Below are 144,179 nucleotides of genomic sequence, written 5' to 3'. Positions count from 1 at the left end.
TAATTGCCATAGTTTAACATTTACTAAGATTTAAGTGTTTTTTGAAACAGTTTTGATGTGAAGCAGAGCAGGCCAGAATTAAGAGAGAGTTTCTGAATGGTTCTAGGTACAGAGAATAAAGTAATTTTGTTAGTACCGGTACATTTGCGTCAACCATTTGGTGATTTAATGCAGCTCAATGTACTAAAAAGAAGACTGTCCGAAACAATACAGTGGGGGTTTTATGGACCTGGGATCAATTCCTAAAATATGTAGACAAGTTGTACAGGGCACTCAAAAGAACAGAGAGGCAAACTAATGATTACAGGAGACCTTATTGGGGAAACAATAACTGTAATAGCAGTAGTAATAACTACAAAACAACTTTCATGGTTGAGGTGGACCTAATAACAACAATGCCATGAATTATTATTCAGAAAGGGGGCATGACTTGGGTAGCCAAAACTTTCATGATGACAGAAACAGGAGGTTTGAAAGTAGAACCGTCTAGGTGGCCCAAGTACAATCAAATGCAGCAAACTTTTAGACCACATATGAAAAACACGAACTGTTAAACTGAGGATCTCTCGGTCGTTGGTCTGCAATACAAGAGACAATAGAAAAAATTATGCAGGGCCAATGTTACTGATGTGCACTTAGCTAAGAGTTGTCATAATGTAAAAAACAGAGTAGTTACTATGTTTCAGTTTTTTAAAAAAAGAGGTAGTAGATGAACAATTTTGGAGTGGTTACTGGAAAGAACATTTAGAAAACCTAAGTAATGATGAAACATTAAGTGATGAGTTTTGTTTAGAAGATTTGTGCAAGTTATTCAATCAAGATCTTGAGGGTAACTTAGAACTAAGTGATGGTAAGGAAATTGAATTTTGTAGGCTTCTATGAGCTGAAGGATGAGGGTGCAATAGAAAATAAGTTACTTATGTTTGTCCAAGGGATAATGTGTTAAGTGATGATGTTGAGAAGTCAAGAGTTGAAGATGAATATGATGATTTTAAGTATTTTATGAGTTTTAAAAGAGAAGGGATGTTGAGAGAAGAGGAAGATGAGGCCTCGGATCCTGCTGGGTTTTTTGGTGTACAAGGGGTGATAGGGAAGATATGAGTTACATAAAGTCTATGGTGTTGGAAGTGCCCAGTCATGCTCAAGATTCAAGTAGTAATGGAGGTGAAGTTCATGATTGTGCTAAACAAAACCCACACTGTTTGGAATCAAGTGTTATGAAGGAGAAGATTACAGTAGAACTTCACAAAATTCTGGGAACAACTGACAGAAGCATCTAATCTACAGAGTTCTAAATGGTGGAATGACCATAAGAGTGCATGTTATAAATATTTTAAAGAAAATTTAGGTGACCAAGAACAAAACACATTTAACTTGGAATCTCTGTTTGAAAATGATGGGGATAAACTTAGTACTCACAATTCTGAAGTAAGTGTAAAATTAATTGTTAAAGTCACTAACATGTATAATCATGATAATATAGAACATGACTTGTTAGATGAACCTGTTGACCATAGGCCTAAACCCTTCACATATATATTGGACCGTTTGTAGCTGTAGAAAACTCTCGCCCTAATGCATATAATTTGATCTACCCAAGATCAAGAAAATTGCCTGGTTTGAGGAACATTGTAGCAATGAAGCCCTATATTCAAAAGGCTTGAAATTTAATTGTTGATTGGAAATTAGATTAGATTAATTATTCATTCCATAGACCCATAAAAGAGGGAATCCTCCTGGGTGTGGAACATGTCAGATAAACACATTACAAAAATGTAATTAGAAAAACTTGAGTTTCATTAATTTTAATGATCCTCAGTCAATAAACAGTAAAATTATGAACATGAATTAAATTTAAACTTCTAATATTTACAGGTTTAATACTTACATCTGCTTTCATTAAATCCATCATTCAGACATTTGCTAGTTTCTTGGCTATTACAACCAAGTATTGTCAAAAATTAAAGTAAATTATTCATTTCAGTGATCCTCAATTAAGAACAGTCAGGTTATGTACAAGATTTAAAATTAAACTTCCACTATTTACAGACTTAAGACTTACATCTGCTTTCCATACATCCATCATTCACACAGTAGGTAGTTACTTGGCTGTTACAACCAAGTATTGTCAAAAATTAAAGTATAATAAATTTTCATTAAAATGGTCTACTGCACTTGTTGAGAAACTCATGGGTGGAATAGAAGGACACTTAACAGAAAAAAAGGTTAGCTCTTCAAAACATATTTCCTTATGAGGTAGTTGATCTGTGATTACCATGTGCTTAGCATACACAAAGACTCCAGCTGTGCAATGTTTACTTCCATTACAAAGGATCCTCAGCATTGTACTGAAATTTTATTCCCAAATTCTTTATGTTTAAAGCATTTGAATGTATGGTCTACTAAAATTGTCTTGAAATCAGTTTGCAAAATTTTGAATATTGTTAACTAAACATGTTAACATTAATCTTGCTGCAAATCACGCAAGACTCATCTAGCAAATCTAGCTTATTTTATGTTTCTAAACCAATCAAAGTAATTATTTCTTTTATTTTTATTTTATTTATTTATTGTTCCGTGGGACCACATTTAGGAGAAGTCTCCATGGTCATGGAAAGAGTCAATACATGAAATTATAACACGATTGTAGAAACAGATGAAATGAAATATAAGAAACATATTCAGGCGACAAGTCGTTAGTTTAAATAAAGAAAATCAAGAATGTAACACTGGAATTTGCTTAATTTTTTAGCTCTTCCAGGAGCTCCTCGACAGAATAGAAGGAGTGAGCCATGAGGAAACTCTTCAGTTTAGACTTAAAAGTGTTTGGGCTACTGCTAAGGTTTTTGAGTTCTTGTGGTAGCTTATTGAAAATGGATGCAGCAGAATACTGCACTCCTTTCTGCACAAGAGTCAAGGAAGTGCATTCCACATGCAGATTTGATTTCTGCCTAGTATTAACTGAGTGAAAGCTGCTAACTCTTGGGAATAAGCTAATATTGCTAACAACAAACGACATTAAAGAAAATACATACTGTGAGGGCAATGTCAAAATTCCCAGACTATTGAATAGGGGTCGACAAGAGGTTTTCGAACTTACACCATACATAGCTCGAACAGCCCGTTTTTGAGCCAAAAATACCCTTTTTGAATCAGAAGAATTACCCCAAAAAATAATACCATATGACATAAGCGTATGAAAATATGCGAAGTATACTACTTTTCGTGTTGAAATGTCACTTATTTCAGGTACTGTTCTAATGGTAAATAAAGCGGCATTTAGTTTCTGAACAAGATCCTGAACATGGGCTTTCCACAACAGCTTACTATCTATCCATACGCCTAGGAACTTGAACTGTTCCGTCTCGCTTATAACATGCCCATTCTGTCTGATTAAAATGTCAGTTCTTGTTGAATTGTGAGTTAGAAACTGTAAAAACTGAGTCTTACTGTGATTTAGCATCAAATTATTTTCCACAAGCCATGAACTTATATCATGAACTACATTATTTGATAATGTTTCAATATTACACACAAGATCCTTCACTACCAAGGTGGTGTCATCAGCAAACAGAAATATTTTTGAATCACCTGTAATACTAGAAGGCATATCATTTACATAAATAAGAAACAGCAGTGGCCCCAGCACCGAACCTTGGGGAACGCCCCATTTAACAGTGCCCCATTGGGACTGAACATCATTACCACTCTCAATATTGCGGAGGATTACCTTCTGCTTTCTGTTCTTAAAGTAGGAGGCGAACCAATTGTAAGCTACTCCCCATACTCCATAATGTTCCAACTTCTGCAGTAATATTTTGTGGTCAACACAGTCAAAAGCCTTCGTTAAATCAAAGAAAACACCTAACGTTCGCAACCTTTTATTTAATCCGTCCAAAACCTCACAGAGAAAAGAGACTATAGCATTTTCAGTTGTTAAGCCATTTCTAAAACCAAACTGTACATTTGACAGCAAATTATGTGAATTTAAATGCTGCAGTAACCTTGTATATACAACCCTCTCGATAACTTTAGCAAACACCGATGGCTTAGAAATAGGTCTATAATTGTCAACATTATCCCTGTCTCCCTTTTTATAAAGTGGCTTCACTACTGAGTACTTTAATCGGTCAGGAAACCGACCACTCCTAAAGGAAAAGTTACAGATATGGCTAAGTACTGAGCTAACATACGTGGAACAATACTTCAGTATTCTGCTAGATACCCCGTCATATCCATGAGAGTTCTTGGTCTTTAGTGATTTAATTATTAACTCAATCTCCCTCTTGTCAGTATCATGGAGGAGCATTTCAAGTAACAGTCTTGGAACACTTTTTTCTAAGAGCGCTATATGATTCCCTGTTGGGACTAGGTTTCTATTTAGTTCACCCGCTATATTCAGAAAGTGATTATTAAGTACTGTACACATATGCGACTTATCAGTAACACGGACATCCCCACTACGCACTGATTCTATATTCTCGATCTGTCTCTGCAGACCAGCCACTTCCTTTACGACTGACCATATGGTTTTAATTTTATCCTGAGACTTAGCTATTCTATCTGCATACCACATACTTTTTGCCTTCCTAATAACTTTTTTAAGCACCTTACAATACTGTTTGTAATGGGCTGCTGCATTTAGATTGTGACTGTTTCTAACGTTTTGATATAATTGCCACTTTGTTCTACAAGATATTCTTATCCCTTTAGTCAGCCACCCAGGCTGCCTGTTTGTGCTAGTACCCTGTTTTGAACGTTCTAACGGAAAGCAACTTTCAAAGAGCACGAGAAAAGTCTTGAGGAAAGCATTATATTTGTCGTCTACTGTATCAGCACTATAAACATCTTGCCACTCTTGTTCCTTGATAAGGTTTACAAAAGTCTGTACAGCAACTGGATCAGCTTTCCTAAAACGTTGGTAACTATATTTAACATGTGTTGCAGCACAAAAATCTTTTAGACTTAAAATTTGTGCATCATGATCTGAAAGGCCATTCACCTTTTTGCTAACAGAATGCCCTTCTAATAATGACGAATGAACAAAAATATTGCCTATGGTTGTTCTACTGTTCCCTTGCACTCTCGTTGGAAAGAATACGGTTTGCATAAGATTATATGAATTAAGGAGGTCTACCAGCATCCTTTTCCTTGCACAATCACTTATACAATTAATATTGAAGTCACCACATATAACTAACTTTTTGTATTTCCTATAAAGTGAACCAAGAACCTCCTCTAGCTTTAGCAAAAATGTTGTGAAATTGGAGTCTGGGGATCTATAAATAACAACAGTAAGAAGTTTAGCTCCACTAAATTTAACCACACCTGCACAACATTCAAACACCTTTTCAGTGCAGTACTTTGAAACATCAATTGACTCAAATGGGATACCGTTTTTCACATACATGGCTACTCCCCCACACCACAAAGAGCTCCTAGAAAAGCTGCCAGCCAACCTGTATCCCGGTAAAGGAAGCCTCTGAATTATCTCCTTATTTAAGAAGTGTTCAGATATACCAATAATTTCAGAGTCAACATCTATAAGCAGTTCACTAACTTTATCTCTAATACCTTGTATATTTTGATGAAATATACTAATTCCCTCATTAATCGGATACCCAAGCTTTGTAGAAAGTGGTTTCTTTGTTAGAGAGACTTCCCTTAAGCAGCAATACCTATCAGCTGACTTCAATCTAAAAAAGGTACAGCTCTAACACCCACAACTACCGGAATTTTCCCATGAGTGATCCCACCACCCCCACCTATGCTGTCACCTATAAGTTTTGCCAACCTCCCTTTCCCATACCTGTTGAGGTGCAGGCCATGTCTAGTGAAACCCGTCCTGCTGATAGACTCCACCGACACCACTGAAATGTGACTCATGCCTTCTGTCATCAGCGCACCCCCAAGTCTCATGTTATTACGCCTGACGGCTGTATTAAGATGAGGCCGATCGTGACGCTGAAACAGTTCCACGAAATGCACATTCGTGTTGCCAGTCTGAGTGGCTATCTTTACCAGGTCACCATCTATGTCATACTCCCCATCCCTATCAATACTATTACCAGCCCCACCCACAATCACTACCTGATCCTCTTTAGTAAAATCCCTACATAACCTCACTATGTTAAAAGTCACCTGAGCCAATCCTGCATTAGGCTTCACAATGCTGGTGACCTGGTACTCACTCCCCAAAACTTCCTGCAACTGCTGGCCTGCAACTGCTGGCTACTTATCCAACAGTAGCCTGAAACTGCAATGGCGTCATGGGTAAGTAGTCATGATGTTGGACTGCCATGTGGATGAACAGCGTTCAAAACTACCTTGTGCCAATTTTTTTTTCCCGCACCTTTATGACCTGTCTGTCTGGTCATTGAAATGTTTGTTCTCTTTCTGTAGTCTGGGCAGTTGTTGTACTGTACATTGGTTATAGAATATGTGTCGTGTGGCTAGAATACATTACCATCACAAATAAATGTGATGAATTATGAGAGCAGGTAAGATACCACATAAACGTCTCACAGAAATGAAAACAACAAATGAACAGGTGTGATCTATGTTACAACAAAGGAATTTAAGAGTCAAGACTTCCCAAACAGAACAAAACTTCAAAAATGTTAAAAACATATATTTTGACAGAACACAGAGGAACTGTGTGACTCTTGCATTCATTTGTTGCAGCTTATATGACAAACTATTACGTTTTCATCTTTTCCTGGGGAGTGATCACATTCACATTCATGCAAACACCTGTTTTGGGCAAGGAGGCATATCTTACCCACTTACCAGTCGTACAAATTATGCACTTCGGTAAGAGATTCCTATCATATGACACACCCACTGTCACTAATGCGTGTATGACACACCAGATATGTTTTCTGGTGCAGGATTTGGTTGACTTATCACCTTGTCATCAAACGTTTGAGGTTCCCATTTGAAAGCCACTAACTTTCTTCTGCTAATACAGTAGTTGTACAGAATCAACTGTCATTATAAGTTCCTACCTTACACCTTGCTGTTGCAAATGGACATACACTATGACAAAAAAAGGTGATGCAAGGGAGGTTTGAACACGGCTTGCCCGCATGGCAGTCCAACACAGTAACTATGCCACCATTTCACTTCTCGGCTGTTCTATATTCTTGGACCATTTGCTGTTTCAATTTTGCTTTTTTTTTTTCACAATCCAGTTCACCTTCTTCTTGTTTTCATGCTTGATCTGTGTTCAGCTTTTGACAGGCTGTCCACTGGGCCATCTTACCACTAAATCTGAGAGGGAGGCGGGGGGGGGGGGGGTGATGAGGAGTTTGGAGTTTCCATTGTAAGAACCATGTATTGAATAAGAAATAATTACTTTGATTGGCTTAGAAACATAAGATAAGGTAGATTTGCTAGATGGGACTTGCATAAACAGTAAACATGTTCACAGTAACTTTAGTGATAAAATTTAATGACATTTTATATTTGCGTGCACATGCCTACTTAATCTGTGATCATTTCAACCCATAGTTTTGGGAAAATCTTTAAATTTTGATATATAAATTAAGATAGTTTTTGCATAATTGTTTCTGACAAAACAACACATAATCTAACTTTTGTCCTCAAAAGAACAATATACAAGCACTTACTTAAGATCAAGACATTCCTTTTGTACTATAGCCGTACTTGCACACTGACTGAAATCAGAACTATAAAATCTAAGTTGAACTATGATTTTTAGATAAGATTCTTCAATCATTGTACCATAAGATAATCTTATGCACTAAAAATCTTTCAAACATATTTGATTCTTAAGTTGATCCAATTTTGACATCTTGGATGAAATTTAATCTACATACGTACCTACTTAGCACACTTTTGCCAAAATACTATTCATTTTTATTTACATATATTCATTTGAATTTTCATAATTTTTTCCTATGAACCAAGAGACAGTTTAATCAAAAAATTTGTGGGATGTAAGATAATCTTTTGAAAGAATTACTTTTGAAGTTCAGAATGCATCTTTACATTTCAGCCCACTGTTCTTTTATTTATGTCAATTCCTTTATAGCACTTACATATTGTACAGTTCATTCAGTGTATGATTCTGCTAAATGGGGTTTGTATTAACCCAAATGAATATTCCAAAATGGTAGTATATTTTCTTAACTCAGCACTCAGTTTCGAGTCTAGTTCTGTGAGCTTTCAGTCATTTTGAAAACAGTCAGTAATTTATTTATACGTGTAGGGAGATCTGGATTCTGTACATGACATAGAACCCATGTGTCATACGAAAGAAAACCCACTAGTCTAGAAGAACCCACCAAAATAATATATCTCTGCTGAGCCAACACTGTCAAGCAAGAAGCTGATGCAAGAGGGTACCCAACAGCAGTCAAGATCCCATGACCCAGAACCAACTGACCAACACCAACAGAATTATCTGACAGTACCTGCAGGAAGTACTTAATTTTGTTGTAAGATGTCAAGAAAATTTTATAAAATTTATTTAATTTTTGTTAACATGTCCTTATATTGATGTATTTCATCAAACCAAATTTTAAGACAGTTATCACAGGAAATACAGAACACAAACTTGGTTCTAATCAAAAAGTAAAATTTTAAAGTCATTACTGGACAAAATTATTAGAATTTTGTCCATAGTGGAATATGAACGGAATTCTAAAGGGGTGTTGTAACATAATAGAGATGGCATCAGTAGATTCAGTAAAACTTTCTAGTTCATCTTTACAATCTGTTCAAACTGTTCCCACAATATTCCCACAGATAACATTTGTAGACACACTATAAGTTTTATAGATAGGACATATAAGATGAATTTTACAGCTTTTTGAAAATTATCTTCAATGTAGACTTACAACCAAATTTGCAACCACACAATTATCAAATTATCAAAAAAACATAAATTTTTGGAAAAGACAAAATGCATATTACATGTAAACTAATCCCTGAGCACTGACGTCATAGAAATAGCCATTTAATTTCAATAATGAACCAAAATATGAAAATTCAAAATTGTGCAATATTGCTAAATTATTAATTAAATCAGCTTTAGGAACTTAGGAGACTGAGATACTAAAATGCTTCCTAGTTTTTGTCAGTTCTATCCCAGATTGAAAATAGCTAAATCTGAAATATGAAAATTACATTGTAATTGTTTCACAAAACTGTTCACACCAAAATTACTTTTATTATTTCTAAAACCTGATATGGAACATAAGAGATATAACCTAAACATAAAAAATATAACCTATTCATAGAAAAACACAAAACTGCAAAACACATGTTTGACAATCAGAATGGAAAACAAGCCAAAGTCAAATTAAGTATACCATTATTAGCGCAATATAAACATCATATTCTTGTAAGTAATTACCAATAGTTACTGCAAGCATCATTCTCAACCTGTAAGTTTCACATTTTTCCCAGTTTTTGTAATAGTATTAATCCATGTCAAAACCTTGCAAAACAAAATTCAGAATAACAACTCTAAGCCTGAACCTGGAGATTTTATGAGGTCCTTCATGTCTCGTGGCATATGACGTACTCGGTTGTCAGGGATGGTTTTGAGGGTAATTTTAAAAACTGTTGGCTTAACTAATACATGTGAATATTGTAACCAGTAGTGAAAGTGTAATTATAATTTGGAAGTAAACCATCTGGTGGAAAATGACATCATGGCCAAGACTTATTATTTAAAGGCACGTCAAACCTCTTACCAGAATCTATTTTTATAAACTTGCTCAAGAAGCAGCAGTAGCACCAGCCTGGAAGACATTGCCCAAAACTTCAGCAACAGCAAAAAGCTAAGTACAAATTAATTCAGCCAGGCCTTCTTCACTTTGTCCAAATTTAAATACTTCAGGGTAGAACACGAGTAGTGGATTCTGGCCATACCCAAAAGGTATTAGGACAGGTGATTCCCACATATTCTAAAGCTGATGCTGAAACTTAATCACAACTTGTGAGTTTATTCTTAATTGAAAATGGCTGTTGATCGTTAATGCAGTGTCTCACACTGCCCTACAGTATTTCATGCTACAGCAAGGCAACAACAAGAGAAAACATTGTCTCATCCTGTGCAGGCATTTCAATAATATAGTGTGATCACAAGGGGATGTATTCACAAGGACAAATGGAGTTTTGGACTGCTCCTGGATGTGTGTTCAGATAGTTGATGTGGTTGAGGCAATAACTCATGACAAGCAGGAAATCCAGGTTCGAGTCACGGTCTGGCACAAATTTTCATTTGCTCTGAAATATTCTGCAGTTGATGTGGAACCATAATAGCAGTTTATGAGTTCATTCTTAATAGTTTATTTTTTGTTAATAAAGAGGATACTTATTTTGTGATGTCTCCTGATGTACGATAATATATGAATCTGCAATTTTCCCATATTTGCATGTAACTACTTAATGTTGATTATAGAACTACTTTAAACAGGAAATTAACAGCTACCTCTGAAAGAGGTAGAGTCACTGATACTCCACACCTGTATTATGAAGACACAGTGGAGAATCTTTCCAATTATATAAAAACAATTAAGTATGCTTTCCCTTCCACTTGCAGATGCAGAATGGAAAGCATGATTGCTTGTATGCCTTTGTGTTTTGTGAAGCAATCAGTTTTTTTTCTTCATGAATTCTTAATGAGTGACTAATAGAAATCTACAAAATATTCCTCATTCTGTAACAGTTTACAAGTAATTTGTCTTGTGACATTATACCCAAGCTGCTCTTGGTGCGCAATTAATCCAGTCAGATAAAGAATCCCATAGCCATTGCTGAATATACTGCTCAGTAAAGTGAAGGTTTCACTTTTTAAATCTGGATGAGGCATATGTAATCTTTCCATTTTGTGCCACCACAGAATATCACCCCCACCTGTCTGAATGCTCTGGATTGTCACAATTGTGAATGTCATTTTTTACTTGAAATCCCAGATGATTTTTACATTTGGCAGGGTTCATGATTATTTTACTTTTCTACATTGATAAGTGCATGTATTTTGTTTTTCTACATTGATATGTGCTTCCAAACACCTAAAACTACATGCATTATTTTTGAGTTTGGGATAAATGTTGATGCAGTCTTTTTTTCCAGTAGTGTGACAAATATTTGTTTCATCAAGCAATTTGTGGTCACAGCTGTTGTTATTACAATAAATCAGCACACTACGAATCTGATCAGGCATACTGCTGGCCTAGAACACTCCGAAAGATGTTTTGCAACAAGGAAAACAAAATATAATTCTGATGTGTTACAGAAGAATTGAAAACAAGCCTTGAAAATAATGAGTCTATAGCGTGGTGTTCACATAATTATGTCCATAGCATCTTACGACCTTAGCTGATGTACATGTATGATTCTTCCAAAATTAAAGCTAATAACAATACAGAAATTAATGTTGTGTACACAGATAAATATTTTTTAACTTACAGTTTCATAATGTACTGCTGCATATGGATCAGTTGTAGAGGATGGGTTTAGTATGATTGCTGTTGGAAGTAAGGGGAGACATTCTTCTGCTATCAGGATGGCTTAGCTGCTCCCTGTCAGATGTCCCAGGTTCAAATGACAGCTGTGGTGGAGAGAAACCAGTCAGCTGTGTTATTAACAACAGGATTTTAGATAAATTTGCTTGAGACAGGTAGGTGTCCATGTCCTTCAGGTGTGACCACATGTTGACCTCTAGATTATAGGAAGTGAAACTGTGCAGGGATGGTTGTTCTTGGCAATGGCAGTAGGCTAGGCAGTGGCTGAAGCAGTGTTATGCCAGACATTGCCACTGCTGACTCAGAGGCAGCTGGCAGTTTGGACCCCACTGTGCTGCTTATGTTGCATGCTGCAGTTTCAGTATTTGGTAGAGAGGAGCTCTGTAACAAGGGCTTTGACATGAAAGTGGTAGTTAGCAATGAACAGCTGTCCAGTGGGTGCTGCATGGATGGAAGATCTGGCCACTGGCTTGATTGGATGTGTGGTGGCCATCCAGTTTCCATGGCTGCTTATTCAGTGCCCTGGTAGCTGGAATGGTGGGTATTAATAGAACTTTGGTGAGCGTTTGTTGGAATGTTGCTGGCAAAAGTGTCACTTAGCGACTGATGAAATACGACAGTGGAGCGGGTTGTTGCATGGTGCATTGTGATACAGGTGATTGCTGGTTCTCCAATTGTGTCTTCACTTATGAAGAAACTCCTGCTGTAGCCACTGAAAGTGTATTGCACCAGGTTGCAACAGTCCTTTTCCTTCAGAAAAGTTGGTCACTAAATTCAGCATCCTAGCTGGTGCAAAGACTATGTACATGTTCTGGGAACAGAGTCTAGGTTAGCTGCTACATTTATGCACTTGAACTGCAGTTGTTACTATTGTCTACAGTCTCCCACCCATTTCAACTATTTACTTGAAGATGAAGAACTAGTTGTGCTCTTCAGTCTAAAGACTGGTCTGAAGCATCTTTCCATGCTAGTCTGTCCTGTTCAAGCCACTTCATCTCTGAAAGACTACATCAATTTGAACCTACTTACTGTATTCATGCTTAGGTCTTCCTGTACAATTTTTACCTCACACACTTCCCTCCATTGTGAAATTGGCTATTCCTTCATGCCTCAGAATGTGTCCTGTCAACCTGTCCCTTCTTTTAGTCAAGTTATGCCTTAAATTTATTTTCTCCTCAATTCAATTCAGGGCATCCTCATTAGTTATATGATATACTCATGTAATCTTCAGTATTATCCTGTTTCACTACATTTCAAAAGATTTTACTCTCTTCTTGTCTAAACTGTGTATCATTCGTATACAAACCTTTCAGATAAATACCTTCAAAAAGACTTACACTGATATATAGTTTAACCACTGCTCCATTCCCTCATGCTGATTCTTCACTGATGTTGATGTTTCTCTGGGCCTATAGGCAAAATGACAATGAGATGGGATTTGAATGCTACTGCACCTACAACTAGTAGTACTAAGAAGGTAGCCAATGAAGAGGTTCCCAACATGGTAGCCTGGTGTTGGCTGTCCTTGCAATATTGGTGCATTGTTGAAATAATTGTCCATGCTGATTCACTTGTTCTGAGGAACAATTAATTGCTCTGAGAAGGGAGAAGAGTAAGATCTTTGATGGAGTTTAGATAGATAAGTTTTTAGTGCATAAGATTTCAAAGGGAAGATCAGGTAGGTACATCTACATCTACATCTACATTTATACTCCGCAAGCCACCCAACGGTGTGTGGCGGAGGGCACTTTACGTGCCACTGTCATTACCTCCCTTTCCTGTTCCAGTCGCGTATGGTTCGCGGGAAGAACGACTGTCTGAAAGCCTCCGTGCGCGCTCTAATCTCTCTAATTTTACATTCGTGATCTCCTCGGGAGGTATAAGTAGGGGGAAGCAATATATTCGATACCTCATCCAGAAACGCACCCTCTCGAAACCTGGCGAGCAAGCTACACCGCGATGCAGAGCGCCTCTCTTGCAGAGTCTGCCACTTGAGTTTATTAAACATCTCCGTAACGCTATCACGGTTACCAAATAACCCTGTGACGAAACGCACCGCTCTTCTCTGGATCTTCTCTATCTCCTCCGTCAAGCCGATCTGGTACGGATCCCACACTGATGAGCAATACTCAAGCATAGGTCGAACGAGTGTTTTGTAAGCCACCTCCTTTGTTGATGGACTACATTTTCTAAGCACTCTCCCAATGAATCTCAACCTGGTACCCGTCTTACCAACAATTAATTTTATATGATCATTCCACTTCAAATCGTTCCGCACGCATACTCCCAGATATTTTACAGAAGTAACTGCTACCAGTGTTTGTTCCGCTATCATATAATCATACAATAAAGGATCCTTCTTTCTATGTATTCGCAATACATTACATTTGTCTATGTTAAGGGACAGTTGCCACTCCCTGCACCAAGTGCCTATCCGCTGCATATCTTCCTGCATTTCGCTACAATTTTCTAATGCTGCACTTCTCTGTAGGTAGAGTGTGGAGCAGGTGATTTTCAATGTTGTTTACTCCATTATGACTGAAATTTACTGTCAGTTTCTTCCAATGTCCGCAGTGCACTACCGTGCAATTTCGTTGCATGTGGAGGGGCTATGTGTAGCTTCAAGAGGTATTTGCTCACTTTGATGCCTTATTCATCTTCTCTCTGTAACCTTCTCCCACTCTTTTTGTATGGCTGGGAGAACTTCTGGGGTGCATCTGAAAGATTGAATGCACTGCACATGTGCCATGGTGGTTTGACTTTGAAGCTGCAGTTTCACATTCACTATCTCATCTCTATCAATGGTGGGGACCTGGGTATCACATGAAAAACTTCTTCATTGTCTCTCTAGGAGTATGTGGAGTAATTTTCATTACCCATTGACAAACAGGGAATTTTGGCAATATGGCTTTCCTTTGTAGTGCTCCTTTCTGATGTTCTGAAGCTTTAGTGTTTGCCTTCTGAATGTGGCATCACATAGCTTTTAACGTCTTTTTCAATTCACAGTTGGTTGATGTATTCCCGTGGAGGTCATTGATTAACATAAAATGTGAAGGCATTTCCTGCCTAAAGATGACCCCATATGATGAAAGCACTGTGCTCTCCTGTATCATGGAGTTACATGCTGCTCTACAATATACGGCAGCAAGGCATCCCAATAAGTGTAATTGCTGTTCACTTAATGACTTAGCATCTTGCTTACGGTCTGTGCCCCCACACTTCTCTTCAGGTGATTGTGGATGAAATGCACTTATTCATAACCTCTGGTTTCACAAGACAAATAATGCAAGAAGTGGTCACTGATGTTCAGATAACTTATGGGAATGCAGCTGGGTGCCGTTGTTGACATTGCCAATGTTTCGATAAGTGACCACCCTGTCATTTTCAAGGCAAAACTGCTGCAAGTAAGTGCTGTACAAGTGAATTTAAAACCTCGGTAGAGCAATTCTGGAATGCTTCATCTCGGTTTTTTGACAAGAGAGAGAGCAGGATTCTATGCAAAATTTAATCAAAAACCTCAATTTTTATATACGAGGTTACTTGGTAAATTAAGCCAACTGCTTCCTTACTAACACTGTTCCAACAGCTGGAAGTGTATGCCAGAATCTCTGTGTTGTTATATTCCAAAGAAAGACTGGTGCCAAGATGATCTTCTGCAATAACTGATTTGCTCACCAGTTGTAATATGTGTGACGCGTATGCTCAGTACACCAGTCCTCCGTGGTTCTGATAATCTGACCAATATGTGACGTGCCCCAACTGCAAGGAATGTGATAGACACTCGCTTTATGCAAACTAAGATCATTCTCAATGTAACTTAAAAAGGACCCTAATCTTAGATGGAGGTCAGAAAACACATTTCACATCATATTTCCACAAAACATGACCAGTCTTGTTGGATACGCTCCTTGTGTAAGGTAGTAAGGTCTTAAACCTCGGTGCCAACTCGGTATTATCATTATTCTCCCAGTGCATGGTTGGACGACTATAATGATAACTTAAAAAGTATCAGCTTTTTCTTGGGATTTGTTGGATGGTGCTTCAAGGTTGCAGTTTGACTGGGAATTTCATTCTGTATCTTCCCAGCCTTTGACGAATCTTGTATGTTTCCATGGCTTGGACTCTAGACGATCTGTTTAAATCTCACAGAGAAGGTTTTTGTTGATGTAGCTTTATCCGTGTTGGCGAAAGGTTTATATTTTGCACTGATGCCCAACTATTCACCAGTAATTAATTTTATTAGTTTGTTTTTTAACTTGAGGCTATGAGGGGGGCATGTCATGTATTGACTGGTGCACACCCACCCAACAGAAAAATAACAGCAGCAGAGAGGCCTGCTTTACATTCACTTAGAGTTGTTCCAGATTTTGGTATTATAACCCCAGACAAGGGCACTGCTGTAGTTGTTCTGGACAAGCAGGATTACAGTCAAAAGATACAGTGTTCACTATCTGATTTAGCATATCACAGGAGTGGTGCAGACGTCACAAAAAGTGTTGAAAGACTAACAGCTTCCTTGTTGCAGGAGACTATCAAGTCTTGATACTTGTTGTGCTGTTCCTCCTGGGTTATATGGTCTTCCGAAGATACACAGAGGAGAGGTTCCTCTTTGTCCAATTGTCAGTAACAATGCTCCGATATATTGTGTAGCAAAATAACTTGTTACTCTGTTGAGCCCTATAGTGTGAGCATCACATTAAGAACTCGGTGGGTTTATTATGTTGATTAGATGGATTATCCAGAATGAAATTTTCATTCTGCAGCGGAGTGTGTGCTGATATGAAACTTCCTGGCAGATTAAAACTGTGTGCCACACCGAGACTTGAATTCAGGACCGCTGTCTTTTGCGGGCAAGTGCTCTACCGACTGAGCTACCCAAGCATCACTCATGCACTGTCCTCACAGCTTTACTTTCACCAGTACCTCATCTCCCACCTTCCAAACTTCACAGAAGCTCTCCTGCAGTGCTGCAGAACTAGCACTCCTGGAAGAAAGGATATTGCGGAGACATGGCTTGCCACAGCCTGGGAGATGTTTCCAGAATGAAATTTTCACTCTGCAGTGGAGTGTTTGCTGATAAGAAACTTCCTGGCAGATTAAAACTGTGTGCCGGGCTGAGACTCAAATGCGGGACCCTTGCCTTTCACGGGCAGGTGTTCTATCGACTGAGCTAGCCTAGCACGACTCATGTCCCATCCTCATAGCTTTACTTCCACCAGTACCTCGTCTCCTTGTTACATTATGTTTGAATGACCCTGAGAAAGTTTTAATGTGGTCTCTCTTCACTCATGTTCCTGTCTGATTTGTTACGGTCAATTGAGGTTCAGTTTGTTAAAGAATTAATGAACTTATTTCAACAAATGTTGACTTCCATTTACTTTTTATTCCATGACAAGAGCAGACAGATGGAGCTATGGTGGAAAGCCCACTGTCACCTGTTATTGTAAATTTGTGTAAGGAAGACTTCAAGGAATGTACGCTGGAGTTGGTGGCTTTCAAATCTGTATGTTTTTTCAGAGATGTATATTATACTTCTGTTGTTTGGCCTCGTGGCAGTGAGTATTTGAAAAATCTTTTAAACACCTGAATTCAGTCTGGTAGAAAAGGTCAGCTGCCTTCTTCCCTTCCTTGATGTGTTGGTTTGGAGGAAGGCTGATTGTACAGTGGGACATACTGTTTATAGGAAGGCTACTAACACTGACTTGTATCTGCACGTGGATAGTTGTCACTATCCAGATCAGCATGAAGGATTATTTCATACCATGGTTCACACACTGAGAGTTGTTCAACTGAAATAATCCATCCTGAGGTCACCTTCCATTAGAATGGATATAGTGAAAGGTACGATCGACCAACTGTGCACCGGAAGAGTGATGATAATACTGAGTTGGCACCAAGGTCCATGGCCTATGTTGCGAAATGTGTTTTCTGGCCTCCATCTAAAATAATTTTTGTTTTGCATAAGGCAGGTGTTATCATATTCTCTGCAGTTGTGGCATGTCATGTGTTGGTCAGATTATCAGGACCATAGAGGACCAACATACTGAGCGTAAGTGTCACACATACTTACAACACCCAAGCAAATCGGCTATTGCAGAACATTGTCTTGGCACCAGTCATCCTATGGAATATAGCAACAAGGACATTCGGCCACATGCTTCCAGATACTGGGCAATGTTATTATGGAAACAGCTGAAATTAAACTACCAAGTAACCTTGTAAATACAGATGGAGGTTTTTGCTTGAATTTGTCCTGTGTTAAAAAACAGAGGGATAGAGTTAATGCTACTTCACCTGTTGTTGAGTAATTTTCACTATTGATAACTTCTGGAGTCAGTCCTAGCCTTTTTCAATTGCCTAGAAGCATAGGTTATCAGGTGCTCTGTCCCATCTGCTTCTTGTCTTAGACGAATCCTAAGATATGGTTGCTGCCAACTGCTTCTGATAATCCAGAAAAGCTAGGATGGGACCAGTGATCAACAAGTTCTTCATCTATATGAAGACTTCTTCACTAGCTGGTGTCCAATGAAACTTTGCAGCTTTCTTTACAAGCTGTGTGAGGGGTCTAGCAAATTTTGGCCCAAATTTTCAGTAATATTTAGCCTAGCTTAAGAAGGACTGCAGCTCATTTTCTGTATTAGCAGCAAGAAATCCCTGCATGGATTACAGGGGCGTAGACCGTCCTAGCCAATAACATGGTCTAAATAGCTAACTTCCTTAACGACAAAATTGTATTTCTCCAAACTCTGTGACATCTATGCAGGTCTTAGTTGACTAAAAACATCTTGTAATCACACTAAATGGTGCTGGATGCCGTTGGAAAACATCGTAATATCATCGAAGTACACCATGTACTGCACTGGTTTCTGACCTCGTAGCACTTTGTCTAACATGAGCTGGCAAGTTGCTGGCTTATTCTTCAGTTCAAATGGCTGTCAGTGGTATTGTTAATGACCAGACAAAACTGTGAACATGGTCTTGGGCTCATCCTCTGGTGCTACTTCTAACTGGTGGTACCCACTTCACAAATCTAGAGTTGTAAAATATCAGCGTTGCTTGAGGTTATCCCAAGTTTCCATAACATTCAGCATAGGTATGCACTTGTACCTGTGCACTGATTTAAATAACAATAATCAACCGAGTAAGGTGGCTCAGTGGTTAGCACACTGGACTCTCATTTGGGAGGATGACGGTTCAATCCCTTGTCCAGCCATCCTGATTTAGGTTTTTTTGTAATTTCCCTAAATCGCTTCAGGCAAATGCTGGGATGGTTCCTTTGAAAGGGCATAGCTGACTTCCTTCCCCATCCCTCCCTAATCCGATGATACCAAAGACCTCGTAGTTTGGTCTCCTCCTCCAAGTCAACCCCAATCCAACAATAATCACAACAAAAGTGCTATGCCATACACCCTCTCTTGCTTTTCACAAATACAGTTATCTTCTGTGTTTGTCTGCCTATGAGGAATGCCACACAGGGATTGCAAAACTCCTGTTTCTGTTTAACACCAGGGCACAAAATCCACTTTGTATCCATCTGCCTTCCCATGCATAAACCACTGATGACATTCCCCCTTTCGAATGCTAAATCTGTCTACACTTAGCCAAATGTGGCACAGCTGACAACACTGATAACATGTTTTCAGTGCTAAATACTACCCTTATTGCTTTAAATCTGATCACTGGTTCTATTTCTGTAAGGGTCCCTTAAGCTACCATAGCTTCGTTCAATGATTTTGGAAACTGGTTGTGCCTTACAAGAAACTTCAGCAGGCAAACCTCTCAGGAAAGCATCTAGTGTCCTTTGTTCTGCTTTTTGTAGAAGATCTTTATTAGTGCTGTCATCGCCTGAGAAGTTCATGGGTATTTATATTCAGTTTCCTACTCGTATATACAGAATCTTCTATGAATTCTCCTTGTTCTTGAGATATGTTATGTAGCTGCTCCTGATAGAACCTTGAAACGAATTTTTACTGTTGTTTCACCTAGTCAATAGTAGTCCCTGCTTAATTAACCGCTTGATGCCATTCATATTTTCTTTGAAAATTGCATATCTTATTTTGGTTGTAGGAGTTTTTGGATTATTGCATTATCTGGTGACTAATGTTTGAACTTAATTTATCTTTTCAAGTTTTGAAAATCTCTTTCTTTAATTTTTGTCACTTTTGAAAATTTTATTTACCCTATGAAACTGGATTTGTTTCCTTTATCAGTAACCAGAAGATGATTATATATTTAACATTACTGAAATCACAAAATTTCGTTACCAAAAATCATGCTTATAGTCATTTGTTTTTTCCCCATAAAATATGTTTATGTTCTTAATATTATTTTCTTTATAAATGTTTTCTCAGAATTGCTGTAATGTTACCTCACAAACTCTTTACACTGTAAAAGTGTGCTATCTTTGTTTACTGTATTGTAATTTTTTCGAGGAGTCTTTGTGAAGAGTTGAAGGAGGGCAGACAGGAAGTGAAGTCTGTGACTTGCTTCCAGAATTAGTAATGTGAAATTTTGTATTGTGAAATGTTTATGGTAAAATCTGAGTATTTCAAGAATGTTAATGTTTATATCAGTGACAGCAGAAAATATAAAACCAGTGAATCTTAAAAACAGTGTTTAATTTGAAAGTCAGCATTTTAATCTAGTTTCATTTTTACCTACTTGAGGAGAACCATATTAATGTCCAAGTTGAATTCAGGAATATAATATGATCATCCATTGTTAACAGGTTAATGCTCTTTTTGTATTCATGTCAAGACCAGGGTCTGTGAAGGAATCATACTCCTAATTTTACTGGACAATGAGCTGAGCAAATGAAACCTACGAGAGATCAAAATGATTGTAATTATTGACTGCTGATTACTGAATCAATCACCTTACGGAATGCCTGTCGTCAGTCCAGTATACGTTTGTGTGTTAGTTGATGATGACAGAAATGTTGAAACTTAAATATGTTAATTTTATCATCATCATGGTTATTGAACTGTGGGAACAGTGTTGTTAGAGCCTAGATCTATTTTTCCTCCTATAGCACTTCAACAATCCTTCCCACAAATTGTGAAGGAACGGGCATCTTGCAGTTTTTTTCATGGCACGCAACAAATGCGCTTGCTACCCCAACCTCAATTAAGCTCACCATTCCATACTCCTAACTTTGCCCTTTCTAGGTTGTCCAGAAACATCAAAACACTTTCCATGACTTACCTGAAAAAAGAGTAACTAATGTTGTGGTGCTAGACCCTAGGATGGATAAGGGAACATTACGAGAAGATTGTTCCCCTCTCTCTTCCCAAAATCTTTCTAACTTGTTATGCAACTCAATATTTTCTGCTCACATTTGAGGAACTTGATCAAATAAGTGCTCGATCATACCCTGGGTAATCAGCTTCTCATCCTGAGAGCCTGGTGCCATTTTGCTTACAGTCTACGAATACTGGCAGAGAAAGGAAAAAAAGCAGGTGGAAAATAGTAAAATGCTGAAGGACTCCATGAGCCCATACAAAATTTCAAGCTGATACATCTGAATTGCTCAAGGCAAATGCCAGGATGGTTCCTTTGAAAGAAAAGGTCAGATTTCCTTCCCTAATGTGAACTTTTCCTCTATCTCTAATGACCTTGTTGTCAAATGGACACTAAACCCTGATCTTCCTTCCTTCCAATCGGCACTCATGTGCGCCCTTCTAATGAAGACTGCCTTTACACACCCACTGCAATCGCTGTTCTTTATTCTTAGTAATGCTGAGATCGGGTATTATTTCCATGGGCAAGCTGCACTATTCTGACACAAAATGTAAAACGTGTCAGAAGAGTACAGGCCGTGTCACCACTTGAGCCATTCCACTTCTGTCACCACATGTGCGGGGCAGGATTAGTATGAGTGTTACTGGAAGTGTGGGGACCATTTCTGCCATCATAATGGCATCACTGCTTCCTATCCAGGTGTTGTGTTTTAAAATGGCAGCCATGGAGAATGTAAACCAATCAACAAGAGCCAACAGGTGGGCTGAACTCTATATTATCCACAGGATCTCGCGTAGATCTGCTAAAGATGGGTAGGCATCCACACAGCACCGATGTCATCAGGCATCGACCTCTGGCTCACACAAAATGAGTTTGTGCTGCTGCGCTTATTCTGAAAAATGGCACTGGTTGAAGTAATGCTATGCCAGATGCTGCTGATACTGACTTTCAGGCAGCTAGTGATAAGGGTGCTGTAGCTTGGTTAACACGACAGGCTACTGCCATAGCACTAGCCAGGCGAAGCTCTGAACCTTGCGTCTCGTCATGTGGCAGTTGGTGATGGACTGCTGCTGCCCAGTGTTTTCTGGACAGATGGAAGATCCGGCCAACTGCTCGAACGCACAGTATGTGGCAGTCATCTTGTTATTGTGGACTCTGGCTCATTGTACTGGTAGATACATGGCCATGTACAAACAACATCTTGGTGACCATTTGTTTGGCTGCTACTGACAGTATTTAACAAAAACACACTGCTGCCTTAACACTGTCATTGCTGGTTTGCTGCAAGGTGCTTGTGATATAGACAGTGAGCAGTGCTCTGGTGATGATGTCAGCTGTCAAGTAGCTCCCACAGCAGGCACCAAAATTGTGTCATGTCAGATTGTAAACACAGTAATGCACTGCAGTAATTCTGTGACTCTTTACTGCTACTTTTATCATAGATGGTTGTGTTGCTTATTCTTACAGCCCAAGGAAGCAATTTTCTACCAAGCAGTTATTCTGAACTGTAAATTTTACTAGACTTACTTACTGTGAATACTTGTGGCCTTGGATGATGTATGTCCTTGTTATTCTTAATTATCACAGAAACTGTGATGGTCATTTTTTTCTCTTAATCTAAAAAAATCTGTTTGCTGTATTATATAGACAGCCTTATCTTTCACTTTGGAGTATACAGCTTCTGGGTATGTGTAACAAATGGGAAGACACAAGTCTATTCCAGAGATGACACTGTGACTGCACTGTTCCAAATTTGTGTATTCAAAGACTGAATTTACTTCTTTCGTATGACTACACATATGGTAATGTGCACTCATTTGCTACCATACAGTACGTTCTGGATATTCATATTAACAACCCGGGAAAGGTACTCCAGAGTTGAAAACGGTTGCTACTAGACAACCATTCAGAATGATACTTCAGCTTATGTAAATTTTTCTACATTAACTGAATAAGGATTTTCTTCTCTGCTGGCCCCACACATAAGACTGTTCATATTGCTTAATAAGCAGTTAGCTGGAACGTTTGATTTATGGTATGTATCTTGAGTGATATGTCAGTAGCCCCTAATTCTTCTCCTCAGTATGAACACAGTGACAAACAAGCCTCTAATGAAAGAAGTTTGTTTTTTAAAGTAGTTCTGTTGATAGGTACTTAGTATGCATATTTCTATTACTGTGTAGAAGTTATTTGTATTGAGAAGCTTTTAGTCTGGATATGTAACCTCTCTTATAAGTTCTGGGTATGTGAAATTAGGGAAATGAATTTTCTCTACATTCCGCCAAATGTTCCTTTGCAACGAGCTAAAATATGATTTCTCGTCTTCATTTTTCAAATGCTTCTTTTAGACAATGTGAAGAGTAAGTTCCTACATCTTTTCAAGCCACCGTACAATACGTGGCAGACAGTATCATGCATTATTACTAGTCATTTCCTTTCCTGTTCCACTTACAAATAGAGTGAGGGAAAAATCAGTGTCTATAAGCCTCCATATGAACACTAATTTCTCTCATCTCTATGATCCTTCCACAAAATGTATGTTGGCAGCAATAGAGACATTCTGAAATGCAGGTTCTCTAAATTTCCTCACTAGTGCCTCCCTCCAGGGATTCCCACTTGAGTTAATGAAGATTCATCAGTAAACAGATGTAAATTGCTGCTCACTCTGTCCACCAATTCATTCATGAATACAGAAAATAAGAGCAGCCGTATCACACTTCCCTGAGCACTCTTCTCTCTGATGAACACCTGCCACTGAAGACAACATACTCAGTTCTATTACTCACATATCACAGAATCTAATCCATATGCCCAGATCTTTGTCAACAGTGTGAGGTCATCCACATGAGTGCTAAAAGGAATCCGTTAAACTTCAGTTACACCATAAATCAATCAAATATAAAGGCTGTAAATTCAACTAAATACTTAAGAATTACAATTATGAACAACCTAAATTGGAAGGAACACAGAAAATGTTGTGGGGAAGGCTAACAAAAGACTGCGTTTTATTGGCAGGACACTTAGAAAATGTAACAGATCTACTAAGGAGACTACCTACACTACGCTTGTCTGTCCTCTTTTAGAATCCTGTTGCGTGGTGTGGGATCCTTACCAGATAGGACTGACAGAGTACATCGAAAAAGTTCAAAGAAGGGCAGCATGTTTTGTATTAACGTGAAATATGGAAGAGTGTGTCACTGAAATGATACTGGATTTGGGCTGGACATCATTAAAAGAAAGGCGTTTTTTGTTGCAACGGAATCTTCTCACGAAATTCCAATCACTAACTTTCTCTTCCAAATGCAAAAATATTTTGTTGACACCAACCTACATAAGGAGAAACTATCACCACAATAAAATAAGGGAAATCAGAGCTTGTATGGAAAGATATAGGTGTTCATTCTTTCTGTGCACTATACGAGATTGGAATAATAGACTATTGTGAAGGTGGTTCAATGAATCCTCTGCCAGGCACTTAAATGTGCTTTGCAGAGTATCCATGTAGATGTAGTCTGGAGTGGGACACCATGTCAGACACTTTCTGGAAATCTAGGAATATGGAATTTGTTCCTAAAAGCAATTATGTAATTGTGTTTGAAGTTATTGAAAACTTCTTGCAACACTATCATAATTTATTCTCCCTACAATAGTGATCATTAAGTAGTGTCATCCGATATGGACTACCTCTTTCACAAAGATGGGTGGTATGAATATTCACCAGATTTTTCCTCCACAGATAGGTTGTAATAATGTGGTCCTAAAATTTGGTACTCTTTCTGTAGAACAGGCGATATCCGTCATCAATCTGTCTTATACATTTAAGTTATTCCATTAGGTGAACTTTTCACTGGTTGTCATTTAACTCTCATGACATCTCAACATATTTGTGGAAATCAAATAAAAACCGAACACTCACCATAATTCACAGACCGCACAGTAGGTGGCCACACTTGTTGCATTTTGATACTGTCACCACTGTGGTAGGGGAACAGCATAATGCCACATTGTAGATTCACACAGTAGTTGGGTTATGACAGTGGTTTTTGGTGCACTAATCTAGTGTGTTTGTCCAGTTGTTGACATGGAGGCAAGCAAAAGAGAAGAGAGGTGTGGTTTGTTTTCTGGTGGCTGAGGGTGCTGGTGTACAGAACATTCACTGTCACATGTCCACTGTGGCAAAGGAGATGCCAGGAAGGGTTCACATAACTGCAAGACAATCTGCACCTGCGCATCAAACTATTACTACTGATGTGATGACGTGAATTGATGACCTTATCCTGGTAGACCAATGATTTCAGTCAGAGCAGGAGTGAGTGTGGTTGCGGATCTGTCAGCGGCTGACTGTGTTCTACAGAACAGAAATTGATAGTTTTGGCTCCTAGTCATTTGACTGCCCCTCTTACTAATTTTTATCACTACCCACTTTATCTAAACTGTACTTATCTTAGTCTTTCATTGTGCTTTACAAAAATTCACTACATTGGAGGGTAAAGTGCATTATCCTCTGGACTGAGTATTTAACTCTATTATATATCTTTGCAGACATCTTTTCAGGACCTGACCGTCATCTCCTGTAAACATGGAAACTTTCCTGACAGGGGGACTGAGATTATGACATGATGGGGTATGGCTTATTCATTATACTACAGGAGTTGATCTTTCTACTGGGTTTAGTTGCAGCAACAAACCAACTCACATTGTTCTTAATGTGTAACAGCTTGCAACATTGCACTGATGGTGCTGACGGATCATAAACTGAGAACGTTTAGACCACACACTAAATGGCTGTCCGTGATAGACGGTGGTTGTCTCAACATTCACATGATGAGATCTAATACAAAAAAAATTTACTGAAATAGTTAGCCAACATTCATAAAAATCCTACAGTTCAAAATATTCCAAACAGAAGAAATGTGCTAAAATGAATATATAAAAGATGTGAAAAGATACTGATAAAACTTTGAGCGCTTTATCATATTTAGGAACATAGGTGGTGTAACTCAGTAGAAATTACTACTGTGTGTGAAAGTTAATGTTCAAACACATCTCCATCCATTGTTAAGTTACTCAGAATGTAAATTTTTAACTGTAGTTTGTGAAAATCTGGTACAAAACAACAGAAAACTTGGAAGCTATTTCAATTTAGTCAGTGGTGAGTTGTGAAATGAGAAAGGTCTATGTCTACCAGTACAGGATAATATACTGCAGTCAATTTCATAGAGATTACAAGTTGGAAAATGTACCACATTTTATCTACATTTCATGTCTGGGCGTTTATTCAATAATTTAGTGACTGTTTTAAGTGTACTGGACTGTTAATGTATAATTATTCTCACGTGAACTGTGTTAAACTTCAGTAATGATTATCACCAACAGTGATGCTGGAGCATGAACAGTGTGTTTTCCAAATGATAATTACTGAGCACTTAGTTTTCATACTGATATGACTATTAGATCTGAAAGGCAGTGCTTTGCAAGTTTTATTCAACTACTGTGTCAATTGTTTATTTGCCATATGTAAAATTTGTGATTTATTATATTATGGATAGATTACTCTATTTGAGCAATATTATGGGAGATCGACCAAGTAGTTACTCATTTAAATTTAAATAGATGAGACTTAAAAGGGCCACAAACAGTAGTTCATTCAATATCATAGTGCAAGTAAAGTGTTTGTACTTTGGTTTTGGTGTGGACTACATTATTGACAGTATTATTCCTATCACCAACTTTCAGCTGGCTTTGACGGAGGTGAACCTAGCAAGGGCAAATCTGTACAGGTAAAAATGGGTAAGCTACAACTGCAAGGAAATAGTTTTTGACATCATTGTAGAACTACAGTTTTTATAAAAACCAGTTGAAATCACAGTACATGATGTGCGGAGACAGTTCACAGACTTGCTGAGCACTACCTACTGGTACCTGTAGCAACTGCAGGTATTACTCAACAGCTCTGTTAACTGAATTCTCACATTATCTGGAACTCCTGGTCTGAAGATGATCTTCTAGACTGAAACTGGTTACCAGAATCAAACATAAATGAATTACTTTGATTCGGATCAATTTTCATTAAAATATGATTGCAAGGAGTTTGGTCTATGTAACAACTCAGGGTGGCCTAGTGACAGGTGTTCTTGACTCCAACTTTGTTGCTCTTTGGCATAATTAGACATTTCTGGACATGGGTTTGCATCCTCAAGTTGTCACTCAAGGCACCCCAATAACCTCTCAATGACTGCTGATATATTTTTGTTATGCCTTGTAAATGGACGGTTGATCATGTAGTGTTCATGATGAACCTACCACTTACACAGTAAAATCTCCTTCCTGCTATTTTGAGGAGGAGTTGTGCCAACTCACAAAACTTTAAAATGCATGTTACACACGTCCCTTAATTACTTAAAATGCCAATAAGTTAATTTTTTTTTTAAAGTATATTTTGAAGTCCCGCAAGCAGGTGGAGTGTGATTAACACATTGGCATGAGCCAACTTTGTCCCTTACTTGTAGCACAATGGAAGAAGTGCAAGATCTGGTTTAAGGCTTCACATGTTGCATCTTAGTACCCCTCACAGCTAGTCATTCATCATCAAATTAGAAAATCTCTGTGAGGATACAACACTGAGGGGCAGTTGGCTCCCATGATATAATAAAGTCCAGTATCTTATGTAACTACCGATGCCATTGGGTATTGACAACTTTTTCCAAGTATGAGTGATGTAAATTTGAGCTTTTCCATTCATTTTTTATTGATTAAATAATATCGATACCAAACTATTTCAAAACAAAATGATGTAAAACTTATACTAGAAGCTGTAATAATATTTTCTATTACTTTTATACAAGGGGCACTCAATAAGTGACGCAACAGATTTCTTTTCTAAAAGCAGGTTGGTTTTATTCAATATTCCAATACACCATATTATTTCCAACTCTTTTGGCTACATAACCCCATTTTTCAACATAATCACTGTTCAATGTGACAACCTTACATTACCTTACCGGCAATGCCTGTAAGCCCATACACTACCACTCTACTAGTTGACGTCAGAGCCAACGTCTTGCTGCATCAATAACCTTCCTATCATCCACATACTGCTTCCCATGGAGTGCATCATTCACTGGACCAAACAGATGGAATCGGAAGGTGCGTGATCCATGCTGTACAATGGATGAGGGCAAATAGTCCAATGGTATCTTATGAGCTCTTGGGTGTGCAGACTTGTTTGAGTTGTTGCGTTGTCAGGAATTAGTTAAAAGTTCGTTTGCACTTTTTTGGTGATGAATATGCTGAAGTCATTCAGTTTCCTAAGGATAGCACAATACACTCCAGAGTTGATTTTTGCACCATGAGGGAGGACACCAAACAGCATAACCCCTTCAGAGTCCCAGAAGACTGTCACCATGACTTTACACGAGGGTATGGTTTGAACTTTTTCTTCGGAGATGTGGTGTGGTGCCACTTCATGGATTGTCATTTTGTTTCTGGGTCAAATAAATGAACCCATGTTTCATCGCTTGTGATGATGTTTGACGAAAAATTGTCACCATCATCCCTGTAACGTGCAAGCAATTCCACACAGATGGTCCAACATTGCTCTTTATGGTCGAGGAACCCAAATGGTGGATGAGTGTATTAGCACCATCAGCACAGACATCTAGTTGTGCAGCGAGTTGTCCGATTGTGATCTGTCGATTACTTCGAATGAAAATGTTCGCATTTTCCAATATTGCAGGAGTCACACCTGTGTGCAGCTGGTGGTCAAGTGGGAGATGGGACAGGTTTGTGTGAGCTTACAGTGATGATGACAGATGTCTTGCCCAACAACTCACCCTGCTTTTGTTCTCTGCCAGTTCTCTGTAGACATTCTGGAAGCACCTATGATTATCTGTGATGTTACTGTTTTCTGCCAAAAGAAACTCAATGGCAGCTCTCTGATCGGAACGAATCACCATTACAGATTTCATTCTGAAGCCTACATATAGCGTCACCACCTATAGGAACTTCATGAAACTATAGGTGCTGAAGTGGGCTTATTCCACAATGCCCCACTACAAATTCTGCATTTTCTCAACCAAAACTGGCCAAGGAAAAAAATGTGTTGAAGGAAAAGGAACTCTTGAACAGGTTCTCAACGTACAGCTAATCGAGAAGTTCAGAGAGTTCTGTGTTCCTGTTTCCATCTGCTTCCTTGAGTATAGGAAAGCCTTTGACTGTGTTGTCCGGGAAAAGCTGTAACATGTGCTCACAGTGTTCGGTGTCCCACATCATCTGACAGCACTGATCAAAAGTCTACACAATAATCTCATAAATGTGAAGACAAGTGCCCCTTCTGATTTTTTCAGCATATCAAAAGGTGTCAGTATGTAATGGTTGTTAACAACCACGACCAGTCACAAAATTTGTTAACTAATGTATTATTTATTTATTGTGTGGCATGTTTTGAGGGGTTCATCATCAGGCTACATGGCATTACAAAAACAATAGGATCATGCAGATGTTAAACAGTCTGTTCATAAATTCTGTGGTTATCCTGTGGAAGAAGAGAAAACCTAGTAAGAGGCGATGTCACTTTGTAAGCTGGACTGGTGTTTGCATGAAAATGTTTTGTAACAGTCAGTCACTTTGTTCATGTGGCGTGGCAGTCTCATTGTGACGAGCTGAGGTGTTTCCATTTCTGTGGCTCTCTTGATCACTGTTCACAAATTTACACAAAACGATTTGACTATCAATCTGTCGATCTGTGTGGTGTCAGATTTTTTTTTTTACGTTTTGACGTTTTATGTTTTTAATTTTGTTTCTGAGCCTGCCAATGTCCCAGTGGCTCTACTATTTGGTGATAAGATAAAATAGTAATAGATTACTTGGGGATGGACAGAAGCACAACTGGAGCCAATTATGGGTCAGTGTTGGATTGATTGGTGATCAAGATTGGCATGTTACTTGCCCTTTCATCAGGGAATCCCTGCCCTAAACAGTGCCAGTCACAACATCAAATGTGCAGATCTGTAGATTTAGTTCTAAGCAACTTTTCCTTATTCCTGAAGTAGTGGGGAAAAATTTCAAGGAACTGATTTTTTCCACCAATGAACATTTCACATACTCCGATAAAACTTATTGTATTTATCCTTATTTTTTTTTTAACGGATTATCTACATACATGGGAACATCACATTCGGTTGGGTGTGCAGATGTGTAAGGGAATAAAAGTGACCTCCCACATATCTTTTCGAAAATATGTGATAATGTATTTGAAAAAAAAAATGTTTTTAAATAACAACAAAACTTGGTCAGTCTGTTTCCATTTTCAAATTATTTCCGTCATTGCTTTCAGTTTTTTTGCTGGCAGTACCCTCTTCTTCATCTTCCTCTTCATCATTCTCATCTTCATCTTCATCCTCCTCCTCCTCCTCCTCCTCATCATCATCATCACTTTCATCCAATTCACTGTCTGAAGCAATCCATTCTTGTGTGGCTAAGTCACTTGCTATGAGGGTTTTCCATTCATCCAGCTTATGGAGGTCTGAAAAATTAGAAAGAAAATGTATCATGATCCTAGTTAATTCAATGAAATGATGTAAATGATATTCTGAAATTGATTGAAGGATCAGTTTTTACATTTTACAGGTTAGAGAACATTCCATTTATCATAACTGCTGAACATCATGGTACTATCATCTGTAACTGCTTTCCAATCAACTAATCATTACATGGACCATTCATACTGTTACTTATCTAGTACATTAATTGCAATGGCTGTGTAATCATCAGACAAACAAGCACAAAAGAGAAGATTAGTAAAGAATATAACAGTGAAATGGCAGGTAAGGTTACCCTACGTGTAGGCATGCCGTTATGTGTAGGGTATTTTCACTAAATTATGGCCTTACCATATTTACTCAAATCTAAGCCGCACTTTTTTTCCGGTTTTTGTAATCCAAAAAACTGCCTGCGGCTTAGAATCGTGTGCAAAGTAAGCGGAAGTTCTGAAAAATGTTGGTAGGTGTCGCCACAACTAACTTCTGCTGTCAAATATATGTAGCACAACACAGGTATGCTTTGCAGGCACAAAGATAAATACTGGCGCCAAAACCTCTGCGTCAGTAAATAAATTAAAAGAAAAGGTAGAAGAATGTAAACATTATGCCATGTATTCTTTCGTTTTTGCTGCTATCTCATTTAAATCCTGTCTGCCTAATAAACTCCGAAACTAGACCAAGACAACAGCAAACATGGATTAATATACATATCATGTCATGTTTATATTCATATTATTCTTATGCTGAATAGCGATACAGTCAGAAATGAAGCACGGCAACTGACTACATTTTTAAATCTAAGGTGACTAATTTCTGTGCAGAATGTAATGTACTAAAGAGGCGACTGCAAAGATTTTCAAACGGAGAAAAATTTTCGCTAAACTCTCATTCAGAACATCTATCATACGCAGCTATTATTTGGTTCTTGTTGATCATTATCAGAGAAAGCAGCAGTGTAAGTAACAACAAATAGCAGTCTCTTGCCATTGTTTCGCTAATGAGACAATTCCTCTTTTTTTTTTTTTTTTTTAAATTGTAAGACGGCGGTAGCGTGCACTAAGCAAGCCACGCTGTGAGCGGCGACAGGCCGTAAACACTCATTATCAGAATGCGACAAACAATGCATGACACAGTACAATAATGCATTTTCAGCTTAGAGTGATGTAAACACCTATAACAAAGAGAACGGCACTTATCAGATCAAAGCAAAATAAGCAATCGATTCAAACCAGACGAAGCACGTGAAAAAGGAAGGGTACCCGTATAAATACGGATGGAGCGCCTGACACATAGCAATGGCTACTTGGTAAAGCTTAACTGTTAAGCTTACGACTCGAACCAAACTACTGTAGCTGTATCTTCATCCATTCGACCTCAATTGTGTTTCACGTTACAATGGACCAACTTTGTTTCGATTTGGAGGGGTGGTCTAAAACTTTTCTCTCACCTTGAATTTCGAGTCTCAAATTTCAGGAGCAGCTTAGATTCGGGTAAATTTCTTTTCCTTGATTTCGAGTCTCATTTTTCAGGTGCGGCTTAGATTCGAGTGCGGCTTACATTCGAGTAAATACGGTAGATTCTCTGACTCCTGGATGGCTGTCACACTTCATAGCACATTTAAGTGACAAAGATAGAAACTACACTTTTTTTGTCTGAATTACTTTCACAGAATTCACAAATACACTAACCTGAAAGTCTGTGGCCCTGGTACAATGGTACCTTCAATCATGGTTTCACAAAAGACATGAACGGAAGAAGCAGCCATTTATATTACATTACTCAGCCTTTTATGAAAATAAGCTTGCATTAGGGGTATTATATGTACCCATTTTTGGATGCCATTGTTTCATTGGTCCTCCTGCCATGCTCCCAATACAAAGTTTAGTGAACAGTTTATGTAAGTAACTGTTTCCTGTGATACAAATATCTGATAACAGATACACTGTGTTCCACAATGGTAATGCCTTTGCATATGCACTGCTCTGGTACAAGATGATGAACCCTATACCCAAGATTTTGCTCTTGCTACAGGCAAGAAATTTCCATATAATGATCTTTTACTTGTCTTTTCATTTTTGCTATCTGTGTAGACCATTTTTAATATTTTCCCTGGTTTCTGTAATATTTGTTTAAAACCATGAGAGTTGGAGCACAAGCACACTTCCAGAAGGAAATCAGCTATGTCCTTTTCAGAGGAATAATCCCAGCACTTCCCTTAAGCAATTTAGGGAACACATGGAAAATTTAAATCTGGATGGCCATATGAAAATTTGAACTATGACCTTCTAGTATGGAAGTTCAGTGTTTCCCAGTGTCACATTACTCAGAATAAGATGATTCCATCTTCTGAGAACCATAAAGGGTAATCTCCACAAGCTAAAATTCTCTAAAAAAAACCAAGTTGAAAGCATGCACACTCATAACTAGGGAGTACTCTGTAATACTGCCTCAGTCAATGAATTCAAACACAATGAATTCACAATTAGTACTACTCTCTTCAACACAGTGTAAAAATACAGGATACTCCCTGTTGGAGCAATATGTAATATTAGGGAAAGGCAACCACTTGCCCATAGTGCATGGAGCACTGGTAAACATAAAAAACAGCATTCATACTAGCTTTCACGCACTAGCTCTTTTTCTAGCAATAGTACACACATTCAAACACTCCACCACACAGACACCCACGGGCACACTCAGCAGTGTCTATTTGGGTGTGTGTGCACACTTGTGTGTATGAATGTGTCAACACACTTGGCAGTGTGCATATATGTGTGTGTGTGTGTGTGTGTGTGTGTGTGTGTGTGTGTGTGTGTGTGTGTGTACTATTGCTAGAAAAAGAGCTAGTGCTCAAAAGTTTGAGTGAATACTGCTTGCTGTTATTTGTTTCTGTGCTTTTCAACATAGGTAACTTTCACGGGATGAAACTGGCAGTGATCCTAGTACAAGATGGATACAGGAAACTTTTCTGCTTTCTTGTGAATTCTTGATTACTCTGAACACCTGTCTACATGGAATCATACAATTCAGAAATCAATTTCAGTAGAAAGTCAATTTAAAAAAAAAAAAAAAAAATAATCGTCAATAAGTCCCAAGGACCATACAATTCTGACCCGTTGCCATTTTGTCATTTGGCAATAGTCTCATTCAGATGCTGTATGGATGTATGGAGTGGATGGGGTCAGCACACCATTCTGACAGCTGCAGTAAGCTTCCAGACATTGGAGCCACTAGCTCTCATGCAGTTCATGAGCCTGTTCCAGTCCTTGCAGCAAGGAAAAATCCTGACAGCAGCGAGAACTGAATTTGCATTTTCCACACCGAATGCTTTGCTATGCATGCAGATGCATAAGAATAGCAGAATAAATAAAACAGCTGACAGGAAAGTCTATTTTTTATGCAACACAGAATTGAGTGAGGATGGGTATGATAAACAGCTGTAGACATCTGTCAGACGTAAGGCAATGGAAACTGATGCTGTATCTATTCCATTCTATACTGAATATGGGGAAGAATTGGTCCCTGTTCTAGCAATAATCTACTGTAGGGTGATAGAACAACAGAGTATCCATGTGATTGGAAAAAAGGTGCACGTTATTCCAGTATTTAAGAAGTGTCACATGATATATGCATTAGTGATGTCAAATTATGGAATATATTTTCTGCTTGTGTATGAAAATCTTTTTCAAAGTAACTGCTCAGCAGAAACGTGAATTCTACAAGCATTAATCACTGCAAACCAAGCTTCCTTTGTCTGTTCAGAAGATCCAGAAGGTTGTAAATAATGGAGCCCAAATTTTTGTAGCGTTTCTTCACACCCAGAAAGCCTTTGGACTGTTCTGCACCTAAACAAATACATGCTCATGCAATATGATTGGAATAAACCATTTACTAGTTAACATAACCCAGTATTTTATTTTTAATGGGGAGACAACGCCAGAAGTGAAAATAATATCCAGTGTCATATATGAAAGTATTGGAACGTAAAGCAATTACACACACAGATTTGTGACATATTGTTACAAACATCTAAAATACTTCAAAGTAAATCCCTTTTGGTATATATACCAGGTCAAGATTAGGGAGGCTAGCATAGCATCACCAAGCTGCAATTGGCCGGAAACTCCCTGACACGCAGAAAGACATGTCGTGGTTTACCTGCAAGGTTATGGCAATCTCCATTTTGGAATGAGCAAAGAGCTATCTCAAATAATAATAATTTTTCTTAATCTTTCCAGCACCCACATCTTTACTAGGCAAAATTGAGTGACTGCCCTTTGCATAGAGTCTTATAATGAACCACACACTAGGTTTGAAAAAGACAATTAGCACAGTTTTCAATTTTTGATTGCTAATTCTTGCCTTCTATAGATGAGGGTAATGATATCAGCTGACTGAAATTTTGTCTTGGGTGTGTTCTCAAATACTCATGTTTTATAGCAATTTTCAAGAAAGAGGTCCAGTTTGCACACCTTCCGTAAGTTCATTTGCAATCACCACTTGGTTGTTCTTGTGACTAACAGTCAACAGTTTGGGAAGCAGCTGGGCATACTTCCCACGTGTTCAAATTGGCAATAATTATGTTGGGCACAGTCATTTTTAAAATACTGGGAGTCTCTGTTGTGATCCACATATTCAGTCCAGTGTTCAAAATATATACGAGACACATGTTTCCTGGTTGACTGTTGTCCAGGCAGTATTTACTGCCTTTTATTCCTAGCCCGGCTCGAATGTCTTCTTCACCTTGAAACAAGAGATTCCAACAAAGCAGAACCCCTGTAGACTTTCTGCATCGTTTAGTAGATTCCATCCTTTTGAGTTTTGAATCCATTGTGCATTGTGGCGCTTGCACTATCAGGAGCTTCATGAAAATATCCACCCTGATGTTCCCATAGCTCAGAGTGTACTGAGCTAACAACATTGAAAAGCTAACATAATTTTACAACCAAATTTTTAAATGAATGCTAACAAAAAAGTTAAAACATGCAAATATTAACCATACCTAAGGTGTAAAAATCTGACAATGTAAACTCCTTATCTCCATCTTCCACCATGCCACCGTACAAGTAAAGCACACTTCGCTTAATGGCAAGCCCACAATTAATTCTAGGCGAAGGAAAAAAAGTGTTAGTTTCATTAACAATTGTTTCTTCTGTTGTACTGTGAACAGAGGGCACAGGTTTCCCAATAGTGACTTTGAAAACGCCATCATCAGCAACAGTAGTGCATTCCTGAAACATTATTATTATTATTACTTACAAGTACAGATTTTTCTTTGAATTACTACACAGAACATTAATGGAGGGGCTAACTCATTTACTTCTGTCTCTGTTGGGGAAACATCCATTTCTTCTGCACTCTCTCCTTCACTTTCTACTTCATCACCACCAGCAACATCTTTTTCCTTTTTTCTTCTTCTTTTTGATGTTGTCATATCTTTCTTACATAAAGTAACTGAAATACAAAATAGTTGAAAATATAAATATTTCTTTAAATTAGAGATGGGCAACTTAAATGTACATCCTGGTTTCTTTCACTACGTGAAATAGTACAACAGGGAACACAACTGCTTTCGTGGAATTCTGATTGGTGCAACTGGTGATAGGCACTATTCAAAAGTACTCGTAGGGTCCCCTAAATTGGTCAGGTGTGTACTACCCATCAGACACTGCTACCCAGGTAGCTGACTGTGTGGGGGTGCATACATAGTTTTTTTCTTTTTTTATTAAAATTCCAAGGGGTAACGTGCTGAAGCATTCACAACTAAGTGCCAGAGTTTGAAGTGCTCCTGAAAAGCAGTGAAGCTCACATAATGCTAGGTACAGAAATCTGGTTGCAACCTGAAATTGACAGCAGTGAGACTTTTAGGGAAAAATTAAGTGCATATCGAAAGTATAGGCTAATGGGAAATGGAGGTAGTGTAATTTTTACAGTAGACAAGAAACTCAAATCCACCAAGATAGAAACTGAAGCTGCATGTAAGATTGTTTGGGCAGGACTCAGCATCAGGGTTGGACATAAAATGATAATTGGATCCTTCTATCAGAACTAATCTTCTGATGTAACTGAAACCTTTCCAGAAAACCTCAGTTTGCTTGTACGTTAAGTTACTCAATCATACTGTACTCATCTGTGGAGACTTTAATCATCCAACAATCAATTTGGAAAATCATAGTTTTGTTAATGGTGGGCATGATAAGACATCCTGTGCAACATTACTAAAACCCTTCTCTGAAAACTACCTAGAACAGGTAGTTCAGAACCCCACTACGAAGGAAATATATTGGATCTAATGGCAACAAATAGACCTGACCTCTTTGAGGATGTCCACATCAAAACTGGAATCAGTGACCATAGCGCGGTTGTGACAACAATGATTACCAAAGAACAAACGACAACTAATACAAGCAGAAAGATATATATGTTCAGCAAAATAGATAAAATTTCAGTAGTGTCATATCTCAATATGGAACTTCAGACTCTCAACACAGGCCAGGAGCATGTGCTCATGTTTAAGAGAACAGTTGATCATGCACTGGATACATATGTACCCAGTAGAACAGTTCATAATGGGAAGGACCCTCCGTGGTATACAGTTACTGTAAAGAAACTTCTAAAGAAACAGAGACTACTGCATAATATGTGTACACCAAAAGATAGGACTATAGATAAATGAGATGCAGAATGGAACATGTTTGGCTGTCATGAGAGCAATGCATGAAATTTTCAATGACTACTGTAGCAGAATATTGTAAAATGATCTTTTATAAAACCGAAAGAAATTCTGGTCATATGGAAATGCTGTTAGTGGTACCGAAGTTAGTGTCCATTTCCTAGCAAAAGAGACAGGAAGTGAAACTGAGAGTAACAAAGCAAAAGCTGAAATGCTTAACTACATTTTCAAAAATTTATTTACAAATGAAAAGCCAGGAGACTTGCCCCAAAATCTTTGTACTACTGAAAACATGAGCGAGGTAAGTATTAATGTTGGCGGTGTTGAGAAACAGTTGACATCACTAAACTCGAGCAAAGCTTCAGAGCCTGATGGAATCCCTGTCAGATTCTATACTGAATCTGTGGCTGAGTTAGCCCCTCATTCTAACTATAATCTACCATAGACCACTTGAACAAAGAACTGTGCCCAACAGTTGGAAGAAAGCACAGGTCACATCTATTTAAAAGAAGGGTAACAGAAGTGATCCCACCGTACTACTGTCCAATATTCTTAATACCAATTTGTTGCAGAATCTTAGAACATATTCTAAGCTCAAACATAATGAGGTATCGTGAAAAGAATAGCCTCCTCCATGCCAACCACCATGGATTCTGAAAACATTGATCATGTGAAACCCAACTCACGCTTTTCCCATATGACATACTGAAAGTTTTGGATCAAGGCACTCAGATAGATGCAGTATTTCTTGATTTCCGACAAGTATTTGACTCAGTACCACACCTACACTTACATCAAAAAATCAATTTTATGGCGAATCAAGTGAAATTTGTGACTGGATTGGGCCTTTTTGGTAGAGTGTATGCAGCAAGTTATCTTGGATGGAAAATCATCATCAGCGGTAGAAGTAACTTTGGGTGTGCCCCAGTGAAGTGTGTTGGTACCCTTGCTTTTCATGTTGTATATTAATGAACTTGCGGGTGATATTAATAGTAACTGCAGACTTTTTGCAGATGATGCAGTTACCTATAATAAAGTACTGTCTGAAAGAGTACCTGCATAAATATTCATTCAGACTTTGATAAGATTTCAAAGTGGTGCAAAGATTGGCAACTTGCTTTAACTGTTCAGAAATGTATTGTGCACTTCACAAACTGAAAAAAACACAGTATCCTATGAGTATAATATCACTGAGTCACAGCTAGAACAGGCAAACTCATACATGTACCTGTTTGCTAAATTTTGGATTGATCACACAGGCTCAGTTGTGGGTAGAATACTGGGGAAGCAAATCAGTCAACAAGGAGATAGCTTACAAATCACTTGTGTGACCCATTGTATAATATTGCTCATATATGCAGGACCTGTACCAAATAGGACAAACGGGCATATTGAATGTATACAGAAAGGGCAACTTGAATGATCACAGGTGTGTTTGACCCACAGGAGAGTGTTACAGAGATGTTGAAGAAACTGGCACCCTTTTGAAGACAGACAAACTATTGCGAGAAACGATAATGAAGTAGGCTACAGCAATCATTTAAAATTTGTAGCAGTGCTGGGATTTGAACCCACGTCTCCCGCTTATGAAGCAGATGCTTTATCTGTTGCACCACACTGGTACCACAGATACCAAAGAGTGGCCTAATGGACACCACATCTGCCTAATGAGCACGAGACCTGAGTTCAACTCATGGCGCTGGTACAAATTTTAATTCACTGCTTTGGCCTACATCATCATCGATAATGATGACACTCAATATGTCTCATGAATACCAACCAATAACATCTCCAGAAAATCTAATAACAAAGTTTCAAGGACCAGCTTTAAATAATGACTCTGCGAATATACTACAACCCCCTACATATTGCTCGCACATGTATTGTGAGGACGCACAGAGACATTCAGTCATTCTTCCCAATTTCCATACATGAATGGAATGGGAAGAGACCCTAATAACTGGTACAATGAGATCTACTCTCTGCCATGCACTTCACAATGGATGGAGATGTAATAATATATTTCCACTGATTGTTTACTGATACTTACAACACTTTAAAAAGGTAGAACTTTGATAGAAATATACCAGGCAGATGGTTTCACAACTGTACACTTTACTTCCTGGAAGCCTTATGAAGTTAAATCTGTAAACAATTTCAACACGACTGGCAGTAATTTTCCCTGTGCAGCTGCTATAATCTGTAGCAGTTGGATGGGTACAACTTGTTTTTGTTTCTTGGCCTATTATTTAGATTAATAACTACTAACGAAAATGGACTGAAGAATGCCAAACAAGATTTTGTCTTGACTGAATGTGGCAAACAGGTGACATTCTAGGTGTATTCTAGAATTTTGACTCAAGGGTGTTTTACATTTGGTCATGAGTTGAAAAATTCTTCTGAAGATGTAATTAAACTGCAAAAGCCAATGGTGAATATAGTGTTGTGATCAGTGTACTTCAGGAGACATGCTGCTCTGAACTAACAGTCGGTCTCCACCTGACATAAAATGAAAGATCACTGGAATTTCATAGAGATATTTCAAGCTCTGTCACCAGCAACATGTGCCTCTTATACCAGTGGAGCGACATGCTTGATAACAAAGTGCACAGCAGTAAAATATGATTCATTCACTTGAGCAAACTGCAGGTGCCATGCAAAGTGGACAGAAATCTAAAAATCTTCTATTGAAGTTAGTGTCCTGGACTGGGACAATATATGGGTTAGGTAACTTCCACATGAAAAAAGTAGCTTGCACAAAAGAATCATGCAATTTATCTTTAAGGATTACTTTACTTCCTGGAAGCCTTATGAAGTTAAATCTGTAAACAATTTCAACACGACTTGTGCACTTTATCATAGATACATTTGGATGGACACTATCATTGTGATAACATTAGTGAGGATAGGAAAGGAACAAAAGCTGCAGTTTAGTATCACACTGACAACAATGTTATTACCTACAGAAAGCTCGCTCTTTTGGATAATGACTGGTGGAAATGGGAAGAAAATTGGCTGTCATCTTTTCACAGGAATCACAAAAGTATCTGCCTCAAGAGACCTAAATGTGGATATCCATACAGGGAGTTGACTCTCCTCTTTTGGAATATGGATTCAGTGTCTTATCCACTACATCACCTGGCTTGGTAGCCCTCAGTGAGATGAGGGCACATACCAACACTCCTGGCAGTAATTTTCCCTGTGCAGCATTTGTGAATGGCCCAAATGAGAAATGGAGAGGGGTTGGATTAAAGTAACACTAATCAACTGTTTTCAATACACTATTCCATTATTTGCTGAGTATGGATGTACATGAATATGTAAAATAACCCAAATTATCTGATTTTGTGGCTGGTGTTCCTTCTAGGGGAACAGTCTAGGCATGCCCCACTTATAGGCCCAAAACTTCCGCCTGGAAATGAAATAAGTCATAATGGGTTTGTCTCTAGAACTGATGGAAGTTCTCATCTGTCAGCAGATGGCACGGATCCAGATTCACAGTATACTATAATGCTGATGTTTATGTAATTTGTTTAGGAACATGGACAGGTGAACAGTTTTGTTTTAAAAGCTCTGGTGTGCATTTCAAAACATTATAATGAAGATTCCTTGTTTTTATCAATATGTGGATGAAAAGTATGTTGCAAAAGTGATTTTTTTTGTCTAGAAACAGCATGCACAGTCAATGTGTGGGAATCCTTAAGGCAATTATGGGTATAGTGATTCCCAGGTAAACCAGGAAGTTGATAATCACCATTATGAGAGTGTTCTGTAAGATACAGAAAACCAGCAGAAATACATCTAAGAGGGACTGCTAAGTCATCTTAAGAATGTATCCCATGGGTTCCATGTCATAAGGGTTATCAATAATGTATGTGTCATATGAATTATTTGCGAATCATAACAGACATGACATAATTCACTATGTAACCCAAATACAATTTTTGAGGAAGAGTATCAGTGTCTGTGTTGCTTATGGTCCATGAGAAGTATATGAATGGTTTGTATGCAAAAGTACTACAAATGACATGCAGCTGTCAGTGTTGGAGTACAGATCAGATGCCCAGCTCTAACATGTCACAGGTGTTCCACTTGGTTAACATGCTAAAAAACAGGATGTAAGTGCTAGTTTATCTCCTATGAAACTACTTTAACCTAAATAATTATATACCAACTGTTGGTGTTACTAGTTATCTAACTGACAGTCACTTAATATTTCAAACCACATCAGAATAAAAAATAATAAAAAAATATTAAAATTGCACCAGCCTGATATGTTCTTAAAGTTATCTGAAGTACTATTGGCTAGATTTAAATTTTTGCAGGAAGTGGATGACTTCATGTAAGATTACCTTTCCTCCATGACATTTTCTCAAGATCAATTGCATGCAGATCATTGTAGAATGTGCCAGCCAATTCTTCCTCTGTTTCTTCAGTATCACACACACCACCAAATGTATAAGCCTTATTTCCTGTGGCCATTGCAACAGAGACACCACATCTCATAGGCACTGATCCTGATTGTTTGATTGGCTGCCACTTCCACTTTGTGCCACTTTGGTCATGTTCTAGAAAAACGTGCTTGGTCTTACTTTAAAGTTTGTACATAGTCTTGTAATTACAAACTTACAAGCACAAACTGTCTTCACAGAAAATAAACAAACATTCAGACACACTTTCTGTAGAGGTTACAACTGTATGTCATCCAGTGAGGTATTGTACTGCTCACATTAAGAAATGTGAATATCAAAAACAGCTTGAATTAACCCATCTGGCATTTTATTTCATGCTTATATTAGTTTTACAGATAAATAAAAATGAAAATATGCCAACAATAACATGGAAAAATACAACTGTATCATACAGAGGTAAACTGTCACAATGCTACTAGTTATGAGGTATATACAGAGATCTCAGCAACAAGAACCGATGGCCATCGCTTATGAATATAAAACAACTTACATGAATTTTTGAATGTTCTCATTATTAATGCTCGATGAGTAATTTATAATGTAAAATTCCCTTTCTTTTTCAGCTTGAGTAGTAATACGAGGCGTGTTTTTTAAGTAACTACCATTTTGAAATTAAAAAAAGACGCACTAGGATATCAAAGAAAACTGGCGTTCTACGGATCGGAGCGTGGAATGTCAGATCCCTTAATTGGGCAGGTAGGTTAGAAAATTTAAAAAGGGAAATTGTTAGGTTAAAGTCAGATATAGTGGGAATTAGTGAAGTTCAGTGGCAGGAGGAACAAGACTTCTGGTCAGGTGACTACAGGGTTATAAACACAAAATCAAATAGGGGTAATGCAGGAGTAGGTTTAATAATGAATAGGAAAATAGGAATGCAGGTAAGCTACTACAAACAGCATAGTAAACACATTATTGTGGCCAAGATAGATAGGGAGCCCACGCCTACTACAGTAGTACAAGTTTATATGCCAACTAGCTCTGCAGATGACGAAGAAATTGAAGAAATGTATGATGAAATACAAGAAATTATTCAGATAGTGAAGGGAGACGAAAATTTAATAGTCATGGGTGACTGGAATTCGAGTGTAGGAAAAGGGAGAGAAGGAAACATAGTAGGTGAATATGGATTGGGCCTAAGAAATGAAAGAGGAAGCCGCATGGTAGAATTTTGCACAGAGCATAACTTAATCATACCCAACACTTGGTTCAAGAATCATAAAAGAAGGCTGTATACATGGAAAAAGCCTGGAGATACTGACAGGTTTCAGATAGATTATATAATGGTAAGACAGAGATTTAGGAACCAGGTTTTAAATTGTAAGACATTTCCAGGGGCAGATGTGGACTCTGAGCACAATCTATTGGTTATGACATGTAGATTAAAACTGAAGAAACTGCAAAAAGGTGGGAATTTAAGGAGATGGGACCTGGATAAACTGACTAAACCAGAGGTTGTACAGAGTTTCAGGGAGAGCATAAGGGAACAATTGACAGGAATGGAGGAAGAAATACAGTAGAAGAGGAATGGGTAGCTTTGAGGGATGAAGTAGTGAAGGCAGCAGAGGATCAAGTAGGTAAAAAGATGAGGGCTAATAGAAATCCTTGGGTAACAGAAGAGATATTGAATTTAACTGATGAAAGGAGAAAATATAAAAATGCAGTAAATGAAGCAGGCAAAAAGGAATACAAATGTCTCAAAAATGAGATTGACAGGAAGTGCAAAATGGCTAAGCAGGGATGGCTAGAGGACAAATGTAAGGATGTAGAGGCTTATCTCACTAGGGGTAAGATAGATACTGCCTACAGGAAAATTAAAGAGACCTTTGGAGATAAGAGAACCACTTGCATGAACATCAAGAGCTCAGATGGAAACCCAGTTCTAAGCAAAGACGGGAAAGCAGAAAGGTGGAAGGAGTATATAGAGGGTCTATACAAGGGTGATGTACTTGAGGACAATATTATGGAAATGGAAGAGGATGTAAATGAAGATGAAATGGGAGATACGATACTGCGTGAAGAGTTTGACAGAGCACTGAAAGACCTGAGTCGAAACAAGGCCCCCGGAGTAGACAACATTCCATTAGAACTACTGACGGCGTTGGGAGAGCCAGTTCTGACAAAACTCTACCATCTGGTGAGCAAGATGTATGAGACAGGCGAAATTCCCTCAGGCTTCAAGAAGAATATAATAATTCCAATCCCAAAGAAAGCAGGTGTTGACAGATGTGAAAATTACCAAACTATCAGTTTAATAAGTCACAGCTGCAAAATACTAATGCGAATTCTTTACAGACGAATGGAAAAACTAGTAGAAGCTGACCTCGGGGAAGATCAGTTTGGATTCCGTAGAAATGTTGGAACACGTGAAGCAATACTTACCCTACGACTTATCTTAGAAGCTAGATTAAGGAAGGGCAAACCTATGTTTCTAGCATTTGTAGACTTAGAGAAAGCTTTTGACAATGTTGACTGGGATACTCTCTTTAAAATTCTGAAGGTGGCAGGGGTAAAATACGGGGAGCGAAAGGCTATTTATAATTTGTGCAGAAACCAGATGGCAGTTATAAGAGTCGAGGGACATGAAAGGGAAGCAGTGGTTGGGAAGGGAGTGAGACAGGGTTGTAGTCTCTCCCTGATGTTATTCAATCTGTATATTGAGCAAGCAGTGAAGGAAACAAAAGAAAAATTCGGAGTAGGTATTAAAATCCATGGAGAAGAAATGAAAACTTTGAGGTTCGCCGATGACATTGTAATTCTGTCAGAGACAGCAAAGGACTTGGAAGAGCAACTGAACGGAATGGATAGTGTCTTGAAAGGAGGATATAAGATGAACATCAACAAAAGTAAAACGAGCATAATGGAATGTAGTCAAATTAAGTCGAGTGATGCTGAGGGAATTAGATTAGGAAATGAAACACTTAAAGTAGTAAAGGAGTTTTGCTATTTGGGGAGCAAAATAACTGATTATGGTCGAAGTAGAGAGGATATAAAATGTAGACTGGCAATGGCAAGGAAAGCGTTTCTGAAGAAGAGAAATTTGTTAACATCGAGTATAGATTTAAGTGTCAGGAAGTCATTTCTGAAAGTATCTGTATGGAGTGTGGCCATGTATGGAAGTGAAACATGGACGATAAATAGTTTGGACAAGAAGAGAATAGAAGCTTTTGAAATGTGGTGCTACAGAAGAATGCTGAAGATTAGATGGGTAGATCACATAACTAATGAGGAAGTATTGAATAGGATTGGGGAGAAGAGAAGTTTGTGGCACAACTTGACTAGAAGAAGGGATCGGTTGGTAGGATATGTTCTGAGGCATCAAGGGATCACCAATTTAGTATTGGAGGGCAGCTGCATCAAACCAGTCTCAGGACTGAAGACCACCACCACCACCACCACCACCACCACCACCACAACAACAACAACAACAACAACAACAAGATGTCTTAATAATTTTATTTTTACATGAAAGCCTGTACCTTAATCTACGCACTGACACCATTACAGTCTGATTCTTCCTTGTTTACATTGTGTACTGAGTGTTTAAGATGCCTCCGATAATTGTGAGTCCCGTCGACTGTGAAGTACGGGCTGTTATAAGATTTCTTAGTGCTAAAGGGCTACAAGCAATTGATATTCATCATGAGATCTGTGCAGTTTATGGAGAAAACATTATGAGTGATGGAATGGTAAAAAAGTGGGCGAGAGCATTTAAAGACAGCTGCACAAATGTGCACGATGAACAACGGAGTGGGCGTCCTTCGGTTGTTAATGAAAGTTTGGTGCAGGAAGTGGACAATAAGGAGAGAAAAAACAGACGCTTTATGATTTCCTACTTGTGAGATGACTTTCCTAATGTTTCTCGTAGTGTTTTGTATGGCATTGTGACCAAGCACTTGAATTACGGAAAATTGTGCGTACGTTGGGTACCGAAAGTATTGACGGATGTGCACAAAACCAAACATTTAGACAGTGCATTGACTTTCCTTGAGCGGTACCACAATGACGGTGATGATTTCTTAAGCCAAATTGTTACGGGTGATGAAACATGGGTGGCCTACGTCACACCAGAATCAAAGCAACAGTCCATGGAAGTTGAGCAAGGGCATCGTTTTGCTGTAAGACAATGCCCGTCTGCATGTGGCGAATCAGACCAAAGTTCTCATCACATCTTTTCAATGGGAAACTCTCGATCATCCTCCGTACAGCCCCGATCTTGTGCCCAGTGACTACCATCTGTTCCTGCACTTGAAGAAACACCTGGGTGGTCAGCATCTTCAAGACAATGACGAAGTCAAAACAGTGGTGATGCAATGGTTAACAAGTCAGGTGGCAGACTTCAATGAGGAGGGTATTTAAAAACTGGTACAACGTTATGACAAGTGCCTCAATATTGACAGAAATTATGTAGCAAAGTAGATTATGGAACAGGCTTTCATGTAAAAATAAAATTATTGAGATATTTTAGCACGCCTTTTTTTAAATTTCAAAACAGTACTTACTTAAAAAACATGCCTCGTAGTAGTATTAGTACTATCAGAGAATATAATAAAAAAAAAGCTTGTCACCTGGATATCAAGTGTGGTCAATCATAAATGCAAACAGCCTCAATGTGTTGTTGCAATTGGTTAACACAACAGTAACTATTAATAAGGTATTAACACGGGAAGAAACTGGAATGATTTTATTGACTGTGTTAATATATGACTACAGCAACAACATAAAATATTTTAGAAAAAATCATGCAAAACAACACTGCAAGAAAAGGCACCAACATTCCAGTTTATTTGAAAATGTTTCACAAAATGTGTGGTTCATAGTAGTATCTAATCAGCTCTAACTATGATAAAAATTTGGTTTTTCATTTTTTACAATTCCAAATGAAGCAAAAGTGAAGGCTCTGACAATACATCTATTGGTGAGAAGCTCTGCTCATTTTATAGTAGAAGAAAACAAAACAAATAATCATGCCAACAGTCAATCCCCCCCCCCCCCCCCAATCTCTTAACAAGACAGGAAAATAAAGGACCACATGCACTTTTCAAAAGTAAATACCTTCTAGTGCCAAAATAATCCCATTTATTCAATCTTTTTTTTTAGAAGGAAATCTGCTGCTGTAAGCTATTCGTACCAGGAGTGGTACACAGTAAGGTATATACACACAAAGAATGTATGTTGTTTATGAGAATTACAGATGTTTAATACAGATATTATAATTTTATAGAGGGAAACATTCCACGTGGGAAAAATATATCTAAAAACAAAGATGATGTAACTTACCAAACGAAAGCGTTGGTATGTTGATAGACATACAAACAAACACAAACACACACACAAAATTCAAGCTTTCGCAACCCACGGTTGCTTCATCAGGATAGAGGGAAGGAGAGGGACAGACGAAAGGATGTGGGTTTTAAGGGAGAGGGTAAGGAGTCATTCCAATCCCGGGGGTGGAAAGACTTACCTTAGGGGGAAAAAAGGACAGGTAAGTCTTTCCGCTACCGGGATTGGAATGACTCCTTACCCTCTCCCTTAAAACTCACATCCTTTCGTCTGTCCCTCTCCTTCCCTCTTTCCTGATGAAGCAACCGTGGGTTGCGAAAGCTTGAATTTTGTGTGTGTGTTTGTTTGTGTGTCTATCAACATACCAACGCTTTCGTTTGGTAAGTTACATATCTTTGGTTTTAGATATTATAATTTGTTTTGTTGGTGTATGGAGGGACTTCTTGTGGTAGTGACGAGAACCAAAACTTGGTCGGCTACAGAGGTAGCAGTGTATGTTGGTCGGTAAAGAAACCAGCCCCTGTGAGAAATGAAGCTGGACCAGAATATTATACAAGGTGTATCATAATTAATGGCATAAACACATACAGTTGGAAGTAAACGATACTAGAAGCAAAAAACTCTCGGTAAACACTGGGTCGAAAATGCATACCTGAAGAGCTACGAGTACTTTTTTCCATCTTCGATTCTGTGAAACACATCACTTTTACTGAAAGCTCTTTGCTTTCCATATTTTGGGAAATGGTAATGTGGACCAAAACAAGAAAAAAAAAATGTCCAGTAAACTTGTGCTCTAAAATGCATACCTTAAGAGCTATGAGTATGTGCTCAACTTCGCTACTTGGAAACACAACTCTTCTAATGAACACTTGCTCATAACTTTTAAGGTATGCATTTTAGAGCAAATGTTTACTGGACATGTTTTCTTGTTTTGCTCCACAATGTGGAAAGCAAAGGGCTAGCAGCAGAAGTGATTTGCTTCACAGTATCGAAGATGAAAAATTGCACGTAGCTCTTAAGGTATGCATTTTTGACCTTATGTTTACGGAGGCTTTTTTGCTTCTAGTATTGTGTACTTTCAACTGTATGCATTTACGCTATTAATTATGATACACCCTGTATAAATCATGAATTGGCTTGACCAAAAGTAACACTTCATTTGTATGATGTTACAATAAAATGTATTGTTGTAATGGGGTCAAAGCATTTTTCAATTTGACCAAATTAAAAATTAGTGGTTATTTATTGTCTGATGTCTGGAGAAGACCTGGACCAAGCAAGACTCACACTTCTGTAACACTTTTGCAGTAATATATGGCAAACTAAACTGCTTTGTCTATCCTGAGGTTCAGTGGGTAACATTTGAACTGAATAGTTTGTACTTCAATTTTGGGATGAGATTAGAGTAGGCAGATTACACCTGAAGTAGAACGGTTAAATTTTGTTTGGTGGTTTAAAAGTGGCACCTCTGATTAGAAATCATTTATGCTAATAATTCCCCTGTACGGCAGCTATGAGGCAATAGGTTTAAGAGGGAATACAATTGTTAGGTCGCTCAGAATGACACTCTGTGGTTGTAAGTAACAGAAGTAATAAACATATTTTTTTTAATGTAGAAAAGCTGAATTTTTAATAAGATATAGCAAACGTGGACATTTCATTATTGACTTCTTCAGGAATATGGGCTGTGAGATGGCAGTTATATTTTAATTCATTCTCATAGTTTGATCTAAAATATAAGAAACATTGTATAACATTATTACCATTATGAGCCTGTATATGATAAAATATTAAAAAACAAAATTAAATTTGCCCACTATAACCTGGTTTAGTTGAAAAGGAAACAAATGTGTGGAAAGAGAAACCTTAATATCTAAGTAAGTGTTTTTATACACAAAAAATGTTTATTAATGGAACACAAGATAATGATTCATAAAAATTTAGTTGCTGGTAAACAACATCATGAAATATTTCAGATTCTTACAGCAAAATTAGTTTCATTCAAATATCTGTGACAACTTCTACAAAAAGATTAGCCAGATACATTTTTCTTGTTAGGCTGAGTGGATTTAGTTTTAAAATTTTGTTATGTACAGGAGGGAAGAGTCAGATGATGATTGCTGGTGTGATATTTTAATGACAAGAGTGCAGCGATTTGAAATATTGTTACCATTTGATCCAATATTATCGCTGGCTTGTGTAATGTGCATATAATTACATGGTACAAGTACATCGACAATTAAAAAAAAACTTAGATATCAGTCTTAAATAATAATAACCAGCAATTAGTTCCCCTGACTAGTGTTATAACATATTCGTGAAATATTACAATGGCAGTGATACATTTCTATGTCGTGCAATTACTTGCTGACTAAATTCACAAAGCTTAGCTCCCACGACACATTGGATTAACTTTGCACACTAAAAATAAAAATATGAAATAGAGGGCCCAACAACATCAAAATAGTGAAAATGAATCAACTGTTTATTTGCAGTTTTTTCAACAGTTCTCCAAGCTGTAAGATTTCATAGCCCTGGAAATTCCATTGTTACTGTGGTTTGTCACCATTCCATGTTACCGGGCTATAAACTCACGTATACGAGAATTCCTAACAAGAAAATGCTTCTAACTACTGTCAATGCAATATAATGTCAATAGACTTTCATAATAATGAGGCATCAAGTTTCAAACTGAATGCACTATGGTCATTATTGGCTTAAAGAATGACACTATGAGAAAGTCAGCAAAGTATTACTTTGCACTGAAGTAACTAAAAAAGAACCAAAGCCTGAAAATTCAATGGTTATCTACGAAATGTATGTTCAAAATATGGATACGGAAATCAAAAACCTGTCTTTGCTTTTGTGCAAATTAAGAATTTACAACTGCATGCTAAAGACTGACATTGGCCTTACTCTCTGTCACACTCAGAATCATGCAATAAGAAACAAACATGGAGCCCAAGAACCTATGGACAATAAAAAATATTCCTCCAGTTTGGTGAATGCCCCGAAGGTAAATCTGACTGAGAAACAAACATTACAACAATTTATTGCCCTTCTTCATTTTTCCTTACGTGACTCTGCAAATGATTGTTTCTGAAGCATGATGTTAAGAGTGATTTGTAACAATATGATTCTGCACTTTTCAGCTCCCCACAGAGTCTCTGAATTTTTCTGGGAAAACACGTTTCTCTGAGAATTCTCAGTTTTCCAGACAAGTTGCTACCTTGCATAGTAAGGAAATGGAAAAGGGTGTTGAACATGGCATGAAACAAGTATACATGAAACACACTGAATGAGGCACCCCGAAGGAAATATTCGAATGGGACAGAAATCAGTAGATGTGAGATGTACATGTGCAGACAAATGATTGTCATTTCAGAAAAATTGGAGGTTTTATTCAAGACAAAGAGCTTTACAAATTGAGCAAGTTAACACGTTGGTCCACTTCTCATCCTAGTGCAAGCAGTTATTCAGCTTGGCAGAGTTGTTGGCTGTCCTCCTGAGGGTTACTGTGCCAAATTCTGTTCAATTGGTGTGTTAGATCTTGAAAATCATGAGCTGGTTGGAAGGCCCTGCCATTAAAGCTCCGACTGCACGATTGTGGAGACCCAGTGACCTTGCTGGCCAAGGTAGGGTTTGGCAAGCACGAAGACAAGCAATAGCAACTATTAATGTGTGCACACAGGCATTATCTTACTGAAATGTAAGCCCAGGATGGCTGGCTTTGAAGGGCAACAAAATGAGGTGTAGAATATTGTCGATGTGGTGCTGTGCTGTAAGGGTGTCATGTATGACAACCAAAGGAGTCCTGCTATGAAAAGAAATGGCACCCCAGACTGTCACTCCTGGTTGTCATGCCCATTTCGCTGGTCATTGGGGCTAAATTTGAAGTGGGACTCACCACTGAAGACAATTCTATTCAATCAACGAAGGCTGAAGACGAAGCTGGAGATGCCCTGGACAGCTGTAGGATATCAATCCGACTATCACCCACAACATGGCTTGACAACCAGGAGTGATGGTCTGGGGTGCCACTTCTTTTCCTATCTGGATCCCTTCGGTTGTCATCCGAAACCCTTAACGTGCAGTGTTAATTCGACAACATTTTACACACCATTTTGCTGCCCTTCATGGCTAGCCATCCTCGGCTTCCATTTCAGTAAGATAATGCCCACCCTCACATGGCGAGAGTATCCAGTGCTTGTCCCTGTGCTTGCCAAACCCCACCTTGGCCAGGAAGGTCACTTGATCTCTCCCCAACCGATAATATTTGGAGCAGTAAGGCAGGGCTCTATACAAAGCTCCAGATTTTGAAGATCTATATGGCATCTGGACAGAATTTGGCATTATATCTCTCAAGAGGGCATCCAACAATTCTGTCAATCAGTACTAAGCCGAATAACTGCTTGCATTAGGGCTACAGGTGGACCACTGCATTAATGACTTGCTCAATTTGTGAAGCTCTTTCTTTTGAATAAATCATCCAATTTTTCCGAAATTGTAATAATTTGTTTATCTGCACACATACACCACATCTCCTGATTTCCATCCCATTCGTATAATTCGTTTGTGGTGCATCATTTTTTATCTTCATGTGTATTTTTTTAAAATAAGAGAGCTATGCTAATATATTTCCACAGATCCTAAGTGAAATAGTCCCCATGGATGTGAGTGAATGGAAAACTGAAACATAGTTTCATTTAAGAGGTAATGGCATGTCAGCCTCCACACAGATGGAGTCAGCAGGTGGTGAATGAAGTGGTTGCTGTCTCAAGAATCTACAGATACCAGTCATTGAATGCTGCCTCCTATTTTGACTAGACTAGAGGTGGGAATCTTCCTACAAGGCAGTCTGAGGGCCTCAAGATGGTGTAATATGATGCCAAAACTGGTTGTTCAATAATATAATGATTTGAAAATTTAGACAGCTGATAGGTGTTTTGATTCAACATTCTGTAATAAAAAACTTGTTGCAAACATGTAAATGTATATACACTAATAATTCTTATGCTATCTCAGCCACACATCATCAAAAAGAAAGCAATTTTGCACTACTTTTTTACACCAATTACATTACCGTACTGAAAGGTGTTTCTTCTGTAATATTTATACAATGTTTAAATAAAATGTCCAATATCTTGATTCATTCAACTGTTCTTACTATTCACATTTCTTAATATAAAAAGTATATTTAATGCATTTAACGCTCTACATGTACCAAATGGTCTACTAAAAAATTTGTTAATGATGTAGGAGTTGGCCACTTACAAATCCTTTAAGTTCCTCTTAAACTTCACTTCATTAGCAGCTAAAATTTATTATTGCTCTTGGAAAATTACTGAAATGAGTATATTTGAATAATCTTTCTGGACCGAGGTATGCGACTAAATTTTTATATAGATAACTCTTATTTCTATTATTGATTCCATGAACTTAGCTGTCATTTTCAAAAGAGATATGTTATTTATAATGACAGTTTATGAAAAGGACAAGATTGCTGCCCACCCTATAGTGGAGACACTGAGTCGCAGACAGGCACAACAAAAAGACTGCTAAACAAGTAAGCTTTTGGCCGTGTGTGTGTGTGTGTGCGCGCGCGCATGTGCGTGTGTGCGCGCCTTTTGACAGAAAGCTTGCTTGTTTAGCAGTCATTTTGTTCCACCTGCCTGCGACTCAATATCTACACTATACAGTGAGTAGCAATCTATCCTTTTCATAAACTGGGTAATATTGCCAGTAACTTGAACAGACCTCTGTAGGACACTCTTGAGTTCATACTATTAATAATTTGCATTACACATTTTTGGAGTCAGAAAACTTTAGCTTAGCTCAGCTTGATGAGGTGCCCCAAAAATAATTCTATATGACATTACAGAATGAAAGTAAGTGAAATATGAAAGCTTTTCTTAAATTTTTAATCACTAATGCCTGACATTTGAATTGTAAATAAAGATTTGGTTACACACTTTATCAGTTCTGTAGTATGCTCCCCCAAAACTGTATTTATTTCAAGTCACAATCCCAAGAATTTGCCACTGTCAGTTTCATATTTTAGACACACACTTGGGACGGCAGGAGGGACAGGACACTTCTTTCCAGATCTGAACTGCATACAGTGTGTCTTTTCAAAGTTTAGTGACAAAGTATTGACTACAAACATTTATTAATGTTTGTGGAAATTTCATTAGCCACCCTTTCTAAAATATGATTTGCTGTTTATTGCAAAGTTTGTGTATATAAAAGAAGGCATCTTGTAATGTTACTGATGAAAGGTCACTAACACACACAAAGAAAAAGTAAGAGCCCTAAGAAGGAGTATTGTGTGACACCACATCAATTACTCCCCAGCTGGATGACGGCTGATAGCTCAACACAAGACTCTTTCCTATTGTAACCATATGTTTCCTGTCAGAGAGATAAGATTTGAACCATGAGATGGCATCTTTTGCTACACTATAATATTGTAATTTATTTAAAAGGACATCGTGATTTACACAGTCAAACCATCTTTAACAGATCACACTATGCCAGCAACCTTTACTTTGTTGTTCTATGAATTAAGTACATTTTCACTGCATGTGGTTAAGAGGGCACCTGTATACTACCTTTTTCAAGGTGGATAAAAGTTGTACGGTATGTCTATTTCTCCTTTCTTATACAGAAGCTCAACTTTAGCTTATTTCAACCAGTCGAGAAATGTTTCAGTGATAAATGACTGATTACACAAATAACTTTGTGTGTTACTAAATTCATCATTACCACTAGTTTTTTTAAAGATATTATGGACATTACTTTTTCTGGTGTAATGAGAGTCATACTCACACCAGTAAAGTTACTATTTGTAATGGTCTGTCTGAGATTCCAGGGCAGTATCTACTGAACCCTATGTGATGACTATCTTTTTCAGTAAGTCATGAAATGCTTGTTAAATATTTTTGTGACATTGCACACATCTGTTAGGAATGTATCACTTGCTCTTAAAGGTATTTGCTTCTCCTTGTCTCTGGTTCTAACAATCTCCTCCTCTACTGTATTCTGTGGTGTTAATTGATGTGACTATCTTTTTCTCATAATGCATTTGATTTGAAGTCTGTATTACTATCTTCTAAATTTGCAGTACATGTTGTAATTCGTTATAGTATGAACACTGTCTCTGCCTGACACACACAGTTTCCTTTTGTCTTCAAGATTCTTTCATTTCTTGAGAAACTATGGTTTCTTTTGTAGACTTTGGTCTAACCTGAGTTACTTTTGGTGGAAAACAATCTTCAAATAAGTTGTGAAATCAGCTATTTTTAACAAAATGTCATGGAAAATAGCATTTTTCCCTGCTCCTCGATAAAAAAATTGTAAATCTGACTTGTCAGGGCCAATTGTTGCATATGACCTACCGGTAATTTAAAGTAACAGTTCATTTCCTGTGTTAAGAAATGAGACTAGAGGTATTTTGTGTATGCTTGCTGCCAACCTTAGTGATTAAACAATATTGTGTGCAATGGTAAGGTGGTAGTCATGGTTGAATGGTATGTTTTACTGCTGTTAGTGTGTATTTCTATAACATTATCAAAAATTTAAATATATTATGCAATTTATATTTCGATTAGATGAAACCTTTCAGCATTTGTTGCTTGATTAAAAGCAAGACAAACTCTTATCCATCACAGAGTAAACTCAGCTCATAATACATATAATATAATATTGCCATAATTATTTGAATATAGTTTTTAAAAGTTGTTGGAACAGTTTCTGCAGTCACATCAAAACAATGCAATTATTTAGTCAGTCATAATTTGTATTGCTAGACACTTTTGGTCATGCAGCTGCTCACAGATGTTCAAAGTTGGCAGCTGTTGATGCTTTCCCTTTCCTGTGAAATCTTGTGTGAGAACAAAGTCTGTCTCTGTTCAGTGTATCTTAAACTCAGTGATGAACACATGTGCTTAAGTAATTCACAATTATGAAAATGCCAAAGCCTGCTGTGACCAGTGGCGGATACATATGGGGGGCGCGCGTCACCCCCTTGTGGGGCCGCCACCAGGAAGAATGGGCACACCGAATTCATCATTTAATGAAGAGAATCACAACTTTAACCTTTTTATATCATAAGATGGCATTGTCTTGTATATGTGTATAATCAGTTTAAATAAAACTTTATTAAACTTTGCATGTGACTTTATTATTTTTTATTACAGTAAAAGTAAAGGTAGCTCTAGATATCTTTAGTGTCCCCTCCTTGAGGTTTTTCTGTATCCGCTACTGGCTGTGACTGCTGACCATAGAGCATGAGAATTTGGAACTGAAGCATTTTATGCTTCTGATAAATCTATGACTTTTTGTAAATATTGTGATAGCAGAATTTCATGGTAGTGTAAATACAGTATTTTGACATGTGCAGAATGAAAAGCATAACGACAACATAAAGAAGCAGTCCAGTTTAAAAGTGGCAATTTTCAATTAGCAGTAGCTTTGAAGCTACGAAAAAGAAGAAAAATGTGTGTGGATACATCACCCAGAGGATCGTGAAAAAATTTTTGAGGGCAAATATTCCACCCAAAAAATGGCGTATAAAGATTTTTGGCAATGAGTGATGGAATTCACTGGAGGCGAGCACTGTTTTGTTAACAGTAAAAATACAGTTTGACCTTCACACTATCTTTTTAATAAAGTAAAGTTTGAATGGATTCAGTATGCTACAATTATGCTGCTTAGTTTCTGTTCTCCCTAACCTAAAGTAGGTGCTGTGCTGCTGACATAATGCAAGTATGTTTCCTCTTCTAAATAAAGCTGTTACTTACTGTCCATGGACAACAAGAACATGTCTGTATGGATCACTCCTTTATCAACATCTTTCTTGAGTTTTTCTTTATGATAACCTCCAAAGATCAATATTCTGTTGTCTGAGAGTGCAAGCATCTGACATCCTGATCGTGGAACAGGAGCAGTACCTGTATGAAGAAATAATGAGTTTAAACAATGTATTGAATAGGTTGATTAGTACTTTACATATTATCATCAGTGACATTGGTTATACTTTTAGAAGCTGTACATTATTACCTGATGGTTCTAATTTTTGCCATGTGTAATCCTCCATATTAAAAGCATAAAGATCATTAAAATATTGGTAATCTCTTACATTGTCTCTGAAACCACCGAACACTATGAGTTTTTTCTTCACATTTACCATTCTATGTCCACTTCTAGCACTTGGTCCTCCAGGAGCACTAAAAGAACCAAATATTTATTGTGTCGTATCTATACACTTGAAAACAATATTGAAATAGTTATTGTACAAGCCTAAGCACTACTCACAGTATAAGTGATGGAAGATCAACATTTAATATTCCATCACAGTGACAAGATCATTAGAGATGGAACAGAAGCCCGGATTTCAAAGAAACCACTCTGGAAATGGCGCTAAATTACATAGGAAAGCCATGGAAAATCTAAATCTGGATCGAAAGAGAATAAGAATTTGTCACGTGAAATGGGAAGATGATAATTTGGATACAGAGTCTGAACAACAATAGTAAATGGATAGAGATGGTCACTGTCAAAATTAGGAATAACCAACATTTATTACTGGAGGATTAGGTAGAGTAGAGCCTGTTTTACAGGTAAGTGCAAATAAAAAAAAAGAAATAGTTCCAAGGAAAAGCATAGCTCAAATAAAATTTCTTGCTGACATGTGGAAACTAGTCATGGAATGACAGGATATAGGGAAAAATATGTGCATAACGAGTGATAATGTTCACAAAATTGTTATTCAATACATTGTTAGCTGAACTTCATGCAGCAGATTTTTCCCCATTTGTTTGTTTTTAAGACAAGTGATGAAGCGTATATAACAGACTCTGCCCACAGTATAAATTAAAGTGAAGCTTTATAACAACATCTATACATATCATAAAATTTTAACTGGTCAGTGCCTGTACATATGAGATATTTAAGAAAACTTAATATGGGGGGACTTTATAACAGCAACAGAAGCCAAAATAATTATTTTTAGAATTTTTGTTTGTCTGTCCGTATGTTTGTATGTGTATAATGCAAAAACTACTCCACAAAATTGGATGCAGTTTTCACAGTTGTGTTGTTGGAGGTCTAACTTAAAATCTGGTGCACATTTTATCTTGTTATGCCACCTAGAAGCCAACTTATCTATAAGTAAATGGTATTTTCTTTAACTGGGTCCGTATGGAGAAACTACGACCCACGGGAGATAAAGGGAAATCGTCTTAGGAAACTTAAGGTGCTTTTTTGTTAAAACAAATATTCAGATTTTTGGTCAAGCATGAATTGTCCCTAAAAATGAGCGAAATTGGCAATTTTCTTTTCTCTTTCTTATGTGGATCAACTCAGTTTTGTTTAAGGATCATTTCATTACACTGGAAGGAAAAAAAATCGGGACAGCAGAAGTTTTATAAAGCTAAACTAAATAAACCAGGACAGAATTGATAGAATCTGTAAAAAGTTGTATTTTGGAACGTTTTATCATAAAACAATAATGTTAACAGTTTAATTCATACTTCAAATGTCTGTATGTGTGCTTACAAACACATCAGTTATTTACTCTTGCATATTTTTTACAGCTTTGCCTTCAGTCTTTTATGTCTTTTTTTCTCACTGATAATAAGCTTAAGGAATTTTCAAAATTCATGCATGTTCGAGATCCATGTGGAAGAAATTGTGAGCAAAAGCTCGTACACAATAAAAATGAGGTTTTGTTACAATTATTTCAAAGACAGCCAACAAAAAGCAACACAGAATGAGAATGTCCGCTAAGGTGGTGAGGACCAGTGATGATTCAATCTTTTTTTTTTGTTACAATAGACATCATACAATTTTGCAATGAAACCAAACTCAAAATCTTAAAAGAAAGAGGGGGGGGGGGGGGGAGGGAGAAACATCTATAATTACCAATGTGCATGCTTACATATGAGATGCCATTTTCTGTGCAATCCCTGGTAATATCAAAACAGTTCCTTAAACAAGTAACATTCAACTTCCATCCCCAATCTTGTCAAAGTGAGCTAATTTTCTGTTTTTAACGGCCGTAACACTGATGTATTAACTTCTACAATTCTTAACCTTCCTCTGTCAGTTTGAAGCAACATTATAATCAGAGTACTGACATTCAGTTGAATTAGTTTTTTTATATTCAGCTTGGTATACCTGAATAAATGACCCAAAATGTATACAGTGATTATGTTAAGATACGAAGGTTGGTATTTAAAATGGAGAGAGATTAAAAATGATTAAAATAATGAAAAGTAACATAGATGATATTGATTTCACCATGAACTGAATTAAGAGTCAAGCCAGCTTTGAATTAATGATTCATACAGTGGCTCATTAGCGTTACTTATGAAGTGTAATATTTTATAAATAACAAAAATGGTTCAAATGGCTCTGAGCACTATGGGTGAGGTCATCAGTCCCCTAGAACTTAGAACTACTTAAACCTCACTAACCTAAGGACATCACACATCCCCATGCCCGAGGCAGGATTTGAACCTGTGACCGTAGCGGTCGCGCGGTTCTAGACTGTAGTGCCTAGAACCGCTCAGCCACCCCAGCCGGCTAAAAATAACACATTTTGGTGTAGCTCAAATGCTGATGTAATGAAGAATTTCTAGATCAAGTACAATGGAAACTGAAATTAAGCTGTCAATATTTTTATTAAAGGATTATATACCAGCTGGAAGCAGCTACTGAAAAACTGAATATTAATTCTGCAATTTGTCTCAATGACACCGTCAAATAAGTTTGAGTCTTAAATCAAACACAGAGTACAATCTTTTGTGAAAGAACATTTTTTTTTCAATCAGTCACTCACCAAGTTATGTGTATGAAATGTCTGCAAGCTTTAGGGATGCATAACTTTGTTACACAAATCATGTTTTATTAAAAGTGTATTCCAATAAATGCACCCAATATATCCCTGACACTGCTGTGCTTGCACAACATATAATGGATTCATCATTTTGGAACCAGAGACTGCTGTACACAGAAAATAGTCTTGTGTCCAGCTGTTACGACTCTAGTGAGCAGAAAATTATACTTGGAAGAAAAAGGCAGAGAACAAATACGCATGGAGGCAGAGTGTTGTAGAGGCCTTGGCCCAACAAGGGCTATAGTGTTGAAGAAGAAGAAGAAGAAGAAGAAGAGAAGAAGAAGAAACTGACAGTAACTGATAAGTAAGCAGAAGTACAGGTCTTAGAAAACTATTACCAACAAGTCAGATAAGGTAGTCTCTCCCCGTATGTGACATACGCTGCATTTTAACCTTAAACCTCAGATACATATAAACTGCGTACACTTCAGTCTCTGCTGTGTATAAGATTGAAACCGATATCTAAATCACATGACAGAGGTTAATACTCTGAATTTCTGTCATTAAGCATTATCTCAAGTGGAACCGACATTTAGAACTTTTCTCATATATAGCTAAAATCAAGCACTGAATGACTTGATGTATTAGTATGTTTACCATACGCCTGGAATTGGCCCAGACAGTCCTAGTTCTTTAGTGCCGTCCAGGGTTGCAAAAACGACTGGGGACAGAGAATTTTTTGACTGGTGATGATTTATTTTAAATTTAGACCTATATGTTTGGCATCACATTTTTAAACATTCTCTTATGGCTGTGCCTCTCTCAGCTGACCTTGGAGCAACGAGTGGCATCAATGGTAAAGTGTGGCCACCAGTTCTGCTACAACTTTTCACTTACTATTAGTCATTCGGCAACACATTAGGTGCAATGTGTTCGTGCTGTTTTTGTGTGTGAAGTAACTTGTTTACACTTTCTGATCATTTTCTCTCTACTTGTTTTGTCTTATCATGTGACTATGGGTAAAAGAAAGTGTGTGTTTAATTTTAACTTGCAAATGGAATACAAATTTTTGAAATTGTGTATTGACAGCAACAATGAGTATTGCAGACTACGTACTGGAGAATTTTCTGTTGCATATGAAGACCATGTGAAAACAGCTAAACATAGTAGTGCTATTGATGCTACTGCTACACCAAACATATGACTTTTTTTAAACCCAAGGCTGCGAATTGTGGTCTGGAGTGTACTGCTCACAAGGTTACATTTTCATGCCACACTGTTAGGTACAAACTCAAATTTCAAAACATCAGGCTGCACATCTAAACTAGTTAAAACATTATATGAACCAAAATTTTCAACTGCTCGAACCAAAACAGAGGTAATTACTGTTAATGTTGTTTTGCAATTTTTATTTGCTAATATTTTGTGCTCTTTGGGAAACATTAATTATGTAACAGAAGTGAAGTAAAACTTGCTATGGTTGTTCCAAGTCATTTCAGTCTGATGGAGGGAATTCAAGTCAAACTTTTAAATTTGAAATTTTTAGGTCATAAATGGTAACTTTTAAGTTTCAATGAAGTGTCAGGTGACACTACTAAAATTTTGATTTGGCGTCTTTTGCAGTGCGTAAAGAAATATGAACCTGAAGAAAAGTTGATTTATTGTACTGCTTATAACACTAACAGTAATGATGGTGGTGTCAAGAGAAAGGGGGATGAAAATGTGTTTAGAAAAGTTAAAAGTGATTTAGATAGACTTGGTTTAAGAATTGGTTGGGCAGCCCACACTGTATGTAAGCCATTTCTGAAAAACACCATGTCTAATGAAAAGTGCAGCTCAATAAATAAAATTTAATGTTTCAGTAAACTTTTAAGGGTTTTAATTAATTTCTAAAATATGTTATGGGTTGACTAAAGAAAAATGGTAATACATCCTGAGTTGGACACACAAAATATGGTAAGCTTATATGTTAGCATTACACATGTTACAGTGCAGTTAATCTAATTTCTCTTAAATTCCCAATATTACTGTGGTGGTTATCACCTTTATATTTGACCAGGTGAAAGCATAACAAACATTTGAACACTGTATTGTATAATTCTTTGGTAAATTTCTGGATTTGTAGCACTGAGGCCATTTAGTTCATTGGTTCCACAGGAGCACAGGACAAGATATCAGTTTGGCACGAAGCATTTAGTTTTATGATCATCACTCAGCAATATATTTGATGTTTTATAACACCTTTACTTTTATTACACCTTTACCAGAAATGACATTCATTTCTCTCCATAATGTCTGGTTTTTATACAAAATAAGAATTTATCATTTATGACTTTTGCTTAGTCCAGTGCACATACCGGAATGATATCGAGATAAGAAGCACCATATATCAGAAAATTGTGATCAGAGAGAAAATTCTTATAGTGAGTTAGATATAAATGTTCTTTCATCTCAAATCTTCGCCAGTCATCTGGTTTTAGATTGAGGACCACTGTGTTTTTACAAGATAGATATATAATGGTCCATATCATTCAATTAGTACTATTTAGACACAAATACATACTCTCAAATAGAATATCTTTCGCATATGCTTTGTGATGATATCATTTTTTACCTTCAGCCAGAAAGCTCACAGAGTTAATATTGAAAAACGGGTCACAATTTTTATGTTTATTGTATATTAACTTCACCTATAGAATTAAATATTACTTCTTTTCACATACCTTTTGAGCAACCAAATACTGCACAAGATTCCCTCTTTTAATAAAGAAACATTTACTGAAAAAAACATCAAAACTAAATTGATCAGTGTTGCAGCAGTCACCTGCAAGTGGTTGCCCCCAACAGTCAGCTGATTGAGATGCTGGTTTCAATATAATGATGTCATCTATGGTCTAAGTTTGTAACATGTGTGGAGGAGGCAGCAACACTAGCATTTGAATGAAGAAACCATTGCACAATTTGCTTTCACTATAGATAAAATTGATTAGATTTGACTTAGTTTTCATTCCATAGACCCCAAAATGAGATGATTCTCATGGGTGTGGAACATGTCATCAGAAAGTATAACATAAAAAACATAGAACATTTGAACATAATAATCCACTTCCCTGAGCATTTGCCAGGAGATGTGAGTTCATTACAGTAAACTGGAACTGATAATATTTACAGAATTAATACACTGTCAGAATGAAGCAGTCATGCACTTTTAATAAATTTATCATACATAAAATAATTAATCTTCACTGTTCAAAACTGAAATCTAACAGAAATTTTTCCTTTAAACTTTGCTTTATATGAAGCCAAGCTTTTAATGGTTGCTGGTAATTTATTGAAAATGTTGTTCCTGAATATTGGAGCCTTTCTGGACAAAGGTAAGTGGATTTATGTCGTTATGTAGATTGTTTTTATTCCCAGTACTGAGACTATGTATCGAGCTATCGGTTGGAAAGAAATTTATTATTTAAACAAATATCATTAAGGAATAAATATACTGAGAAGCAGTAGTTAATTCTGAGCTGTGTATAGTGGGTATTTTCGAAGTTTAATGACAGTGAATTAGATTTAAACCATTTATTAATGCCAGCGAAAATTTGATTAACAGCCATTTCTAGATATGTGTGTGACTTGCTATTTACTGTAATGTTTGCATCATCTGCAAAGAAAATAAACTTAGCATCTAGTAATGTAACAAATGAGAGATCATTAATGCACAAAAGAAAAAGCAATGGACCCATGATGGAACCTTGAGGAACACCACATGTACTTAATTCCCAATTAGTTGAAGACAGATTGCTTACTACACAGGTATTTCACAATGGCAGCAACTGTACCTGTTCGGCAGGTAAGAGCTGAAGCATATTACAGCACTGCCAGTGACATCATAATATTCTAATTGACTTAAAAGAATGCTGTGATTCACAGAGTCAAAGGCTTTTTACAGGTTACAAAAAATCCCAGTAGCCTCTAATTTGTCATCCAATGAATTAAGTGTGTGTAAATAGCCTTCTCTGTGTTGGAACCTTTAAGAAACCCAAACTGTGACTTGGAAGAAACATTATTTGCAGCCAAATGCTTAAGACAATGCTTGAAGACACCTTTTCAGATATTTTTGAAATTGGTCATTAGTTTGATGGTATCTCTGTATCTCCCTTCTTGTAAAGAGGCTTACCTTCAGCATATGTTAGCCGTTCTGCAAATGTTCCACTAATAAAGAGATTTATTACACAAATAACTTCGATAGAACGCAACTTGCATGATCACTCTTTGATTAACTTTGCTGATATGTTATCATAACCACAAGAATACTTTGATTTTAAGGATTTCACAATGGGTGCTACTTCTTTGGAAAAAGTGAGAGTCATTTCCATATTACTGAAGTAATTTGTAGAGACTGGTCTCAGACATTCCATTGCATTGCTTACTGAGCCTGATAACACCAACTTGTCAGTAACAGAAACAAAGTACTTGTTTAAGATGTTTGCAACACTGCATACCCTTGTTACCAATGTCTCATTTATTTTTAGAGCTATTTGTTCCTTCCTGATCCCATCTGTCTCTGTCTTCAGTATATCCCATGTAGTTTTTATTCTGATGCCTGATGTAATTACCTTTTTCTCACAATAAAGCTGCTTAAATTTCTGCATTACTTGCTTCAATATTTTGAAGTATTCTTTGTGATGTATAACAATGTTAACATCAGAGCTGTTCCTAAATAGTGGATAGTTTCCTTTTTTCCACATATCTTTATTCCTTGTGTAATCCATGGTTTATTTTCAGACTTCTGTTTGAGTTGAGTAACTTTAGGGAAAAACAATTTTCAAGTTAGAAAGTAACTTTCTAAATGAATGGTTGTGTTTTCCATTTGAGTCAGAAGTATTGTTAACATCTATCCAGTTCATGTTTTTCAGTAATAATCTAAAATTCTCAATTTTTGACTAATTTATTACCCTCCCATGCTCAGATTTAATAGATTTTATACCCTGACACGTTTCAACATTTAACATAAGATGCGACATGTCAGAAGAGATAGCCCATTTACTGTTACTTTTGTGATTAGACTCTTTTCCCCTAGATTTGTCTACAAAAATATTATCAACAGCAGTCTCAAATTGTTACTGATGGCAATAATTGTTCGACAGAGCTTTTCAATAACTCTCCATTAAAATCAATCACCAGCAACCACTACTTCCTTGTTTTTTTACTGTAAGTTGGGATAGCATAGATTCCAGATTTTTTATAGAGAGGCTAAAGTTTCCTGAAGGTTGTGTGTGTGTGTGTGTGTGTGTGTTTACAATTATAAAGACTTATCATGAAATTGTAGGCAACGGCCTTGCCACAGTGGATACACCGGTTCCCGTGAGATCACCGAAGTTAAGCGCTGTCGGGCGTGGCCGGCGCTTGGATGGGTCACCATCCCGCCGCCACGTGCTGTTGCCATTTTTCGGGGTGCACTCAGCCTCGTGATGCCAATTGAGGAGCTACTCGACCGAATAGTAGCGGCTCCGGTCACAGAAAACCGTCATAACGACCGGGAGAGCGGTGTGCTGACCCCATGCCCCTCCTATCCGCATCCTCACCTGAGGATGATACGGCGGTCGGATGGTCCCGATGGGTCGCTTGCGGCCTGTAGACGGAGTTAGTTTAGTTAGTTTAGTAGTTAGTTATCATGAAATTGTGGTTCCTTTGCCCAAGTTCCTAAGTGCTGCTCTGAGCAAAATTTATTAATACAATGTTCTTAAAATTAAAACAGTTTCTGACAAATGTGGCAACTCCTCTTTCTCCATATTTTCTCCATAGACGTAAGAGGCTAACTTAAATGCTGTAACAGTCGACATATCTATACCAGTGGTCACATGATGTTTGGAGAAGAGATTATATTAATTGGTTTGCACAAATCTAATTCTTCAACACAAATAAGCAACTTATTAAACTTATCCCTAAGTCCTTAGATATTATGATGCAATAAGAATAACTAATTTTGTGCACTGGCTCGATTACAACTGGAAGCCCCTAATTTTTCTGTCAGTTTCTGAAAATCTCCAGTTTCAATTAGAGGCTGTTTGCATGAAATGTGTATATTAAAATTTGCTTTCTGGTTGCCTGTTTTCCACGTTGCTAAAGCTATCTTTACCAGGTCACCCTAAATTGAATAATTAGGGTCCCTGTCTATGCTGCTGCCCACTTGCCACAATTACCACAGTGTCTTCCTTTGTGAATGGTCCTTGTATGCGAAATTCTTGAAGGTAATAGATGTTTAGGTTATATACCTGTAATACCTTACAAATATTTTTGTGTCTTGAGCCCATGGCATGTGCAATACCCTGCATATTGCTTACACCTTCCCTTAGAAAATTAACTGAATACAAGTGTGTGTATTTGTCTAAAATTTGTATTAAGACAGACAAATTGTATTAATTCATTAAATGCTAAAATTGGAACTGCTTGACCAAAGTCCACAAAAAAGTCATTGAGTCACAATCTTTCTAAAAAGCCAATTTATCAAGGGTGAATGTATTACGAAACATGGAAAAACCAAAAATGTGATAGTGATCTCTTCACTTTTCATTTTTTATTAACTGCATTTTATTTTGTAGTTTCCTCTAGCCTCTCATCTGTCAGGGTCTCAAAATTTTAGGACAGAAATGACTTATCTATTCCATAGTTTTTTGTAATGTCTTCTTAATATGACTCCCGCCCCACCGCTCTCCCACTATTTTAAAGGTCCAACTTTTGAGGAAGAAAATATGCTCTTCTGCAGCCCTGTTCCGGTCATTAACATCCGATTGCTTTTTAAACAAGTGAATTACCTCTGTTGAACAATGTGGACCTTCATTTACAGCATGCGTATTTTGAGTGGACATTTTCTAAGATACATTAGATTCCTTACTTTCAGTTTTTCCCCTCACTACGGTAATAAATAAAATCTGAATTTTACTGCACGCAACTGATTGCTACACTTCCTTCATGAAATATACTATTAACTCTGTATACCTTATCTTCTCCCACTTTTTTGTAGCTAAATGGTAAACCCAAAGGTCTCTGTAATGATAGAATTGAGACTGTGAAGGGCTGGCATATTCCCCACCAAAAATCCACAGCTGCCCTTTCCCAGCTGCTACAGCAACAGCCTGGTGACCATTGCGTGGTGGAGGAGCTCCTGGCGACTTAACTAACACCCACTCGTTGCGTGGGATGTTGTAAAAGAAGAGATCATTGTACATCTCCATCTGGAAAATTAAAAATTGTGGACATCAGAAAGATTACAATAAAGATAAATATTCATATAATAAGTAAGACACAGCATTCACATTACAGCCTTATGTACTGAAATTTAATCAAACAAACTGTCATAATGACAATGCACTTAAGATGATAGTGTCAGCTTCGATAATAAAAATGAACCAGAAATGCAGCAAAGAGCGAATGAGTTAGAAAATATAAAATGAACAAAGAATGTTTAAAACTATGGGCTTTCCTCAAATTAAGGTTTCTGACAGTTTACTTACACTATATGTTAGGTGCAGAATCGCTCTTTCAGCCCATAATATACATAATGACGTGCTGTTTCTGCATTTTGTGTTGCTTTTGTCAGTAACTTATAATTTTCCTATAATATCTGTTGTATGCAATATTTTAAGAAGGGAAAGAAAACACTAGCAGGTACAGAACTATCAGGTACCATGTTTAATTTGGAATGTGCTAGACAAGCTATAGATCTATAACTAAACTGAACATAGTGACATGACAGAGAAGAAATGTGCAAAATTGTGCACCCAGTTAATGATAATTGTTGAACATCAAAAATAAATTGCAAGAAAATAATGTATGATGATTTGCTCATGGACAAAGCAAGCTAGCACGAAAACCAGTGCTAGCTTAACACAACTATCTTCATGTATATAAGACACTGCTTAGGGTAATGGATAGGAATGATATTACATATGTTGGACTTTATATACATGGCCTGACAAATAAAAGTGAAGCACCTAGAAGAAGAGGAGGAAATGAAATGAAACTTCATGGGATGAGAGGACACATGATGTTATTCCAGTGATTACAAAATCAAGTCAAATTTATATAGAACAAGGCAGTATGGGCTCACTTTATCAATATGACATAGCTTGGATGCACGCACTGTTTTGGCTGGGAAGGGTGTTATAAAGCTATTGTATCCTCTCCTGAGGCAAGCTGACCCACAACAGTTGTAATTCGTCCTAGATATCCTGGATACTGGCACTGGATTGGAGTTGATTCCTGAGTTGGTCCCACATATGTTCTACTGGGGGCAGTTCTGCGAATCTTGCTGGCTGTGGCAGTACCTTAACATTATGCACGCAGTTCTTAGAAACATATGATGTGTGTGGACGAGCCATGTCTTGTTAAAAATGGCACTTAGTACTGTCACATGAGGGGTAATGTATGAGGACACAGGATGTCAATGACATACTGTTGTGTTGTGAGAGTTCCCTCAATCTTTACCAGGCATGACCTGAAATCATATCGGATGGCTCCCTGTTCCCCACACCATGATATCAGTAGTTACACCATAGTGCCTCTCCAGACCATTGGAAGAATAGGATTTCTCCCATGACCAAAGCTGTACCTGCTAATGATGGTCATTTAGTAGTGCAGAACCACGATCCAATGCTGAACACTATTTGAGGCCATTCATCAGATTTTCATTCTTCAAAGTCACTGCATCACTCCAAAAGCAGCTGCATGGGATGGCAATTCTCTAGTCTGCCAGCTGCTAGTCTCCAACTAATGGTGCATAATATTAAGAATGCTGCAGGGAGTCTATTACTTTTCCTTGGCCGGCAGACACAGATGTGAAAGGGTTGCAATGAACAATGAACTACTGTCACAACTGAATGCTCCACAAATCTGAATATTGCACAAGTCAAGCAGTCAGCCAAATGGAGTCAACTTTCATATTCTATTAGGTGCTGACCATGCTGTCTTACATGGGATTGTGGTATCTCCATGTAATAGATGTCCTATTTATCTGATGACCGCCTGAGTGGCGCAGTAGATGTTGGGCATCGAACATTCCATTGCCCAGTGATCAGATGCTGTGTCGCCTGGTGCAGTACGACATGACAACACTTAAAATATAAGCAAATAAATTTTGTACTCACCCATGTCAAGCAAGGAGATGCTGGAACACACTGCCATTATTTTCCACACATTTATGATATCTTCTCAAGAAATTATTAATCACATGATGTAATTCTCTCCGAGATATTGAACTAATTGATTCCTTGAGTTCCTCTATCGTGTGAGGATTTGTTGTGTACACTTTGTCCTCCAGTGCACCCCAGAAATGAAACTAAGCAATAAGGCACAACTGTATCAATTGCCTTCTGGAAGACAAGGTACATGGCGTCAACATAGGAACCATTATCTATGGCCCTCTGGATCTCATGGACAAGAGACTTTGTTCTTCAAAAAGGTCATAATATGAACGCATAAAACATTTTCCATCAGTCTACAACAGACTGAAGCAAGTAATATGGGACTGTTAGATAATACGAGCGTGCAGGTATAGAGAGACAGTCTGAATGCTAAATAACAATTGGCAATTATGGTTTGTAATCAGCAAGCAAAGTGATCATTTTGAACTCTGGCTCTGAGATTTAGAAGCACTCTGACCTCCAAGGAGAATGCTTCCAGTATATCTCCGTCAAGGTGCAGATTGGTTGCAAACTCTTCATATACTATCAAGGCAGTGTACCATGGGTAACATTGTAGGACGTCATACTATTACATACATATTTCCTGGGATGTTGGTATTCCATCTGGGCTGAAAGAATACCAGGAGTAGTGGTTTGAGGGAGATCAGCAATGGCTCAAGCCCATTGGGCAGGAACAGTAACTTCTGTGACCACACTTTGCAATAAGATGTTTGGCTAAGTAGTCAAGTAAATGAACCTTGGAAATCCCATTGTTTGTACTACTATATGTTTAAAGGCAATAAACAGCAGAACTTTTGGAGCTGAAGATATATTATGGAACTGGTAGAGGAGTGCAATATGGAATAATCTTTCTTATGCTTGGGTCTAGACACTAATAAACAAATTGAAAGAAATCATTTTCCTCCATCACCCGGTTTTCATATCACACAATAAATAAACAGACTTCCTGAAGCAGGAATGTTGCTATTTCAAGATGATCAAATGGGATGTACTAGGAGTATGAGAAGTGTGAAAAAGAAAAAGAAGATAAAATAGAATTATAATAAGGATTTACACGGTGTATTAAAAAGAGTCATGGGAATATTGTAATTTTGCATGCTGTATTAGACCAATTCATTGATTTCTTTGTTGTTATGTTAGCAAACTTATCTGACAAGCATCTGCATTATGTTAGCATGATTGGATGTTTAATGTGTTCTCAGCTACCAAAATGGTTACATGTGTTTTGGTGATATCAGTGACTATTTAGAATGTATGGAAATTGATCAGAGAATTCATAATAATATTTTCTGTAAGAACAGAATTAAGTGTAGCCAAGTTTTAGAAAAGTTAAATACAGCTTTTGGTGAGCATGTTGCGAGTAAGCAAGTGTCTACGCGTGATATAAACATTTTGAAAAAGGCCATGAAGATGAAGAAGACAGCGAGCACCCTGGACCCCTCTGCACATCAACAACAAATGAAATTGTGGAAAAAGGGAAAGAAATGGATTATGAATGACCACCGAATAACAGAGAACTCTATTATAATACTAGCATATCAAATGCGTGAAATTTTTTCAGAGGTTTTGAATTAAAACTGTAACAGCAAAATCTGTCGCAAAGTGGTTGACTTTCAGACAAAAACAGCAGTGAAAGCAAGTTATCTGCGATCATTAGATTAAATCAACAATGATGTCAAACTACTAAAATGCCAAAATAGGTGATGAAGCATGGGTTTACATATATGACATTGAGCCAAAGGTTGAACAGTCCCAGCAGTAGCATTCTTGATCCCCCAGAAAAAACAACTTGACAAATATGGTCAAATGTTAAGCTTATACTCCCTGTATGCTTTGATTTTAATGGTATAGTGCACACTGACATCTGACCCAAGGTTGAACGATGAATAAGTAGTACTACTTACAAATTCAACTGCACGTGTGAAGCAATGTGGGAGGGGAGAGAGGGGGGAGGGGGGGGGGGGGGGTGAGCCCAGGTTTGCAACAAAACAATTAATTGAATTTTCTCATTAGGAGAGAATCGATGGGCGATCAGTTTTAATTGTTAAAAACCATTCAAAAGTCAAGATAGTACAAAATATTTTTTTAATCAAGACAAATACTTTCAACAGTTTGAACTGTCATCTTCAGGTCTTAAACATTTTTTTTGTAGTAAAATATGTTCATTTTATGCTGAACCTCATGCACAAGGTGTCAAATGCTACGTTTTATCCAGTTAACATCTTGTGCATGAGGTTCAGTGTAAAATGAACATGTTTTCCTACAAAAAGGCCTGAAGATGACAGCTAAGACTTATGAAACCAGTTGTTGAAAACAAAAATATACTTTGTGCAATCTTGGCTTTTGAATGGTTTTTAAAACAATTCATGGCTTTTGCACAAAAATACTGCACCTGTTCAAACTTTGTTGCTTTTTTATGAATTGTTGATCAGAAACAATACTGTAATGAGGAGTCAGCCTCTATACTCACCAGACAAGGCCCAATGTCACTTTTTCTGTTCTTAAAAACAAAGGATTACCTTGCTTTAAGCATAGACGAGATTAAAGATGTATCAGCGAGAGAGCTAAAAGCTATCCCAAAAATCAAGCTCCAAAATGGTTTTGAGAGTTGGAAAAAGTGCTGGAGTAAGTGTATTACATTTAACACGAATTGTTTTGAAAGGGATAACTTTGATGTAGACGAATTAAAAAAAATTCCCCCAAGAAAAGAATTCTGTTATGTTCTCAAAGCACTCCATAAGTTTTATTACAGAGGTACAGATGGTGGAATAAATTAAGAAGATGACTATGCTGTAAACAAGAAAATTAAAAACAATATTAAAAACAAAAGATGTTCCATGTAAATTATCCCAGTCTATGCACCAATGTGCTCACACAAACCTATATGGTGAGTTGCAGAAACTAATACATGAAAGCAACTCCCAACACAGAGATAATGAGAAGTAGGACAAAACAAAGTATTATTCTTTGGTAAGAAACTGACTTGGCAAGGACAAAAACTGTACGTAAAACTGACTAACTTTTAAGTAACAATACAGAAACTGTTCAGAATAAGCTGATTTTATACCAATTGGAAACTGCAAATGATCAGAAACTATGAGGTAACACACAGATACAAAAATGAAAAGAAACAGACTCATCAGTCAGGATGCTGGAAGTGCAGATTATGAGAAAGTATTTAAGTCTTGGGAGGTAATAACAATAATAATAATCAGCCATTTATCATGCACTGCTAGATACAGGCCTCTTCAAGAATTTTCCATACATTACAGTTTTCAACTTTCCACAACCAAATATGTCCTGTAATTTCCCTTAGGCCATCCCCTAACTCTTTTCTTACCATGAAGAATCCAAAACAGAATCCCAGTAGTCCACCTTCCATCATTTCATCTCACTACTGCCCAAGTATATCTCCATTGCATATATCCTCAACTCCCTTATTTTCACATATCTATCTGTCTGTTTTTCTGTTCCATTTTTGTACATTAAGTTTAATTAAACAAGTTCAGCACATTAAAAAACGCATGTTATACAGGGTGTTACAAAAAGGTACGGCCAAACTTTCAGGAAACATTCCTCACACACAAAGAAAGAAAATATGTTATGTGGACATGTGTCTGGAAACACTTACTTTCCGTGTTAGAGCTCATTTTATTACTGCTCTTCAAATCACTTTAATCATGGAATGGAAACACACAGCAACAGAACGTACCAGCGTGACTTCAAACACTTTGTTACAGGAAATGTTCAAAATTTCCTCCGTTAGCGAGGATACATGGCATCCACCCTCCGTCACATGGAATCCCTGATGCAGCCCTGGAGAATGGCGTATTGTATCACAGCCGTCCACAATACGAGTACGAAGAGTCTCTACATTTGGTACCGGAGTTGGGTAGACAAGAGCTTTCAAATGCCCCCATAAATGAAAGTCAAGAGGGTTGAGGTCAGGAGAGCATGGAGGCCATGGAATTGGTCCGCCTCTACCAATCCATCGGTCACCGAATCTGTTGTTGAGAAGCGTACAAACACGTCGACTGAAATGTGCAGGAGCTCCATCGTGCATGAACCACATGCTGTGTCGCACTTGTAAAGGCACATGTTCTAGCAGCACAGGTAGAGTATCCCATATGAAATCATGGCGGTGAATCAAGGAAGTACAGTACATACTGACGAAAGTAAAATGAGCTCTAACATGGAAATTAAGCGTTTCCGGACACATGTCCAAATAACATCTTTTCTTTATTTGTGTGTGAGGAATGTTTCCTGAAAGTTTGGCCGTACCTTTTTGTAACACCCTTTAAATAGAAAAACCGGGTGATTTTTTTAACAGAGGCACTTACGCAAACACCAAAAGAGTTGTCAGCAATAAGAAAGCAAAATACACTAAAATGGTCCAAGGGCAAAGTTAAAGAAAATGCAAGAATTGGAAAGAATAATTGGAATATTGTACAACAGGCTGAATTAAGAGAAATTACTTGGAAACTTCTTGGAGAGGATAAGAGTGAACGATATCATAAAAAGATCTATGGAATGCCAGCAGAGGAATACGTCTTCGAAAGTGGAATATTTCTGCAATTTTTATAGGGTATTCTAACTGCCTTATTTACTGAACAAATGCAGTGATCGGCGGATATTGTAAATGATTTTGTAGGTACACCTGGAGTGAAAATGGATCGATTTTAGTCTTGAAACAATCATTTAATTATTCTCCAGTTGCACTAGACATCATTGTCACACAGGACAAAACGATTTGTCTGTAGTACGCCTCATGAAATAAAACCGCACATAACTGGAATAGTGCAGATTGGCAGGCTTTATTGTATCGTTCTTCATACGCTCATTAATTTATAACAGTCTTTTATAATACTGTAAAAACTATAGGGAATTCCAAATAATGCATTGGCATAATCCACAACATTAAGAATGCCAAATGACGCCTGACATCTCTCTGAAACAAAATGCCTAGTTTCGTACATATACTTGGAATAGTTTGCGTGCTGATATCTTACTTTTTGTCCATTAAAATATTCTCCGCCAAACAAAATTAGCTCATCCTTTTCAGGATGGGGAACAAAAGAAAAGTTCACTCTTCTGCTTGGTGGGCCGACACGCAGTTCCACAGTTTGCATTTTCTTCTGCTCTTCTTTTTCGATTTGGGCAACAATTTTTTCAATATCATCCTAGCAAGAAGATAAATTAAAAGTTATTTCAGGAAACAGAAACGTTTTTACGGCGCATAACTGAAAATGAGCTTAAAGCGGCATTACTTCACCGATTGCAGCAAGTTCTTTCTTCTGTTTCTGAGATAGCTTCTTCTCTGTCTTCGCTGCGGTTTTCTCGGCTCCCTTCCCCTTTTTCTTATTTTTATCTTTCTTCCCCATGACACACGGTTATTACTCTTACTCTTCCTCAAACAATTTACGCTACGACACTAAGATTGCATACCATGTGGGCCACAACAAAACATAAACAAACATAACACTCTCGTGTCGCTATTCGATTGTTTCATGTCTGCCACTGGTGTGCTAAACATACAGTCTAACAAGCGGATCGGACGGAGCGGACGGTGTTCTTTGAGTGACTGAATTTCGTATATGTCTACATCTATACTCTGCAAACAACAGTGAGATGCACGGCAGAGGGTACGTCACACTGAATCGGTTAATAGGATTTCTTCCCGTTCCATTCACGTACGAAGCGCGGGAAAAATGATTGTTTGAATTCCTCTGTGCGTGCAGTAATTAATGTAATTTCATCGTCACGATCCGTATGTGAGCGATACGTATGAGACTGTAGTACACGCATATATATATAAAAAAAATTGCATAACCTCGGTTCCGAGAGTTCCAGGAACCTATACGGAAAACTGGAATAGAGAGCAACATAAACATCATTTCCTACCTTTTTATTGCTCACGAAAACCACACATTGCATGTTGTACCACCATACAGCGAGATCTTCACAGATGGTGGTCCAGGTTCAAATGGCTCTGAGCACTATGGGACTTAACATCTGTGGTCATCAGTCCCCTAGAACTTAGAACTACTTAAACCCAACTAACCTAAGGACATAACACACATACATGCCCGAGGCAGGATTCGATCCTGCGACCGTAGCAGTCGCGCGGTTTCGGACTGAGCGCCTAGAACCGCTAGAGAGTCCAGGTTGCTGTACACACCGGAACGTCTAATACCCAGTAGCACGTCCTCTTGCATTGATGCATGCCTGTATTCGTCATGGCACACTATCCAAGACACTGTTCGTCCAGATTGTCCCACTCCTCAATGGCGATTCGGCGTAGATCCTTCAGAGTGGTTGGTGGGTCACGTTGTCTATAAACAGCCCTTTTCACTCTATCCCAGGCATGTTCGATAGGGTTCATGTCTGGGGAACAAGCTGGCCACTCTAGTCGAGCAATGTCGTTATCCTGAAGGAAGTCATTCACAAGATGTGCACGATGGGGGCGAGAATTGTCGTCCATGAAGACGAATGCCTCGCCCGAATGCTGCCGATATGGTTGCACTATCAGTCGGAGGATGGCATTCACGTACAGCCACAATGACGGCTTCCGTGCTCACCAGCGGCGTACATCGGCCCCGCATAACGCCACTTCAAAACAACGGGGAACGTCCACCTTGCTGCACTCGCTGCACAGTGTGTCTAAGGCCTCCAAACACGTCTCCGATAATTGTCTGGTTGAAGGTATATGCGACACTCATCGGTGAAGAGAATGTGATAACAACTCTGAGTGGTCCATTCGGCATGTTATTGGGCCCATCTGTACTGCGCTGCATAGTGTCGAGGTTGCAAAGATGGACCACGCCGTGGGCCTCGGGAGTGAATTTGAGCACCATGCTGCCTATTGTGCACCACGACGACCTGTGGTTGCACGAAAATATTATTCGACATGGTGGCGTTGCTGCCAGGGTTCCTTCGAGCCATAATCTGTAGGTAGCGGACATCCGCTGCAAGCCCTTGGGCGGCCTGAGCGAGGCATGTTACCAACAGTTCCTGTCTCTCTCTCTATCTCCTTCGTGTACGAACACTTCCCTTGTTGAGAGCCCTTCCTGACACAAAGTAACAATGCGGACGCGATCGGACCGCGGTATTGACAGTCTCGGCATGCTTCAACTACAGACAACATGAGCTGTTTGCCTCCTTCCTGGCGGAATGACAGGAACTGATCGGCTGTCAGACCCTCTTCGTCTAATAGGCGCTGCTCATGCATGGTTGTTTACATCTTTGGGCGGGTATGGTGACATCTCTGAACGGTCAAAGGGACTGTGTCTTTGATACAATATCAACAGTCAACGTCTATCTTCAGGAATTCTGGGAACTGGCGTGATGCAAAACTTTTTTTGATGTGTGTATATTCCTAGAGTTATCATTTAAGGCCAGTTCTTGAAACTTTGTTAATAGACTTCTTCGGGATAGTTTATTCCTGTCTTCCAGTTCAGTTCCTTCAGTCTCTCGGTGACACTCTCCCATGGATCAAACAAAACTGTGATCATTTGCTCTACCCTATTCTTTATACGTTTAATATCCCGTGTTAATCCAATTTGGTCCTGGCCTATACAGTTAAACAGTATTCTAGAACTGGTCACCGAGCGAGGTGGCGCAGTGGTTAGACACTGGACTCGCATTCGGGAGGACGACGGTTCAATCCCGCGTCCGGCCATCCTGATTTAGGTTTTCCGTGATTTCCCTAAATCACTCCAGGCAAATGCCGGGATGGTTCCTCTGAAAGGGCACGGCCGAATTCCTTCCCCATCCTTCCCTAATCCGATGAGACCGATGACCTCGCAGTCTGGTCTCCTTCCCCGAAACCAACCAACCAACCTAGAACTGGTCACACGAGTGATTTGTAAGCAATCTCCTTTGTAGACTGACTGCACTTTCCCAGCATTCTGCCAATAAACCGAAGTCTACCACCTGCCTTACTGGGCCTATGTGATAATTCCATTTCATATCCCTGCAAAGTGTTACACCCGGATATGAGTTGGCCGATTCCAACAGTGATTCACTGATAGTCATAGGTTAATACGTTTTTTCGTTTTGTGAAGTGCACAGTTTTACGTTTCTGAACATTTAAAAGCAAGTTGCTAGTCTTTGCACCACTTTGAAATCTAAAAAACGCGTTTGTGCACTCTACACTCAGCCAGATATCTGAGTAGCAGCTTCTGATATGTAGTGCACATCTGACCCATTTAGGGGGATCCTACAGTTCTCAACCCTGGGATGCAAGTCGTGGAAGTCGCAGCAAGCTTGTCACAGAACCTTCACAGGCTCCTGTCCAGTCCTTCTGCTCGACTCAGAACCAAAGGCCCGCGATCAGTTCTGGGAACAATGCTACAAATTGTGAGCTTTGTTGAAACTCCACGAGCAAGGCTGATGCCAATCGATGGAATGACACAAGTATGACCGCAGAGTCCATACGACATGCATCATTTGTTCCAACGTGCCCCACAATTCAGCCGGCCGAAGTGGCCGACCGGGTTTAAGGTGATACAGTCTGGAACCGCGAGACCACTACGGTCGCAGGTTCGAATACTGTCTCGGGCATGGATATGTGTGATGTCCTTAGGTTAGTTAGGTTTAAGTAGTTCTAAGTTCTAGGGGACTGATGACCGCAGAAGTTAAGTCCCATAGTGCTCAGAGCCATTTTTGAGCCCACAATTCACAGCTGGTTGCACGTGTTCCCCCAGTGGCTAGCCTTCTGGAATACCGTCTTCAAATTGTTGAATGGGACCCCCAGGCATACACACTTAGTGCATTTGGTGTCCTTTCCAGTCTCTTGATGCCATTTCCCTAAGGTGTGCCAACATTTGCTGTATGTTTGAGCTGCCAACAATTAAATGATATTTGCTAACGTGCACATACGACCCTTCTGTTACGTGCTACAATTGGTAATTCTCTCTAGTTGATCGTAGCCAAATAATAAGTTGATAATATATGGTTGTCAACGAGAATCGCCCATAAATTTATAGTCTTGGTTGTCACAAATATTTGGCTGTTTTCTCAACTATGTGCGGTCTCATTTCATAAGGCACACTGTATAATTTTTTCATATACAGGGTGTTACAAAAAGGTACGGCCAAACTTTCAGGAAACATTCCTCACACACAAAGAAAGAAAATATGTGGACATGTGTCCGGAAACGCTTACTTTCCATGTTAGAGCTAATTTTATTACTTCTCTTCAAATCACATTAATCATGGAATGGAAACACACAGCAACAGAACGTACCAGCATGACTTCAAACACTTTGTTACAGGAAACGTTCAAAATGTCCTCCGTTAGCGAGGATACATGCATCCACCCTCCGTCCCATGGAATCCCTGATCCGCTGATGCAGCCCTGGAGAATGGCGTATTGTATCACAGCCGTCCACAATACGAGCACGAAGAGTCTCTACATTAGGTACCGGGATTGCGTGGACAAGAGCTTTCAAATATCCCCATAAATGAAAGTCAAGAGGGTTGAGGTCAGGAGAGCGTGGAGGCCATGGAACTGGTCCGCCTCTACCAATCCATCGGTCACCGAATCTGTTGTTGAGAAGCGTACGAACACTTCGACTGAAATGTGCAGGAGCTCCATCGTGCATGAACCACATGTTCTGTCGTACTTGTAAAGGCACATGTTCTAGCAGCACAGGTAGAGTATCCCGTATGAAATCATGGCGGTGAATCGAGGAAGTACAGTACATACTGACGAAAGTAAAATGAGCTCTAACATGGAAATTAAGCGTTTCCGGACACATGTCCACATAACATCTTTTCTTTATTTCTGTGTGAGGATTGTTTCCTGAAGGTTTGGCCGTACCTTTTTGTAACACCCTGTATATGTAGGGCATTACACTGCGAGTACAACCTGAAAACTACTAATTTCTGAGGCTGTGGATGGATTGGACCTAATAGTACAGCTAAAGTATTTGTGGGTGCTACGAGCACCAATGAAATTCATAATATCTACCAATTTTTTCGGAATATGTTGCTATTTACAAGGTGGTGTTAAGGTGGGAACCGAGAGCTAAGCTCATCAAAGATGTGTGCAGTTATTTTTATCGAAACATTTCGCTATTTTTCTGTGGTAGGTTTATCACTACTTAAAAGGCGATGTTTAGGGTAGAACCTGACAGCGCAGCTTAAGCTGGCATGAGTGAAACAGAGTACTTGCTCAATCATTAAGCATAGGAAATTACGAATGAGCGATGTGATTGGCTACCCACGCTCCACTCCTTATTCATCGTGTTCGCCAGTACAATAATGTAATAGAAGTAGAGCCCTTCCACGCCCATATGGAGACCACCACAAAGAGTTCTACTGTCACTTCTGCAAACGGTAAGTATGCCAATCTAGAAGTCACAGGATGTGGGTCTGTAATGTTATCCGCACGTCTGGGTGTGATCACCCGTTGATACGGTCCCATCTAGGAGGTAGTAGACGTAAGGTGTTTAACAGTAGCGGATTTTATGGACAGAGGAGAAAAAAATGCCATGGCAAGACCCATGGGGAAAGAAACCTCTGTGACAGTCTGAACGGGCAGTAGGCCTGTTGGCGGATTTGTGCCAGTAGCAATAGTTATGTGTGGACGTTGGATAGGTTAGTAGACGTTTTCTGGGCTATCTGCAGCATCAGAATACCTGCGACATTCCAAATTATCATCTGAGTGGTCAATTGGTCGTAAATCGGCCGCTCGTCATGTTGGGTCGTGTGGGGTTTGTTCGTGTTCCGTGTGTTTGGCTTCTCTGTCTGTGCCATTTGGTAAGCTGTATGCATAGATGGGAGTGCCAGTCAGTTTTGCTGTGATACGGGGGTTCACCGAAATTGCTATGTTTGTGTGCTTAATTTAGCCTGTCATAGGTGGGTAGTATCCCCAAGAAAAAAGTGTTTCTGGGTTGTTGTGCTTTCACCTATGGTTGTCGTCTTAGTTCCACAGATTCAGGATGAAGGGATTGTTCGAGTGTCTCGAGTTTTTGTACAGTCTTGTAGCGAGTTCTTTGGATATTTTCTTGAGAGTTTCGAGTCGGAATTCGTTATGTAAATCCATGGTGCACGTGTATCTTGGGGTATTACTTACAATTCATAGCACCTTGTTCTCTATCATCAGCAGGCAGCACAGACGTGTTGGAGCTGCATAGCTTCAGACTGGAACTGCATATTTGTCTGACAAGTGTCATGTACATCGACCTCGGCGCTCTCCTATTCACTGTGCCTTGCCTGTTAAACATCTGTTTGAACCTCATGTATGCGTTACTAACTACGTGTTGTATGTGATCCCCACGTGTGAGTTTCTGGTCCAGCCAGACACCGAGGGATTTGACTTTCACATGGAAACGTATCGGGAGTGTCTGTAGTGTGATTTGTCTACAGTTTGATGTTTATGCAGTTGTTTTAGTCTACATGTGAATAGAACTGCCTCACACTGGTGATGTTAACCTTGATATGTCATTTCTCCAACCAAAGCTCGACAGTTCTGTGTGCTGTCTATAGTCATGAATTTATGTATGATGGTTACACTCTTGCACTGAGATGGCTGTGTCACATTCATAGAAGGTGACGATCGTGTTGTGTGTTGCTGGAATACTGGTAATGTAGAAATTAAAAAAGAGGGGTATCCTGCCCTGGGGTAGGCTACTTTGGCTTGTATACCATGTTGTGTTGATTGGTTACCCTGAATGTCAATGCTGAAAATTTTGCTTGTGTTGTATAAGTATATGAGATGTATGAGTCTCTCGGTATGAGATGTACGAATCTGTCGGGGAATCCTACATTACTGAGTTTGCTAACCAGGCCGTTGTGCCAAAGACGATCGAAGGCTTTTTCGATGTCTAGTAACAGCCCCAGTTGCTTTGCTTGTGTTGTATCTGTCTGTTACGTATTCAATTATGTGGAAGAGTTGTTGTGTTATGGTGCGAGCGAGCCCAGCAAGCTGATGGGCTGGTAATTTTGTGGGAGGAAGTGGTGTTTTCCTGGGTTCTGGAACATCAGGATCCCTGGCCGCCTTCCAAAAGGCAGGGAAGTGTTGGCGTCTCAGGATGACATTCGTGACGTTTGACAGATATTCTGTAGCCTTATCTGTAAACTCCTTGAGGACATGGTTTTCAATGCCATCAGGACCAAGTACTTTTCCAGATGAGTGATTTCGTGTGTGCTAGCACGTCTGATTTTTCTGCCGGTGGGTTGGGCTAAAAGTCGCGTAACCTCCTCGTCTGTTTCAAGAGCGAATGGCGGGTCTGAGGGAGTCAGATTCGGTGTGAATGACGCTGCTAGTGTTCTCGTCACCAGTTTCGCCTTCTCCTTCATAAAGTGTGTGGGTCTGTCAGGCTCTTGTAGAGTGGGTGTGTAGTGTCACTCGAGCTAGATTCCACTCTTCTGGTCAGGTGGTATACAGTTCAGCGAGTTTCTGATCCCAGTGCCTATTTTGATGTGTTTGTATCTTCTTCTTTATAATTCCCTGGAGCTTACTAACGTGCTGTTTATGCAACGGTTGTCTGGTGTGCTGCCAGTGTCTCCTGAGACAGGTTCTCATTGTGTTCACCAGATGGGTGAAATGCATGTAGGGATTCCTGGTAACCCGAATTTGGTTCGCTGTCAGGCCAGTTAGAGTGCTGTAAGTTTATCGATCCTAAGTCATCTCGTTTTCGTATTGGGTGATTTAGTCATCCACTTGTAGTAAACAGAAGCTGGTTTCGTCGCAGTATGTTCCTGATAACGACTTTTTATGTTTATTGCACTTTCTGAATCGTATTGTAAATATGTTGCTTGTATTCTGCCTGATTTTTGCTCATATCCGTAATATTGGGTGAAGTAAATGATTCCATATCTGTTTTTGTTGATACAGGGTGACAATTACTGAACTATATGAAGAAAACTTAAATCAGTTATAAATTATGACATGCACACACTTTATTCAACATGTAAACGTCACTACAGATATTCGGATTTAGATTAATACATGTTCGATATGCCTGGCATCATTGGCGATGATCTGGCGCACACGAATAGCGAAATTCTGCATGACTCGCTGAAGTATCGGAACATCGATGCTGTCGATAACTTCCTGAATGGCTGTTTTCATCTCAGCAATGCTTTTGGGGTTATTGCTGCACACCTTGTCTTCAATATAGCCCCACAAAAAGAAGCCGCGTGTGTTCAGATCCGAAGAATATGATGGCCAATCGAGGCCCATGCCAGTGACCTCTGGCTACCCCAGTGACAGAATGTGCTCCAGGACATCAAACACTCTCCTGCTTCATTGGGGTCGAGCTCCGTTTTGCATAAACTACACATTGTCGAAATCAGGGTCACTTTTGATAATGGGGATGAAATCATCTTCCAAAACCTTCACGTACCGTTCGGCAGTCACCGTGCCATCAAGGACTATCGCTCCGATTATTTCGTGAGTGGACATTGCACATCACACAGTCACCTGTGGAGGGTGAAGAGACTTCTCGATCGCGAAATGCGTATTCTCAGTCCCCCAAATGCCCCAGTTTGCGTATTGACGAATCCAGATAAATGAATGTGGGCTTCATCGCTAAACCAAACCATGCATGCGCATACTAATTCCCATCATGCCCCGCAGCCAACCGTGCAGTTTGAATGTCCTAACGCAAACCGTTCAGAAGTTATGACGATTTTATTTCATATAGTTCAATAATTGTCACCCTGAATAAAACATAAGCTGGTTTTGTCGCATGGTATTCTGTGGACTCATGTACGAGGGTTGGAACTTAAAAAGTGGCAACTATTTATTCACAACCGATACAAAGGAGTTACATGTTTGTGCCTGTTACTGTCCTTGAAAGTAGTCACCAGCGTTGTGTAGAACCCGTTGCCAGTGATGTGGAAGGCGTAGTATATCGTTAGCAGAGCCTGTTCTGTTGATGGTGCGGATGGAGCGGTCTACTGCCTGTCGAATCTCTGGAACAGTTCTGAAGCGAATGCCACAGAGTGGTTCCTTTATCTTCGGAATCAAATCAAAGCCACAAGGACATAAGTCCGGGGAGTATGGTGGATGGTACAGTACTTCCCAGTCCCATCGACCGAACAGAGCAGCCACAACTTGCGCTGTATGCGCCCGCGCATTGTCGCTCAAAATGATGGGTGGGTTGCGCAGAAAGTGTCGCCGCTTCTTTCGCAAAGCTGGTGGCAGGTGGTGCTCCAGAGCCCCTGTATGGTGAAAGTTACGGTGATTCTCGTGTACGACTGTGATGGTGTTAACCTAACGCATTTTCTGCACAATCCACCCATCATTTTGCACGATAATGCACGAGCGCATACAGCGCAAGCTGTACTCCCCGGACTTAAGTCCCTGTGACTTTGATTTGGTTCCGAAGATGAAGGAACCGCTTCATGTCATTTGCTTCAGAACTGTTCCAGAGATTCGACAGACAGTAGACCGCTCCATTCGCATCATCAACAGAACAGGCTCTGCTAACGGTATACTACGCCTTCCACATCGCTGGCAACGGGTTCTACACAACGCTGGTGACTACTTTGAAGGATAGTAACAGGTGCAAATATGTAATTCTTTTGTATCGATTGTGAATAAATAGTTGCCACTATTTAAGTTCCAACCCTCGTATATTTGTTCCTGATAACAAGTCCATGTGTGAAATGCTCGAGTTAAATACACAGTAACTACACATTTGTATTCTATTTATTTTTGTTTGCTTCTGTTTTTGTTACTTCCTCGCCTTTAACAGAGAACTCAATGTTAGCAATTTTTGATGGAATTCGTATCCAACACTATTACATCTTGGCACAAAATGAGTGTGTAATTCTGCTTTGAACGGTGTTGCTCCTTGCCACTGAGTGTGTTTTGTAGTGTTAGTGAGTAGAGCATTCTTCTTTGCAAATGTTAAAAACACAAAGTTAGTCACGCTTATAGGTGACAGCATAGGTGGGGTTGGTGGGATCACTCATGGGAAAATTCCTGCAGTAGTGTGTGTTAGAGCTGCACCTTTTTTAGATTGAAGTCAGCTGATAGGTATTCCTGCTTAAGGGAAGTCTCTCTAACAAGGGAATCACTTTTGACAAAGCTTAGGTATCCGAGTAATGAGGGAATTAGTATATTTCATCAAAATATACAAGGTATTAGGGATAAAGTTAGTGAACTGCTTATAGATGTTGACTCTGAAATTATTGGTATATCTGAACACTTCTTAAATAAGGAGATAATTCAGAGGCTTCCTTTACCAGGATACAGGTTGGCTGGCTGCTTTTCGAGGAGCTCTTTGCGGTGTGGGGGAGTAGCCATGTATGTGAAAAACGGCATCGCATTTGAGTCAATTGATGTTTCAAAGTACTGCACTGAAAAGGTGTTTGAATGTTGTGCAGGTGTGGTTAAATTTAACGGAGTTAAACTTGTAACTGTTGTTATTTATAGATCCCCAGACTCCGATTTCACAGCATTTTTGCTAAAGCTAGAGGAGGTTCTTGGTTCACTTTATAGGAAATACAAAAAGTTAGTTATATGTGGTGACTTCAATATTAATTGTATAAGTGATTGTGCAAGGAAGAGGATGCTGGTAGACCTCTTTAATTCATATAATCTTATGCAAACCGTATTCTTTCCAACGAGAGTGCAAGGGAACAGTAGAACAACCATAGACAACATTTTTGTTCATTCCTCATTACTAGAAGGGCATTCTGTTAGAAAAAAGGTGAATGGCCTTTCAGATCATGATGCGCAAATTTTAACTTTAAAAGATTTTTATGCTGCAACTCGTGTTAAATATAGTCATCAGCTGTTCAGGAAAGCTGATCCGGTTGCTGTAGAGACCTTTGTAAACCTTATAAAGGAACAAGAGTGGCAAGATGTTTATAGCGCTGAGACAGTAAACGATAAATATAATGCTTTTCTAAAGACCTTTCTCATGCTCTTTGAAAGTTGCTTTCCGTTACAACGTTTAAAACAGGGTACTAGCACAAACAGGCAGCCTGGGTGGCTGACTAGAGGGATAAGAATATCTTGTAGAACAAAGTGGCAATTATATCAAAACGTTAGAAACAGTCAAAATCTAAATGCAGCAGCCCATTACAAACAGTATTGTAAGGTGCTTAAAATGTTATTAGGAAGGCAAAAAGTATGTGGTATGCAGATAGAATAGCTAAGTCTCAGGATAAAATTAAAACCATATGGTCAGTCGTAAAGGAAGTTGCTGGTCTGCAGAGACAGGTCGAGGATATAGAATCAGTACGTAGTGGGAATGTCCGTGTTACTGATAAGTCGCATATATGTACAGTATTTAATAATCACTTTCTGAATATAGCAGGTGAACTAAATAGAAACCTAATTCCAACAGGGAATCATATAGCGCTCTTAGAAAAAAGTGTTCCGAGACTGTTACCTGAAATGCTCCTCCATGATACTGACAAGAGGGAGATTGAGTTAATAATTAAATCACTAAAGACCAAGAACTCTCAAGGATATGACGGGGTATCTAGCAGAATACTGAAGTATTGTTCTATGTATGTTAGCCCAGTACTTAGCCATATCTGTAACTTTTCCTTTAGGAGTGGTCGGTTTCCTGATCGATTAAAATACTCGGTAGTGAAGCCACTTTATAAAAAGGGAGACATTGATAATGTTGACAATTTTAGACCTGTTTCTATGCCATCGGTGTTTGCTAAAGTTATCGAGAAGGTTGTATATACAAGGTTACTGGAGCATTTAAATTCACATAATTTGCTGTCAAATGTTCAGTTTGGTTTTAGAAATGGTTTAACAACTGAAAATGCTATATTCTCTTTTCTCTGTGAGGTTTTTGACGGATTAAATAAAAGGTTGCGAACGCTAGGTGTTTTCTTTGATTTAACGAAGGCTTTTGACTGTGTTGACCACAAAATATTACTGCAGAAGTTGGACCATTATGGAGTAAGGGGAGTAGCTTACAATTGGTTCGCCTCTTACTTTAAGAACAGAAAGCAGAGGGTAATTCTCCGCAATATTGAGAGTGGTAGTGATGTTCAGTCCCAATGGGGCACTGTTAAGTGGGGCGTTCCCCAAGGGTCGGTGCTGGGGCCACTGCTGTTTCTTATTTATATAAATGATATGCCTTCTAGTATTACAGGTGATTCAAAAATATTTCTGTTTGCTGATGACACCAGCTTGATAGTGAAGGATCTTGTGTGTAATATTGAAACAGTAACAAATAATTTAGTTCATGAAATAAGTTCGTGGCTTGTGGAAAATAATTTGATGCTAAATCACAGTAAGACTCAGTTTTTACAGTTTCTAACTCACAATTTAACAAGAACTGACATTTTAATCAGACAGAATGGGCATGTTATAAGCGAGACGGAACAGTTCAAGTTCCTAGGCGTACGGATAGATAGTAAGCTGTTGTGGAAAGCCCATGTTCAGGATCTTGTTCAGAAACTAAATGCTGCTTTATTTACCATTAGAACAGTATCTGAAATAAGTGACACTTCAACACGAAAAGTAGTCTACTTCGCATATTTTCATACGCTTATGTCGTATGGTATTATTTTTTGGGGTAATTCTTCTGATTCAAAAAGGGTATTTTTGGCTCAAAAACGGGTTGTTCGAGCTATATGTGGTGTAAGTTCGAGAACCTCTTGTCGACCCCTATTCAAAAATCTGGGAATTCTGACATTGCCCTCACAGTATATATTTTCTTTAATGTCGTTTGTTGTTAGCAATATTAGCCTATTCCCAAGAGTTAGCAGCTTTCACTCAGTTAATACTAGGCAGAAATCAAATCTGCATGTAGAATGCAGTTCCTTGACTCTTGTGCAGAAAGGAGTGCAGTATTCTGCTGCATCCATTTTCAATAAGCTACCACAAGAACTCAAAAATCTTAGCAGTAGCCCAAACTCTTTTAAGTCTAAACTGAAGAGTTTCCTCATGGCTCACTCCTTCTATTCTGTCGAGGAGCTCCTGGAAGAGCTAAAAAATTAAGCAAATTCCAGTGTTACATTGTTGATTGTCTTCATTTAAACTTATGACTTGTCACCTGAATATGTTTTTTTTTCTATATTTCATTTTATCTGTTTCTAATATCGTGTTATAATTTCATGTATTGACTCGTTCCATGACCATGGAGATTTCTCCTTAATTTGGTCCCACGGAACAATAAATAAATAAATAAATAAAAAAATGTTACTGACAGATATTACAAAAATGCTCTGTAGCAGAAATCAATATCCCTGGTTCAATGACATGCATACTGTCACTAAGGCTATAAAACATACTTACCGTCAAGCAACACCATTCAAAACAGAATTACGTACTTATTCTGTGACAAGATGTAATAATGTTGAATACCAATTGTGTCAAGTCATCTGTCAAATCGAGCAGTTCACATGGGGATTGAAAAGCAGGAACAGATGTACTTGAGTCCACAGAACGCCATGTGACGAAACCAGATTCTGTTTTAAATGAAAAAAAAAGAAAGAACGAAAGAAAGAAAAACATAAAACCACTTACTCCACCCAATATTATGGATGTGAGCAAAAATCAATCAAAATACGAGCAACATATTTACAGTGAAATTCAGAGAGTGCAATACACACCAAAAGTCGCATTCAGAGCCACAATACAATGAAACCAGCTTCGGTGGTCACGTCATGTCAGACGATTTTTAAGTTCTAACAACTGATAAAACGAAGTTATTTCCATTCGATAATGGCCACATGTCAAAACTGCAATACTGGGTTTTACGAATAAATAATGTTACAGTCGAAACGTGATCACAATGTGATTTATAAAATTTTACGTGACTGTGAACCTTAGCTATGAGGAGTTAGCCTTAGTTTTTGATTAAGATTGAAAGACGTCAAACCGTTTTAGTTTGCCACCCTTTCATTTTCATTGCGTATATGGTGTTTATATATTCATAGAACATCAGTTAATGTTATGAAATGACAGCGATTGTGCACGGAGAGCCTTGACAACTCATTGCCCTGGTTACTTAGTTGACGGATTATTCCTTCATTTCTCTGTATTTTTCTGGCATCTGTTTCACTGCCACTTTGTGCAGAGGATACACTTTAAAGAGCGGTGTTTTCATTGAGCCGGACCGCCGGACGAATTCTTAGACTAAGCAGGCGAGGTGGGAAGTGAGAGTCTGACTTTGGTTGACACCGAGGGGTCGTTGGACTGGCGCGGCTGCACTGTTGCTATGCCAAGCCGGTGCTTTAGTTTGTTATCTGTGTCATTGGCCCTGCCTTACTGTCACTATGGGCCACGCAGAGCTGGAGCCTCCAGAATCGTTTTACAGCAGGCGAGGGGTGCTTTGGACGTCTGTTGGAGTTTGCTGGCTGAGTGACCGGGTACCTACTCCCTGAATTCTGTATCTGCAAGCATTGTGAATGTTCGTCTTCCAAGAAAGAGTGCGTCTGGCACAGCGAGGTGGCCGTCCGACTGTCGCCCACGTAGCTGGTCTATTTTGCTATGTTTTCATGCTAACTGGATTCCCATGCACCAAAAATGCGTGCATACTGCTTGGAGATCAGACTGTGATGAGTTGATGTAATGAGGCACCTCTAATTTTTGGCAGCTAGTCATCCGATTTGGGGATGTTTTCCGTGGAAAGAGAGATTTGATATTCCGATATGGACCAGTGGGCTAGTAGGTTAGAGTATTCTGATCTGGACCACCAGATGGACAACTTGTTTTATTTTCGCAGACGAGATTCTGTTGTGGCTTTCAGCCGGAGTCCGTTGTTCGAGTCTGAGGCCAGCTGACCTGGTCGCCAGCTTCGAGATTTACTTAATGCTGTCTGGGGGGGTTTTCATATGATGGCATGTAGGTGTTAATACACTTTCAGTTCTGGCATGTAGGGAACTTCGTTAAGTTACTCTTATGCTTTCCATGTGCTTAGCAGCAGCAGCAGCAGATCTTTCTTTGCATGCACCATAGCTGTACGCTCTTGTGGTGCTTATTAACTGTCTTAAGAAATTGTAATAAAACAGTCAGGTAACATTACTGTCTTGTTCGCAATAGATGGCATATTATAGCGAGTCAAGCATTAGGATTTTAGTTCAACGTTGCCGACTTACCATTCTATAGATCTCAAATTGTCACACGACTGCGAATCTTGCATCGATGCTGCCATTGAACGAGCTCCACTCGAAAGACTCAGATGCAGAGTCAGCAAAAAATATATATATATAATCAAATAATTAATTGTGTCAATTTTGTGTTAGTCTTAGATACTGACATTAAATTTTTAATCGATTTTCCTCATTTTTAATAAACTGTCTTCATTCCTCATGAGTTGTTTTGTTGTTTCTGTACTGCATCTCAAGTTTTGCTGACCTGTGGTGTCGTTAGAAGTGTTAAACATTCATTTGGAAGGGTTCATAATTATTTGTTCAGTCTTCCAGGAAGAGTGTATACATGTTACGTGAATAATATCTGGCATCATTCTTGCAGTGACCTCTTAGGCGTTGTGTGAATGATAACCAGAAATAAAGTGATATTAAGGCAAAGGGAGAACCATATCGGCCCGCATCTCGTGGTCGTGCGGTAGCGTTCTCGCTTCCCACGCCCGGGTTCCCGGGTTCGATTCCCGGCGGGGTCAGGGATTTTCTCTGCCTCGTGATGGCTAGGTGTTGTGTGCTGTCCTTAGGTTAGTTAGGTTTAAGTAGTTCTAAGATCTAGGGGACTGATGACCATAGATGTTAAGTCCCATAGTGCTCAGAGCCATTTGAACCATTTTTGAACCATATCGAGGATTGTAGTACTATGAAGAATAGACAGGATAAAAATGAAGACATATCTGGGGACGAACTGGTTTACTGTCCCACGAGACAGTCAGCAGCATGTGTAGATGATAATGAAAAACTAGTGAAAGATAATAGGGATTTTGAACAAACGTGCAACACGAGTGAGGAGGAAGATGCAGTTAACGATATGCATGTAAATTCAGTAATCAAAATCCGGGACGACTCAGCAGAGATGCACAACAGGCCAGTTCTCCACATTAGTGCAGAAGCCTGAGGGAGTCATGTCTCTTATCACCAGTAGTCAACATGGTGAACGAGTTGTGGCCAGACACACTTGTAGCACATTTGAAATAAATAGGAAGGGATAGAAAAAAAGAAGCAACAGAGTTAGGAAAGAAAAGGGAATAAGATACGATAAACTTAGAAAATAAGTCAGAAGAAGGAGAAAAGAAGAGGGAATAAGAAATTTAGAAAAGAAGATAGATATAATTTCGAGAAGTCAGAAGAGAAATTGACAGCACATGTGAATAATATCGAAAGGCAGGTGGGGCAAGTAGGGAAGACGGGTGAAAGGTCGAAACAGGTCACACCAGGAGCGAAGGAAGATGCATGACTATCAGGAATAGAAGCAGCCGGCAGATAAACATGCCAGGCTAGCCAGGAGTGCCACGAGTAAAAATACAAAAGTTTTGGTCTTACTACAAACATAGGGTCAGACGTGTTAGTGGAGACTTCGAAAAAGATAGAGGAGATAGATAGTAATCAAGTTTAGTTCGAGAAAAGATTAAAATAGAACCACGAACACATGGACCTTTTGGAATAGGAAGCATGGAATGGAGCGCCATCACATCATGTCAAAGAAATTAAAGCAGTCAACCACAGCAGACATATTGGGGCCACTTCCACAGATGCAGAGAGGGTTCAGCAATATCAACGTGTTTGGTGAACTGACCTCCACTAAAGGCACACCACTCAACAAAGCAACAGCATTGACTGTGTCATGCGTTCTGCACAAAGATTTCCTACCGCAGGTTGGAGAAAATAATATTGGACAACAGTCCACAGTTCATGACATGTATTCATAGTTGTGATTATGGATAACCATCAGTTGTATAATGGAATGGCGGCAATTAAAATTTATGCCAGACTGGGACATGAAACCAGATTTCTCGGTTATTGCAAATTGTCGCCTTACCATTAGGCTGTCCATGCACAAGTCATGGCCAGACCCAGACTTCCATATGCCACCAACCATGTGTCTTCAGCCTGCACTCGTACATTCATTATATAAATTCCCATATAGGGGAGATATTTTAATTGAAAGTCGTTTGCCCGGTGACAGCAGATAAATATGATATTGCAGTGCCTGTGTTATTCAGAAGGGACATGTCTGAAGGAACATTCCATCATACTTCTGAATATCACAGACACTGCAATATCATGTCCATACTTCAGGCCAGAGAGATGGAAAGACGTGCTCAGAAGGCATAGGACTGAACCTATCTTCATATTATCACTTCACCCAAGTTCAAATCCGGATGTACGCATTATTAGAGAGCTAGGGAATCGTTGTAGGATCTATAGCACCAAGCAACAAACTACGAGGGAGATTTTCGTGAAAGAGGTCTAGAATGTCATGTATGAGGTGTCTCATGGAGTAGCAATCCTTGTGGAACGGGCAGCTATGGGATCTTATGAGAGAAGTTGTGAACTTCCTGCTGAGGAAGCGAAGACAGCATCAGAAGATAGTGGAGTAGGCACTCTTCAAGATCCAGTTGGTAGCAAGAAAGGGAACAGAATGGTCTGACAAGAAGGCACAGATGCGAAAATTTCATTTCTGGGAAAAGGTCTTGCCAAATCTTTTTGGCTTTCTAACAAGCAGCAGCTACAGTTCCACAAGTTCTTCTCTGTCTTCAATGGACCCTTTCACATATGGAGGACCACGCATGTGGTAGAACTAGAGTGTTTGAGAGCAAAGAAGTCGATTGGTGTCCCCGGCGTTTGTTATGTGAAATATTTTGTTGAAGAGAAAGATTTAATGAAAGCTCAGTTTTCTAGGATTAGGTTATTTTGTATCTTTGTTGAATACACAAAATTAGAATTAGGAGATATCTTTTTTATGATTATTTTGCTGGCCATTAATGATTACCAGCGGCATGTTGTCATTGTACATAACAGTGGTGTCAGCCCGCCTATAAGAACCAGGAGAAGCTGTGAACCTGCAGTCCTGCCTATAGCAAGTTACAGTGTTGTAAGAAACAGTAGAAGTGTTGCATGTTCACGTAAAGGGGATTGTCATAAAATCATTTGTGTCTTGAGCACTTAGGGGCATGCTCCTTGTTCATATTATCAGCCTAACTGTTACGTGGGAGATGTTGCCATGTTATTTGAAAGTGTGGGAGTCTAGTTTGTTTTTGTTTCCAAACCTAGCTGGCTTTCCGTTATTGATGTTATCAAGGGGAGCTTGCTCTGTTGACTGTGTATGGGTACACCTGAGATGCACTGCTTGCACTTTTCGATGATGTTTCGTTGTGCATGGCCACACCTGAGATTCCACTTTCTCGATGATGTCTGATGCTGAGGGGCCACCGTGCATGGCCCAGGCGGCAAGTGCATCACATAAATCTTTGTTGGAGTTGTGAGGTTCTCGCAGAAGTACCATGTCACTGTACATGTGGAGTCACTGGTGTCGTACTGCACGTACAGTGTGTAGCGGCACCACCGTTTATGATAGGGAAGGTTAGTTTTGTGCGATATTCTGAGCACATGTTACAGCCAGATGTGGGCCGGATTGCAGTAAGTTACGCTGACCAGCGGTTGCGAAGTGGAATCGAGGCCACAGGGCCGTCAAACCATTGAAAAAAGTAAATGTAGCGGTTCGCATGGCGCAAGCTATAGGTAGAAGAGGCGCACTGGCACAACCGGGGTGTGGGGCGTATGTGACTCAGAGCGATGTGTTAGCGAAACAGAGGTGCGCAGCTGAGTATAAATAGGTGTTGCTTTCTAACGAGATTCATTCAAGTGTGGCAGATGTCCTGGATGACGGAGCGTGTCACACCACCGGGCTACACGCGGCAGCAAATGGGACACCAGTGTCCCAGTCCACGGCGGGTCCTTGGTTAGACCCTGTGAGGCTGATGCGTGGTCCGCAGCCAGCCAGGGCGGGCCGCACTTCGGCTCGCTACTGTGGGCAGTCGCCTCGGCACCTGACACACACCGGAGACATCGGTGGCGAGGGGCCGCAGATTCGGACGCCAGATCGCGTGCGGTCGTTGCTGCCGCGTTCCCAGCTACGCCAGCCGAGGAAGAAGCAGCAACGGGGCCGGGCTACTGAGTCGGCTTCTGGCGCAGCCATCCTGATGTAATCAGAACTCTACAGCTGGCGAACAAGGCCGGCACGACACAGCGTTGCATTGCACAGGCCGCTGGGGTACTTCCTCAGCAATGCGGGGCCTGTGACGTGGACTGAGGTCAACGAAGCACTGTAGTGGAAACGAATAAATAATTTGAAAAAGCTCCGCCTAGTTTTAATACGTACGGCACCTCCTGGCACCCATCCACTACAAGTGGAAGTCTTTGTGAGCAGCAACTTCACGGCTGTACCATGACAGAGGTTTGACAAGGACTAAGTTACAAGCAAATCATAGTTTCTGGATGTCAAATCAGTAACAGTTAGACAAAAAGTGGAGCATGGACATATATTGTACATTTGGTTTTCTATGCACTAGCAATAAGGCAAGTTCGCAAGTTTTAGTGATCAGCGGATCTCGTGACGATAAAAAAAGGAAACAGAAACGTAAAGCTTCACATCAAGAGATGGAGGAAGCCATTGGTTTGGTAATCATATGAGCCATTATTATTGTGTATATATTGATAATTTTTTTTCTCTTTTGAGTTCGCATCTCGTCAATGTGTATGTAGAAAGCACCTCTTGTGCTCTGCTCAGGATAAGACATGTGATACTCAGTTCAGTTTTCGTAGTCTTGTTTTGTGCTTCAGAAGAAAGTTCACAGGTAGTTCGGCTGACATACTACGACAAGTACTATGCCGCCAATAGGGTGCCACATGTAGCAGCTGGGTTGTAATTGATAGTTGAGACTCAATTTATGGTACCTCATCAGGTGGCAGTTATTTCTTACTAGGTCTGTACTCACTTTATTGCATGTTAAGTTGTACATTTTCTTATCCCACATTTGAATATGGTAAATAATAAATTAAGTTTCATTATTTTGGTGACAGTAATTATTATGTACTAACTAGTGTAACTGCATGCACTCATACTGATATGATAGTCTAAGATGGGCCCAGTAGGATTAGTCACGTAACGTAAGAGGATTTTTATGCTACACTTTCAACACCTTGGCAATAATTTTGTATGTCTATTGTTATATAGTGCAAGAGGTTTTATTTATATATGTACTGTATTTTGAAACAGCATAAAGATAACCATTTTATCATAAGTAATGTGGTAGTATGTATTATTGGCATATTTGTAAAGTTTGGTTTCTTATTTTCTATTGTTTGTATGTTGTACTGTCATTGTACTCGTACCCAGCCCAGAGATGTGAGACAACACGAATGGGACACAGACTGCTTTCTGAAGAACAGAGGCAGGAGCTGGCGCATCTGCAGAGGAGTGTGTGGGGGGCAGCCGTCAGCTCATCTGAGCGTGGGAGCAGACGACCCACTTTCTGGTCGGCTTACAGCCGTGTTCACGTGAAAGGGAACCACGAATGGAACAGCTGGCTGCTGCCTACCTAGACAACAACACCCGAGCAGCCGAAGGACGAGAGATCTACCACTGTGGCAGCCCACTTCATGGTAAATTCCAGTGCTGTAGACAGTCTGACGCCTAGGCAGATGCTGGCAGCAGAAACAGCCCTGCACTTTGACAGTGATCCAAGACAACTCACGAGCTTTTCCCTGGCTGGAGGCTACCATTAAGTCGTTACAGCGACAATACTCGTAGAGACACTCTGAGTGCCTGAACATTACTGTAGCTTTCTTTCTACACAACCTAGTGGCCAGCCTGTAATCACACACAGCTCTGTGCTACAAGACAGTCAACTCTGAATTATACTCGTATATTGTTTGTGAGACTAGCCCTGAGCCATCGGCCACAAACGTGATACAGATCAGCTGCTCACTTTCAAGTATGCCAGGGTAGCAACAACTCACCAGTTGTGCTACTTCCTTCTTGCCTTCATTTTACTCCCATCTGAGCTACAGACATCTCGCTGTCACCTGACAATTGACGAACATCGCCAAAGCAGAGTCATGGATGAAGAGGTCCGCAGGGAGAAGCCACCTGCGATGTGTCACCGCCAGAGAGTCAGAACGCTGAACCATCACAACTCTCAACCAGAGTCTCAATACTGAAATACATTGATGTCACACGGCACCGTCCCACGCCAAGAGCCATTTTGTCCTGCCCACGGTGCCATTGGCGTCCATGACGGGACGATTACAGGTGCTGCTCATTTTTGCCCTCTGCTGTTCCACACCCAGAGCTACACCTACGGGGTGGCACTCGTCATTGCTTGTGTGCTCCATAGTCTTCACACACATGCCGACCAACGTGTTTCACATGTTTCCTTGGACAGCAATGACTGAATGAGAGGTTCCAAGTCTTGTGTGTTAGTGTAGTGCTCTATGCTTGCGTGTGATGCTTTTCTCTGGTTCTAGAATCGTCAGGCTCTGGGTCTTTCATTTCACGCCATGTCAAACTACTGACCTTGCATCCCACAAATACATGATGAAGTGTCTTGTATATATCACATAACCATGTGTCTTCATTTCATATGGTTGTTTTTGTCATTTTTTTCTATCATTGTCTTGTATGTGGTTTAGCATTTAAGGTCTCATGTAACACATAAAGTTTTTCTTGCCACACATGTGTTCACACTGAAAGTTTATGCAAACCCTTCACTGATAATATTTTTTTTTGTTTCTTGTCAGCCTTACAGAATACACAACAACTTTATTACTTTTTTGTCACACTTATGTCACAATTTAAAGTATTTCTCATCGAAATTTGTCATAACGATTCATCACACATATGATACATATTTCTATCCGCGTTATGGTAGCTTTTGTCGCTGTACACACAATTCAGATTTATCATTTTTGCTATTGACATTATGAATGTTCACACTACTTATCCACATTGTTCTTTTAATAAATACCTTAGCTGCATATTCCATTTCATACCACCGTCACAACAAAGGAAATTTATTGTCTACAGTAAATTGCCTAATAATAAAACAATTAATAATAAAATAATAAATAATTGTATATTTTTGATTATTAATGCAATATACCAGGGTTGCCCAGAAAGTAATGCACCGCATTTTTTCCCAGCCGAAAACAATGCTACGAATGCGAAACGTTACGTATGTATCATTCGAAGTCTCCTGAGTGAGCGCACCAACTTTCCGTCACTTTCGACAGATAGCGTAGCTGCAGGACAGTTTCAAATTGGCGTCTGTAGGTGATGTACGTTACAAGCAACGTGCCGCCATTAAATTTCTCACTGCAGAGGAAGAAAGTTGTGGCGAGTATTCACAAATGCTTGTGCAAAGCCTGTGGAGCATCTGCTGTCGACAGAAATACGGTTAATCGCTCGGCACGGAGGGTAAGGTCATCAGGAGGTGGTTCGGCGGAGCTCCACGACTTGCAGCGGTCGGGAGACCATCCACGGCTGTCACACCTGACCTAGCCCCCTCGGACTTCCACTTGTTTGGGCCATTAAAGGATGCCATTCGTGGAAGGCATTTTGAGGACGATGAGGAGGTGATTCACACAGTGAAGCGCTGGCTCCGCCACTAGGACAAGGGTTGGTTCCGACAGGGCAGACACGCCTTTGTTTCGCGCTGGAGGAAGGCCTTAGAATGGGATGGAGATTACGTGGAAAAGTAGGGTGTGTAGATAAAATACCATTCTTTCGTGTGTGTGTAATTCTCATTGTGTTCAATAAAGAATTGTTGAAGAAAAAAATGCATGGGCAACTCTCGTATGTACATACAAAAACACACCTGACGCGTTGGACTGTTGTCGATGTTGCAGCGCTGGCATTGTCATGATGAAGGAGAATGTGCTCCATGTGTGGACCATCTCTCTGAATTCGAAACTCGATTACAGCACGCTGTTTCTTATGCGCCGACATAGTTACGTTACACGACGCCATACTACACGCTACAATTTGGAGCCCTCTGGCGACAGAGAGCGGCAAATATGAAGACGTGAAGAATGAAGGTGTAGAATATTAATAAAATTTGTTTTATTTAAACAGCTTTCAGAGTTTCCGCATAAAAATACGGAGACATTACTTTTCAGCACGCCTTCTTATAATTTCGATCCACTTATTAATTTTACCAGATCGAGTCCCAAAATATTTCTTTCGAACTCACTGAAAGCTTCTTGGTTTGCTCTCCTCACAATCATTTTCGCTTCATTCTGTTCTGTTTGTCGATACAACTTTTACTTCTGTTAAATCTGTGATGACCTCTCTTTGCCTTCTTTGCACCTTGGTAACATGGCTACTGAATTACAGTGGTCTTACCCATAGAGCCGTGGTAAAATCTGCTGTTTTGAAGAGCGCGCCTCAGCGCATAGTGTGAAGCAGTGGCCCTCCGTTTCTGGCGGTGGCGCCGCTGTGGCAATCGCAGCTTTGATGTCTCCCTCTGGTGGGAAAGGGGAAAGGTTGCCCGTTCACGTGCATTTAAGGGGCGCTATGAGCTCGCCAGTGGGTCAGTCTGGTCAGTCGGAGTCAGTCTGGGTTAGTCTCTCGTTCCCAGCTTGCTAGTCGGTCTCTCGTCCGAATTTGTGAGGCAGTTAGTGTCTGTCTGTCGTTCGGAGTGCTAGTATGTCTTTCGTTCGGATCAATCTTTAAAGCCGGATAAATGAGAGTCTTTCCACTCCTCCAGTAAGAGAACTCAGCGAGTGGTCGCCCGGTCGGGGCTTAGTTCCGGCATCTGAGTCTGCGCGTTAGGCCGCCAGTCTGATCGAATTGCTCAGGCAATGGTCATTGGCTGTTGGATCGATCGGTTGGTCGGTCGCGCACTGAGACACAAGATGACGTCCGCCTTGAGCGTCGGCGCATGTGAGGTCGCCACGTGAGTCCAGTGGGCCGCGCCTTATAGCGAGGGGTAGTGGCTTCGCAGTCCCCTCCCTCCCTTCTCTTCCCTTCCCTTCCCTTCCCTTCCCTTCCCTTCTCTTTCCTTTTCCCCCGTCCCCTCCCTCCACCCCTCTTCCCCCCCCGGCTTCCCCTTCCCCTTCCTCCCTCCCCCCTTTCTCCCCTGCCCGTGGCATCTCTGCTCTCCCCTCTCGCTCTCCCACTCCTCTTCCTCCTCCTCCTCTCTTGGCAGGTCCCCGGACTCGCACACGCATAGTGAACATTCGCGCGCCGGAGATCATCGCCATCAGTGTCTAGTGTGTGTGCTTTGTTTTGTGTTTCGTGCGGTTACAACTCAACTGTTCACATGTGCCGTCGCCGTTCTCCGTGTTTTGTGCGTTGTGCACCGTGTCAACAAGTGTTAGTGTTTTTATCGTCCAACGTGAACGGATTCTTGTTTATTGTTTTTTGTATCTCCATTTTTTGCCCGCCGTTTTTTGTATTGTCTGTATCACCTCTATGTCATGTTATTGTTCCACTTAAGGCTGAAGAGCAGCGTACTATGCTGCTGACAGCCCGCCTATATAGGTGATTAAAATTCCAATAAAGAAAAAAAAAAACTTCGCGGTCGACACGAGAGCAACAGGAGTCAACCCCCGACATCGGTCTGGCCGGTGCGAGCTGCGACGCCGTGAGACGGGAGATCGGGGCGCCTTCCTGCGTCCGTTGAAGCGGCTGGCAGCAGATGGTTCGGGAGAGCGACTTGGGAGTGCTGCGCCAGGTCTTCTCCAGAAATCGCCGTTTATTAGAAGTTAGGTGATTGGTGATATGTTGTTTCATTTACTTGTTAAATTCTACTTGTTTTCTTGGTGAAGTCACCAGCCGCTTTGTTTTGGGGTCGTCCCACCATTCTTCTCTGTTTGCCCACCCGCGGGAAGGTGGTTATTTATGAATTGGGTGGTCCGTTTCTCCCTTGTGGAGAAGGGGTGGGTTAGAGCAACCTGCGGTTCGGGTTGTTCGGTAATCTCCCTATCAATCTGCCATACGTTAGTAGCTGCCTCTGCCATGTTTGTCGGATTCGGTGTGTTAACGAATTTATTGCTTGGAGTGTAACGGCCTAATTTCTGAAATATGTTTTGATCTTGCCTATCATCTTGAGAGGCGGTGTCTGTGTACAGCAGAGCATGTTAACTTGTTTGGCCAACCTTGTATAATTTTATATAAGATTGCATTTCATGGGCTTTTATTTAAATGGTCATTTTAGTATATAAAGTTGCCACCCTTCTACCGTAAGACTTTTCTTAGAAGTGAAAATCAAGTTGTACCTTCGGTGGCCAAGTTAATATTTTAATTTTAGTGTTTTGTGAGTTGTTAAAACTTTTAGTTTAAAGTAATCTGGTGTGTTGCAGATTTGCACTAGTGTAGTCTTTCAGAGGTTGTTGTGAGCGGTCGTAACTACGGCCGTATCAAAAGGGAGCGGCAAGATTCTCAACCCGAAAGCTCATACAGTCAAAAATTTGTTTCTTTCTGCCTCTGAATAAATTGTAACTTGATATTTAGAGGGTGCTTTCTGATTATAATTTTAAACCTGTTTCTTTAAAAAAAATGCGTTAGGCAGCGTTAAAGTGAATAAATTACCATTTGTTAAAAAGGAATTTGCTTATGATTTCATCAGTTACTCCCTGGCAACTACTTCCTCGCTCACATAGTGTGATTAAATGTGTTAATGTTCTTGATGAATCGCTAGTAAGTAGAATAAATTCTCAAGAAAATTCTTTGAAAATAAACCACGGTTCACCCATCTCTAACTACCTTTCTTGGTACTTTCAAGTCCGACGCATACTGTAGATGTTTTAGAATTTTATTTCCATTCCTGCTCCTTCCAGTGCCGAGTTAACTATTCCTGGGTGCTATAGCAGGTGTCCTTCTCATCTGTCCCTTCTTCTGGTAGTTTTCATAGATTCTTCTTCATCTATTCCTTTTAGTGCAGTACCTCTTAGTTTAGTATTATATTTGTCTACTCTGTTTTTAAAAGCGTTCGATAACACTACATTTCAAATGTTTCCAGTTTTTTCTCTGGATTTCCGATGGTCCACATTTCGCTCAATGCATTACAATGACAGAGAGAGGTGGCTCAGTGGTTAGCACGCTGGACTCGCATTCGGGAGGACAACGGTTCAAACCCACGTCCGGACATCCTGATTTAGGTTTTCTGTGATTTGCCTAAATCGCTTCAGCCAAATGCCAGGATGGTTCCTTTGAAAAAGGACATGGTCGACTTCCTTTCCCGTCCTTCCCTAAGCTGATGGGACTGATGACCTTGCTGTTTGGTCCTCTCAGCCAACCAACCAACCAACAGTAATGTGTGCTTCAGGCGTTCATCTTAGGAACGTATTCCTTTCTCTACAGTCACAAACGTTATGAAATTATCCTTATTTTTCTTCAATTGAATTGTTTCACTGGTACTTTTTATATTCCCCGAGCAAAACTGGCCTTCATCCAGAACGTCTGCAGTTTTTCTTACAATTTTTCTGTTTATTATTCTCGTCATCAGTTCAGAAGAGCACTTGTGACTCAGAACAATCATTCAATATTTTTACATTTATGTAACGATAATATTTCTCTGAAAATTTTATGGTAATCACACGTTTCATCGATCTTTGACACCAACTCAAGTAACCTAGTTCCTACATCTCTCACAGATTTCAGCAACTCCGAAGATATGTCATCGATTCTTTTGAGGTCAGATGTTTCAGTGCTCTGTCAAACGCTGATCGCATTACTGGATCGTCAAATGTCTTCCACATCAACTTGCTCCTCCAGTCACACTTCAGGACGATTCCTTTCAACCGCTTAGGCTTTTGATGTACTGTCATTCGCCTATCCTGTCAACTGCATTTAATAGAGATTTTCCATCTGCAGCTACAGTACATCATTGGGGTGGGGACAAAATAGGATGACATAGGAAACGGACAGGGAGAGGAAGAGATGGACAGAGAGAGAGAGAGAGAGAGAGAAAGAGATGGACAGAGAGAGCAGAGAGGAGGAATGGGACAGAGTGAGGAGGAGATGAACAGAGAGAAGGGGAGGGAAGAGGTGGACTGAGAGAGAGGGGACAGACAGAAAGAAGGGAGAGGAGAAGGTGGACAGAGAGAGAGGGAGAAGGAAATGGACAGAGAGAGGGGGAAGGGGAGCTCGACAGAGAGAGGGGGAGGGAACACAGACAGAGAGGGCGAGGAGGAGATGGGCAAAGAGGGGGAGGAGAAGATGGAAAGAGAGAGATGGGGGAAGCGAGATGGATATAGAGAGGAGTGAAGAGGTGGTGAAAAGGGAGAGAGGAGGAGGAGGAGAGTTGTGCAGTATATTTGACACATGCATAAGTGGATGAAGTGCAGATAAAAAGCTAGTTCTGTTATAAATATGTGGTATTCCATATCACTTTACTCTTATTTTTCTTTAGGCTGTTAAAATTCAAGACTGTTCGTAGCTACAAGATTACAGTCTATGTCCACTCCTGGACAAGCTTTGCGGTACAGGATTCGATTCCTAAATCTTTGTCTAAGGATAATACTGTACACAGAAATTGTGCCACAGTTCTGTGTGTTCAATATATTGGTATCAGTGATATGGTATTATAGAGAAAAATATCTTTCTGAATAGTTTAAAATGAGAATGACCTACGCCTTTTTCCAATTTCTTGGAGTGGTTCATTGATTCATTGGTATACAATAAGCTACTGAAAGAAAGAGAACATTTTCTTTTGCATAATGAGTGATCTCCATAAAAAGAGATGCACTGAGAAGGACCTGCAAACTGGGTCGGTGTGTTGCACACCATCAGTTATGCGGATGATTACTTTTGCACAGTTGGCAGTAGAGTCAGAGAGCGAGAGGGGGGGGGGGCATGATCTCGTACACACCTGTCGGTATAATAGGGTCCCAAACAGCCATGCCAGCCAGTCAGCCAGTACGACACTGGTAACGTCACCAGAGCATCACCTAAATGCGCACTGTGCTCAGGCGACTCGCTCGACAAGCAAGTTGCCCAGCTGGACAAGTTAGAGAGGGGCCGCGTCATGGGGCTGCAGGAGTCTGGATGGTTCTGTCATTGTACTACACGACACACCAGTCGTAGAACTGATGTGCAATGATGCTGGTACCAGTGGTCTCGTGAATATTCTCACATCGGTAAACGAGATTCTGGATGTGCATGCGCCACAGACGTCCGCCAGGATCGTCGTATTTTAAGGGCACCAGTGACAGATCGTACAGCTACCACAGCACGGGTAAGAGGGCTTGTGAGCCCAGACGTGTTAACACGAATTGTTTCGAACTGATTATTAGCAGCGTGGCTACGGGCACAGGCACCTCTAACCCGTCTTCCACTCACGCCGCATCATAGAGGTGCATTCCTTGACTGCATCACTTGGAAGATGGACTGGCGCGCCATGGTCCCCAGAGATGAAAACAGATTCTGCCTCCACGCAAGTGATGGTTGTTTGCGCGTGCAACATAGATCTCGTCAGCGCTGTCTCATAGTGTGCATTCGCCCAACTCACGCTCGCACCGCCCAGACCAAAGGTCTGGCGTGCGACAAGCTATAACACTCGTTCATCTCTGGTGTTTCTGGAGAAGACGCTAACCAGCCCTCGGTACGTACAAAATGTGGTCAGGTCCATTATTTGGGGCATTCTTGCAACAGGAAGTGATGTGTGGTTCCAACAGGATAAAGCACGCCCTGACACTGCACGTGAAACTCGACGTGCTCTGCAAGGTGTGCAGTTAGTTCCCTTACCATCATGATCAGCAGGCTTGTCTCCAATCGAGCAAGTGTGGGATGTGATGAAAGGGAAAGTGACTAGTGCGACTCATCAACCAAAAACTGTTACAGAACTACCTGAACAGGTCGAGCAGGCGTGGAATAATGTACCCGAGGACAGCATTCGCCATATGTGTGATCGACTGGACGCCAGAATCAGTGCCTGCCTGCATTGGCGCCCTTAGAGGCTACACCATGTACTGATATGGGTGTTTCAGCATGGGTTGGTTCCTGATATCTCAAAACCGCTTTTGCTATTAATCTGTGAATGTAATCATTTTATGTACTCTAAATGCACTACTGCAAAAATAAATCTTGAGCGTAATGGAAACATCTAAAACGGTGAACTATTTTTGTTTTGGCTGTGTGCATTTCCAAATTATTTCACTGAGGATGACAATATCATGGTTCATTCACTGAACGAATGCAGAAATGACAAATATTGAGATAAGCGACCATGCTATAAAAAATCAGCTAAAATTGCAGAGCAGAAGAATGGCTTCAGGACCTCAAAAGATATCTGTTCGATTCTACACTGATCGTCATAAAAAGAGCTGCACTCAGAACAACAAAGAAGATTGTGATCATTGTTGTCACAGGGGTAGATGGTACCATACATGCGAAATGATTACACCCACAAAATATGCGTGTTAATAAGGCGTCGGTCTCACATGGTTGTGATGTCACTGAATGGTGCTGTACAGGTCATGGATGTAGTCCTGTGATACCCCACCCCATGCCACTTGCACCTGAGTGTGCAGTTCCTTCAGACTGGTGGGTAGAGGTTGATACTTGAAAACACGATCAATGGCACGCAACTGATTCGCGATTGGGGAAAGATCAAGCAATGTGGCTGACCATGGCACACTATCCACAGCTGCAAAGAGCGCTCTGGAGGTGGCAGCGGTATGAGGGCGGATGTTGTCCTGTTAAAATATGGCATGCGGGTGGGCATTCATGAAAGCCAGAGACACCAGTTGCTGTATCTCCTCCATGTACCATGAAACTGTCACGGAGCACTTTTGGAACACTAACAGTGAATGGTCGCCATAAGATATCGCTCCCCACGCCATCATACCAGGCTGGCGGAATGTAGGTTAGGTTAGGTTAGGTTAGGGGGAGACCAGAAACCACTCTTGGTGGCACTCTCCACTGCACCTCCAGATACCAACGCTGTCGTCGGCGTCTCCAAGGCACAAGCGGTACTCATCACTAAATGGTTCAAATGGCTCTGAGCACTATGGGACTTAGCATGTGAGGTTCAAAATGGTTCAAATGGCTCTGAGCACTATGGGACTCAACTGCTGAGGTCATAAGTCCCCTAGAACTTAGAACTACTTAAACCTAACTAACCTAAGGACAACACACACATCCATGCCCGAGGCAGGATTCGAACCTGCGACCGTAGCGGTCGCGCGGTTCCAGACCGTAGCGCCAGAACCGCTCGGCCACCAGCGGCCGGCTAGCATGTGAGGTCATCAGTCCCCTAGAACTTAGAACTACTTAAACCTAACTAAGGACTTCACACACATCCATGCTACAGGCAGCATTTGAACCTGTGACCGTAGCGATCGCGCGGTTCCAGACTGAAGCGCCTAGAACCGCTCGGCCACAACGGCCGGCTACTCGTCACTAAAGATGACTCACTGCCAGCTTGCGGGACCCTATGTCCAGAGCTGCCCATACCAGGCGAATTGGGTGCAATGCTGCGTGGGTGTTGAGTGGCAGGCATCATAACAGCCAGTGTGAGCGGTGAGCCCTGCATCATGCTAACATATGTAAATGGTACTATCACTTACAGGTTGTTACATAGAAGGTAGAAAGTCCCGCTGAATGGTCAATATCGTTTCCGCTGGATCTGTTCGTCCCTGGCAGACGATCTGTGGGTCTTCTGTCTTTGTATTGGATGTTCAGATCCTACATGTCATGCATACATGCATTTGTCTACCCATTGTCATGAAACACCAGTCGTAGGACTGGGCTCACAAGCCCTCTTATCTGTGCTGTGGCAGCTGTGCGATCTGTCACTGCTGCCCTTAAAATACAACGATCCTGGCGGACGTCTGTGACGCATGCACCTCCAGAACTTCGTTTACCGATGTGAGAATATTCACAAGACCACTGACACCAGCATCGTTGCACAGCTGATTCAGCATGTCCAGTTGTATGGAAATTCTCCGAAAGGACTATCCTGCCAGTCTGAAGGCCACAATTTAACATCTTTCAAGCCTGATCAGTAGGCTGTAGGAACCACGAGTGTGTTTCTGTTGAATAATTGCCTCTTTGCTTCATACATTTGCACCACACTGAGCCTTCTGGTTTTTTCTTGTTGGTGCTGCTAACGAAGTCCTGCCGTCTTTGTGGCTGGACTCCCTTTGTAGATGATGGTCAAGGCTTAACTTTATTTTTATTGCAGTACAGATAAGGGCACTGCACTTTGTGTAGTTAGGCCCTTATAGTGTATAGGTGAAAGGTGAGGTTGGCTAGTCACTGCAGGACTTTGAGGCACCTGAACTTAGTGTCAATTCCCAGGAGCTACTGATCCAACATATTCTAGGAGACATGACGTCGGTCAAAGGGCTTCTATTTTGTCCATGAGCTTGGGTGAGTGTTGGATGATACACTCCTGGAAATGGAAAAAAGAACACATTGACACCGGTGTGTCAGACCCACCATACTTGCTCCGGACACTGCGAGAGGGCTGTACAAGCAACGATCACACGCACGGCACAGCGGACACACCAGGAACCGCGGTGTTGGCCGTCGAATGGCGCTAGCTGCGCAGCATTTGTGCACCGCCGCCGTCAGTGTCAGCCAGTTTGCCGTGGCATACGGAGCTCCATCGCAGTCTTTAACACTGGTAGCATGCCGCGACAGCATGGACGTGAACCGTATGTGCAGTTGACGGACTTTGAGCGAGGGCGTATAGTGGGCATGTGGGAGGCCGGGTGGACGTACCGCCGAATTGCTCAACACGTGGGGCGTGAGGTCTCCACAGTACATCGATGTTGTCGCCAGTGGTCGGCAGAAGGTGCACGTGCCCGTCGACCTGGGACCGGACCGCAGCGACGCACGGATGCACGCCAAGACCGTAGGATCCTACGCAGTGCCGTAGGGGACCGCACCGCCACTTCCCAGCAAATTAGGGACACTTGCTCCTGGGGTATCGGCGAGGACCATTCGCAACCGTCTCCATGAAGCTAGGCTACGGTCCCGCACACCGTTAGGCCGTCTTCCGCTCACGCCCCAACATCGTGCAGCCCGCCTCCAGTGGTGTCGCGACAGGCGTGAATGGAGGGACGAATGGAGACGTGTCGTCTTCAGCGATGAGAGTCGCTTCTGCCTTGGTGCCAATGTTGGTCGTATGCGTGTTTGGCGCCGTGCAGGTGAGTGCCACAATCAGGACTGCATACGACCGAGGCACACGGGGCCAACACCCGGCATCATGGTGTGGGGAGCGATCTCCTACACTGGCCGAGCCCGCATCTCGTGGTCGTGCGGTAGCGTTCTCGCTTCCCACGCCCGGGTTCCCGGGTTCGATTCCCGGCGGGGTCAGGGATTTTCTCTGCCTCGTGATGGCTGGGTGTTGTGTGCTGTCCTTAGGTTAGTTAGGTTTAAGTATTTCTAAGTTCTAGGGGACTTATGACCACAGCAGTTGAGTCCCATAGTGCTCAGAGCCATTTTTTTTTACACTGGCCGTACACCACTGGTGATCGTCGAGGGGACACTGAATAGTGCACGGTACATCCAAACCGTCATCGAACCCATCGTTCTACCATTCCTAGACCGGCAAGGGAACTTGCTGTTTCAACAGGACAATGCACGTCCGCATGTATCCCGTGCCACCCAACGTACTCTAGAAGGTGTAAGTCAACTACCCTGGCCAGCAAGATCTCCGGATCTGTCCCCCATTGAGCATGTTTGGGACTGGATGAAGCGTCGTCTCACGCGGTCTGCACGTCCAGCACGAACGCTGGTCTAACTGAGGCGCCAGGTGGAAATGGCATGGCAAGCCGTTCCACAGGACTACATCCAGCATCTCTACGATCGTCTCCATGGGAGAATAGCAGCCTGCATTGCTGCGAAAGGTGGATATACACTGTACTAGTGCCGACATTGTGCATGCTCTGTTGCCTGTGTCTATGTGCCTGTGGTTCTGTCAGTGTGATCATGTGATGTATCTGACCCCAGGAATGTGTCAATAAAGTTTCCCCTTCCTGGGACAATGAATTCACGGTGTTCTTATTTCAATTTCCAGGAGTGTATATTGCTGGATGGTTGGTTGGTTAAGCTCCTCTTGTTGGTCACAGATTCTTGCCTGCCTGGGCGCCCCAAAAATGAGTTGAGGAGATTCACTTTTGAAAGTCTGGATGGTGTTCAAATTAAAGGGCTGTTTGTTCCCTAGGAGGAACACCAGTATAAAACAGCAGGGAGGACTGTTGCCCAGAAAGGGCAAATATTTGTATTGATGTTCATCTGTGAGCTGGCTGGTAAGGGGTATATTTGGCAGATGAGCTGTGAAATCTTGATCCTCTTATCCTGTACATGCACTTTGGAAAGTAACTTATTGGCGAATGTGACTCCAAGATACTTGATGTGATTGCTCCGTGGGATCTCCGGCCGGAAAGAATCAGCCTGTCTCTCAAATCTGGGTGGCGCTGGGTAAACGTCATCGCTCTCGTCTTGTCTGCATTGATAGTAATTGTATTTTCCTTGGCCCACTCTTCTTTCATCGTGAGTTGACGTTGTAGGCGAGCGATGACTGCGTTAATCCTCTGGCTACCCTCTGGCTACTGTTCAGCAAGGCTGTGTCGTTCGCGAATTGGGCAAGCACCACCTGAGGTAATAGCGGAATGCTATTGACATAGGTAGCAAAGAGCAGTGGAGACAACACATAACCTCAAGGGATGTCATCTATGAGGATCTGAGGCTAGACTGCTGTCCCTTGGTTTTCACTTGTATTTGCCTATTGCGCAAAACTCTGTCGATGATTTTGAGCCTGTAGTTCGGGAGTAATTGCAAGTTAGCCAATTTGAGTAGTAATTTGTCCCGCCAGATTCGATCGTATGCCGTTTCGAGGTCAAAATGGTCTGCCACTGTGTAACTGGACACATTAAGGTTGCGTGCGATATAAATTTTGAGACCTGGATTAATTGCCCTCTGCAGACAGTAAAGCTTTAAAGGAAAATTGGTCTGGACGTATAATATCGTTATCGAGTGTGGGTTGTCTAATTCTCTTCAATAGTAGCTTTCGAGAATCTTGGAGAGGGTTGAAAGTAAACGTATTGGAAGGTAGATTCCGGGCGTGTCAAGCCCTTCCCTGACTTTGGTATTGGGACCAACTAGGCAATCTTACATGCAGTCAGGAAATATCCTTGCAGCATACAGTTATTACACATATGCGTTAAGAGCACAGTTGGCTTCGTCGAAAGATGTTTGAGTTGTTGACTGGTAATTTCATCTGGAGCTAGGGCTGAGTGATTTCCAAGCTGAGAGATGATTTGTGATACTTCTGCCAGGGTAGTAAGGTCTGGTTCTAGGCGTCGAACTTCCTGATGGTTCAGACGGCTCTAAGCACTATGGGACTTAACATCTGAGCTCATCAGTCCCCTAGACTTAGAACTACTTAAACCTAACTAACCTAAGGACATCACACACATCCATGCCCGAGCCAAGATTCGAACCTGCGACCATAGCAGCAGTGCGGCTCTGGACTGAAGTGCCTAGAACCGCTCGGCTACAGTGGCCGGTATCGAACTTCCTCTCGGAATGCAAGTACTGGATGTTTAGTCAGAGCCACAAAGTCGTCGTCATCATCCAAGTGCAAAGTGTTCTGAGCCTCACATGTTGCTCCAAAAACTTCTGCCCGGTCCATAGGATCATAGTATTGACCGTTTGGGTTCAAAAATGGTTCAAATGGCTCTGAGCACTATGGGACTTCACTTCTGAGGTCATCAATCCCCTAGAACATAGAACTACTTAAAACTAACTAACCTAAGGACATCTCACACATCCATGCCCGAGGCAGGATTCGAACCTGCGACCGTAGCGGTCGCGCGGTTCCAGACTGTAGCGCCTAGAACCGCTCGGCCACCTCGGCCGGCGCCGTTTGGGCCTTGGATAGCTAGCTTCGGTGGTCGAGTTTGGCGTAACGATCAAATTGGTTCAAATGGCTCTGAGCACTATGGGACTTAACATCTGAGGTCATCAGTACTCTAGAACTTAGAACTACTTAAACCTAACCTAAGGACATCACACACATCCATGCCCGAGGCAGGATTCGAACCTGCGACCGTAGCGATCGCGAGGTTCCAGACTGAAGCGCCTAGAACCGTGTAACGATCAGACAAGGTGCCACTCATTGCGAGACTTAAGTATGAGGGTCTCCATTTCGTCTTCCTACAATTCCTGCCTGTGTTCAAGAGCTCGAAGTGGAGTTCGCATGCCAGTCTCTTCATTTCTCTGCAGTCTTCAGGGTTATGGATTCTTTGACACTGCCTGCGAGCTCTGTCTTTGAGAGACTTGAGGTCCTGAGATAGCGGGGAAATGGTTTCATACTGGTTTAGAGTGTGTGTCTTTCTGAGCGACGCCTGTCGAAATGTTCTTTTGATCTTGCCAATCACTGTTGAAAGGGTGTCATCGATGGAAGCAGGGGTTGAGACGTCTTTGTCGGTCGAACATTGTTGTTCAGCCAGAAACTGAACTCAAGCCAGTTGATGATGGTAGTTGCTATGTGGCGGAAGTGGTCCAATGCCTCGCTAATGCTATACACGATGGGGTTGTGATCGGATGATAAGTCCTCAATGGTGACAAACTGGAGATCAATACGGATATTCTTGAACATAGCTACATTGAGGAGTTACAGTTTGCTGGAATGTGCGTTGCATCTTCAGGTCCATGCGTGAGTGCCTCCAGGCTTCCCTCGAAGTCATCGTGCAGCCTCTCATCTCGAGGGTTGTTACATCGGAAATTCCAAGTGTAGTGTTAGATATTGAGGGTACCACACAGGAGGACCTTGCCGAAGGCGTCGAATATAAAGTCCTGTTCTCGAACTGTCTGTCTGGACTTAAGTAGCGTGAAATCAGTGTAATGACGCTATAAGAAGTCGATATATTTAGCGCCGTTGCCTCAAGGGAAATAAGCAGTGGGAGAGTGACTGGAACGTGTGTTATGTTTGTTGATGAAGATGGCCATACCTCTCCCCAGGCCACTGGGTCGATCTGTCTGGTACCCTACCACGTTCTTAAGTTTGTATGACTATACAGAACGCAGGTGTGTCTCCGTGAGGAAGAGGATGTCCACTTTGTATCTGTCGATGAAATCCTCCAGTTCTGGTTTCTTGTTGGCGGATTATTGCTCATGTGCCAGTGCAGATTGCCTGTGGACTGTGTAAGGCTTCAGGGCTCGTTGAAACGTTGCTTCCCCCCCCCCCCCCCCCCCCCCAACCCCTCCAAGTGGCCGGATGCTCTCCTTCACAGTTCACACACTTTGGTTTTTGTGCCTTGGCGCAATTCTTTGACAGGTGGTGAGTAGTGCATTTTACACAGCGTGAAAGAAATGCTGGCAGTGTTTACACTGCGCCGGTCCCTCTTTTGGCCAGTAAGTTTCAATATGCACCTTAGTGTTTAACAAGTGACGATCATCACAGATAGAGTCACTGGTTGGTCCTGCAGGAAGGGTAACACAGTACATCGGTTTGTTTGTTAGTTTGTCAGTGGTTTCATCCCTCTACTTGAATTGATAAACGGAGGCTTGATGAAATCCTAGTGTTTGGAGTTCCAGTTCGATATATTTTGTTGATATCTCACCTGGTACGTATTTGATGACTACTTTCAACATTAACAAAAGCAAAACGAGGATAATGGAATGTAGTCGAATTAAGTCGGGTGATGCTGAGGGGATTAGATTAGGAAATGAGACACTTAAAGTAGTAAAGGAGTTTTGCTATTTAGGGAGCAAAATAACTGATGATGGTCGAAGTGGAGAGGATATAAAATGTAGACTGGCAATGGCAAGGAAATCGTTTCTGAAGAAGAGAAATTTGTTAACATCGAGTATAGATTTAAGTGTCAGGAAGTCGTTTCTGAAAGTATTTATATGGAGTGTAGCCATGTATGGAAGTGAAACATGGACGATAACCAGTTTGGACAAGAAGAGAATAGAAGCTTTCGAAATGTGGTGCTACAGAAGAATGCTGAAGATAAGGTGGGTAGATCATGTAACTAATGAGGAGGTATTGAATAGGATTGGGGAGAAGAGAAGTTTGTGGCACAACTTGACTAGAAGAAGGGATCGGTTGGTAGGACATGTTTTAAGGCATCAAGGGATCACAAATTTAGCATTGGAGGGCAGCGTGGAGGGTAAAAATCGTAGAGGGATACCAAGAGATCAATACACTACGCAGATTGAGAAGGATGTAGGTTGCAGTAGGTACTGGGAGATGAAGAAGCTTGCACAGGATAGAGTAGCATGGAGAGCTGCATCAAACCAGTCTCAGAACTGAAGACCACAACAACAACAACAACTTTCAAGTTCTTCTCTGTCGATGGCCTATATGTTAAAAAAGGTATTTTCGCCCCTTGGAAGAACCAGAGGCCGCTACACTGGTTAGAACTAGAATCAAAGTGTTAACGGTCACCTTTATATACCACTTTGATGGGATCAGTGAGATGCTTTTTGATTTCCTGATTTAACGTCAGGTAACGTCCTGTGTACTGAATCGTGACAGGCGGTATTTTCAGCTGAAGGATTTGAAGCTTTCAGAGGTCCTGGGGCAGATGTTTGAGTGTTCCCATCGGTGACAGGCGAAGCGGTAACTTCTATGTGTGTAATCTCGTTCTGGAGTGACTCATACGAATTCGATTTTGGGACAGTCATCTGTCTCTTCTCAATGTCTTCTGTCGGGAGTGAATACTTTCGTTTACGGCCCCAGCGCCTAAGACGCACAATTTGATACGGTTGCTTATCATCGTCGTTTCCATCAAGATCGGTGTTGATTTCCAAGTAGTGGGATGCGTCCGAGTCAGTTTGGCACGTCTGGGGGCTCTATCTCTGGCAAGTTGGTCTCGTCGTCGTCGGTTTTCATTTGTTATTTGTTAGTCATTGGCGACTAGTTACTGCGTGTCTTCAACATTCAATGGATAGAGGGGGAACGGGAGGGGGTGGATCGTGGTCGTGTATAGTAACTGTCCTACTCATGGAGCTGTGCCTGTTGCCACATCTTGATTGTTGTCGTGGAGGACGCGGGATTACCGACCGCGGCCGGGGACCAGGACCTCTGTCGTATCCTGTTCTTGTCCTGCTACAATGTACACTGTTCGATGCTTGTGTCGTCAACAGTGGTGGTTTTCGAGTGAAAGCCTGATCCATCATTAGTAGAGCGGTAGATTGGGCCGCCCGCAGGGCAAGCGCCGCCGGACAGCGATCGGCCGCGTTCGCATTGTGGTCCATCCTCGCATGCATCGCGCATTCGACTGTGTGTGCCTTCTGGATGTGAGCATTTCCTATTGAAGGGTAGACACAGATGGCGCTCTGGTAGCTACAACACTAAGCTATCTGTTGGTGTACGACTTTTAAATCATTATGAGTGCATCTGTTATCCCCCAAGTGGCATATGCCGTCATCGAATCAAAATCGACGTCACCTTTAGAGGTATACTAGTTTTTTTTTTCGACATTATATTTAACAAGACTGACTCTCTCCCTATCACCACATACTGATCAGGAAACTCGTGCGCGGTAAGTTTCCTTCATTGTTTTCTGCCACTGCAGCTCCTAAAATATTACAATGTATTGGCCACCTTTCTTGCTCTCCTTCGCCCACATTATTTAACGTTCAGAATCTCTACCGCAATAAATACAATGCCATCATTGACGTCCAGACTATCCTTGTGTTATACAGGGTGTTACAAAAAGGTACGGCCAAACTTTCAGGAAACATTCCTCACAAACAAATAAAGAAAAGATGTTATGTGGACATGTGTCCGGAAACGCTTAATTTCCATGTTAGAGCTCATTTTAGTTTCGTCAGTATGTACTGTACTTCCTCGATTCACCGCCAGTTGGCCCAATTGAAGGAAGGTAATGTTGACTTCGGTGCTTGTGTTGACATGCGACTCATTGCTCTACAGTACTAGCATCAAGCACATCAGTACGTAGCATCAACAGGTTAGTGTTCATCACGAACGTGGTTTTGCAGTCAGTGCAACGTTTACAAATGCGCAGTTGGCAGATTCCAATTCGATGTATGGATTAGCACGGGGCAATAGCCGTGGCGCGGTACGTTTGTATCGAGACAGATTTCCAGAACGAAGCTGTCCCGACAGGAAGACGTTTGAAGCAATTGATCGGTTTCTTAGGGAGCACGGAACATTCCAGCCTATGACTCGTGACTGGGGAAGACCTAGAACGACGAGGACACCTGCAATCGACGAGGCAATTCTTCGTGCAGTTGACGATAACCCTAATGTCAGCGTCAGAGAAGTTGTTGCTGTACAAGGTAACGTTGACCACGTCACTGTATGGAGAGTGCTACGGGAGAACCAGTTGTTTCCGTACCATGTACAGCGTGTGCAGGCAGTATCAGCAGCTGATTGGCCTCCACGGGTACACTTCTGGGAATGATTCATCCAACAATGTGTCAATCCTCATTTCAGTGCAAATGTTCTCTTTACGGGCGAGGCTTCATTCCAACGTGATCAAATTGTAAATTTTCACAATCAACATGTGTGGGCTGACGAGAATCCGCACGCAATTGTGCAATCACGTCATCAACACAGATTTTCTGTGAACTTTTGGGCAGGCATTGTTGGTGATGTCTTGATTGGGCCCCATGTTCTTCCACCTACGCTTAATGGAGCACGTTATCATGATTTCATACGGGATACTCTACCTGTGCTGCTAGAACATGTGCCTTTACAAGTACGACACAACATGTGGTTCATGCACGATGGAACTCCTGCACATTTCAGTCGAAGTGTTCGTATTCTTCTCAACAACAGATTCGGTGACCGATGGATTGGTAGAGGCCGACCAATTCCATGGCCTCCACGCTCTCCTGACCTCAACCCTCTTGACTTTCATTTATAGGGACATTTGAAAGCTCTTGTCTACGCAACCCCGGTACCAAACGTAGAGACTCTTCGTGCTCGTATTATGGACGGCTGTGATACAATACGCCATTCTCCAGGGCAGCATCAGCGCATCAGGGATTCCATGCGACGGAGGGTGGATGCATGTATCCTCGCTAACGGAGGACATTTTGAACATTTCCTGTAACAAAATGTTTGAACTCACGCTGGTACGTTCTGTTGCTGTGTGTTTCCATTCCATGATTAATGTGATTTGAAGAGAAATAATAAAATGAGCTCTAACATGGAAAGTAAGCTTTTCCGGACACATGTCCACATAACATATTTTCTTTCTTTGTGTGTGAGGAATGTTTCCTGATAGTTTGGCCGAACCTTCTTGTAACACCCTGTCTATTCAATTTGGATTTTAAGATTTAGTGGTAGGCGTCTTTCGTGTCGACTAAGTTACGATTTGTAGCCGTGTGTACCCACCGTGTTCATAGCTGCCGTCAGAGGCTCCTCCACATCTCATAGTAAGTGTCTTAGTGGACGTACAGAGCGCACACTGATCTTTCTTCGCCGGCCAAGGTGGCCGAGCGGTTCTAGGCGCTACAGTCTGGAACCGCGCTACCGCTACGGTCGCAGGTTCGAATCCTGCCTCGGGCATGGATGTGTGTGATGTCCTTAGGTTAGTTAGGTTTAAGTAGTTCTAAGTTCTAGGGGACTGATGACCTCAGGAGTTAAGTCCCATAGTGCTCAGAGCCATTTGATTTTTGATCTTCCTTTCTGACATTCCAACCATCTCCCTGAGGGCCTCCATTATTCACCCAACGCTGAAGCTCCCAAAGTCCACAGCAGCTTACTCATCATATGAGTTTGTCTGTACTTCGCTGGAAGATCAGCCGAAGGCCCAACATATGAAACATGCTGTGCTAGCTCAGACGTACTATTAACAATCGGTAAACCTCCGTTTTTTTTTCATGAGGGGTGGAGCTCCTCCACGCCCTCACCGGCATAATGGCCAATACAAAAGGTCTGCTGCCATTTCTGCAGAATGGTTAGTTTTCACTAAATTGAGGTGTCGCAGGATGTGGGTCCTGCGTTGCTTGCGTACGTCTGGTTAAGGTTAACCATTAATACACGCTCATCTGGAGATAGATTGGGTCGAAAGTTGAACTAAGGGTAGCGATTTGAGAGGCAGAGGAAAAAAAGTGCCAAAGCAAGAGCCAAGGGAAAAAAGCCTGTGCGATAGTTGGTCTGGTTTTAAGAGCAGTAGCGGTTTTCTTGCTGCCTGCGACAGGTCATGCAAAGGTAGGCTTTGTTATGAGTGGGTATCATGCAGGTCGATACCTTCGCCGTTGTGCTGTGGTGTTATTTGGGGGCTGCCGCTAGGTGCCGGTCTTGATTGTTCGGTCAGCGTCAGCAAACTTGTAACAGTTACATCATCGTTTTGTGTCCGATAGGTCATATATCAGATTCACAGTGTAGGGTAATGTCGTCCGTTTGTTTGTGCGTAGTGTGCGGACTTGTCGGTTTCCCTGCTGTCGCCTGTCGGTCAGCTTTAATAGCAGACGTCATATCCAGTCAATGTTGCTGTTATGCAGGGGCTTGCCGATGTTGTCGCCTGTGGATGTATGTTACTTGCCATAGGTGGTTATGCCCTAGCTTCGTATCTGTTTATAGAGCATATGGGGACAGCTGCACGATCAATAGTCACATTCGCTTCCACCCATAGGTTTGCAAACCCACCACTGACTATAACCCACTTCGGATGTGGCTTAACCGTTCTGGTTGTTTACATACATAGATATGTGAGACCATGTCAGTGGGAGATTAGAAGTCCACTGAACGTGCATGAGACACTCATTCTGAAGGTTTACAGACTCAACACCACCACCAACACCGTTGCTATCCTCCTAATGATACTTGTCCAGCAATGGCGAGAGTAGCGACGAGGTATTCTGATAATTTTCTTCAATGTACGGAGAACCTTTAGGTATGCTGTATTGCCATTTGAGAGCACCCATTCGCAGTAAACAATTTTTTATTATCTTCTTTTTAAAGGAACAAATAAGTATTTTTATGCTTTAACAGAGGGTGCTCGGATGATTTTATAGATCACTTGTCTCAGGTGTGTAGTGACAGAACGCTTCAGAGAAAACGTAGGGAATAATGTGCGTAAAATTTCCTAATTATTCTTTTGTAGCTGGGGGACATTGCAACCCGCGAACTTCAGAATGGGAGAGTTACGTGATTAAAACAGGCGCCAGGGACAGGGATTCGAGTGACACTGTTTTGATACTCTTTCATAAAAATTACCTTCAGAAAGTTGAGAATCGACTCTTGAAGGCAACATCTTAGATCTCTTAGTAATCCATAGACAAGAACTTTTTCAATTCAGTTACCACGTATCATAACGCTTATTATACCAACAATAGCTATAGTTATTAAAAGAATTGTTACGGAAGGTAACAAAATACTTTTCTTAGCAAGTGTAACAGGAAACAGTTTTCAGATTATTCGAATAAACATCAGACATTCAAATCAGGGGACGAAGATATGGAGTATCAAGGAATAAAATTCAAAAGTGTTGCGCATTTCGCCTGGGGTAAGTATATGCCGAGCAAGGCTGTTATAGATGGGCAAGACCTAGCGTTGTTCAGTCGTTGTAATCGAACATTGCTATGAAAACAAAAAGAGTTTCGTCCCTGATGTAAACGAGGTCAAACTCTTTTTGACAAATGAAAGGTGAAATACACAGTAATGAGCCTAAGAAGAAGAATACAAGAAGCGTGCAAACAACTAAGAAGTAAAATTTTGGCGTCATCTTTTGAAAAATCCTTAGCGGTTTTGGTGTTGGGTAAAGTCACTAAACGAGCGGAAATAATCTATAGAGTCGCTGGTGATCATCCTTGGACCGAAACGAAAATTGACAGAGGAAACGGGGACGTTCTGAATTCTGTTTTCCAAAATTGCTTCGTTGTGGCTTTCAATCATCACACGAACGGTCAAATGATAGTTACTGAGGTAAGCGATTGTAGAACAGAAAACTCAACTAAAATAGTTCAGCAGAGGAAAGGAAACTACCAAATGAGAGACTAGTATGATGCGAAAATAATTGCTCCCCTTCTAACGGCAGTTTATCTTGAGTCGCTGAAGATACGAAGAGCTCCAAGCGATTGGAAAGAGGTACTGATCACTCCCATTTACAAGTACCGTTACCTACAACTTATATCTGTGCCATGACATGCCATCAACGATTTATGCTTGAGAATGACGTAACACTGAAATCACACTGCAAATTAAATAGTTCTGCATCCATAAATGCATCTCAGCTTCATTAAATTGTTATTAGCAAATGTATTGCAGAGTGCACAGTGATCTGAGAAGGTTATGCTGGAATGTATGATTGAAGTATTGAAGCAGTGGTGCGTGCAACAGCTTGTAAGAACAAATTTAGAAAACTAAATCCCCACTATTCCAAAGTGAAATATTTCTCTCCTTCCTCTGACTGAGCCTTGATGACGCATACCCTTCATCAAATGTCTGAATATATGTCTGTAGAATGATACTAGTGCTGAGCATCTTCTTCTGCATTAAAGTATTGGACAAAACGTACCCGGAGTGATGGATGTGACCTGAAGGCGTTGTTAGATGACCTACGAGTTGTCCTGATCTCTTTGGAGATCTCAGACACAGTGTATGAGGCAGCACCATCGGGGGCAAAGGGAGATCTGAAGAGACACGATAGAAGTCTGTACCCAGTTTCAGGGGAAACACTTCAACCTGATTTTCGCTGCTGCCTATTCATACAGGTGCGTATCGGACTTGCTAGGAATCGTTTTGATAATTTAATTTGATCAAAAATATTTTGTGCGTTTGTAGAGATGTTCTTGTACACTGTATTTTTTTTATACTGCAATTTATGTCTTGTGCTTCTGAACCCAGTCTGCAAATAACTTATTCCATGAAGACGTTACAATGGAATAAAACCTATTTATTGGTTCCTGATAGTGGTGTGGTATAAGTGACTGTTTCCCCGTTTGGAGCATCTGAAGCATTTTGTGCTTTTATTAAAATAATTCATATTATTTTACTTAATAGGTAAATGAAATGTCGTGGATTATTTTAACAAATGCACAAAAAACTTCAGTTTGACTAAGTGGGAGAACGGTGACTACAGTATTGTGACACTAAACTCACCATTTGCTCGGCGTTTATCTACAGTACCAAATTGCGTCCAACATCTGCAGGTGGAAAAGTGGGCAGTAGGAGCAACTTGCGGCGCATGAATCAGCCCTGAGAAAGACAAAGGGAATGTGATGATTTCTGTAATACACTGAAAACTATAACGCGACAGGTCTCAGGTGCTTTTTCGCACTATGAAGTTGTTTTACGAATTAAAAGTAATGCAAATGTAGTCTATGAGCATCAAATGATGCTGGATTATGTCTGTCTTTATACAGGTTTATGGATGCTTGTTGATTCATTGACATGGTGCGTAAGTGGTATGTCAAGGTGCTATCCAGAACACTTTCACCTGAAGATGCATTCCGGTGGTCATGAAGATGATCACCTACACTTTATGTTCCCCAATCCATAATGTTTGCAGCTTAATCTTATATGACTTATAGTTAAAATATACAACAGAATCAACTAATTCTTTTTCCAACCAGTAATTTGCAAATACAAAGAATTCTCGAATTTTAATATGCATCTAATTTTTTCTCTAAGCTATTTGTTTTATGGATTTAACGATTAGCTCCGCTCCCTCTTGCAATTCTTCTAGCTGAGAGCATATGGGAATTTTAATTTTACCTTTTATTTGTTGCGTTGCACTATTGTTAAAGCATTATATCTTCTATGTCATCTTGGGTGTACATTGGAAATTCTTCTGCTCCGAAATCTTGCAGAATTCCTGTATAGAAATTTAAGTTTACAATTTTTTCAAACTAAGTACTGTTAAAAGCAGTTATTCTAATAGTTTTAAACTCTGCAAATATGGCTTTTATGTTGCTAGTTGTATAACATCCAGACCACCATATTTACATTCCATGAAACTATCCTTTTTAAGCAGATCAAAATGAGAATTGATGTTTATAAACAGATTTCTCGTGTACTCCAGAGTGTGACCATTCTCCAGTGATATTTACGATATCCTGTATTCCCCATTATACCCAGATTTTTCCATACACTGTATTTAAAGTAAAAGGTAAACCCTGCTTTCATATGTGCAGTGGCTTTTCCTTTTTCCAACAGCAATTTATGTCCTTCCTTTATGATACCTCTGTTTGTCAGTTTTTAACGCAGAATGGTGTATGCCTCTATTATACATGTACTCTTTTTTCTTTTGACCTGTGGGATAACATTATTTGTGGGAACTAGACCCAATTCAGAAATATCTATATTTGTCAGTATCGTGGAGAACAATGTTCTAAAGTGAGAAAAATATGTTTCTACAGCTTTAATATAACACTTTTGTATAATACTTATGTCGACATTGTTGGAGCCTATGTTAAAAATTTCCGCACAGTTCACAGGTAAATAATTAAAACTGTAGCAAACAGAACATAGTTTATACCGTTTTCGTGGCCTTGATTGTCTCAAATGGTTACTTGTATGCCAGTCAACTTTTGCTGTATTCTTATTGACTTAGCAGACAAATTGCAGAACGCTGTTATACACAACAAGGCAACTGTTCCGTAAGCTATCTGATAATTTATGTCATATATAGGCAGTTGGCACAGAGTACAGCAGAAGACACTGTAAATACTGTTTTGTGGCATTTAATACACTTTAACTTTCTTCCATATGATCAAATACACCATCCGTTCTGTAGTTTACATTGTAACTTTCAGTCTGGTAATACCATGTCCTTTACCCAAGGAAGATATAAAAGTATCTTGTAGTTGCATGTCTGGACACTTAATAAACACGAGAAGATGGTTACCGATATAATTGTTCGCTCCTGGACTTATGATCTGACATGTAAATTTGTTATATATCTTTGCCCTACAAATGGAGACCATCTACATTAAATAGATGATTCCAACGCCCTTATCATCATTTAGAAACATATTGCTGTTTCCTTGGTAGTCTCCTTGAAACAGAAGTCAATGTCTGATGTTAGGTAGATAAAATCCCCAGCATATTCTTTTCTTACATTCAGGTCCTCAAGATAACAGTCATCTATACATAGCTGCTGCATTATGTCGTGCAGTTCGTCCATTAATACAGGTATTCCAACATCAACCATTTCCATTCTGTATAATACAGCCACAGGATTTTTATATTTCCTTGAAATGGTTTCCAGTGCTTCCTTGCCGATTTCTTTTACAATAAGTCTCTTTCTGCCACATTGTGACTCCTGCGTAGGAGTGGTGACTCGCAAATATGAACGTCGAGAATTTACCATGTAGATAATTGTTAAGCATACAACACGTTTTCTTCTTTAGCATACAGACTATCCATTCTCTAACTGTTCTTGGTAGCCCACTTGATCGCAGATTTTGACTACCATAATGTTGTCACAATATGGTTCTATAATTGGTACAAGCACATTTAAATTCTTCTTACCAAGGAACATAATAGTTTCGGTGTAATTTAATGTTACCAGTGTCATTAACAAGATGGTCCAGGTTCTCTAATAATAACCACAAACCCAAGCTTTTATTCGTTGGTCTTGTCTTCCTCCCTAATAGCTGAGGAATGTTTAGAACTTTGGAGGAAGCCATGTTGACAGTTTTCATTACCACAGAATACTGACTAGTCGTGGCTATCAACACTTCTTATATAGATCACATAAAGATCCAAGGTGGTGGTAATTTTTGCTGTTGAGGCATATTTTTTGTTGACAACGTAATTTTTGCTGGTGAGGTAGAATTGATGTTGACGTGGCTGTGTATCAGGTTACAGTAAACCGAGCATTTCGCCCTGTAAGATCATCAAGCTATGGTTCACGGTCAATTATTCTTGTAAAAAGAATTAGATGCTTCTGAAGCAGATTTAAATTATAAGTTAAAAACTGTGCTGGTTGTTATTAAAACTACACCAAAAAAGAGTTTTTTCTGTGTGTAAATGTATATGGAATAATGTTTTTGTATAAAAATTTGTTTTCCGCGGTGTAGATGTTATGTTGGCGACTGTACATGGTACGCCACACACCGCACATATTGCTGCAGAAGACGAGGTTTCAAACAGCCCTCCAACACGCCGTCGCCGGGCCTCGCTCTCTCAGAGCTCACCGTCACCAGGTTCGCCACCAGAGGACACCATCATTTCTTCGACTCAGTGCAGGTGAATATAACACGTCCCGCATTTTTTGAAGTCACCGCACACCGGGCTGGGCCCCAGATCTGAGAACAGATGGATCTATCACGATGCTACTAATCTGATAATAATCCGATCATTGTACTGATAGCCAGTGATCCACATTACTATTGAACTGTCAGAGTTTGGAACAGTTACATCAAATAATAAAAAGAGTTATGTATTTATCTTTTTCATTCGTATATATTGCAAATACTGTAAATAAAAATGTTCATTTAATAAATACTGAAGTGTCTGTGCTACCTTATTCGCATATGGGCTCAGCATTCTCCTGTTCACTTCCCTACCAAAAATCCTAAGAAGTTTATTATTTACGGTGATCTGCATGTGTCTTTTGGATGACGACACTGCAAAGTAGCTGAAACTGGGTGGTTGGTTGACCTTGATAGTAGTTGAAACAAGGTAGGAGCTTTGCAGAGCAGTGATTATTGTTTGAAGTTTGCAATGGCTGTGAAAAATAAAAGGAAAGTCCCAATTGCAGAAGAAAACATTCCACCAGTTGAAATAGATACCCACAAATTGTACATTTCACAGATCTGGAAACAATTCATGCAACTGTTGTGTGGGATTCCACAGCAGGTATTGGATCTTGGGAATACAGGGCAAGGGAACGTATTCCATTCCACAAAAGAACTGAAAAGATAGGCCGAAGTGAAGAGTTAGTATTACTTCTGCATAACAGAATGCAGCGTGCAGTGTCCAGATAGGCGCTGTCTAATCACAGAGACGGTCAATTATTGACAAGTGTTGCTGTTTGTAAGACAGGCACAGATTACTGGTTCAAATGGCTCTGACCACTATGTGGCTTAACATCTCAGGTCATCAGTCCCCTAGAACTTAGAACTACTTAAACCTAACTAACCTAAGGACATCACACACATTGTAACCTCCCCACAAAATATGTTAAATAAAAAATGAAAATGTGCCAAGTTAACCTCCCCACACGAAAAATGTTAAATAACAATGAAAATGGAGCCAAGTGTAAACTCCCCACAAAATAATAATTAAATAAATTTTTTAATATTGTAACCTCTGAACAAAATTGGCTCCCATTTATAGTCTGTGTGCAGAAATGCATTCACATTTAATGTTACCACAAAAATTCTATTCTCATTTAATGTCAAGTTCGAAACAGAAAAATTCCTAAACACCAAAATAATAAAAAAGTTTTGTAACCTGATGAATTTTATGAGGACAGCAGCGCTGCCTTTCGGCCCTGTATTCTGAATAAAAAAAGCAAAAATTCTTACCTCAATAAAACTGCAATTATATCTGCTCTTAGTCATTTTTCGACACAGCTTCGTGCAATGCTGGCGAATATTTTTTTTGATTCTTGGATGCAATGATAATGCATTGGAAATTCTTTAAATTGAAATGAATGCTTTTCTTTAAAAGAGTTGCTTTATATTATAAAAATTATTATTGGGGCATTTTTTTGAACAGATTAAATTACAATTAACATACATTATTAAATATGCGCAAGGCTGCTTCTTTACCTTCTACAACAATACTCATCCTCCAGAATCCTGACCAGAGTCGCGAGCAGAGCACACAGCCGACACATGCCGACTCCCGCCGACTCACGCAGACTACACCAGACTACTACCGACTCGCTACTGTCGACTCGCGCAGACAAGCGCAGACAAGAGACAAGCAACAACTAAAGACAAACTTCTCTCTGGTCAGAGATTCTGTCATGCCTCGCCCATCGCCGGCAAAGCATACGTCTTACAACATCCATGCCCGAGGCAGGATTCGAACCTGCGACCGTAGCGGTCGCGCGGTCCAGACTGAATCGCTTAGAACCGCTCGGCCACCGCACATATTATTAAGCGCCTTAAAGAGTGAAAAACTTTTTACTACAAAATTGTTGCAAATAGATGCAGAGTATGCTTATCTGTTCCCCGTTGCAGAGATTGAGTTTTATTGATTGGATACCTCGAAGGTCTTGTTCCTCGCTAATGCGGAAAACCCAAAACGCAATGCTGTATCAACAACGAGAAAGCACTTGTTGGCTAATGTTTAGTAACCACATTTTTGCCTACTGACAAGGTATGGTGGAGTGTTATTAAAGTCAGAAGACTCGCTGCAATAGCTTGTCGCTGATGCTACACCGCTAGAGTCGCCGTCATTATTGTTGGCAGACACAGTGGAAACTGGCAGTCGTTGTCCTACCAAATAGCATGCAGGATAGTGGTGGTCTCCCTGTAACGCGTATGTTCCTATGTGCTGTATGTAATTCAGAGGCAAATATCGTTTTGAACACAGTACTATTTTATCCAAATAAACTGACCGTCTGATTTTAATATAAAACTGATTAAATTCAAAGGTATGAATGTGTATACAATTCAGAGATAAATACGAGGGTGAGTCAAATGAAAACCTTAAATTTGTAATAACAAATCGAAATTTGGCGCCGTTATCCTGTAAGTTGGGAAGCGTGCTACAAACAGCCTACAAAATCGCCTGTAGGTGGCAGCATAGTGCAGATGTACACATACTGTCGCAGTATCAGTATAAAGATGGCCGCCCCACTTGGGACTTGCACCAGGGAAGAACAGCGTTCTGTTATTCGGTTTTTGCGTAGTGAAGGTGTGAAACCTATTGAAATTCATCGATCGAATGAAGGTTCAGTACGGTGACGCATGTTTGTCACAGCAGCAAGTCTACGAATGGAGTAGGAAGTTCGCAAATGGTGTGATTTTAGTGGAAGATGCTCCTCGTGATGCGCACGAGATAACCTACAGAAAGGTCAGCAGATGTCTGAGGGTGAAAGTGTTCTGGATAATATCTTCATATACTTTCGTGCAGATCAAAGCACTTTATTTGCACCGTGTTTTTCAGTGCTATTCATATGTTGACAAAACATTACACAGATCTGATCGACAGCTGTCACTTCGAAGAAAAGAATTTCTGTATTTGTTGAATTTCATCCAGTCCGCGTTGTCAAAAGCGCAAAGGCAAAGCGATGTTTTTGGCACCAGACGGACCCTGTTCACCGATGTTTATACCTTTACCAGAGAACATACAGGCTTTTGTCATGCACCTTGGCACGTACTGTTAGAGAGTTATCTAATTATTATTTTGATAGCTTCGCCGCAAACCTCAATATTCGTTATATCATTGAATTATTTTCACAAAAAGATTTCAAATACTGTTAGAAACGTATATCCTGTAATTAAAAAAAACTCTATTTACTTCTAAAATACAGAAAAATAGCTTGCCCTTCGCCTACTGTCACTTTTCAGAAACTTCTAGTCGATAATTAGAACCGTTTACGAAATATTCTGGATGTCGAAAGTGTGAATATCGATAACATCGGTTTTTCTAAACGTTATTGGAAATGTGAATCATTGGAATGCAAGATCGCTTTTTACATCATAGACAAAATGGAACAGACGCCGTATTGGAATATTTTTTTTCTAAAACTAAAATGCTATGTTTCATAGTTTTTGTGTCACAGCTTTCTTGCTATGAAACAATGCTGTTCAAAGCACATTAATAATCTATTCAAAATTCATCTTTTTCTTATTTTGTAATATAATAACATGTCGGGAAATGGCACGTACTGATTAAAAGTGTGAGAGGCAGTAAAATCTCTCTAGATATATTACTCATCCAGAGGTTGAGTGGAGATCACGTACACCATCATCGTTTGTGAACCCTCCGCCTGCCTCATTCGAAACTATGCACTCACCCGCACCCACGTCTCGTCTAGCGCGTCAGATCTCGGGGCATCAGCGTGTAACGGTCCGACTTTTTTTACACTGCCCAGACACGGTAAAGTGAACACCTGTTCAAATCCTGAACAACCACCTGCAAGAAGTACAGGAAGAGCCAGTGAGGTTCTGGATGGTACTAGGATTGTGGTGCCCTGCCAACTCCAGTGAGGATCCGTGGCATGTACATCCCGATCGAGGTGGTCCCACAGTTTCGCAATTGAGTGTAAGTCCGGAGAGGTTGATGGCCTTGGAAGTACGATAAATTCATTCTGGAGCTTTTCCAGCCAAGCATGAACACCGCAAGTTCTGCGACATGTTGCATTGCGCTGCTGGCAGATGTCATCGTGCCAAGGAAAAACTAACTGCGTGTTTGGGTGGCCGTGGTCTCCAAGGATAGATGGATAGTGATGTTGATTCATTGTGCCATGACGAGACCACCCAGAGAACGCCACGGAAACATTCCCCATGCCATAACGCTCCCTCCTCTAGCCTAGGCCCTAGTGTGGATTGTTACAGGATGTTTGCTTTCGTATGTTTCACGAAATATACGCCAATGGAGCATGAAACGTGATTCACTGTAAAAAGCCACCTGTCGTCCCTCGATGGACGACGAGTTGCGGCAGTATCATGCAAATTCCAGCCTTCGTCGCTGATGAAAAGCAGTCAGCATGGGTGCATGAATCAAGCACCCGTTGCAGAGGCCCGAGCGCAGCAATGTTCGTTGAACGGTCGTTGAGGAGATACTGTTGGTAGCGCCTTGTTCATACGGCCGGTCAATTGCTTAATAGTTGCACGTCTATCCATCCGCGCCCATTTCCGGAGCCGTCGTCCATCCCTGTCATCTGCACCACAGTTACAATGGCGCCGGTTCTCGATAGTGCCATTTTGCCATGCATGATATACTTTAATCACGGCGGCATACAAACAAACTTCGGTTTTTCGGAAATGCTTCAACCTTGGCCCAAAACATGTGATCATGCCGTTTTGGAAGTCAGATAAATCGATCTGTCTCTGAATTACGACAATGACTGCATTGTTTTCCGCTCTCCTCCCACCCCAACACACGCTTTATATATGCTCCACTGCCAGTGCTGCCAACAACGAGTGGTTATTGCACGTTGACGTCAAACGTAGGCTGTGGTCACATTAATGGGACTGGAACGTTTATTTCCTCTTGCAAGGCAATAACTCTAGGGTGGCGTTGTAAAAATATTTACTGATTAATGGAATTAAAGCTGCAAGTGGGTCATAATCACTGTATTAACCTTTTTGTAAAATGTTCGATGGAAGTCAAGGACCACCACGCAGAATCGCAACTCGGCAGGGAGCTGAGTGTCTGGGGGTTAGCGGCGCGAGCGGTGACGGCAACCTGGCAGCAGGCCGTACTGCAAGCAACGAGCAGAAGCTTGCTGTTCAAAAATAGAAGACACGAATTCTGTTGCAGTGCGCCAGTTGTAGCACTGTATTCTTTTCAGACTGATGTTCGCTTACTGGGCTAGGCCATATTTATCAACAGTGAAATCAACTTACTACTGTTTGATTTCTATGAAGGCCAGTCAGTCTTTCCCAGGCCGAGTGGTTGTAACTGAAATTTTCAGAATATATGCAACAAATTTAATGCTGTGACGGAATTTTTGTTGGATATATGGATGGATATGGCATTGTGATGAACTTGATTGAATTCGTTACGAGTTAATTTGTTATTCAAAGCATGAGATTTGTTATAGGGAATGTTAATTACTCTGAGATTGAGCACTTCATTACATTAAGCTTTATTACACTCGCAGGGCGATGGATCTTTATCATGCCAGGAATAACGTGGATGGAGACAAATCAGATGCACATTTAAGGACGCAGGAAGAGTTTTAAACAATTGTCCATTGCGTATTGCCGGAGACTTTGTGTGTTAAGCCCCATTTTGTTGGACGGTTCAACCGAAGCAGAACATGATTTATGAATCGCTCCGGAACGGGAAGTCGGGGCATTTATTAGCAAAACCCAATTAATTCAGAGCCTATGAAGTAAAATACTCGCCTCGACCACTGGTCAGCAAAGACACTAGGAGCTTGAAGTTTGCGCATTGGGTCTAGTATAGTGTAGTGAACGAGAGGATTTTGTTTTTGACATCACATAATAGGCAAATAACCAACGAGATCGCCCCATTTTGGGCGCCAAAAATGTAGAAAACTCGAAAAATTGTCCGTGACATCACATAACATTAAGATTACCCATGAGATCGCCCCACACTGGGAGCAAATAATTAAGTGACCTCAGTAAATAAAGGAAATCAAACGCAAACGGTTATGATATTAAGGAGTTGATGCATGAATGGAACAGATTACGTAGACGATTAAAACATGAAAGAAATGTATTTGTTCCAGTAACGTTTACACAAAAGAAAACAAAATTACAAATCTCAGGGCCGATTTGACTGGGCATGGCCACGGCTCAGTTACTGAGGCGCTTCTGGGTTCTAGGCGCTTCAGTCCGGAACAGCGCTGCTGCTACGGTCGCAGCTTCAAATCCTGCCTCGGGCATGGATGTATGTGATGTCCTTAGGTTAGTTAGGTTTAAGTAGTTCTAAGTTGTAGGGGACTGATGACCTTAGATGTTAAGTCCCATAGTGCTCAGAGCCATTTGAACCATTTTTGAATCATTATTCGTAATCATTCGTCGTGTAGTGCTGTCGGCGGCAGGCGCTGCATCGGTACGGCGCGAGTCGCCTGCCCTTCCGGTGTGCCGCGGCTTCGCAGCGGGGGCCCGCAGCGGTCTCCACGCCGACAGGTCGCCGTGTGTTGCCGTAGCTGAAGCAGCGTTATGGCGGTGTCGGAGGGTGGATGTTGCCGACGTATGAAGGAGCCCCTGTGTCCTCTTCCTTCCGCACTGTCTCACCGACTGTCCTATTCACCCATCGGGACCATCCGACCGCCGTGTCATCCTCAGATAAGGATGAGGATAGGAGGGGCGTGTGGTCAGCACACCGCTCTCCGGTCGTTATGATGGTTTTCTTTGACCGGAGCCGCTACTATTCGGTCGAGTAGCTCCTCAATTGATATCATGAGGCTGAGTGCACCCCGAAAAATGGCAACAGCCCGTGGCGGCCCGGATGGTCACCCATCCAAGTGCCGGCCACGCCCGACAGCGCTTAACTTCGGTGATCTGACGGGAACCGGTGTATCCACTGCTGCAAGGCCGTTGCCTGTCCTCTTCAACTCTCATCCATACCTCAACGATTCCTCGAAATTTTGCTCTTGTCGCGGCGTTGTCATTGGCGGACTCGATTTGTAATGGCGCCCAATGATTGATCGCTGTTTCATGACCGTGCCTCTCCATGCAGAGTGGAAATTTCCAATATTGCGTGGACTGCTGTGTGCCTCGGGAACGCGCGTCTCCCTCACGATTTCAACAGCCTTTGTGGCGCATTCTTCTGATGTTTTTTTGCATTCCGAAGTTGTTGTGAATGCAGCCATACAACACTTCCTTGTAACCCCTCTCTCTTCTTGAGGCCTGGACAGACTCATGTTTGGGCTTCGTCTCAGGGTTTGCTGGTGACCGTGATGTATAAGGAACCTCATTACTGTCCAAAAATGACTTTTTAAGAAGTCTGACTTCTTTCACACTCCTCCCTGTGCGATTTCTTCGCGCTTTATGTACACTCTTCCCAGCAACTGGGGGTGCTGGAATTGTCAACACGTTCTTGCTTTCTAAGGCAGGTAAAACGATTGCTACCAGGCCAGAAGAACTCACATGCTTTCGCGAGTGCGTTCTTGACGTTCCATGCTAATGACTGCAGGGGTCCATTAGTTTTCGGCAAGCTTCTCATTGTGCGCCAGGCTCCTCGCGACGTGTCCATACTCAAGCGAGGCGAGGGCGTCCGCCCGGCTACCCCCAGTGTCTCTTGTCGCGGCGTTGTCATTGGTAAGCATTTACAGAAGAGCAAAACATTTTTTTAGAATACGAAATTACCTTTTTGGTGAATTCTTTGGTCACCAGAACTCAAACCTCAGCTGCCGCAGGAGATTCTTTTGTTGAGAAAACAGCAAAGTTTGTAAGCCATTCTGTATTTTTTGTGGCTGAAAAGATTCTCAAAAGTGAGGCACTGGATACACTAATAGAATAAGTTCAAAGAGTTTTACAATTTCACAATATCCAGTCTGAAGTCCATTCAACAATAAAATTCAATACATCACAAACACTTCTGTGACGTATTTCTCCGAATATATACACAACCACCTGCTGTGATCTTAAGCAGGAAAACAGAACAATACAACCAAAAGACTATAGCAATTTGTTATTATGTTTATATTGATCAAAATTATGTACATTTAAAAGTTCCAAAAATAACAGAGCCCAAGTTACTGAATCCACCTAACAATTGTCCCATCACTGAGTCCAAAATTTTGCAGTAGATTCTTATAACGTTTGTCTCCAAATTGACCCCAGCATCATGCCTACGACGTTTAGTTACTGGTTCATCCACATGATAGCCATGAATGTCTCTTTCCCATATTCTTTTACAGCTGTCACATTTGGTTTTCAACATTTCTTGGAATTCACTAATTTTTAATACACATTAGCCAATATCATAAGCTCTGGCTTGTGATCTATACTAGTTATAAAACTGCGAAACCTTCGTGTCTGTCTGTTGGATCACACTAATCTGCAAATCCACTGGACGAAATTTCGTGGGGTTTTTGCTGTTAACTTGAGTGCAGCCTGTTGCAGCATAAAGGCTTTATTTTATCAAAATCGGATGACGGAAAAATGATACCGTGATTAAAAAAGTTTTATGTAAAACTGTCGTGTCTGTCTGTTTGAACACGCTAGTCTCCAAAACTAAGAGACGAATCATCACTGGGTTCCACAGGTAACTTGAATGAAGCTTTGAGCAACGTATAGCATTATTTCATCAAAATCGTATCACGGAAAAAAGGTATCGTAATTTAAAGTTTTAGGAGTCTGCTCAGTTTATTAGTCCTGATGTTTACCCTAGTGCTGGCGTAGTACATCAAAGAACCAATAAATGGCGCTATTAGTTTTTTTACCTCAGTGGAAGAAGTATTTATGAAAGATTTCTTCAGTGACAGAATTAAGGGCCGCAGTCTCATCCCTACGAAAACAAGAATCACTGAATTTACTTTGCTAAGATATTCGAATTCACTGGTGTCGTTTTGTGTATAAAAAAAATAAAGAAATTGCTTTGCTTCTTTCGATAGGTTTCATTTATATTTGACTCCTTGGCAAGAAAAAACGGATCTGTTGCCAAAGTGATCCTACAAGGGTTCGGTTTTAAGCGATTGAGGTACTGAACCCTCAAAAATGACGGCGTGCAAAGGCCCTTCTTTCACTGCAGTTGCGAAGCACTCGAATATAGGGTGTATATCCAGTAAGGGGTCAGTGAGAGGGAAACTATATGCACAAACGATGTAGAACGAAATTGACTTGCCCATGACTTCAAATCCAAGAGCAATAGAAGAGTGTTCTTCGTCCCGCTCATATGGATCAGTTATCGTGTTGAAAAGCGATACCCCATTGGACTGCGATATAAGGTTTTTACCAAATTATGTGCAGAAGTCAACCGTGTGGCAACTTTAGCCAGTCGTTCCTTTACTTCCTTAGCTAGAGCCCAGTTTCTTTTGGTTGACATGGAAAAACAGTAACAAGATCATTGACATGATTTGTGATAGCATTTCAGTTTACAAGTGAAATGGTGAGCCAACGTTGCAGTGGGAAACGTATTTATCACTCTTGATTGCCATCCATTCGAATGAGCAACCGTAACTGCAGCTCCATCGTTAACTCTAGCGTGTTCGTGTGTTTTAAAAAAACTATTGTATACCTTACCAACAGCTGTCACATAGCGAAGTGCTGAGCAGACCTGTGAGAAATTACATTCATCAATTACTTCGTCTAGAATAACTGGGACAAAATTCGATTCACTTATCTCCTATCTTATTTTATTCACGAGCATGTTTGAAACACACGCAGTCAAATAATTCTGTATTAGTCTTTACACTCCAGTTAACATAAAAGAATATTCTAAATGCCGTTTCAGCTTTTCGTTATATTGTAAGAAGTTTAACAAAATTGCATTAATTCACCTTTTGCAAATTTGGGTATCCTGAAAACCAGTTGCTGCTATTGTAAACAGTCGTACTGAAACGTCACATGCAAAATTTTTAGTTTTCATGCACGATACAATAGTAGGTCTTCCCAATAGTTAATGGTCTTCTCCTGTGGAAAACTGCAGGCAGGAAATATGTGCCACAGAGTCGCATATTCACACTGGAGGTGTTATAGGCCCTTTGCTGTTCCTTATCTATATAAACGATTTTGGAGGCAATTTGAGCAGCTGTCTTCGGTTGTTTGCAGATGACGCTGTCGTTTATCGACTAATAAAGTCATCAGAAGATCAAAACAAACTTCAAAACGATTTAGAAAAGATATCTGAATGGTGCGAAAAGTGGAAGTTGACCCTAAATAACGAGAATTGTGAGGTAATCCACATGAGTGCTAAAAGGAACTCGTTGAACTTCGGTTACACGATAAATCAGTCTAATATAAAAGCCGTAAATTCAACTAAGTACCTAGGTATTTCAATTACGAACAACTTCAATTGGAAGGAACACATAGAAAATGTTGTGGGGAAGGCTAACCAAAGACTGCGTTTTATTGGCAGGGCGCTTAGAAAATGTAACAGACCTACTAAGGAGACTGCCTACACTACGCTTGTCCGTCCTCTTTTAGAATACTGCTGCGCGGTGTGAGATCCTTACCAGGTAGGACTGACAGAGTCAATCGAAAAAGTTAAAAGAAAGGCAGCACGTTTTGTATTATGGCTAAATATGGGAGAGAGTGTCACAGAAATGATGCAGGATTTGGGCTGGACATCATGAAAAGAAACGCGTTTCGTTGCGACGGAATCTTCTCACGAAATTCCAATCACCAACTTTCCCCTCAGAATGTGAAAATATTTTGTTGACAGCGATCTACATAGGGAGGAATGATCACCATGATAAAATAAGGGAAATCAGAGCTCGTACGGAAAGATATAGATGTTCAATGTTTCCGCCCGCTATACGAGATTGGAATAAAGGAGAATTGTGAAGGTGGTTCGATGAACCCTCTGCCAGGCACTTAAATGTGACTTGCAGAGTATCCATGTAGATGTAGATGTAGATGATGCTTCCCTGCTTACATTCCTTAGATTTCGCCCCGCAGCGGTAAGATAAGCAACGAACATGGTAGCTTACCTTACCACGAACAGCAGCGTGCCTATGCGATGATCGTTATAAACTATTGACGCTATTTATGGCCTTCAGATAACATAAAACTATGTACGATGCACGTAATTATTCATTTACCTTAACCACGAGTACGTTTCCCGTAGCACCAGTACAGAAATTACTATGTTTGGGTAGTTCTTCTAACCTGATACCAAGACGCGCAATCGGCAGATTGCAGGACCTGGGGACCTAGAGACGGGGGTTGGGAGGTGGCCACGCTTTCCTGCGCTCCAGTCGGTTGGTGCTTGTACAGCCGTTTCAGAGAACATCTTTCATTCTCTGAACTTATAAAATGTTCAAATGTGTGTGAATTCCTAAGGGACAAAACTGATGAGGTCATCGGTCCCTAGACTTACACACTACTCAGCCTAACGTAGGCTAAGAACAACACGCACACCCATTCCCGATGGACGACTTGAACCTCCGGCGGGAGAGGCAGCGCAGTGCGTGACGCGGCGCCTCTGACCGCGCGGCCACACAGCGTGGTGACTGAACATATAGTGAGCGCGAACTCAAGAATTTAGCTGAGAGTCACTAAAAATCAGCAGCGTTCATCCGAAGCTATTGAATAATATCGCTTTTGTCAGCCCATATAATTAATACCACGAATCTTTATATTTTTTCCATTAATTTTGCCCTTGTTTCCAGTTAGTGCTGGGTGAGCAGTGCTTACCTTTGTCCATTGAATACACGCCACTGCTGTGACTCTTACAGCGCTAATTGACACATGTGAAAGTTTTCCACAGACGGTAAGTACCGCAACAATGATAGTTGTGACCTGGCGGAAACTGCAAGTAAAGCGACAACCTGAGCTGGCTGTCGTAACAACGGCTGAGAAGCACTTGGTGCCGGTCGAAGAAGCACTGTGAACAACGGACATGGATCCAGTTTTCGTTTCAAGGGCAACACACAATTTGTTACTGTGTCTTTACCCTCCACTAAAATATTACCGTAAACAGCACCTTTAATGTGCCTCTGATCCCTGCCATTGTATAATAATTACAGTTTGAGACTTGAGTGTTAAACAGTACTTTCATTTTATTCACAGTTTTGCTTTCTTTAGTTCACAAAATAATCTTTGCATACTTTTCGCAAAGATATCCTGTAATCGGTACTGGTAGGTAATGAAAACTCTTTGCGTTATCTCTTCGTGAGGCAGTGCGGTAGCAGAGTGTTTCAAGCACGGCGATTTAGTTCGGTTTCATACAATCAGACACTAGACAGTTGAGTAGGCCATAGAGCCTTTTTTTTTTATTGTAATTTTAATCACCTCATACAAGGCGGGCTGGCAGCAGCTTAATATGCTGCTCTTCAGCCTTATGGGGTACAATAATATGATATAGGTGACACAGACAATACAAAAAATGGCGGGCAAAGAAAGTAGTTACAAAAAACAAAGAAGCCGTTCACGTTGGACGATAAAAACACTAACACTTGTTGACACGGCGCACAAAACACGGAGAACGGCGACGGCACAGGTGAAAAGATGAGTTGTAACTGCACGAAACACAAAACGAAGCACACACACTAGACACTGATGGCGATGATCTCCGGCGCGCGAATGTTCACTATGCGTGTGCGAGTCAACCATAGAGCCGACTGAGTTAGATATCACCCTTTTGACCTGGATGTGTTGGCCATGAGCGGAAAGTTTTCCGGAGCTGGGGACTGCAACTAGAAATATGGCGAGACTGTTAGATTTATTTGCCTTGGTTATTAACGCGCGATGTGCAAGACATTTCAAACTGGCGATGTTAATATTTGCACATTCAAGTCGCTATCATTTCGCGTGCTGAACTGCTAATGAATAGCGAGCGTGGCCTCATATTTGGTCACTAGGTATTACAGAGGATCAGAGATGGCGTAATTTTCTTCAGCTGGAAGCTGATTACAGGGCAGTATCGTCGTTATTCAGTCTAATGCATTATACTTTTCAGTTTCTTCCTTCTACCCTCCACTTTAGATTATTCATGCATTACTGGAAGACACGTGTAGAAAACTATTGTTTCTGTGATTGCGAGAAATTCGATTCATATTTCACGTATATTTGCTAAAAAAATCCTTCAAAGCCTAGATCGCATAGAATATTTCTTTATTTAAGACAACCGGTTTCGACAGACTTTGTTGTCATCTTCAGATCTTAAAAATCTTTTTGTTTTAAAACGGTTTCATTATGCGTTGAAACCTCAAGCCAAGTTGTCAAGTGGATAAAAATTAGCACATTATGAAAGGTTTGTTATAACTAAAATATTTAAAAATATGAAGCATCTTGTGCCTAACAAGCATCTGTGAGCGATGTAATATGGACAAGACCTTTTGAACAAGGTACTTTATGTTTTTAAATATTTCAGTTATGAGGAACCTTTTATGACACAGTACTGATTTTTATCCACTTGACAACTTGGCGTGAGATTTCAACGTATAATGAGCATGTTTTACAGCAAAACTATTTTTAAGACCTGAAGGTGATAGCAAAGTCCGTCGCAACCGGTTGTCTTACATACAGAAATATTTTATGCGATCTAGGCTGTTGAACGTTTTTTGGGAAGTATTACGGATCGCGCCTTCAGTACTCTCAAAATGAGAAAATTCGATTCACGCGTATTGTAAAGATCTTGTGCTGTATATCTGTGTTTTGATTATTTTGAAGTGAATACAGAGTATCAATTCGTTATGCCTTACTCGTTTATGCTTTCCTCAGTCGTTTATTTACTTCTTAGGGCTCTGAAATCGGTAAAAACGGAACCCTTACAGAATCACTTTGTTGTCCATCCGTTAGTTTGTCTGTCTGTCTGTTCGACTGTTAAGAACCCTTTTTCTCAGGTATGGGTAGATGTATCAAGCTGAAATTCATGTCACATACTAAAGTGTACGGTCCTTGTTGGTATAAAAGATTTGAGCTTCTACGTCAATGTAATCAAAAGATACAGCCATTTGTGCCACCTATTTTGATATCTTGAAAGTATCTATATCGATAACTGGTAAAAATCGTCAGAATTCTCGATTTCAGAGTTGGATGAACTATCTGTATACATACATGAGTTTGTGCGGAACCCTCGGTACGCGATTCGTACTCGCATCCATTAGAATTATTTGTCAATCATATCGATGCACATGTTATGTGACGCAATCTTGGGCACCTCTGTTACCAATATTCCCTTGTCAATTTAGTGATCACCCGGGATATATATAATGAAATAAATCATTCATAAACGTTTCAGCAACGGATTATTAACAAATATATTTCTCTCTGCTTGTTTAATATTGAGTTTGCGAAAGGTAAGTTTCGTCATGACGCCAGAACGGAGATTTGCTGAGGCAGATTTTTGTTATATGTATATTGGTGCTTCTATGCAGTAATTTGTGCATAACATGATAGCAAGGCCTTCTGCTTTTGCAATAGGATGTGCAGATTTTGTACTTGTGCGACATCATTTTGTAATTTGTGTTTTCACTGTCAGGCCATTTGCAAATTAAGATATTGTGAATATATTGAAGAGATATCATCTCAAGGCACTGTCTTTAGTTATAAGCTGCCCACACTTGGTAATTTGAAAGACTTTTAAGAGTGGTTACACACTGTTAGATTTTTTGCTACACGAGCTATGCACATCACATTCACGTTGCGCGGTTTTTCTGTAAGTTTTTATTTTTGTGATTATTTCTTTAGCTTACTTCGTAGTCAGACAGCATTACAGATTTGATTATTGGGTCATGAACATTTGTATAATAAGCCACAGTTTCGATAAATCGGGGCTTATCCAACTACTCATGTTAGTAGACTAATTATTAACGCAGTAGCCACATTACAAGTTATAATGTAAAATGTTTTAATTTAACAACAATAATTTGTACACATCAGCGCACAGTTCATCGCTTTATTGTAACGCCCGAGAAAGTGCAACTAAACACAGCATTTGAAAAGCGTTCGTCTGAAAACCTGAGTCCTACCTGTGTCACAAATTCAATATTGAAACGTAATAGAAAAAAGAACTTCGACAACATTCACCATTATCAGTAGTTCACTAAGCGCAACGACTCTGGTCACTGGCCTACAGACTAACGGTGTGATGAAACTTCCTGGCAGATTAAAACTGTGTGCCGGACCGAGACTCTAACTCGGGGAACTTTGCCTTTCGCGGGTAAGTGCTCTACCAACTGAGCTACCCAAGCACAACTCACGTCCCGTCCTCACAGATTTAATTCCGCCAGTACCTCATCTCCTACCTTCCAAACTTCACAGAAGCTCTCCTGCGAACCTTACAGAACTAGCACTCCTGGAAGAAAGGATATTGCGGAGACATGGCTTAGCCACAGCCTGGGGGATGTTTCTAGAACGAAATTTTCACTGCACAGCGGAGTGTGCGCTGATATGAAATTTCCTGGCAGATTAAAACTGTGTGCCGGACCGAGACTCGAACTCGGGACCTTTGCCTTTCGCGGGCAAGTGCTCTACCAACTGAGCTACCCAAGCACGACTCACGCCCCGTCTTCACAGCTTTAATTCCTCCAGTACCTCGTCTCTTGGAAACGTGATGGTACGCATTTCTCCTCCTTACACGAGGCATCACAACAACGTTTCACCAGGTAACGCCGGTCAACTGCTGTTTGTGTATGAGAAATCGGTTGGAAGCTTTCCTCGTGTCAACACGTTGTAGGTGTCGCCACCGGCGCCAAACCTGTGTGAATGTTCTGAAAAGCTAATCACTTGCATATCACAGCATCTTCTTCCTGTCGGTTAAATTTCGAGTCTGTAACACGTCATCTTCGTGGTGTAGCAATTTTAATGGCCATCAGTGTATTAAGCGCTTCAGTCACTTCAACACGAATTAAAAGTAAGAGACACGTAAATTCCACGAGAAGGCCACAATTTAGACGATAACACGATGTAAACATACGCATTACTTGTCTTCTTATTTATATAGATTATAAATGGTAAAATTATCATTTAATTGAAAATTTGTTAATAAAACTATAGTTCAAAAGTGATTTAAAATATGTAAAGCTCGATACCACCAATGAAAAACGTGTAAAAAGCAACTTAAATAGTAGAATTATCTGAGGTGTTTTTGATAAATTGATAGATTTACCATTTGTGGTTGAAAGAGAGCCAACATGTGTAAAATCAGCTTTAAGGTCTCAAAATGGCCGACATGGAAATTTTCAAAATTCTACACCGGTTGGCTGAAGCGAGTGAGTTGTGGGGAGAACAGCAGCGTATATAGGGCGACCTGCCCCGCCACTCGTGGTCTAACTCATTTTCGCACCTGGAGGAGCACACACAGTGTCGACGGCGGCAGACTTTCAACTTCAAAGTTTCCTAAAACTTCAGTCGGGGACTGATTTTGAGCGGATCCCTGTATATATCGACTTGGAAATTTTCGGATATGTCGCAACTGGACCTGAACGCTGTACTCTGAAAATTTCACGAGATATGAGCTTTATGCAGGTAAAGTTTCTAAGGTTGTGTAGGATTTTGTATTCTGATGGTGTGATTTGGACTTGATCATTTCTGAAGCCCAGGAATAAAAACTGAACGTTGCTTTTTTGCGATGGTTCAGCATCTCTCGCCAGTCAGGATGACTTTGTGGTTGATGTTAACATGACTGCTTGGGTGCTAATACACTGCATTATAATTATACAAACAGTGCTGCGCATAAACTGATATGATACTAAACATTAAGTTCTATCGTGCGTGGCTACATCACACACTTCGTACAGTGATACGAAGCCTACGGTCGCTAGGTGCTTTAGAATCAGTTTGTATAACCAGAACTTGACATGATCCAACGAAACTACTGCTTGAGGACATAGAACCTGCATAATTAATAAAATTCATTTGGAAAACATTGTTTGCAACTATATGTTTAACAATAAACTACTTTTTCAATCACGACGTTCACAATGTGCGACCTGCGCTTATAGGCTGTGGACTATTATTCAAAGAACAGATTTATGTATCAAGTACTTGAAGTTGCAGATATCACATATCTACTGGTAAGAAAATGGATCACTGTTCTGTTAAGTTTCGTACATGGAAGCCTAGCCTGTGTGAAAATTGGTTTGGCCTCTTCTCACATAATATCCTGCGAACAATAACCGAAGGGCAATAGGCAGATTTTATATTCCTAGATTTCCAGAAAGCGTTTGTTACAGAGCCACACTGCCGCCGCGCGTGGTAGCCGTCCGCTCTAGGGCGCATTGCCAGGGTTCGCGCGGCTTCCCCCGTCGGAGGTTCGAGTCATCCCTCGGCGATGGGTGTGTGTGTTGTCCTTAGCGTAAGTTAGATAAAGTAGTGTATAAGCCTAGGGCCCGATGACCTCAGCAGTTTGCTCCCATAGGAACTTACCACAAATTAAAAAAAAAAAAAATGCACACTGTAGACTGCTGACGAAGGTCCTAACATACGGAATAGGTTTCTCAGATATGTGAGTGACTCAAGACTTCTAAAGTAATAGAATCCAATAGGTTGTTCAGAATAGCGAGTGTTCACCAGAGAGAATCGTACTGTCAAGTGTGCCTCAGGGAAGTGTGATAGAACCGCTCTTATTCCCTACATACGTAAAAGATCTGACACTAGGGTGAGCAGCTATCTGCGACTGCTGATGCCGGTGTAGTATTTGGGAAATTGTCGTCATTGAGTGACTGTAAGACGATACAGAATGACTTGGACAGAATTTCAAATTGGGGAGATGAATGACAGCTTGCTTTAAGAAGTACAAAATTTTAAGTAAATGTAGATGAGTAGGAAAAATGATCCGCTAATTTTAGAATATAGTGTTAGTGGTGTACTGCTTGACTCATGCACGTCTATTAAATACCTGGGTGTAACATAGCAAAGCCACATGAAATGGAACAAGCACTTGAGGCCAATTGTAACGAAGGCCAATGGTGGACTCCGATTTATTCGCAGGTTTTTAAGAAAAGACAGTTCCTCAACAAAGGAGACCGTGCAGACAACACTTTAGCGATCCATTCATTAGTACTTCTCGAGTGTTTGTGATTCCTATCAGGTTGGATTTAAAAGAAGACATCGAAGCAACTGAGACCCGTGCTGCTAGATTTGTTACTGGTAGGTTCGATCGGAACACGAGTGCTGTGGATGTGGTCCGCGAACTCAGAGGGGAATCCCTGGAGGGAAGAAGGCGTCCTGTTCGCGAAACACTATTGAGAAATTGTTCAAAGGTTTCATTGACGTTAGTCACCTCTGGACACTGAAATATATCAGATACACACACACATACACACACACACACACACACACACACACACACACACACACACACAGAGTGGTCCATTGATCGTGACAGGGCCAAATGTATCACGAAATAAGCGTCAAACGAAAAAACTACAAAGAACGAAAGCTGTCTAGCTTGAAGGGGGAAACCAGATGGCGCTATGGTTGGTCCGCTAGATGGCGCTGCCGAAGGTCAACCGGATATCAACTGCGTTTTTTTTAAATAGGAACCCCCATTTTTTTTACATATTCGTGTAGTACGTAAGGAAATATGAATGTTTTCGTTAGACCACTTTTTTCGCTTTGTGATAGATGGCGCTGTAATAGTCACAAACATATGGCTCACAATTTTAGACGAACAGCTGGTAACAGGTATGTTTTTTAAATTAAAATACAGAACGTAGGTACGTTTGAACATATTATTTCGGTTGTTCCAATGTGATACATGTACCTTTGCGAACTTATCATTTCTGAGAACGCATGCTGTTACAGCGTGATTACCTGTAAATACCACATTAATGCTATAAATGCTCAAAATGACGTCCGTCAACCTCAATGCATTTGGCAATACGTGTAACGACATTCCTCTCAACAGCGAGTAGTTCACCTTCCGTAATGTTCGCACATGCATTGACAATGCGCTGGCGCATGTTGTCAGGCGTTGTCGGTGGATCACGATAGCAAATATCCTTCACCTTTCCCCACAGAAAGAAATCCGGGGACGTCAGATCCGGTGAACGTGCGGGCCATTGTATGGTGCTTCGACGACCAATCCACCTGTCATGAAATATGTTCTTCAATACCGCTTCAACTGCAGGCGAGCTACGTGCCGGACATCCATCATGTTGGAAGTACATCGCCATTCTATCATGCAGTGAAACATCTTGTAGTAACATCGGTAGAACATAACGTAGGAAATCAGCATACATTGCTCCATTTAGACTGCCATCGACAAAATAGGGGCCAATTATCTTTCCTCCCATAATGCCGCACCATACAACCCGCCAAGGTCGCTGATGTTCCACTTGTCGCAGCCATCGTGGATTTTCCGTTTGCCAATAGTGCATATTTATGCCGGTTTACGTTACCGCTGTTGGTGAATGACGCTTCGTCCCTAAATAGAACACGTGCAAAAAATCTGTCATCGTCCCTTAATTTCTCTTGTGCCCAGTGGCAGAACTGTACACGACGTTCAAAGTCGTCGCCATGCAATTCCTGGTGCATAGAAATATGGTACGGGTGCAATCGATGTTGATATAGCATTCTCAACCACCGACGTTTTTGAGATTCCCGATTCTCGCGCAATTTGTCTGCTACTGGTGTGTGGTTTAGCCGCGACAGCAGCTAAAACACCTACTTGGGCATCATCACTTGTTGCAGGTCGTGGTTGACGTTTCACATGTGTCTGAACACTTCCTGTTTCCTTAAATAACGTAACTATCCGGCGAACGGTCCGGACACTTGGATGATGTCGTCCAGGATACTGAGCGGCATACATAGCACACGTCCGTTGGGCATTTTCATCACAATAGCCATACAATTAACAGAGGGTAAAGTATCACGAAGCAAATACCGTCCGCACTGGCGGAATGTTGCGTGATACCACGTACTTATACGTTTGTGACCCTTACAGCGCCATCTGTCACAAAGCGAAAAAGTGGTCCAATTAAAACATTCATATTTCTTTACGTACTACACGAATATGTAATAAAAAATGGGGGTTCCTATTTAAAAAGACGCAGTTGATATCCGTTTGACCTATGGCAGCGCCATCTAGCGGGCCAACCATAGCGCCATATGGTTTCCCCCTTCAAGCTAGACGAGTTTTGTTCTTTGTAGTTTTTTCGTTTGATGCCTATTTCGTGAGATATTTGGCCCAGTCACTATCAATAGACCACTACTGCCACCAGCAGACATTCTCAGACATTCTGCGTAAAGATTCCAGAGGCAAGATAAGAGAAATCAGGGTTCTTGCGGAGGCAGATACTTGCGAGTGGAATAGAGAGAATGTCTAGCACTGGTAGAAGGTATCCTCCGCTATGTATCATATGGTACATTACGGGTATGTACGTAGATGTAGATGTAGCTCTATGGGGTGAATTTACATAGTGATAGCCACCATCAAGATTAGCAAGATCTGTTATGCGTCAGATTGTCGTCTGCAGTAGATGGTCCACGCCAAAGAGTTATCGGAAGTAGAACACAATACAGCGAAAGCCGTCCGTACAGCCCATCCTCTGAGAATCCTGAGATGTAGCGCCAAAAGTACTTGGCCAGAGTGTGGAGAGAGCGCGGAGGCTGCAGCGACAAGTGAGCAGATGCTGAATCCTCGCGTCTGTTAGCGTCCTTGCTCGGCTCCTGGGAGCGGCGCGTTTCCACCCCGCAGCCGCTGCGCTGTGCCGCGCGGGCGCAGCCGCCGGCGCACGACCGAGGGGCGGGGCGACTACTCCGTTCTGCGGGATCGCCAGCGTACAAAGAAACAAGTCATACACTGTGCGGGGCGCGCGCTACGGCTACGGCGAGTTTCCATTAGGCGGCTAAAGCCGGCGACAAAGCCCCGGAAACACAGCCAGCGACAGCGGCGGCAGCAAATTTTCCGCGCCGCTGGCGATTAAGTCGCGGCCGTCGCGGCGGCCGAGCGCGCTACCTCCATCACGGCCACCGCCCACCTCCACCCCGTGCCGCGCCGCTCTGTGCTCCGGCGCTGCCGCCGCCGCTCGATACGATCGGCCGCGACACGGCGGGTGCCGCTCCTCCCCGACTACATCCAGGCAAAGCCCACCCAAACCGGGAACAAAATATACGTCGGTTAAATAAACTGTACAGTCGTCAGTTGGTAGCTAAAGCGAAATGGCTTCAGGAACAGTACGAGAAAACAGAAAAATAAATAGTAGTCGAAGCGACAGATTCAGCGTATAGAAAACAACTTTCAGTGAATCTAATAAAAGCAAGCGTCAGCATGAAGAACGCAATAGGAACTCCTCTGTTCAACGCAGAGGAGAGGGCGGATAGGTGGAAAGAGTGCACTGAATGCCTCTACGACGGGGAATAACTGTCCGAGGTGTGTTAGAAGAGGAATTAGAAGCAGCTTTGGAAAACAAATGGGATTCAGTAATAGAGCATTACAGGGATTTGGAAGACTTGCAATCAGAAAAGGCGTAAGAGATATGTGAGTGACTCAAAGACTTCTAAGGTAATAGAACCCACAAACTCCGTCATTGAGGTGAACGGTGGTTCGAAACGTGCAGCTCGCCACGGACGGAGGCTGGTGGGATCGTGTTATGTTATGGGAGACATTCTCCTCCGCTTGCATGGGACGCGGTGACAAAAGTGTGTAAGTGGAGCAGACACGGGCGAGGGATTACCCTAGCGAAGGTATGGGCTCCACACAGGGCAATCAAAAATGGTTGGTTCAAATGGCTCTGAGCACTATGGGACTTAATTTCTGAAGTCATCAAGTCCCCTAGAACTCAGAACTACTTAAACCTAACTAACCTAAATACATCGCATACATCCATGCCCGAGGCAGGATTCGAACCTCCGACCGTAGCGGTCGCGCGTTTCCAGACTGTAGCGCCTAGAACCGCTATGCCACTCGGGCCGGCCACGGGGCAATCCACTGAGATAAACTACTCTGACAAAGGGCAGAGTATTATTATGCAGAGCCTGTGAACGTGTATCTCGGAAACGGCGAAGCTGGCCGAGTGTTCACGTGCTACTGTCGTGAGCTTCTACGGAAAAAGGCAGAAGGACAGTGAAACTACCACTAGGTGCTAAATGGTTGGACGTCCACGACTCTTCACAGAACGTGAGGTTGTTGTTGTTGTGGTCTTCAGTTCTGAGACTGGTCTGATGCAGCTCTCCATGCTACTCTATCCTGTGCAAGCTTCTTCATCTCCCAGTACCTACTGCAACCTATATCCTTCTGAATCTGCTTAGTGTATTGATCTCTTGGTCTCCCTCTACGAATTTTACCCTACAAGCTGCCCTCCAATGCTAAATTTGTGATCCCTTGATGCCTTAAAACATGTCCTACCAACCGATCCCTTCTTCTAGTCAAATTGTGCCACAAACTTCTCTTCTCCCCAATCCTATTCAATACCTCCTCATTAGTTACGTGATCTACCCACCTTATCTTCAGCATTCTTCTGCAGCACCACATTTCGAAAGCTTCTATTCTCTTCTTGTCCAGACTGGTTATCGTCCATGTTTCACTTCCATACATGACTACACTCCATACAAATACTTTCAGAAACGACTTCCTGACACTTAAATCTATACTCGATGTTAACAAATTTCTCTTCTTCAGAAACGATTTCCTTGCCATTGCCAGTCTACATTTTATATCCTCTCTACTTCGACCATCATCAGTTATTTTGCTCCCCAAATAGCAAACCTCCTTTACTACTTTAAGTGTCTCATTTCCTAATCTAATCCCCTCAGCATCACCCGATTTAATTTGACTACATTCCATTATCCTCGTTTTGCTTTTGTTGATGTTCATCTTATATCCTCCTTTCAAGACACTGTCCATTCCGTTCAACTGCTCTTCCAAGTCCTTTGCTGTCTCTGACAGAATTACAATGTCATCGGCGAACCTCAAAGTTTTTACTTCTTCTCCATGAATTTTAATACCTACTCCGAATTTTTCTTTTGTTTCTTTACTGCTTGCTCAATATACAGATTGAATAACATCGGGGAGAGGCTACAACCCTGTCTCACTCCTTTCCCAACCACTGATTCCCTTTCATGCCCCTCGGCTCTTATAACTGCCATCTATTTTCTGTACAAATTGTAAATAGCTTTTCGCTCCCTGTATTTTACCCCTGCCACCTTCAGAATTTGAAAGAGAGTATTCCAGTTAACGTTGTCAAAAGCTTTCTCTAAGTCTACAAATGCTAGAAACGTAGGTTTGCCTTTTCTTAATCTTTCTTCTAAGATAAGTCGTAAGGTTAGTATTGCCTCACGTGTTCCAACATTTCTACGGAATCCAAACTGATCTTCCACGAGGTCGGCTTCTACCAGTTTTTCCATTCGTCTGTAAAGAATTCGCATTAGTATTTTGCAGCTGTGACTTATTAAACTGATAGTTCGGTAATTTTCACATCTGTCAACACCTGCTTTCTTTGGGATTGGAATTATTATATTCTTCTTGAAGTCTGAGGGTATTTCGCCTGTCTCATACATCTAGCTCACCAGATGGTAGAGTTTTGTCATGACTAGCTCTCCCAAGGCCATCAGTAGTTCTAATGGAATGTTGTCTACTCCCGGGGCATTGTTTCGACTCAGGTCTTTCAGTGCTCTGTCAAACGCTTCACGCAGTATCTTATCTCCCATTTCATCTTCATCTACATCCTCTTCCATTTCCATAATATTGTCCTCAAGTACATCGCCCTTGTATAAACCCTCTACATACTCCTTCCACCTTTATGCCTTCCCTTCTTTGCTTAGAACTGGGTTGCCATCTGAGCTCTTGATATTCATACAAGTGGTTCTCTTCTCTCCAAAGGTCTCTTTAATTTTGCTATAGGCAGTATCTATCTTACCCCTAGTGAGACAAGCCTCTACATCCTTACATTTATCCTCTAGCCATCCCTGCTTAGCCATTTTGCACTTCCTGTCGATCTCATTTTTGAGACGTTTGTATTCCTTTTTGCCTGCTTCATTTACTGCATTTTTATATTTTCTCCTTTCATCAATTAAATTCAATATTTCTTCTGTTACCCAAGGATTTCTATTAGCCCTCGTCTTTTTACCTACTTGATCATCTGCTGCCTTCACTACTTCATCCCTCAGAGCTACCCATTCTTCTTCTACTGTATTTCTTTCCCCCATTCCTGTCAATTGTTCCCTTATGCTCTCCCTGAAACTCTCTACAACCTCTGGTTCTTTCAGTTTATCCAGGTCCCATCTCCTTAAATTCCCACCTTATTGCAGTTTCTTCAGTTTCAATCTGCAGTTCATAACCAATAGATTGTGGTCAGAATCCACATCTGCCCCTGGAAATGTCTTACAATTTAAAACCTGGTTCCTAAATCTCTGTCTTACCATTATATAATCTATCTGATACCTTTTAGTATCTCCAGGATTCTTCCAGGTATACAACCTTCTTTTATGATTCTTGAACCAAGTGTTAGCTATGATTAAGTTATGCTCTGTGCAA

General features: G+C 40.7%; 1 protein-coding gene and 1 pseudogene across 2 annotated transcripts; both read right to left on the bottom strand.

The window, feature by feature from the left end:
• Nucleotides 1-29,965: 29,965 nt before the first annotated feature.
• On the bottom strand, nt 29,966-73,301 carry LOC126253574 (kelch domain-containing protein 4). Of its 2 annotated transcripts, none has more exons than XM_049955007.1 (9): nt 73,009-73,301; nt 72,751-72,921; nt 65,538-65,773; nt 55,766-55,932; nt 55,507-55,656; nt 41,306-41,521; nt 35,601-35,734; nt 35,283-35,511; nt 29,966-30,264 (listed from the first exon to the last, which is right to left on the bottom strand). In XM_049955007.1, the coding sequence occupies exons 1-9, from the start codon at nt 73,120-73,122 to the stop codon at nt 30,032-30,034; spliced, it is 1,650 nt and encodes a 549-aa protein (XP_049810964.1). In that variant the 5' UTR covers nt 73,123-73,301; the 3' UTR covers nt 29,966-30,031. The 2 variants fall into 2 exon arrangements, with proteins under 2 accessions (XP_049810964.1, XP_049810957.1); XM_049955000.1 differs by having other exon boundaries at nt 35,283-35,513; nt 35,594-35,734; nt 73,009-73,300.
• A 53,274-nt stretch (nt 73,302-126,575) lies between these two features.
• LOC126210438 (5S ribosomal RNA) lies at nt 126,576-126,693 on the bottom strand (annotated as a pseudogene).
• Nucleotides 126,694-144,179: the final 17,486 nt, after the last annotated feature.

This window comes from Schistocerca nitens, chromosome 1 (assembly GCF_023898315.1).
Source record: "Schistocerca nitens isolate TAMUIC-IGC-003100 chromosome 1, iqSchNite1.1, whole genome shotgun sequence".
Lineage (NCBI taxonomy): Eukaryota > Metazoa > Arthropoda > Insecta > Orthoptera > Acrididae > Schistocerca > Schistocerca nitens.
The sequence above is the reverse complement of the archived record's forward strand: the minus strand, read 5'-3'. Positions and strand labels throughout refer to the sequence as shown.

What these genes read in the sequence shown, in the direction of transcription:
- LOC126253574 (XM_049955000.1), bottom strand. Translation starts at nt 73,122, where the DNA reads ATGGGGAAGAAAGATAAAAATAAGAAAAAGGGGAAGGGAGCCGAGAAA. An exon ending in AATATTTTAATGGACAAAAA is followed by an intron (nt 65,774 to 72,750) that starts GTAAGATATCAG and finishes TTAATTTTCCAG; the next exon opens with ATGGAGATGTACAATGATCT. An exon ending in GCAAAAATTAGAACCATCAG is followed by an intron (nt 55,657 to 55,765) that starts GTAATAATGTAC and finishes TTCTTCATACAG; the next exon opens with GTACTGCTCCTGTTCCACGA.